The sequence below is a fragment of the Hyperolius riggenbachi genome, chromosome 12, assembly GCF_040937935.1.
Source record: "Hyperolius riggenbachi isolate aHypRig1 chromosome 12, aHypRig1.pri, whole genome shotgun sequence".
Taxonomy (NCBI): Eukaryota; Metazoa; Chordata; class Amphibia; order Anura; family Hyperoliidae; genus Hyperolius; species Hyperolius riggenbachi.
In genome coordinates this window covers 208615300-208759478 of record NC_090657.1, presented here as the reverse complement: position 1 = coordinate 208759478, position 144179 = coordinate 208615300, and the positions used below count along the sequence as shown (strand labels likewise).

The window sequence follows — 144179 nt, the reverse complement described above, 5'->3', positions numbered from 1 at the left end:
AGAAGGCTGTGGATCCTACTGAGCCTTCCCTGTCCCCACTCGGTGTTCCTGATTCCCCACTGTCCCCCAGTGAAGATATGCTGCCTCCAGGAGCCCTCAGAAGGCTGTGGGAACTCTCACCTCCCCAAGTGCTCCCTAAGAAGTGCAGCTCTGTATTGCACATGCACTCCCGACGCCTCCTGAGGGTCCCCGAAGCCGTAATAGACCAGTTGGTAGAGTAACTCTAACGATGGTGCTGGAGTGGGGGGACAGGGCTTAATAGGATTTAACCACTTAACGACCGCCTAACGCCGATAGGCGTCGGCAGGTCAAAGTGGTGTTACCAGTTCCATGTCAATTCACGGAGGGTGTCTCCGTGAACAGCCTGCGAGCCTCCGATCGCGGCTCGCAGGCTAAATGTAAACATGCTGGGAAGAAATCCCTGCTGTTTACATCATATGGCGCTGCTGCGCAGCAGCGCCATAAAGGAGATCGGCGATCCCCGGCCTCTGAAGCCTGTCAGAGGCAGCACGGGATGGATCGCTGTCCTGTGCCGCCCAGAAAGAGGAGGGGAGGGAGGGAAAGGGAGCGAGGCTGGGAATCGCTGCGGAGGGGGGCTTTGAGGAGCACACACGCAGGTAGCTGGCGGCAATCAGACCCCCCCGGCAGGACATCCCTCTAGTGGGGAAAAAAGGGGTGAAGTCTGGTCGCCTTGCCTGCAAAGTGATCTGTGCTGTGGGCTGGAGAGCCCACACAGCACAGATCACAGAAAGATAGCCCGGTCCTTAAGTGGTTAAAGTCTTTCTTCTCCTTAGGTAAGTCTTTTTCTTGCCTCGCTTCAGTTTTACTCAATTTATGTACCGTATTTTTCGGACTATAGGACGCTCCTGACCATAAGAGGCACCCAGGTTTAGAGGACAAAAACCAGGGGGAAAAATATATATACTAAACCTTGTGCACCAAAAGTGAAGGGGCATCTTGTGGATTATGCCCCCTTTGTACCTCATGCCCCTTGTACCTCTTGTATCTCCCTGTTTACTCCTCTGTCCTCCTTGTGTCCTCCTCTATGCCCCTTTGTGTCCACCTCTGTCCTCCGTTTATCCCCCGGTGAATTTTTTCCCCGCTTTTGGGGGAGAAAAAGTGAGTCTTATAGTCCAAAAAATACAGTAACTCTAAATCTGCAGCTGGAACGGCAGCAGCAGCAACTGTATTTTGGAGGCAAGTAGCAGTGTAGAAGCAGCATGTGTGTACTACGGAAGGAGGGGTAAGGGGGAGCATGTACTGTACTGTAGAGAGGGGAAGTGTGATCAGAGCAGCATGTACTGTACAATAGAGAAAGGATGAGTGAGGATCAGCATGTACTGTTCTGTGGTGAGGGGAAAGGAGAGCCGCAGTTACTATGCTGCAGGGAGGGGAGAAAGAGAGGAGTTCTGTGTACTATACTATAGAGTGGGGTGTGGAGGAGGAGCATCATGTCCTGTACTTCAGGGAAGAGGCACAGGGGCGTAGCAAACTAGCAATAGTCATAGCAGTTGCTATGGGGCCTTAAGCAGAGGGGGCCAGATGGTACTTGATGTATTTACTAATAACTTTCTTGTCCTTCCCCACCCACTGGCTTTTTCTCAGGGCTCATTGACTATATGCAGTGTACATTGCAGGAGAAAGTAAATTGCTAAATTAACTCATCCATAGGGTAGGGGCAGGTGGCATTGCTCAAAAGGGCCTACTTGAAAGTTTTGCTTTGGTACCACATAGTATTTAGCTACACCACTGGGTGGCAGTATGTATTATGTAAGGGAGGGGGTTTTGAGGAGCAGAATGTCCTGTAGTATACTATTAATAGGGCAGGGTAAAAGGATCAGTATGTCCTGTACTATGGAAATGGGAAGAGGGGGGCTGAAGAGTGTGTACTGCTCTATGGAGAGTATGGGGGGGTAGCAGCAGCATCTGCTATACTATATATTGCAGAGGAGAGAATCCATTACTCTATTATGAATAGGAGAAGGGGGGGGGGGGGGGTGTAAGAACCATGTACTGTACTATGGAAAGGGAAGGGGGTAGGCACAGCAGAAGTATTTTCTATGTGAACAATAAAAGTACAACAATGGCAACATTTACGTAGGGACAGCAACATAAAGGGGTAACAATAACTTAAAACGGGGCAGTACCACAAAGGCAATAGATAATTACATCTGCAATTGGTTTCTATTCAAGCCAAGCACTTGCAGTGTTTTTTTGTTTGTTTTTGCAGTGGCAGCTGGTGTTGCAGTGACTTAGCTGACAACCTGCACACTCTACGTATACAGTAACTTATATAGCATGAATTGTAACACAAGATTAGTTCTTGCCTCTTTTACAACAGAGGATGGTCCAGCCTCCCCAGCGTGGACAGTTCTGTGGATCCCGCATCGGACAGCCTCCTGCACAAACAAGAGACATGGAAATATGAAGTAGCCGCACACACGCTGAAGGTGCCCACAGACACAAGACGACAGGCTGGTACGTGGCGGAAATGTCGGCATGTGTGGGGAAAATAAAAGCGTACAAGGCAGTTTGGCGCAGGGTGAGCTGAATGACGGCTCAGCCTGCTGCAGCACAAATTGTGAGGGGGGGGTCAAATACTATTTCCCCTCTGAGTCGTCGGAACTCGGAAGGAGAAGTAATTCAGGGTCTGGCAATCCAGTTCCCTGAATTATCCATGTGCGGGGCGCGAACTATAGCATTACTGCTGTAACCATGCCAAGCTTCAGCACTACGCAGCGGGTGACAAAAAGCCCTGCTTCTAAATATACTGGGCATGTAGAAATACATTGTTCACTTTTTGCCACTATGGTTGCCCCTTTTAGACCTGGTACGTTTGCATTATTTAATGCTACCATGATGACTTGAAATGCCTGTATTATTATGCAAGTATACTGCATGCTGAAGCATCTATGTACATTACTCTGGATTAAAAAGTTTATTAGCAGTACCGATCTCCTCCTCCTTCTCTCCAATCATGTCATTAACTGTCCCTCAGAGGGGCTCACAATCTAATCCCTACCATAGTCGTATGCCCATCATTGTTTAGGGGCAATTTTGGTGGAAGCCAATTAACTTGTCTGTATGTATTCTGGATGTGGGAGGAAACTGTTGTGCCTGGAGGAAAGCCACCCAGACACAGGGAGAACATGCAAACTCCATGCAGATAGTGCCTGGGCTGGGCAGGGACCCAGCACTGCAAGGCGAGAGTGCTATTCACTAAGCCACCGTGCTTATTAGGGATAAGTCACTAATAAACTTTATAATATTAGATAACGCTTTGGCCCATATGCAATAAACTTTTTCTCCTGAGGTTTCAGTGGTGCCCAACCTTTTTTTGCCCGAGGGTCGCACTTCATATTAACCTCCCTGGCGGTAAGCCCGACACAGTGTCGGGCTAGCCGCGGCAGAGGATCACATGACCCCGGGAGGATTTTTTAAAAATAAAAATGGTTTTACTTGGTTGGGCTAGCACTTGGCTAGCTAACCATGTCCCCCAAGTCCCTCCGGTCCCCTTCGATCGCCCCCGATCACCTCCGGTATACATACCTCCCAGGGATCCAGCGATGGCGCAGCCTCCCAATCAACACCCAGCTTTGCTATGGGGAGGATCGGAACTGCGTATGACGTCATGACGTTGATGACGTCATGTCCGATCGTCGCCATAGCGACGAGTGAAGCCAATTGGGAAGCTGCGGCTCTCGCGGGATCGCGGACGGGTGAGTGTTGCTGGCGACAATCGGGGAGGTCAGACTGGTGCCAGGATACCTCCGCGGGCCACAAACGTTGGATTTGCGGGCCGCAAATGGCCTGCGGGCCTTAGGTTGGGCACAGCTGTCCCAGGTGATATTTTCACACCTTGGGACATATACAATTCACTTTTCACCTGCATTTTTTCCTAGGTGGTATATTCACAACTTTTTCCATTCAACAGCGACTGCTCACAGGTGCTCAAGGCGGATATCATTCTGGTTCCCCCAGGTAAGTAGGAGACTCCATCTCTTCCCCGCACCTCAGATTATTCTAATTGCTTTGGATAGCGTTTGCAGCTGGCTCCTTGCAAGTCCTTCTGCTCCATACTCACCCCTTTACCACCACTATCACTATCCTTATATCTGATAGTTCACCCACAGGTAGCTTGCTTAGAACCACTTCTTTCAGTTACCGTCTGCTCCCATCTCACTGGCCACTTTATACTGTCATATATCCTTATGCACATCATGTACGCCTTTTTTATCAGTACTCAGTATTTGTCATTTCTTTTGAAGCTCTTCTAGCTATTTATGCAAATTATGTTACATTAACCTCCCCAGGGCCGCCTCACGCCAATGGGCATGGCCACGGCGGCAGCCCCAGGACCGCCTAACGCCGATTGGCGTCAAGTCCTGGGGCTGCATTTTGCAGGAGTTTGCGCGCACTGTGCGCGCGCATCTCCTACTCGGGGGGAGTCTCAACAGCCGCTCGGGAGACTGTTAGACGGTGAAACCGCCATCTTTACTGTTAGTACAGCTGTAGTGCTATAGCTTTTATGTGCCATATTGTACTGATGGTGTAGTAAGCCATCTTGTGTGAATCTTTTCATTCAGATCTGTATATTGGTTCATTTGAGTCGGGTGGACTTCGTTAATACTTGTTTATCAGGAAACTAACACAGATGGGTCTATGAGTCATATGTTACTTAAAAAGCACCATTATAGGGAGTGCTTGCATATACAGAAAGTACTAATCTGACCCATCATTTAAGACTCTTCATTTATGAACTAATGGCCTCTTAGTGTATGAAGTTAGGGGACATTAGGATATTGTTTAAGCTATATTGCATGACTATGACTCTATTAATGGGTCGTAAATCTAGTACTTGTATTCCAGTGTGAATATCTAATTGTGTAGATGGGCGGATGGACATATGAAAGGGGGCCATAAATCTATCAGAAGTATGCTGACCGAAATATGGCCTAATTGGTGGGATTCCAGCTATTATCACTTGTTCAGAGAGTTGCTGATCGCCAAAAAGGGTTTTTTTCTATCATACTCCATAGGCTAACATGGAGTTCCATGTTGGTCTATGGGATGAAGTGCTATAAAACTCAGCTGCTATTTCCAGACCATCAGAATTCTCTCAACTCATAGCTGGGCTGGCCACCTAGTTAAGACTGACTGCGCTTCCCGTCTGAGGAACTTCTAAACTATCGTGAGGGAAGAGTTGCTCTCTAGGACAGATAGAAGTTACTGCAACCTTGAGCGGGACACCTAGGAAATACAAGGTGATGTGATGTGTTTATAATTCTGATACTTATGTTATGCTGTTATTCTCTGTCTTCTTTCCAATAACTTGGTATTGTATATCATATTCAATAAACTTGTTAACCTTGTTACTTGTCTCTGATTTTGGAGGAATCTGAAAGAACCTGCAAGTGCTACATTTGTAAGTGGTGTCACTTTTTCTGTAGCAATACAACAGCGCTGCGATCAGCAGCAGCGCTGTACTGGGGACAACCCCTGGGGGGAAAAGAAAGTGATCGGCTCTCGTAGGCAGAAGCCTATGACAGCCAATCGCCGTGATTGGCCGGTTGGGGGGGAGGGAGGGGATTGGAAAATAAATAAATTAAAAAAATAGTCAAGGAAAAAAAACCAAACATAAATATTTATTAAAAAAATAAATAAATAAACAACTGGGGTGCGATCAGACCCCACCAACAGAGAGCTCTGTTGGTGGGGGGAAAAGGGGGGGGTAATCACTTGTGTTCTGTGTCGTGTGGCCCTGCAGCTTGGCCTTAAAGCTGCAGTGGCCATTTTAGTAAAAATGTGCCTGGTCTTTAGGGGGGTTCACCACTGTGGTCCTCAAGTGGTTAAGAAACACCTTAAGGTTTTTGCTTATAAAATTATATAGGTTTTTCCTTTTTTTTAATTAATTTATACATGTTTTGATCCTATTGATGCAAGATGTGATACTGCTCACATTCCGAATATTTGTACTGTTTGGCCTGGTGCACACCAAAAACCGCTAGCAGATCCGCAAAATGCTAGCAGATTTTGAAACGCTTTTTCTTATTTTTCTGTAGCGTTTCAGCTAGCATTTTGCGGTTTTGTGAAGCGTTTTTGGTGTAGTAGATTTCATGTATTGTTACAGTAAAGCTGTTACTGAACAGCTACTGTAACAAAAAACGCCTGGCAAACCGCTCTGAAGTGCCGTTTTTCAGAGCGGTTTGCGTTTTTCCTATACTTAACATTGAGGCAGAAACGCATCCGCAATCCAAAATCTGCAGCAGCCCGGGAGTATGCGTTTCTGCAAAACGCCTCCCGCTCTGGTGTGCACCAGCCCATTGAAATACATTACCCTAGCGGATCCGCACCCGCAAGCGGATCGCAAACCGCAGCAGAACTGCTCTGGTGTGCACTAGGCCTTTATCTTGTTTCTTATATGTCTCTTATGGTTTTATACATATTTGATTGGTATTAGTTCCAGAGTGCTTGTCATTGAATTTTCTTTTAACCCCCAGAGACCCAAATATAGAAAAAAACGTAAAAATTTTTTTTCGAACGTTCACATGTTGTTATAGGAGGCTTGTGATCCCTAAATCAGTGTTTTTTTTTTAATTTTGACATTTTAGTAACTTTTGGGGAGGATGTTGTAAGATTGCAACGCTGGGCCTGTAAGGTAGCAGAATTTCAATAGTGTCACTCTCTCTCTGAACACATGTAAGGAATAATTAAAAGTTTATTTGTACTTTACAGCTTATAAAGACCCACCTAAGTTTATGTATGTACACAATAACAATAGTATAATAAAGAAAAAAGTAATTTTTATTATCAATTTAATACAAAAAATGAGTATCATATAAAAAAATTGGACCCAGACTATGGGCTTGATTCACTAAACCATGAAAACACATAGCACAGCCTTTTTCACACCTTTTTTTGCGTTTTCGCACTAACGTGAATTTGTTTGTGTGTAAACGTTATTTTTTTGCGCTTAGCGCTAAAACGCAAATTTTTCCCTGTGAAGCGCCCATTGACTTCTATCAGCGGTAATCAAGAAATTTCGTGTTTTTGCACAAAAGATTTCATGTTAGCGCAAATACGGGCAAAAACGGCCACGCTATGAAATAGCACTAGTGCAAAAATAGCACTTGTGCTATCTTCATAGCACGGTTTTGTGAATCGAGCCCTATATGTGCATGTTTTATTTGTTCATTTATTCAGTTATGGTAGTTCCAAAAACAGTTATTTTGCTCTGAAAAGCAGAGGCGAACATTGCACTTCCTGCAAAGTGTGTTGGTATAGCCTTTTGCACAGTGTCGGCACCCTCTATCGGCTTTGATGGGAAAATGTCCAATCATGTCCTTGCAAACTTCCTTTGGAGGGTGTGCATTTGACTTTTTGGCTGTCATGGCAGCTGAAGAACCTCCATCATCTGTAAACTGCCTCTTTTGGGAAGTCAAGGTGCCCCCTCTTGATGAAACTGGGCTTGCAGATGGTCGCCCTCGCTTTGACACTGACCCAGCCGTTCCGATCAGGATAAGAGAAGATGCCAACTGGGCCTGAAACATTCTCCTGTTTAGCATCTGTTTCTTTGGGATATCCAAAGCTTTGCAGTCCCTTTTGTACAGGAGCCAAGCATTGATCACAGCTAGGATAATGGTGTGCCAGAAGATGTAAAGGTACCAGCGGCAGGACTTCAGTGGAAATTTGTATTTTGCTGCAAATGAGTCTAACAAATCCACTCCGCCCATGAATTTGTTATAGGCAGCCACGATATAAGGCCTCTCAACTTCAACAAATCTTTTGGCAGTTTTGTCCCAGCGTTGAATCTTCTCCACTGGTTGTGGGCCAGCAAAGGAAGACACAAGTGTAACCTGTCTGTTGTCAAACCATTTCACAGCACAAATGTTGTGATTTGACTCCACTCTGACATCAAAGCTTCCTCTTCCCTTTTTCTTCAAGCTTTTCTCATCCTCAAGATTACAGTTTGGAAGGCGCACTTGTCTGGCTGTTCCTGTGTAATGAATTCCACAATCCAGCAGCCTAACTATCAATGGGATGCTGGTGAAAAAGTTGTCTGCGTAGATCTTGTAGTTGTGACTATGTGGAAGTGTGGAAGCAAGTTTCATCACAACATCCCCTGATAGTCCAAGTTCAGATCTTGCCCGTATTCCATTCACACTGCCTTGGTACACATCAAAATCACAAAGTATACCAGAGATTCCAGTCCTTGCCCACAGCTTGAACCCCCATGGGTTTGGCTTGCCACGCATGTACTGTTTGATGCTGCTGAATTTCCCCCTGAAAGGGATCATCATTTCATCAACAGAGTTATGTTCTTCAGGGACCACTTTTAGGCATTTCTCTCTGAAAGCATCAAGCCATGGTCTGAGTTTCCAGAGTTTGTCACTTTTTTGTTCCATCTCAGACACGAGTAGATTGTTCACAAAATGTAATGATGTCAACAGAGACTGGAATCTGTTTCGTGACATTACATCAGTGACAGGACTGTATCTTGTGTCTGCTTCCCAGTACATACGGACTCCAGGCATTTGGACAAGACCCATCTTCAGATACATGCCAATAATCTGCTCTATTTCCTTTGTGTTTGTGTTTATAGATGATCCTTTCTTCTGAAAACTGTACTGATTTGTGTTATCTGCCAGAGCGTTGATCATATCTTCTGTCACAAACTTCTGAAAGTACTCCAGTGGTGTGCAGAGGGAATGGACATCATTACTGACATCCTGACCAGAAAAATCAGTACTGGGAGAGATGAAATTCTTTTTCAGCCATCGATATCTGTCACGGGGCCCAGTCTTGGCATCAGGATGTTCTGCCTCTGTTGGGATGATTTGAACATCAGAAGTTAGGTGGTCATCGGGTAATTTATTTTCCTTGTCCGCTTCACCGATAACTCCATATTCCTCTTCGTCACTTGAATCTGTGTCAAAGGGCATTTCCAAGTCACTGTCCCCATTCTGGATGGCCTCAATTACATCCTGCACACTATACATGATTTGGTTTTTCTTGGTTTCAGACATTCTGAAAGTTGAAAGAAAAGCTAAGTAACTACAAAGCAAATTAACTAATTATTCTAATGCAAAGATTCACATGTTCCTAAAACTTCACACTTTCCATTCCACAACTTCTATCAAGTAGACCTATTGTTCAATTAGACATGCAAACACTTTAATGCTCACCTCCTAGAGATTTATCACCTTCTCAAGTTTAAAGTGCAGACAAAACCTTGCTATCACTTTGACCCACTGATGTAAAATTACAACATAGAAATAACCAGCTCTAAATCTTTTAAAATCAGTATATTCAATGATGTCATAAAATCTGCATGATCTACACATATTAATGATCACATAAAAAAATATTTCAAGCTTTTTACTTACTTTAGTCCTGAAGTATCCCGTCCAAAACAACAAGATGATGTACTCCAAAGCAGGCAACAGGGTTGTATGACTTCATGGCCAGATAAACAGACCTATTTACACATTCAACCATCCAATGGTGTTGCAGAACTGAACAATAGGTTCTATTAGTAATGTACATGAAGTTTTAAAAAGAAAAAAATGGGGGAGGGTTTATTTTTGTAGCCTTAACTGTGATGTTGTAATATTACAACACTGGGTCTCTGGGGGTTAAGGCACTTGAAGTTGACCTGTTGAAGCGGTCCTCCACCGCGAAACGTGTTGTCTGATGTGCACTGTAAAAAACATTTGTATTTATCGAAAACACCGTCTTCTTGAATGTGACACCCCTAAGGTAAGAGAGACTTACCATTTGTTATAGAGAGTTACTATATCTTGGGCGCCTCCTACACACATCCCCTAGTATCTCCTAGGAGAAAACTCAGGAGAAAAGTGAACTGCATATGGGCCATTGTCAATAAAATGCATTTTAAACCAACTGTAAGCAAGAATATACTCAAAATACATTTGATTGCAAAGTGATAAAAATATATTTTAAAGAGGAGATAAAAAAATGATCTCCTAAGAGAAAAGTCAGGAGAAAAAAAATAAATGGATATGGCCCTCGGTGTTGTTTTTCTCTGTTTTATTTGCATTTGTACGTGGCAATTTATGTGTATTACTTGGCTTGGTTCTATTTGTTTGCTTGCAATGAGTGCATCAAGAGAACACACCTCATAGGCTCTTAGATGTCCAGGAAAAGTCTCGCTCTTCAGTCCTTCATCTCCTGCCAGGTCAATCGCCACAACTGTATCATTGTGGTATTTTTTACATAGTTCAGCAATCTCAGGGGACCACTCTGTTAGAAAACATGAATAGTAAGGTTTCTGTTGTCACTAGTGAATTTTTGGCCTCCAGTGCTGTGTCATGTATGTTGGTAAAACATACAACCTAAACTTTTTTTCCAAACTGTTTATTACCTGTCTAGTTATCCTACTTCTACTACTATTGTCTCAAATTAATGTTATATGTGTGAAAATCACAAGTAGCCCGAACTCAAAGTACAGCAGTATGTGGAGATGCAATTGGATCAATGTGTCATATCATTAAAGCATTAAAGAGACTCTGTAACAAAATGTTGAGCCTTCTATCCTATAAGTTCTATTTCCTGTTCTAATGTGGTCTTACTGCAGCCTTTCCTAGTTGCACAGTGGCTGTATTATCTCTGTTATATGATCTAATCTTCTCTCCTTTATCGGCTCTGTCGGGCTCAGGCACTCAGGCTGGAATGTGCTGTGTTGCTTGTGATTGGATAGAAGCTATACACACCCTCTCCAGGCCCCCTGCACACTCTGTATGACTCACACACTGAGCTACTCTCAGCCTATCACTTGCGTTGTCTTTTGTTTGTAAACACTGCATAAAAATGGCAATTACAAGCCAGGATTGCAGCAGGGAGTGGCAGAAACAGCACAGAGGGTGGGCGGAGAACAAAATGAATAGAATGGTATGATTTTTATTGTAAGAATTTTAGAGTACAGATTTTCTTTAAGGTAATTTAAAAAGCTCTTCAGTTAGGAAAAGCATCTCCTTTCTGCTTGCAGTCACTGAATCCTGCACAGAAAAGCTCTGTTCTGTTTATTCCCAGTCTGCAATTACCGTAGTGATCAAATAATAATCCAGGTAGCTGCTGCAGAGGGACAATTTTGTAAGCCTTGCAAACAATGTGGGGTTCTTGTTGTGCAGATGAGGTGGAGCTGGCAGTGTGTGAATGTGTAGAGAGGAAGAGAGGGTAATTGGGGTATGTGTCGTGTAGAAGAGTTGGATCTGATAGCGAGGGTGTGTGTAGACTATAAGGAGGGGTAAATGGAGTTCCTGCTGTGAAGAGGTATTGTAGATGACCGTATGAGTGTGTGTATGCTGTAATGCTGAGAATACACAATTGTTTTTTTTGGGCAGATAGATAATTACCTACAGATCCAATCTGATATCGATCGTTTTTCTGATTGATTTTCTCATAGAAGTGAATAGAAATTGATCGTAAAAATGATCAGTGAAGCTGGAGGAGCCGAACGTGGAGTGAAGCTGGAGGAGCCGAACGCGGAGAAGTGACCGCGGAGACCGGGGGACTTGCGCCGGCCGGAGCAGGTAATGTATTGCGCTAGCGTCGGTCGTCAGGCATTCGAACGCCGCTATCGATGCACTCCCCACCCACCGGCGATCAAGCAAAATCTTCGGCACAGACGGATCGACGGGATTTGTCGGGAACGATCGATTTCGGACAGAAATCGATCGTTCTGTCAGCGTGTGCGCGACGATTTCACAGCCGATTCGATCACAGTGATCGAATCGGCTGTATATCGGCGGGAAAATCGGTAAGTGTATGGGCACCTTAAATACAACAATTGGTGCAGATAGGGAGAGAGTATGTGTAAACAATGAGGCTGGCTAAATTGGATTCGGGTGTCCCCATGAGCTGGAGGTTACAGTATTCAAGCTTTTATAATCGTCTCTAGGATAAATATATTCTGACCTGGCTTTTCATGCATATACATTCAGACCCATAAATATTGGGACATCAACACAATTCTAACATTTTTGGCTCTATACACAACCACAATGGAGAAGAAATGAAACAAACTCGACGTGCTTTAACTGCAGACTGTCAGCTTTAATTTAGGGGCGTTTACATCCAAATCAGGTGAACGGTGTAGGAATTACAACAGTTTGCATATGTGCCTCCCATTTATTAAGGGACCAAAAGTAATGGGACAGAATAATAATCATAAATCAAACTTTCACTTTTTAATACTTGATTGCAAATCCTTTGCAGTTAATTACAGCCTGAAGTCTGGAACGCATAGACATAACCAGACGCTGGGTTTCATTCCTGGTGATGCTCTGCCAGGCCTCTACTGCAACAGTCTTCAGTTCCTGCTTGTTCTTGGGGACATTTTCCCTTCAGTTTTGTCTTCAGCAAGTGAAATGCAAGCTCAATCGGATTCAGGTCGGGTGATTGACTTGGCCATTGCATAATATTCCACTTCTTTCCTTTCAATAACTCTTTGGTTGCTTTTGCAGTATGCTTTGGGTCATTGTTCTGCACAGTGAAGTGACTTCCAATGAGTTCTGAAGCATTTGGCTGAATATGAGCAGATAAAATTGCCTGAAACACTTATGAATTCATAATGCTGCTTTTGTCAGCAGTCACATCATCAATAAATAGAAGAGAACCAGTTCCATTGGCATACCCACACGGCGCCATGCCACTACCACCACCATGCTTCACTGGTGAGGTGGTATGCTTAGCATCATGAACAGTTCCCTTTCTTCCCCATACTATTCTCTTCCCATCACTCTAGTACAAGTTGATTTTGGCCTCATATGTTCATAGGATGTTGTTCCAGAACTGTAAAGGCATTTTTAGATGTCGTTTAGCAAACTCTAACCTGGCCTTCCTGTTTATGAGGTTTACCAATGGTTTACATCTTGTGGTGAACCCTCTGTATTCACTCTGGGGAAGTCTTCTCTTGATTGTTGACTTTGACACATATACACCTACAGTACCTACCTCCTGCAGTGTTCTTGATCTGACCAACTGTTGTGAAGGGTGTTTTCTTCACCAGGGAAAAAATGATTTGGTTATCCACCATAGTTGTTTTCTGTAGTCTTCTGGGTCTTTTGGTGTTGGTGAGCTCACCGGCGCGTTCCTTCTTTTTAAGAATGTTCCTAACAGTTGTTTTGGCCACGCCTAATGTTTTTGCTATCTCTCTGATGGGTTTGTTTTTTTCTTTTTCTGTTAGCCTAATGATGGTTTGCTTCACTGATAGTGACAGCTCCTCAGATCTCATCTTGAGAGTTGACAGCAACAGATTCCAAATGCAAATAGCACACTTGAAATTAACTCTGGACCTATTATCTGCTCATTGTAATTGTGATAATGAGGGAATAACACACACCTGGTCATGGAACAGCTGAGAAGCCAGTAGTCCCCTTACTTTTGGACCCTTAACAAGTGGGAGGGACATATGCAAACTGTTTTAATTCCTACAACGTTCACCTGAGTTGGATGTAAATACCCTCAAATTAAAGCTGATAGCCTGCAGTTAAAGCACATTATGTTCGTTTCATTTCTAATCCATTGTGGTTGCGTATAGCGCCATAAATGTTAGAATTGTGTCGATATCACAATATTTATGGACTTTAGGTACAGTGACTATAAGGTGGAGGATCATACTGAGGTAGACATCCTGAGGGTTCTTACCTGGCATGTGTCTTAGACAGCACAAGATTGACTTCACCTTAATGTTGAAATCTCTTTCACCTTCTTTTAGCCCCTGGTTGACGAGTACAACGACCTCTTCTGGAGTAAGGTCTCCTCTAAAATAAGAATTACGATACCAGGATTTAGTGCCATGACTAAGAGTCATCAACCATCACATAAAATGTGTTCCACATTGATCCTTGTGTTGCTTTGTGTTGAACTGGTATCCATAAATGAGATAGTAGGCGAGCTTCAAGTGCTTTTTGGCCTACCATCTGCAAACTAAGTATTTTGTTTATAGTCCATAAATGTGGATCATGTTTGCAGTAAACTGGCATTGGTTTAGATAACAAGCTTCGGTTTGAGGTTTGGTCATATCACTGTAGATTGAGTTTTTCCTTTTTTTTTTTTTACCATTGGATGATGTTGCCATATTTATGGCAACATACTCTACTCATACTCCACACACGCAGAGCCGGGACAAGGTCCTCCAGCACCCAAGGCTGAGACACCAAAGTGCGCCCCTCCATCCCTACCTCCACAGCCATCACACACTGATTGCTATTAGACTAAGAGGGCCACAGGGCCCACAACCTCCCCAACACCTTAATCTCTAGTTATCTGGCTTGCAGTCACTGCCATGTATCCCCTTTTCTTATTTCTTTCTGCTTCAAACACAATTAGGAATGACAGCTGAATGAATTCTGCGCCCCCTCCTACACTGCGCCCTGAGGCTGGAGCCTCTCCAGCCTATGCCTCGGCCCGGCCCTGCACACACGTCAAAATAATTCATCCCATTGTATTGGGCTTTTGGTTAAAGAGACTCGGAAGCCAGGCTAAATTCCCTTTTTTAACATGTATTTATGTTCATAACTGTAACCCAAGCTAAATCGCCGCTATCTCGCGGCAAAACGAGGGCTTAATACCCCCCAACTCCCCCCTGCAAAATCCACAACTTTCTTGGTCGTGGATTTTGCTGCTCATGGAGGCAGAGCTTTCGGCTGCAGCTCTGCCTCCATGCGCGTCAATTCCCCGCACGGATCTCCGCCTCTCCTCCGCCCCTCTCTGTGAAGGCAGATTGAGAGGGGCGGGGAGAGGCGGCGATCAGCCGAGATTGATGCGCTGAGAGGCAGAGCTACAGCCATTAGCTCTGCCTCATTCAGGAAGCGCTCCCCGGACTGAACAGAGGGGATTTGGGGGGTATTAACCCCTCGTTTTGCTGCGGGATAGCGGCAATTTAGCTTGGGTTATAGTGATGAACATAAATACAAATTAAAAAAGGGAATTTAGCCTGGCTTCAGTGTCTCTTTAAGAGCAGATGATTTTCTGGTAGTACTCATACCCATTCTTTCAGCAGACGGTCAGCAGAATTCTAGCTGTTAAAGGTACCATGCCTACGAGGATCTTGGTTTGGATACTAAGCAGATAAGAGCGGGAAATGCCTTCCTCTGTATCTATACAACCTGTTCGTTATCATGTGACAAATATCCAGCCAGTTATTCATAAGTAACTTAGTGCTTGTTTGGCCACATGGGGCTCAATTCACAAAAGGGTGCTAACTCAGTTAGCACGCCTAAAAGTTTTGAGCATGCTAATTAGGATGCTAAGCAGTTAGCACGCCCAAAGCTTTTATTGATCGTGCTCAAAGCTTAGAGGTGCGCACGAAATGTCACACTGGGTGCCCCTAAAATGGTGGACTGGGTGCCCCTAAAACGTTGCACCGGGTGCGCCGGAAACGTTGCACCATGCGACATATTGGGCGCACCCGGTGCAACATTTTAGGGGCACCCGGTGCAATGTGTTAGTCGCGCTCGGTGCAGCGTTTCGCGCTCACCGCACAGCGCTAAACTTTGCCCGTCCTAAAGGGCTTTAGGCGTGCTAAGGGGATTTTAGGCATGCTAACTAAGTTAGCACCCTTTTGTGATTCAAGCCCACGTTAGCTATTCAGATATAGGCCAGAGCTTACCTTTCTTGGTTCCACTGAATAGGATCCACTTTGCAGTTGGCGAAAAGATGAGGGTTGTACCTGACCTCCACATACACCACTCCTTCCTTAGCTTTCGTCTCTACAAATTCATAGGCAATTCTTTTCACCGCCTCACGGTCACCACTAGACAGGATACAAAGGTGCTTTATTCTTTTATCAAACACTTTGCTGTAATAGCATAGCAAATGCAGTACCATTATAAGTACTATAGGGCAAGGCTTTCTAACCCTGTCCTCAAGTACCAACTAGAGTTGGGCGAACTGTTAGCCGAACTGCAGCCGAACTGTTCGGCTGCCCAACCTGTCATGTCGCTGTGGCTCTTACTACTTCCGGGTCGCAATGACCCGGAGTAGTACGTCTGCGCTGGCCCGGCGGAGCGCGTCCTAGATCGCGCTCCCGTTGCCGGGCACTCTCTGCGCATGTGTGTGACGTCACTCATTCGCCCAACTCTAGTACCAACTACAGAGCACGTTTTGTGGAAATCCACAGAGGTAGCTAATCAGCTCTGCTGAGACACTAATTGCCTCACCTGTGAATATTTGTGGTTTTCTGCAAAACCTGCACCATTGGTGATACTTGAGGACAGGGTTGGGAAGCCCTGCCGTGGGGTGATGTCCTTTGTACAAAGGGATAGGCTTTTTGCTTCATACGCCTAGCATAAACCTTTCCCTTTCTGAGGTACAATGCCATTTTAATTATCTGATAAACATACTGTAGATGTAAAAAGATGTACAGTAGTTGCTATGCGCAGAGGCTAGATTTCTGGAAAAGGCCACAAAGGCTGTAAATGGGGAGCAGCACATGGAAAAAGAAAGCTGATGCCCAAAGGAGCTGTTCATGAAAGAAGGGGGCTGCAATGCATGGATGATACACATAGAAGAGGGAGCTGCAAATGTAAGGGGAGGGGCTTTACTGCACATGAAAGGGGAGCCACAACATACTTAAAGACATAACAACAAAAGTTGTTTAGGCGATACCTTTAATTACTAATTTTACAAGATTTCTTTGCAAGCTTTTGAAACTTTACGTTTTTTCTTCAGGCATGTTTCAGAATAGAGTTGTCCCGAATGGTTCGGCCGCGAACTTTATGGCGAGTTTGACCCGCCCCTACACTACATCATTGGGCTAAACTTTGACCCTCTACATCACAGTTAGCAGACACATGACAGCCAATCAGGCTGCACTCCCTCCTGGAGCCCCCATATATAAGGCAGCTGCTTTGGCCATTATCTCACTCAGTGTTGCTGCAGTAGTGAGAGAAAGGAGAGAGTTGCTGCAGAGGTTAGGGAAAGCTTAGTTAGGCTCGTGTAGCTTGCTCCTAGCTGATATTTGTTGTTGAAAAGCACCACAAAAAGAGCTCTTTTCAGAGCTAATGTTCTTGTGAAGTTTTTTGTGTGTGTGTGCCACTGACACTGCATTATACAGCCCTGTGTGTCGCAGCTGGCCCTTGCTAATTGCTATACTGTGCAAGGCCCAGCACATTCAGTGCCTACCTTTTCACTGCACCTGTGTGTGACAGCTGTACATTTATAATACCAGTCCGACTGTGCATACCTGTTCATGTTCACTGCACCTGCATGACAGCACGCAGTGTTATATAATACCAGTCACTGCATAACTGTTCACTGACTGCACCTGTGTGTGACAGCTGCACATTTGTAATATCAGTCCGACAATGCATACTTGTTTATGTTCACTGCACCTGCATGACAGCACGCAGTGTTATATACCAGCAGTCACTGCATAACTGTTCACTATACCTGTGTGTGTGTCAGCTGCACATTTGTAATACCAGTCCATGTATACCTGTTTACTGCACCTGCGTGACAGAAGCAGTTTTATATACCAGTCACTGCATACTTGTTCACTGCACCTGTGTGACTGCACATTGTTATACCAGCAGTCACTGAATACCTTTCACTGCATCTGTCACTGCACATTGTATTATACCTGGTAGTCACTGCATACCTTTCACCTGAATGGATGGCAGACTTGCACTCCATAACAGATTTTTATTAAAGGCAAGTGGTGTCATCTCTGGCACACAGCATTGGGTCAAGGGTCCATTTGACCACAGATGCCTGGTCTGCAAAGCCCCGTCAGGGCAGGTACATTACTTATACAGCACATTTGGATCCTTCCTTGGATGTGTGGTAGTAGCCGTTTCTCAGGCTCCCACTCCGGACTGGAATCGAACCCTGATTCCCCGGCCATTACCCGTGGTCACCATGGTGCAGAAAGCAATAAAATGTGATTTCTGACATTAAACCCTGCTGTGCGTAAAATCCTGATTTATTTTTACCCGTGACTTTTGGTGTGTATCCCACTCCGCCATGCCCCCCTACAGGTGTTAGACCCCTTGAAACATCTTTACCATCACTTTAGTGGCCACAATTAATGTTTTTAGTTTTGAAGGTTCACCTGCCCATGGAAGTCTATGGCGGTTTGAAAGTTTGCATGTTCGCAAACTTTTTCCGCGTGTTCGAGGTTCGCGAACCTAAAATCCGAGGTTCGAGAGAACTCTATTTCAGAATTGGTTCAAAACATAGGCTGAAGCCTAAGACAGCCGCTCACGCTGATTGGCTGGTGGGGGGAGGGATGGGGGAACATAGGAGAAAAAAAAAGAGTAAAATTTAATAGTAAAATAAATAAATAAATATTGACAAAAAAACACTGGGGGAGCGATCAGACTCCACCAACAGAAACCTCTGTTGGGGGGGGGGGGGGGGGGGGGGGGGGAAGGGGGGGGAAGGGGGGGGGGGTGCTGAGTTGTGCGGACCTGTAGCGAGGCCTTAAAGCTGCAGTGGCCCAATTTCAGAAAAATGGCCTAGTCTTTGGGGGGGTTTAACACTGCGGTCCTCAAGTGGTTAACTTCATCGTTTTACAGATGGTGTGTGTTATAATTCGCATGGAGTTTGTGCGCTGCACCTGGAGCAAACAGAAACCAACGCACAAACCCGCAACCAGGCAGAGATGTCACTGTTTAGGAAAAGACTGCCAAACCAGGAGTAAATGAATAATAAGGATTTATTATTAAATGAAAATAAAGAAATACTGTGCATTCACCTCATGCACAGAAACAATCAGTATCAACTTGCAGGCAATGTATTCTACACACATACAACACACTGCATCAAATAATACTGGCAGATATATACAATAAGCATACAAGGTATGAAAATCAGGGTTTATACAAGGACCTCTCTGCATAAGCGAGCTATGCAGAGTAGATCCAGTGTATAGAATTGTGTGCACACAGACCCTGGATCCAGAATAGTAATACAACATAAACCTAGGAATATATATACAAAATACAGATTACAATCGAGGAGGAGACACACGGATAGTCGGCAAGCAGAGGTCATACACAGGAGATCAAACAGTACAGTAATCGCTAGGCAAAGAATAGTCGGAATACAAAGCACAAGGTCAAAACACGGGAGATCAATACAGCAGGGAATCAAGGAACAAGGTAACCAGGAACAGGGAACTCCGGACAGGATGGCTAGGATCAGGAACAAAGAGCTAGCAAGTTTAGAGTGTTCAGGTGTGGCTTAAATACCATGCGATAGTCCAGGCCTCCTCCCTGTCTGTGGAGAGATATCCAGAGAGTCCACCCTCTGCTGGTGGGCAGAGGAAAGTTCAGGCTGTATATTCATAGAGGCTGGTGACATCTGCTGGTAAAGCAGAGGTAGTACATGCAGGGATCTACCAGCAGATGCAGATTGTAACATTACCCCCCCCTCAAGGAGCAGCCTCCGGATGCTCCATTTGGACTTATGCCCACCTGGGTCCCAGAAAATACTGGCAAAGAGGCAGGCCATAAATCGGTCAGCAAATGAGGCCATAACCCGGGTATTACCAGGCTGACTGGACAAAAGGACCCAGAGGCAATAGGACATGTTGCAAGTCCCTCTGAAGACCTTTGGGTGAAACAAAAAAATGAAGGACACCAGGAAGAGCCATAGATTGGACATCCACAGGAGCAGGGCATCTGAGGTCATCAAATAAAACAGAAAACTGGATGCCATCAGGAAGGGATGCATAATGGCCATAAACAGGAGGAGGATACCACCAGGAGAGGCACCAGACAGGAACTCATCAGGAGAGGTACCAGACAGGATCTCATCAGGAGAGGCACCAGCAGGAGCAGCAGATGGGAGGGCATCGGCAGAAGCAGCAGATGGGAGGGCATCGGCAGCAACTGCGGACTTGGAGGCAACAGGAGCAGGAACTGCAGACTTGGAGGCAACAGGAGCAGGAACTGCAGACTTGGAGGCAACAGGAGCAGGAACTGCAGACTTGGAGGCAACAGGAGCAGGAACTGCAGACTTGGAGGCAACAGGAGCAGGAACTGCAGACTTGGAGGCAACAGGAGCAGGAACTGCAGACTTGGAGGCAACAGGAGCAGGAACTGCAGACTTGGAGGCAACAGGAGCAGGAACTGCAGACTTGGAGGCAACAGGAGCAGGAACTGCAGACTTGGAGGCAACAGGAGCAGGAACTGCAGACTTGGAGGCAACAGGAGCAGGAACTGCAGACTTGGAGGCAACAGGAGCAGGAACTGCAGACTTGGAGGCAACAGGAGCAGGAACTGCAGACTTGGAGGCAACAGGAGCAGGAACTGCAGACTTGGAGGCAACAGGAGCAGGAACTGCAGACTTGGAGGCAACAGGAGCAGGAACTGCAGACTTGGAGGCAACAGGAGCAGGAACTGCAGACTTGGAGGCAACAGGAGCAGGAACTGCAGACTTGGAGGCAACAGGAGCAGGAACTGCAGACTTGGAGGCAACAGGAGCAGGAACTGCAGACTTGGAGGCAACAGGAGCAGGAACTGCAGACTTGGAGGCAACAGGAGCAGGAACTGCAGACTTGGAGGCAACAGGAGCAGGAACTGCAGACTTGGAGGCAACAGGAGCAGGAACTGCAGACTTGGAGGCAACAGGAGCAGAAACTGCAGACTTGGAGGCAACAGGAGCAGGAACAGCAGACTGTGGGTTATCAGGAGCAGGAACAGCAGACTGTGGGTTATCAGGAGCAGGAACAGCAGACTGTGGGTTATCAGGAGCAGGAACAGCAGACTGTGGGTTATCAGGAGCAGGAACAGCAGACTGTAGGTCATCAGGAGCAGAAACAGCAGACTGTAGGTCATCAGGAGCAGAAACAGCAGACTGTAGGTCATCAGGAGCAGAAACAGCAGACTGTAGGTCATCAGGAGCAGAAACAGCAGACTGTAGGTCATCAGGAGCAGAAACAGCAGACTGTAGGTTATCAGGATGGATAAACTGAAAGTTATTTTCCAATAGAGCAGGCAAAGCAGCAGACTGGACAACAGTTTGTAAATGCAGGGTATCTGGAGGAATCTGTGGGAATTGAGTACCAGAAAATGTCTTTGAGGACAAGCCATCAGCAGAAATGAGTGTGCGCTTAGCCTCAGCAGAAGACTGTGGGAGCCCTCTTTCAGCCGAGCATTGAGGAAGCATGATCTCAGCAGGAGTCTGTGGAAACAGGGCATTAACAGGGGTCTGTGGTGCCTGAGTGTCAGACATCTGTGCGGATTGAACTTCAGCATAAGTCTGTGCTCTAGCAGAAGTTGAAGGGCAAAGGGCATCAGCAGAGACTCGAGAAAGCTGGACCTTTGGCTGAGCGACTGGCTGGACCACTGGCTGCATAGCTGACAAGACCCTTGGCAGAGCTATTAGCTGAACCTCAGATCGAGCAACTGGCAGACCAACTGATCGAGCACCTGGCTGGGCCTTTGGCTGAGCTGTGGAGTATGGTTCTGCTGGAACGGCAGACTGAGACTCTGCCGGAACAGCTGGCAGGAGGCTTGCTGAGACGTCTGGAGGACCCACTGCCAAACCAACTGACAGAGGTTCTGCCAAGCTGTCTGACTGGGTCACTGCCAAACTGACCAACAGGGACACTGCCAAGCCGACCGACAAGGACACTGCCAAATCTTCTGAAAGGGAAAACATTGGGCCAACGGACACTGGTACTGCTGAGCTGACAGACACTGGTACTGCTGAGCTGACTGGCACAGGCAGGGCTGAGGAGATTGGCACAGGCAGGGCTGAGGAGACCGGCACAGGCAGGGCTGAGGAGACTGGCACTGCTGAGGAGACTGGCACGACAGAAGTAACTGGCACGGCAGGAGTAACTGGCACGACTGAGGTAAGTGGTACAGGCAGAGCTGAGGTAACTGGCATAACAGGAACAGCAGGCTGGAGTGAAGATGGATTAGGTTTCGGTAAAGATACAGTTTGTGGATCTGCGGAAACTGGCAACATAACTGTTGGAGTCTTTGCGGTGGTAACTGGAAGGATGGAGGCTGTAGGAAAATATTTCCGTTTGAACTTAGATTTTTGACTCAGTCTGGAAGCAGGGGTGAGTTTAACAAAGTCCTGATGTGCAGAAGAACAGGGCAGGTATGATGTAGGTAGCTGGAACGACCATGGAGTGGATCTAACCGCAGTTTGTAAAGGAGCAGTTCTTTTATGATTTTTGGATACAGGTAATTCCAAGTCCGTGGAACAGGTTACTGAGGACAGAGAGCATGTCTCTTCCTTGATGCCTGGGGCAGAATTAACAGGTGGTGTGCTCTGATAATCATAAGAATGAGACAAAATTCTTTGCCAAGCGATTACTAGACCAGAACCTGATTCATATTTACAAGTCTTGTGATCAACCATAGACTGGACAGCACGCATGCATGCAAAAATATATGAATCACCTTTTTCTAGATAGAACTCAAGAAATCGATCCCAGTCACTCTTAAGGTAACCATACATCTGATCAATCTGTTCAGGATGGAATACTGGATCGAAGCTGACAAACTTATTGCTGGAACTGACAGGGTTAACATTGGCTGCTGAATGCTGCACAAACTGACTACCAGAAAACTCAGAAGGATCTTTTTTATGCAAAATCTTTTTCCATTCATCAATCAAAGGAAGTACACGGTCAGACTTGCAAACATTCAGGTTCATCAGAGAAGTTGCAGATTTTATACATGCATCCAAAAATGTCTTTTCTTTTGTGGAATAGAATTCATTAAATGATTCCCAATCATACTTTAATTCATCATTTAGTGCGTTAATTTCCCATCTACTGAATGGGGGATCCCAATCACTCTTAATGGGAGCTTGCAGATTACCCTGAGCATAATTGCAGGATTGAACTGTCTGTTTGGAAGTGACAGGAATATGATTAGTTTTAATTGGCTTGGTTTGGTTTATTACTGAGGAGGAGTTATTGCAATAGACAGGCAGGGATCTAACTTGAGTCCAGGAGGTAGAAGGATCTCTTACTGCAATTAGGGTTTGCAGAATCTGCAACAATGATTGCATCTCAGATTCTGCAGAGTTGCCCTGCTGCATAAAAGATTTAACATGCATAACAATTTGCATTAATTCTTCACGGGAATATGCTGACAATTCCTTATAACACTCATGTTGGTCTTCCTCTGCTAGCAAGGAGTAGAAGTTATTGTGCTGAATAGTCCAATCCACTTCCATAGCTGAAACAAATGAGATTCCAGTATTAATGGAAGTAGCAGGATCATGAGTGGACTTAATTGATTGAATCTGGTTAATTACTGGCCAGGATTTGGCTTGATTCAAAGGGGCAGCAGGACAATTAATGGGGCCTGATAAATTACCCGGAACATGCATTGTGGAATAAGCAACTGAATTTTGTTGGGCTTCAGAACAACATTCATGCAAAACCGACAAAAAGTCTTTTAAATCATAAGGAAAGGTTCTTTCATTACTCACAGACTGAACCCATGAAATCAGCTGCTGCAGATCCTCAAATGAATCGTCTGCAAACGTATAATAGCAAAGTTTCCTTTTGTCTCTTGCTAGAATAGCATATTCAGACAGGTGCTTTAAATCCATGTCAATCATGGCTGGAGAAACAGGATCTCAGACCTTTTCCTAGTGACAAATTGTTTGGCTAGCTCTTCTGTTATAATTCGCATGGAGTTTGTGCGCTGCACCTGGAGCAAACAGAAACCAACGCACAAACCCGCAACCAGGCAGAGATGTCACAGTTTAGGAAAAGACTGCCAAACCAGGAGTAAATGAATAATAAGGATTTATTATTAAATGAAAATAAAGAAATACTGTGCATTCACCTCATGCACAGAAACAATCAGTATCAACTTGCAGGCAATGTATTCTACACACACATACAACACACTGCATCAAAGAATACTGGCAGATATATACAATAAGCATACAAGGTATGAAAATCAGGGTTTATACAAGGACCTCTCTGCATAAGCGAGCTATGCAGAGTAGATCCAGTGTATAGAATTGTGTGCACACAGACCCTGGATCCAGAATAGTAATACAACATAAACCTAGGAATATATATACAAAATACAGATTACAATCGAGGAGGAGACACACGGATAGTCGGCAAGCAGAGGTCATACACAGGAGATCAAACAGTACAGTAATCGCTAGGCAAAGAATAGTCGGAATACAAAGCACAAGGTCAAAACACGGGAGATCAATACAGCAGGGAATCAAGGAACAAGGTAACCAGGAACAGGGAACTCCGGACAGGATGGCTAGGATCAGGAACAAAGAGCTAGCAAGTTCAGAGTGTTCAGGTGTGGCTTAAATACCATGCGATAGTCCAGGCCTCCTCCCTGTCTGTGGAGAGATATCCAGAGAGTCCACCCTCTGCTGGTGGGCAGAGGAAAGTTCAGGCTGTATATTCATAGAGGCTGGTGACATCTGCTGGTAAAGCAGAGGTAGTACATGCAGGGATCTACCAGCAGATGCAGATTGTAACAGTGTGCTTCAGATATAAGTTGGTATATATTACCAGTGCCAGCCAGGCATATTTCTCTGTTATCACATCTTGGTAACTAATTTAAATGACCACTAACGTGAAACATTGTAAAGTTTAAAATACACGAAAAATGCATAAATAAAAAGTACATTTCTCCCAGAGTACAATGTGCCATAAATTACCTTTCTCATATGTTGCCATCAATTATAGTAGGTAGTAGAAATCTGACAGAACTGACAGGTTTTGGACTAACCCATCTCCTCATGCAGGATTATTCAGGGTTGCTCAGTCCAACTGCCAGAATAGTGTGCAAACAGGTGGGGGGTGACCTGCATCTTTCCTTTCCTGGGAGTGCTTTTGTAAAGAATAAATTAAATACTGAGAACCCACATGAGGAGATGGACTAGTCAAAAAAACTGTCAGTTACATCATATTTTTATTACCTAGTATAAGTGACAGCAACTTGGGATAAAAGTCATTTATAGCTCATTCTACTCTGGAAGAAATGTACTTTTTATTTGTATGTGTATTTTACATTTTATAATGTTTTCGCTATGGTGGTCCTTTTATTATAGCCTTGCACACACACTAGACCAGAGCTCCCCAATGCTGTCCTCAAGTGCCCCAACAGTACAGCTATGTTTCCATTATAGGGTTGCAGGATTATGGATGATGCTATAAGTGATGGCGGAGACACTTACGTGACTGCAGGCATGAAGATATGAAACTTGGACAGGAACTCCGTTAGGCTTCCAGGCTTAGTGCAGATAACGTCTTTTTGAAAGGATTCCAGTTCTTTATAGCATGGTAATTGCATCTGTTTTTTCCTGAGGATAGAAAGATTTACAAATATATAATTCTATTTTCATATCAATAGCTCCATGTTCCTGATTGCAAGTCATTGCACCCAACTACAGACATAGGTGTATCATTTCGGTACGGCTCCTCCATTCAGAGATACAGATATACAGCAATTGATGCCTGGGCAGCAGGGCGCAGAGTTAAAGTGTAACTGTCAGGCATAAAATCAAAAAACAATTCTTTATTTTTATCTGGTGAACAAGTAATAAGGATGCTAACCAGGCAATCCAAAAGTAAAAAATCACTCTTCATTTTCTGCTCCATAAAACATCATTCCCCAGTTTCCCTGGCTCTTATTTGGTACATCTGCCATACAAAGGAAGTTGCAGAGCATGCTGGGTTTTATTTTTTTCTTCTTTACTTTCCCCTCAGACAAAATTATTGCAGCCTGATTGGCTGAAGCCTTTTTCCCTCCTGTTTTCCCCTCCCACACCTCTGTTCCTCTCTGATTGGCCAATATTTCTCATGCTGAGGCAATGCATTTTCTACTATAGAGCTGGATGGGAATGACTGAAGACTGGGAGGGGCGGCGGGCAATGATACACAGACAGAGTAAGGGAGGAAATTATGTCAGGATTGGCTTCAAGATAGACACAGACAAAATGGAAACCGCTAAGAAACATTTTCTTTTCTCTTTTTTTACTATAGAAAAAAATCACTGAAATCAAAATGTGGACAGTGCAATACATACGTTATGTAAGTAGAGCAAGTAATTATCTACTTATATATGTGTTTTTTTCCTGAGATAGTAGGACTGACAGCTCCTCTTTAAGCTCTGTACACACACTAGATAACGACTGCCTCTGCCAAGAATCCAGCATGTGTATGGCAGCAGGGCAGGGCAGGTTCTAGACTTTTTTGCTGCCTGAAGCAAACTTACTGTATGTGGATGCCCCCACCAGGGAAGCCACTGATATTATAAAGCACCCTTTTTACGTACGGCTGAGAGAAGATAGCAGATGTGTAGGTGGGTGGCTGGGGCAGCACACACACATCCTCAGACATAAATGCACAGCCATAATCTGCAGCTTACCTGCACAGGGAAACCACATGGCAGGATGGCACATGGGGAGGAGGCGGGGCTAGCAGAGAGCAGTTCATATTTAATTAAGGGGCGTTAGTAGTTGAGGCCCCCGCACCTCTGGGCCCTCTGCAGTTGCATGGGCTGCTCCCCGGTAGTTACACAACTGGTTATATAAAAGTTTCACTTACCTGAGGCTTCTACAGGCCCCCTGCCGACGTTCTGTTCCACGCTGGTCTTCAAGGATCCTCCGGTCCCCCGCTACGGATAACTTTAGTTACCTCCGACTTACAAGTGGATGGCAACTGCGCCTGTGCGGCCATACGCGTCCTCGTTCGCAGGAAACCTCGTACTGAGCCTTTGCAGGACGCTCCCGGCAACGTGAGCGAGAGTGAGGACACGCGCAGGCACAGTTGCTGTTGACTTGTAAGACGGCCAAAGTGAAAGTGAGCCGCTGCGGGGGACCGGAAGATCCTTGAAGACCAGCGTGGTACAGGTCGTCTGCACGGGGCAGTAGTAGCCCCAGGTAAGTGAAAAAAAATTGAAGCTCTCCTTTAATAAACTGGTCCTTTTTAGTTTTCATTGTTTAGTTATTGATTGATTATTTTTATAAGGATGGTGACAGAGATTTTACAAAGTATATCAAAAAGATATATATATTTTTTTCATAATAGATGTCATATGACTTGTGGTGTGTATCAAAAAAGGGTGCCTGGAAAAAAGGGCGCGGGAATATAAGTTGTAATGTAAAACAATAGTTTTCATTTATAGCTTATAAACGAAAATATAGTGCTAAATTGGTTCAATAAACGGAAATGAAACGGCAAAATACCGTCTATAACAACAAACTAATTCGGTGATGAAACGTCAAATAGCCTCTATACCAAAAAACGATATTTACACTTGTATTAAGCATAGTAATACAATGGTAGATTTTACAGGTATTTTACTGCAATTATACCTAACTATAGGCTCTCCCTATCCCTAACCCCTAGACCCCCCCCCCCCCGCCCCCCTTTGTGTAAATATACATAATTTAATAAATTGTGTATATTACAAATATTGTACTGTAACTATACATATCCCTACTCTCACACAGAACCCTCCCTGTACCTATCCCTAACCCCTAGACCCTCCTGGTGGTGCCTAACCCTAACCACCCCCCGTGGTGGTGCCTAACCCTAAGACCCCCTGGTGGTGCCTAACCCTAAGACCCCCCTGGTGGTGCCTAACCCTAACCACCACCCCCCCCCCCCGGTAGTGCCTAACCCTACGACCCCTCTGGTGGTGCCTAACCCTAATCACCCCCCTGGTGGTATATATTGTACTGTAACTATACCTATCCCTAACCCTAACCATCCCCCTGGTGGTGCCTAATCCTAAGACCTCCATGGTGGTGCCTAACCCTAAATTTCCCCTGGTGGTGCCTAAACCTTACCTTCCCCACTGCACAAACACCCTTACACACATATAAACAATAATATTTTTAATCCTTAAAATACTTCACTATAAATAACATGAATAGAATAATTTATATATTTGTAATAGAATAAATAGCGTTAAAATCGTGTACACATTAATAATATTATATATAGAAAAAGGTGTATGTATATATATATATATATATATATATATATATATATATATATATATATATATATATAATAGAATAGATAGCCTTACAATCACATATGCATTAAAAATCTTAAAAGAACGGTAATATTAAAAGCGATATATTAGAAAACTATAATCAACACATTATAAGTGTAAAAAACAAAGTTAATACCAAAAGCGACGTATTTCCAATAGAACAAGGTTGAAAACGATATTTAAGCATTATACGTATGAAAACGAATTTTAAATGATAAAATAAGTGTAAACGATAATTTACTTGATACAGCCCTGAAAGCGAAATTTAAAAATGAAAAAATAAGTAAACCACAGTTAAAACGAACTTGTAAACGTTATTTGTAATAAACCTTATTCTGTAAACGAAAACTTTTGTTAACACGATTCTTGCAACCGCTATTTCTCGGGCGCCCTTTTTTTCCTGTCGGGCGCCCAATAGCCAATATTTTGCATTGCAGTCTATGGCGGCGCCCTTTTTGTCCTTTAGCCATATGCGCCCTTTTTTACTGGCCCGTGACTTGTGTCCCTGGGACAATCGATGGTATTTCTGATGATGATGAAAGCATCCTCTAGTAACCTGACCCGTGGGACCATAGTAGCGGTGTGCTACTGAAGTACCGCGGGTCACGCTTCTAGCATATCTCACGGTACGTACATGTGTAAGTAACGGTAATATTGCTGTGGGGACATGGTAAAATTACCGCGGCTTAATTATCAACCTGTTTGTGCGTATATGTGTGTGTATATGTGTGCGCGCGTATGTATGTGTGTGTGTGCGCGTATGTATGTGTGTGTGTGCGCGCGTATGTATGTGTGTGTGTGCGCGCGTATGTATGTGTGTGTTCGCGCGTGTATGTATGTATGTGTGTGTTCGCGCGTATGTATGTATGTGTGCGCGTGTATGTATGTATGTGTGCGCGTGTATGTATGTGTGTGTGCGCGTGTATGTCTGTGTGTGTGCGCGCGTATGTGTGTGTGCGCGTATGTATGTGTGTGTGCGCGCGTATGTATGTATGTGTGTGTGTGCGCGTATGTATGTGTATGTGTGTGTGCGCGTATGTATGTGTATGTGTGTGTGCGCGTATGTATGTGTGTGTGCGCGTATGTATGTGTATGTGTGTGTGTGCGCGTATGTGTGTATGTGTGTGTGTGTGCGCGTATGTATGTGTGTGTGCACCTATGTATGTGTGTGTGTGCGCGCGTATGTATGTATGTGTGTGTGCGCGTATGTATGTATGTGTGTGTGCGCGCGTATGTATGTGTGTGTGTGCGCGTATGTATGTGTGTGTGCGCGTATGTATGTGTGTGTGCGCGTATGTATGTGTGTGTGCGCGTATGTATGTGTATGTGTGTGTGTGCGCGTATGTGTGTGTGTGTGCGCATATGTATGTGTGTGTGCACCTATGTATGTGTGTGTGCGCGCGTATGTATGTATGTGTGTGTGCGCGCGTATGTATGTATGTGTGTGTGCGCGCGTATGTATGTGTGTGTGTGCGCGCGCGTATGTATGTGTGTGTGTGTGTGCGCGCGTGTGTATGTGTGTGTGTGCGCGCGTATGTATGTGTGTGTGTGCGCGCGTATGTATGTGTGTGTGCGCGTATGTATGTGTGTGTGCGCGTATGTATGTGTGTGTGCGCGTATGTATGTGTGTGTGCGCGTATGTATGTGTGTGTGCGCGTATGTATGTGTGTGTGCGCGTATGTATGTGTGTGTGCGCGTATGTATGTGTGTGTGCGCGTATGTATGTGTGTGTGCGCGTATGTATGTGTGTGTGCGCATGTATGTGTGTGCGCGTATGTATGTGTGTGTGCGCGTATGTATGTGTGTGTGCGCGTATGTATGTGTGTGTGCGCGTATGTATGTGTGTGTGCGCGTATGTATGTGTGTGTGCGCGTATGTATGTGTGTGTGCGCGTATGTATGTGTATGTGTGTGTGCGCGTATGTATGTGTATGTGTGTGTGCGCGTATGTATGTGTGTGTGCGCGTATGTATGTGTGTGTGCGCGTATGTATGTGTATGTGTGTGTGTGCGCGTATGTGTGTGTGTGTGCGCGTATGTATGTGTGTGTGCACCTATGTATGTGTGTGTGCGCGCGTATGTATGTATGTGTGTGTGCGCGCGTATGTATGTATGTGTGTGTGCGCGCGTATGTATGTGTGTGTGTGCGCGTATGTATGTGTGTGTGCGCGCGTATGTATGTGTGTGTGTGCGCGCGTATGTATGTGTGTGTGTGCGCGCGTATGTATGTGTGTGTGTGCGCGCGTATGTATGTGTGTGTGCGCGTATGTATGTGTGTGTGCGCGTATGTATGTGTGTGTGCGCGTATGTATGTGTGTGTGCGCGTATGTATGTGTGTGTGCGCGTATGTATGTGTGTGTGCGCGTATGTATGTGTGTGTGTGCGCGTATGTATGTGTGTGTGTGCGCGTATGTATGTGTGTGTGCGCGTATGTATGTGTGTGTGCGCGTATGTATGTGTGTGTGCGCGTATGTATGTGTGTGTGCGCGTATGTATGTGTGTGTGCGCGTATGTATGTGTGTGTGCGCGTATGTATGTGTGTGTGCGCATGTATGTGTGTGTGCGCGTATGTATGTGTGTGTGCGCGTATGTATGTGTGTGTGCGCGTATGTATGTGTGTGTGCGCGTATGTATGTGTGTGTGCGTGTATGTGTGTGTGCGCGTATGTATGTGTGTGTGCGCGTATGTATGTGTGTGTGCGCGTATGTATGTGTGTGTGCGCGTATGTATGTGTGTGTGCGCGTATGTATGTGTGTGTGTGCGCGTATGTATGTGTGTGTGCGCGTATGTATGTGTGTGTGCGCGTATGTATGTGTGTGTGCGCGTATGTATGTGTGTGTGCGCATGCACATAGAATGCTCACCTTGCATAATACAGAACTGTTTCAGGTCTTATACAGGCATCCAAGTGAACGTGGAGCTCCACCTGCATGAGAAATATAAAATTGAAGTACTATGTTAATAGCTCCCCTGCAATCTCAGAGACCCTCTTTCACTCAGTTTCGGTGGCTCTGGTGGTAAAGCAGCTAATTTTGGCACAACAGCGTACAGATCAGTACAGAGTTCCGCTACAGTGTAGCTAAATTCTGATAGCGGCAGGGACAGGACTTTAGTCTGAAGGGATAGTGTTAGGAGTTAGGCATGATGAAGTAGGCTAGAGTTAGGCATGGAGAGGGAAATTACAGTTAGGTATGGAGAGGGAGGTTAGTGCCAAGCATGGAGAGGGAGATAAGTGTTAGGCATGGAGAGGGAGGTTAGTGCTAGGTAGAGTAGAGGGGAGAATAGTGTTAGGCAGAGAAGAGGGGAGGTTAGTGTTAGGCAGAGAAGAGGGGAGGTTAGCGTTAGGCAGAGAAGAGGGGAGCTTAGTGTTAGGCATGGAGAGGGAGGTTCGTTTTAGGTAGAGGAGAGGGAGAAAAGTGTTCGGCAGAAGAGAGGGGGGGGGGGGGGTTAGTGTTAGGTATGGAGAGGGAGGTTAGTGTTAGGTAGAGGAGAGGGGAGAAAAGTGTTAGGCAGAGGAGAGGGGGGGGGGGGGGTTAGTGTTAGGCAGAGGAGAGGGAGGTTAGTGTTAGGCAGAGAAGAGGGGAGGTTAGTGTTAGGCAGAGTAGAGGGGAGGTTAGTGTTAAGCAAGCATGAACTGGGAGGTTAGTGTTAGGCATGGACTAGCAGGTTAGTGTAAAGGTGGTCATAAACTAGATGACCACCATATTCGACCATCAGATAGATCCCTCTCAGATCACATCTAATCTGTGAGGGATTGAATCCTTCCACACATTGTACACAGATTTTTGAAAATCTGTAAAGCCGCAAAATGCCCGATGATCCCCCCAGGTCTCCCCTATATCTGTGTGCACCCCCACTGGGCCATGCAGCATGTTGGCAGTGTAGCTTACACTCAGCTATCTGCCAACACTTGTTTTCTCTCCATCACCACCCAGGCCACTCCCTCCATCGACTGTCTCGTGACAAACCCTAGAGGCTTGGTGATGCTGCGTACCTTATGTAACCACGTATGGGCCGAGCCTCTAGTGTTCGGCATCTACTGTTAATAACGGGACAGAGGTGAAAGAAAGAAGAGTCAGGGAGGAGCGCCCTGGGTGACAATGGAGAGAAGACATACGCGGGTGGACAGGTGAGTGTAAGCCTCCCTGTCAATACTTTGCATGTCGGTTGTCCTGAAATCTAACACCACTACTGACGTGCTACCAACCCACTGCCAATTGAGCAATATCTTCCATCCAGTGCGATCGACTGTTTTGTTTGATTCTGACATTTTGAAATGGTTGAACTCGATGGACTGTGGTTGAGCTCGATGGACTCTGGTTGAACTCGATGGACGTATGTCTTTTTTTCAACCCAAACAAAAATAACTATGAAATCAATCGAACAGGCATTCAGGGGCGTAGCAATAGGGGGTGCAGCGGTAGCGACCGCATCGGGGCCCTTGGGCCAGAGGGGCCCCGAAGGGCCCTCCCTCAACTACAGTATTAGCTCTCTATTGGTCCTGTGCTCATAACTATCACTTCTATAGATACTTTGAATAGTGGTAATCATTAACAAACTGTTCCCCATCCCCTTCTTGCACCTCAGACACTATAGTTGCCATTGGCAGGTTTTGGTGCGCCGTATCAATTGTTATGTATAGAGTGGTTGGGGGGCCCCATTGTAAAGCTTGCATCGGGGCCCACAGCTCCTTAGCTACGCCACTGCAGGCATTGTTTGTGGAATCAATTTGTTGCAGATTCGATCACAGTGATTTAATCTGCTGGATATTAACAGGAAAAGCTGAGAAGTGTATGGCCACCTCTAGGGGATCGGTTGAAAAGGTCGCCCGAGCTGTCTGTATGAAAAGGGCGCCGCCATAGACATCAATGTTATTTCTGGAAATATGGGCTACAAGGTGTAGAAAAGGGCGCCCAAGTTTTGATATAGGCTACAAGCGGACTCCCCTTTGTAGCCCATATTTTTTCCGCTACAAGGTTTTCGGCTACAAGCGGGCTCCCCTTTGTAGCCCATATTTTTTCGGCTACAAGGTTTTCGGCTACAAGCGGACTCCCCTTTGTAGCCCATATTTTTTCGGCTACAAGGTTTTCGGCTACAAGCGGGCTCCCCTTTGTAGCCAGTATTTTTTTCGGCTACAAGGTTTTCGGCTACAGTTAGGTGCCCCTTTGTAGCCCATATTATTGCCTTTTTTTCCAGCCTAAGTTTTTATATGGGCTACAAGTGCTGGGAGCCGAATTATTTCATTCCCCCACTATCCATGGCGGCCTGGATGGGGAATAGTAATTAACACATCCCGGAGTTTTTTTTCTAGCCAAAGTTTTTATATGGGCTACAAGCGCTGGAAGCCAAATTATTTCATTCCCCCACTATCCATGGCGGCCTGGAGGGGGAATAGTAATTTATACATCCCGGAGTTTTTTCGTAGCCGAAGTTTTTATATGGGCTACACCAGGCGCCTTTTTTGTAGCCGAAGTTTATATGGGCTACACCAGGCACCTTTTTTGTAGCCGAAGTTTATATGGGCTACACCAGGCGCCTTTTTTTACCGGTGCCCTTTTCATGTAGACCCCACATCTAGTCACCGAGAGGAAGGTCACTGGTAGGGGAGGAGATATTACTGATATATTAACTGTCTGTAAAAACTCACACCTGATGCAACTGCAGCTAAAATAAATGTACACCGTTCTTTTGTGAATTGGTGAAATCTGCAGCTCATGCTGTTATACCTTTTGAAAGCACATACATTTTCTTTGTTATGTGATGTTGAATAAACAGGTTGAATGCTTTTTATCTTTTTATTTGCTGCCATCTAGTGGAAAACAGGTAAATTTCACATCCAATCACCAAACTTATTAACAGTACCTTCTTGCTCACATAAAACTAAATATTTTTAAATCCCTTTTGTTTTATTAAATTGAGGGCAACTTTTTTTTTTAAGTAGGGAGGTCTTACAAGTTTCAATTAGACCTGTGTAAAATCTTCACAATGGCTTATCTGGGATTTCTGTAATATCGCTATTTCCCAAGTCCTATTTATTATATATTTATATAGCGCTGACCACTTCCACGATGCTTTAGCAAAATATGTGCTCTTTCCCAAAATTTCACAAATGTCGGGAGTTCCAATGAGACATCCCCAGAAATGGATTAAGATGAAATAAGGACCTAGGTAAAACAGCCGTTTTTGCCCACTGCTGATGGTTACCTGGCTCTTAAAAGCAAGCTTTGGTGGGGACTAGCATCCACAAAGTCCCTAGATTCTCTCCAGGTATTAGACAACTGCCTAGGTTTAGAAAAAGTGGGGGGAAGGCTGCGCATCTCCTCGCTCTCCAACTGCCTAGGTTTGCCTTGTGGATGATACAACCAGGGCCGGATTTCTGGCAAGGCCACATAGGCCATGGCCTAGGGCACCAGAAATTTAGGGGCGGCTCAGTGAGGGGCAGTAAAGCTGTTCTATGCAGCCATCCCTATCTACAAGGACAGCTTTACCCTTTGAACCCTCTGTCCTGTACTTGTGTCATCCCTGCAAGACCTGTAAGCTCTATCATGCAGGTACACATCAGCCTAAGTCTCATGGTGACACAATGGTTCCATCATTAACGAGATAGCAAGCATAACATAAAAGTTCTTAAGGAAAACATAACATAGTCTATAAGCATATTACTAAAATAGTTATTGTCTGTGACATCCAATGATGGAAAGTATGTAGAATTCTCATTGGGGCACACGGAGATAACAACCATACAGACGGTATAGTTGGCCTTGGGCGGTAAAAAGTACAAATCCGGCCCTGGATACAACAACTCATAAGAGCGGAAGGTGATCAGAACAGACCTTGTCATTTAGGTCTTTGGTTCTGGTAAGTGTCCTTCTGCTGTTATTTTTGGTGCTGGCCTGGGAATTCTAGTAAATTAGAGGCAATGTTTTAAAGAAATCTTGTCGCTAACTGTGCCTCAGAGTGCCAAAAGTGCTTCATAGCTGTTAAGCTTGTTTCTTGAAGAGCTTCATAGCTGTTTAGTTTGTTTCTAGAAGTGCTATGGCTTGCAGGGTGCAAAGTCCATCTGTCATATTGCAGAGTAGAGCAATATCGATTGGGACGGATCTGTATAAACCATCCCCATACCAGCAGCAGTAAATGTCCTTAAAGCAGGGCCGGATTTACCATAAGTCATTTTAGGCACGTGCCTACAGCCTCCTTATGTAGAAGAGGCGGCTCTCCTCCCCAAGTGTCCCCCCTACCCATTGGGGGGATACTTAATACTGAGGTTGGGGCACATCTGGCTCCCTATACTTGAAGTGGGGGACACATCTTTTTTGCAGCTTCCAGGATGCGGTTGACAGGTGAGTGGTTAGGGAGGGGGCCGTGTGGGAGATGTGCCTACACGGGGCGTCCCTGTAAATGATTCAATCTACGATTGCATCCAACCGAAGCCTCCCACCATGCTAGATTTGGTACAGCAGGCAAAGGGTGTATGACAGTACACCTGATTGGCTGACTGGCGTCTGCTGGCCAGATAAACAATAACAACAATAACAATAATATTTATATAGCGCTTTTCTCCCTGGGGACTCAAAGCGCTGTGACCCTGCATTATGCAGTCTCAAAGGCTCGGGAAAAGAGGTGAGTTTTTAGCCTTTTTTTAAAGCTGTCCAGAGAAGGAGCCTCTCGTACTGATTGTGGAAGTGAGTTCCATAGAGTAGGGGCTGCGTAGGAAAAGGCCCGAGCACTAAATGTTAAGTGTATCCTGGGAATAACCAGCTTCATCTTGTTGGCAGAGCGGAGGGTGCGTGGAGGGGCATAAAGTTCCAATAGATCCGCTATGTATTTGGGTCCCATGTGGTGTAGAGCCCTGAATGTGAGCAGGCAGATCTTAAAATTGATTCTCCATTTTACTGGCAACCAGTGAAGTTTGCAGTACTGGGGTGATATGTGAGCTGCGGGGGGCATTGGCTAGGAGTCTGGCTGCAGCATTCTGCACTAGCTGTAAGGGGCACAGAGCCTTATCTGTAGATCCGATGAACAGGGCGTTGCAGTAGTCTAGGCGGGAGGATACAAATGCGTGAACCAGGGCAGGTAGGTCTTCAGCTGGGATAAGGTGTTTGATTTTCGCTATATTTCTTAGATGGAAGAAGGAAGACTTGACGACAGCTGATACCTGCTGTCTGAGTTTTAGATTTCCATCCAGGATCACCCCAAGGTTTCGCACAGAGTCTTTATACTGTACAGTATCTCCCCCAATTGCTAGTTTGAGGTGGTGAGCGTGAGTTCAGCCTCAGCCAGCTGGTGTTCATCCAATTTTGTAAATCCACTAGACACGCATTTATGGATGCTGATGGGTCTTGGGTGCCAGGCTTGAAGGACAGATACAGTTGTGTGTCATCTGCATAACAATGGTATCCTAGGCCATAGTTCTGGATTATTTTGCCCAGTGGGAGCATGTAGGCTGCAAAGAGTAATGGTGATAGTACAGAACCCTGTGGAACTCCATAGGCAAGTGGCACTGGATTAGAGTAGTGTGTGCCCAGACATACTTGCTGTGTCCTGCCAGATAGGAAGGTCTGAAACCAGCTAAGAACAGTACCCCTTAGGCCACAGTAATTCCTCAGTCGCTGGATAAGAATTTCATGATCCACAGTATCAAATGCTGCTGACAAGTCAAGAAGAATCAGAATTGAGCAATCACCCTTGTCCCTTGCAGTAAGTAGATCATTCATTACTCGGACTAATGCTGTTTCAGTGCTGTGCCTTTTCCTGAATCCTGACTGAAAAGTATCAAAGATGTTGTTATCTGTAAGCCTGGCTTCTAGCTGGTTGGCGACTGCTTTCTCGATAACTTTTGATAGGAATGGTAAGTTCGCCCAGATAGAGGCAGGACATTTCTCTAGCTGGGAGTTAGCAACTGTGTTTGGACACATCTACTACATAGATTTATGGGGTTACCAAATGCGGAGGAGGGATGCCTACCTAATATGGGAGTGTGGCCTGAGGTGAGAGGCGGGGTTAGGGCGCCAGAACGCCTATGCCTACAGGCTCCTGAGCTGTAAATCTGGCTCTGCCTTAGAGGAAACATAAAGCAAATTGTGCAGCTCCATGATATACTTACCCGGGGCTTCCTCCAGCCCCTTGTAGCCGACATATCCCATGCAGCATCTCCGCTCGCAGCCATACAGATGCAGTGATACAGATGTGTTGGAAGAATGTGGTGGCAAGACTGGTGCTTAGTGGTGAGATGTGGAACTCTATGGAGAATGGGCATTATGGTTTTTATACCACGATTCAGAGTGTAATTTAGAAAACAGTTGTAACAAATACAAAGAACTTAGATTAGAACATCCAACACGAGAAGCTTGTGAAACAACATCCCAAGAATGAGGAAAAACCCTTGATGCCTAGAGATGGCCACACCTGTTGAAAGTTGGAGAGACAAAGGAGTAGGAGTTTGGAGAAGAGGTCTGTGGAGTTGGACATCTGGAGACCATTGGTGACTTTGGTGAAGGATCTTTTAAAAGAATTCTGGCGGGGGAACCCTGGCTAGAGTATCAAACTATCAAAGTTTGGATTCTTTTCACTGTGGGTCAAGTTCCCAGACAGTTCTGTAAGGAAATGCCATTTAGGGCTGTACTATGCATCGCTCACCTGGAAAAAAGAACATAGATCAGCTGCTCTGAAATTCCTGGTCTGTATGCTCTCTCCAGGGATCGACTATAAACATCGAGACAGGGCTCACACTTCCAAACAAAAAGAAAGATTGCCTATATAAGTCCACAATTCAACTACGGTAAAAAAAAATCCATATAATCCTTTATTTAAACAACTTCTCAAGTACAAAAGATCTGATCATTATCAGAGCTCCTGCAACAATGCTAGTGATCAGTGTAATCATACAAATTGCATGTGTATTAGTTCTACATTAAGCATAACCAGATATATTAGTACAAAAAAGGTCCAGTGTCAATCAAAAAATTGTAAAAAAAAAAAAAGCAAAAGGCTGCTGTAAAAACAGATCAAAGTGACTAGTCAAAAAATTTGAGGACTTTTGTATAAAAAGTATATCGGTATGTAAACAGACTGTGCAGAGAGGCAAGATATTTCACAACCTGCATATAAATCTGCAATAGGCAAACAAAGTGCTAATGCAAAGTGAATACTGGTAAGTGATATAGAGGTAAAATACCGCTTACCCAAGGAGGCCAGCCGAGAAGCTGCAAGCACACAGGGACTGTCTCCCCGTCTCCTGCACGGTGCTGGCCTCCTTGGGTAAGCGGCGTTTCACCTCTAGCACGGATTTATAGACAGGATCATGTGAAATATCTTGCCTCTTTGCACGGGTCCATCTGAAAATGGCGCCTGAGAATAATGGCGCACGGTGTTGCCGCTAATCCGTTTGTCGCTTATCGCTATTTAACGTTAAAGCCTTATCGTTATTTAGCGTTAACACACAGAACCCTCTCTGTACCTATCCCTAACCCCTAAACCCCCCCGGTGGTGCCTAACCCTAACCACCCCCCTGGTGGTGCCTAACCCTAACCACCCCCCTGGTGGTGCCTAACCCTAACCACCCCCCTGGTGGTGCCTAACCCTAAATCTCCCCTGGTGGTGCCTAACCCTAACCTTGACAGTGTTACATTAAATCCATTCACTGTTTTGCAGTTAAATAACTTCTGCAGTTTGGCTTATGTAGGGCGCTATTGATAAATAACGTCTGCTGTTTGGCATATGAACGGCACTATTGATAAATAACGTTACTGTGCGCAATAACGTCTGCTGTTTGGCATATAAACGGCACTATTGTTTAATAACATTAGTGTGGGCAATAACGTCTGCTGTTTGGCATATGAATGGCACTATTGATAAATAACGTTAGTGTGGGCAATAACGTCTGCTGTTTGGCATATAACGGCACTATTGATAAATAACGTTACAGTGCGCAATAACGTCTGCTGTTTGGCATATGAACGGCACTATTGATAAATAACATTACTGTGCACAATAACGTCTGCTGTTTGGCATATGAATGGCACTATTGATAAATAACGTTAGTGTGGGCAATAACGTCTGCTGTTTGGCATATAACGGCACTATTGATAAATAACGTTACAGTGCGCAATAACGTCTGCTGTTTGGCATATGAACGGCACTATTGATAAATAACATTACTGTGCACAATAACGTCTGCTGTTTGGCATATAACGGCACTATTGATAAATAACGTTACAGTGCACAATAACGTCTGCTGTTTGGCATATGAATGGCACTATTGATAAATAACGTTACTGTGCACAATAACGTCTGCTGTTTGGCATATAACGGCACTATTGATAAATAACGTTACAGTGCACAATAACGTCTGCTGTTTGGCATATGAACGGCACTATTGATAAATAACGTTAGTGTGGGCAATAACGTCTGCTGTTTGGCATATGAATGGCACTATTGATAAATAACGTTAGTGTGGGCAATAACGTCTGCTGTTTGGCATATGAATGGCACTATTGATAAATTGATAAATAACGTTACTGTGCGCAATAACGTCTGCTGTTTGGCATATGAACGGCACTATTGATAAATAACGTTAGTGTGGGCAATAACGTCTGCTGTTTGGCATATGAATGGCACTATTGATAAATAACGTTACTGTGCACAATAACCTCTGCTGTTTGGCATATGAATGGCACTATTGATAAATAACGTTAGTGTGGGCAATAACGTCTGCTGTTTGGCATATGAATGGCACTATTGATAAATAACATTACTGTGCACAATAACGTCTGCTGTTTGGCATATGAATGGCACTATTGATAAATAACGTTACTGTGCACAATAACGTCTGCTGTTTGGCATATAACGGCACTATTGATAAATAACGTTACAGTGCACAATAACGTCTGCTGTTTGGCATATGAACGGCACTATTGATAAATAACGTTAGTGTGGGCAATAACGTCTGCTGTTTGGCATATGAATGGCACTATTGATAAATAACGTTAGTGTGGGCAATAACGTCTGCTGTTTGGCATATGAATGGCACTATTGATAAATTGATAAATAACGTTACTGTGCGCAATAACGTCTGCTGTTTGGCATATGAACGGCACTATTGATAAATAACGTTAGTGTGGGCAATAACGTCTGCTGTTTGGCATATGAATGGCACTATTGATAAATAACATTACTGTGCACAATAACGTCTGCTGTTTGGCATATGAATGGCACTATTGATAAATAACGTTACTGTGCACAATAACGTCTGCTGTTTGGCATATGAACGGCGCTATTGATAAATAACGTTACTGTGCACAATAACGTCTGCTGTTTGGCATATGAATGGCACTATTGATAAATAACGTTACTGTGCACAATAACGTCTGCTGTTTGGCATATAACGGCACTATTGATAAATAACGTTACAGTGCACAATAACGTCTGCTGTTTGGCATATGAACGGCACTATTGATAAATAACGTTAGTGTGGGCAATAACGTCTGCTGTTTGGCATATGAATGGCACTATTGATAAATAACGTTAGTGTGGGCAATAACGTCTGCTGTTTGGCATATGAATGGCACTATTGATAAATTGATAAATAACGTTACTGTGCGCAATAACGTCTGCTGTTTGGCATATGAACGGCACTATTGATAAATAACGTTAGTGTGGGCAATAACGTCTGCTGTTTGGCATATGAATGGCACTATTGATAAATAACATTACTGTGCACAATAACGTCTGCTGTTTGGCATATGAATGGCACTATTGATAAATAACGTTACTGTGCACAATAACGTCTGCTGTTTGGCATATGAATGGCACTATTGATAAATAACGTTACTGTGCACAATAACGTCTGCTGTTTGGCATATGAACGGCGCTATTGATAAATAACGTTACTGTGCACAATAACGTCTGCTGTTTGGCATATGAATGGCACTATTGATTAGAGTTGGGCCGAACCTCCGATTTTAGGTTCGCGAACCGGGTTCGCGAACTTTCGCGGAAGGTTCGGTTCGCGTTAAAGTTCGCGAACCGCAATAGACTTCAATGGGGATGCGAACTTTGAAAAAAAAAAAAAATTATGCTGGCCACAAAAGTGATGGAAAAGATGTTTCAAGGGGTCTAACACCTGGAGGGGGGCATGGCGGAGTGGGATACACGCCAAAAGTCACCGGGAAAAATCTGGATTTGACGCAAAGCAGCGTTTTAAGGGCAGAAATCACATTGAATGCTAAATGACAGGCCTAAAGTGCTTTAAAACATCTTGCATGTGTATACATCAATCAGGGAGTGTAATTAAGGTACTGCTTCACACTGACACACCAAACTCCACTGAACAGAACAGGTATGCAGTGGCGGGTTCACTGAACAGAACAGGTATGCAGTGGCGGGTCCACTGAACAGGTATACAGTGGCGGGTCCACTGAACAGAACAGGTATGCAGTGGCGGGTTCACTAAACAGGTATACAGTGGCGGGTCCACTGAACAGAACAGGTATGCAGTGGTGGGTTCACAGAACAGGTATGCAGTGGCAGGATCAATGAACAGGTATGCAGTGGCAGGATCACTGAACAGGTATGCAGTGGCAGGATCAATGAACAGGTATGCAGTGGCAGGATCAATGAACAGGTATGCAGTGGCAGGATCAATGAACAGGTATGCAGTGGCAGGATCAATGAACAGGTATGCAGTGGCAGGATCAATGAACAGGTATGCAGTGGCAGGATTAATGAACAGGTATGCAGTGGCAGGATCACTGAACAGGTATGCAGTGGCAGGATCAATGAACAGGTATGCAGTGGCAGGATCAATGAACAGGTATGCAGTGGCAGGATCAATGAACAGGTATGCAGTGGCAGGATCAATGAACAGGTATGCAGCCAGGGACAAGCTAAGGCTAACTAATCTTTCCCTATGAGAGACTGCAGTAGCTCGCCCTACTCTAACTAATGCAGGCACACGAGTGGCCACGGCCGCCGCTGCCTGCCTATATAAGGGGGGGTGGGGCTCCAGGGGCTAGTGTAGCCTAATTGGCTACACTGGGCCTGCTGACTGTGATGTAGAGGGTCAAAGTTGACCCTCAGTGCATTATGGGGCGAACCGCAATGGGGCGAACTTTTCCGCAATAAAGTTCGCGTGCGGTACCCGCACGCGAACCACCTAGGTTCGCGCGAACCAGGTTCGCCGGCGAACCGTTCGGCCCAACTCTACTATTGATAAATAACGTTAGTGTGGGCAATAACGTCTGCTGTTTGGCATATGAATGGCACTATTGATAAATAACGTTAGTGTGGGCAATAACGTCTGCTGTTTGGCATATGAACGGCGCTATTGATAAATAACGTTACTGTGCACAATAACCTCTGCTGTTTGGCATATGAACGGCACTATTGGTAAATAACGTTACTGTGCACAATAACGTCTGCTGTTTGGCATATGAATGGCACTATTGATAAATAACGTTACTGTGCACAATAACGTCTGCTGTTTGGCATATGAACGGCACTATTGGTAAATAACGTTACTGTGCACAATAACGTCTGCTGTTTGGCATATGAACGGCACTATTGGTAAATAACGTTACTGTGCGCCATTATTATGTAGTACTAACGATAAATAGCGATAAGCGCATCTTTTTAATGCGGCGCCATTTGTATGCATAGGCGCTATGCGCCATTATTCACTGATCCGCTTTGCACAGTCTGTTTACATACCGGATATACTTTTTATACAAAAGTCCACACTTTTTTTTTTTACTAGTCACTTTGATCTGTTTTTTACAGCAGCGTTTTGTTTTTTTTACAATTTTGGGATGGAAACTGGACCTTTTTTGTACTACTATATCTTGTTATGCTCAATGTAGAACTAATATACATGCACTTTGTATGATTACACTGCATTGTTGCAGCAGCTCTGATAACGATCAGATCTTTGGGGAGATTTTAAGCGTTTTAAATGTTTTTATGTATTTAGGAATTGTTTAAATAGAGGATTATATGGATTTTTTTTTCACCGTAGTTGAATTGTGGACTTATTATATACTAATTATTGTCCTTAAAATAGGCACTCTTTCTTTTTGTTTGGATGTTATGGTTATTGCCTTAGAGGAATAATTATAGTCACTGTGATAGTTCAGCTTTGCCTTTGGATTGAATACTATGTAGGGCTCACACTTGTCTGCTTTCGTGTGCCTTTTTGCATAGGAAAGTGCATTTAAACTGAAAACCCACGTCAATCAATAGGCTAGTTAACGCTTAGGCCTGGAACCCACTGAAAACCGCAAACGCAAAACGCAACCGCTAGCGTTTTGTCTGAGCGGTTTGCAAGCGGATTCATGCGCGTTTTGGGTTGTGTTTTGCAACATTGTATTTTTTTCCCCAGCGGGTGCCTAGCGTTTTGCGTTTTGCGTTTTTATCCTGATTGGTCCTGTGAATTATTTTTAATTTTGTTACAGTGTGCTGAACCGCAAAACGCTAGCAAAACCGCTCAGTTTAGGTTTTGCTGAGCGTTTCTGCTAGCGTTTCAATACTTTACATTGAAGCGCTAACGCTCCCAAAATGCTGCAGGTCCTGCGTTTGCGTTTCTGGGAAACGCAAACGCTCCTGTGGAAGTTGCCCCATCCATTAACATTAGCCCAGCGTTTTGGCAAACTGCTAGCGTATCGCAGTGCTGCCAAAACGCTGCCAAAAGCGCTCCTGTGGGTTCCAGCCCTTAGGGTTGGTTCACACGATCAATAAATGTAAAGTTTTCAGCAGCTGATGAAAGGGCATACATGCAAAAAATGGCATCTGCGGATTAGCACAGGGATAAGCTGAAAAACATTTCACCCTGATCCTGAAGAAGTCCTGGTGGCGTTAATTACTACCCCCCCTCCAGGCCGTCGTGGATTTAGTGGAAAGATGTAATTCGGCTGCCAGCTATTGCAGGCTGCCAAATACATTTTTATAGTATTTTGGGCTCTGTCAGATTACTGTTCGGGAATCACAATGCACATTACAGCCTATGGCAGCGCATGGATGAAAGGGATCTACTGTCGTTCTATGAATGGAAGGCAGTTTTTAGATGATGGTAATAGAGGTTGGCGTTATTTGTGTAAATGTTATGATAGATCCTCGTCTCTTTTTGGACGCTTTATGTAGCATTGGCTGCATTTGTGCAGTGTTGTCAAGTTGTGATGCGACGATGCAACAAGCAGAACCAATGTGAACAGATGCCAGGGTTGCTTTTCTGTGTGATAACAGAAAAGCGTTCAGCACTGGCTAAATGAGCTGCCGCAGGCCGACCTGCCTGCTGTCCATCTGAACCAGCCCTGAAGGACAACTGAAGTGATCGGTATGTTGAGGCTGCCATATTTATTTCATTTTAAACGATACCAGATGCCTGGCAGCCCTGCTGGTCTATTTGGCTGCAGTAGTATCTAAATAGCACCAGAAACAAGTATGCAGCTAATCTTGTCAGATCTGACAATATCAGAAACACCTGATCTGCTGCATGCTTGTTCAGGCTTATGGCTGGAAGTATTAGAGGCAGAGGATCAGCAGAACAGCCAGGCAACTGCTATTGCTTAAAAGGAAATAAATATGGCAGCCTCCATATCCCTCTCGTTACAGTTCTCCTTTAAATGCTTTTTGGGGGGGCAGAAAAAAGATCCTGCAACATAATTTTACACGGTCTGTGTGTTTTTCTTATCAATTACATTAGCTGCTGTGAAAAACCACACACTTTTTTTCTGCATGCAAACACAAGGGGCTTGATTCACAAAGCGGTGATAACTCAGTTATCACGCCTAAAAGACTTTAGGCGTAATAACCTTTGCACCAGCAAAGTTATCACCCCTTTGTGCTCTAACTCGCGCGAAGTTATGCGCGCGCAAAGTCCCATAGGGCTTAATGGGCACTTCGCGCGAAGCACGGTGCGCTGCGCGCGCAAAACTTTGCGCGCGGGAGTTCGCGCTAATTCCTTCAGATCACGCCTAAACTAAGTTTAGGCGTGATAAAGGGCTTTTCACCAGCGTGCTAACTGTTAGCACCGCTTTGTGAATCAGGCCCAAGGTGTGCAGAAATGGCATGCAAAAAAAATTCACACAGAAAACATGACATGTGTGAAACCGGCCTAATGCATGCAGGAAACACTCACTTCTATAAGCAGGTAAGGTTACACTGGCAGCCTCCACAGGAGGAAATATTAATAACTAGTAGACCTAAGCCTGTTTCAAAACGTGCTCTAGGTCTGTGTTGAAACCCAGCCTCCCTCCCCCCTCTCCTCCCCTTCCTTCCTTCTCATCCTCCCCCGTGACCGCCCTTCGCACACCCGCCGCACGCCCCTTCTGGCCCCGTCCTGCCTCATCTCTCCTCAGTCTCTGCGTCCCTCCCTGCACATGCGCAGTAGCGCAAAACACGGGACTCCCACCCACACACAGGAAGTGCAGGGATGGGACACAGAGACAAAGGGGTTTTATTATAGAGGATTCTGATAGACACCTGCGAATGATGTTCTGGATCTGCTTACCTTTGGCTTGTTAAAGACTGTAAAGAGATCCTCCATTCCTGCAGCTTAGTGGCACGTTCTCTGGCTGATGAGTCGATGTAATCTTGGTTGGACGTTAGCCTGTGGGGTGTGGTTAAGTGTTCATATGATACCCGGAAACACAGATATGGCCAGTCTCCAGAATGTCACATGCAACGAGGTAGAAAAGGAAGGAGTTCCACACAATGACAAAAGAATCTTGTGCTTCTCATACAGATACACGTGTGTGACCTTCCTACCAGTCTTGCTATGTCCACACCTCTCAACTCAGAAAAAAAGGACATCTTTGAGGCCCCTTTTACACTAGCAGGTAATTACTCTCTTTTTGCTGCAAAAGCACGTCTATGAAGACTTTCACAGTCAGGGGAGCACTGGGCAGGGGGAAAGGGGAGAGATTTCCCCCCAGGCTGCCTCTCATTTAATGATTTAGGGCTGGCCGATTCACCAATCCTTTTGATGATTATTATTGAATCAGATGAAAACCTGTGCTGCCACAAGCATGCCCAATCAACGATTTGACTGATTTCGGGTGGAAATTAGTTGAATGTATTGATCTGAGATGCTGGGAAATCTCAGGTCGATGCGGTCGATCAAGTGCAGCAATCACGAACGATGAATGTGACGGAAACCCGGGCCATTGTCCCTCAAAATATATTATGTGCCCCCCGATGCCTGTGCATTATACTTTACCTGTCACGCTGTCCCTCAAGTGTCCGAGCTGTATTTCTGCATTGGTGCCCCACATGACCGTCGGCATATAGCACGTGGGGCGCATGCGTGACATCATTTCATTTGGGCTGGGGCTGCCCGTGAAAACGGGCCTCTAGTTTGTGTTTTCCCTCCGGGCCAAAAGGCCCCAGTCCTCCCCTAACTTGCAGTGCACCATATCGAATCCGACGCAAGTGCAACAGCGCGTTACCGCAAGCAACACAGAGGAACTTTTGCAAAATGGAGGGGGAGGGGGGGGATCAATACATTGCAAAGTGAAAAGTTAAAAAATAAAAGAGAAATCAAGAAATGGTTGATATGCGCCATGTACTGTAATTTGTTTATGTTGTTTGATCCACAATCAGCCTGCAGGTCACCATCTTTACTTCTAGCAGACAAGAAAAAACTTGATAGCACCAACTGCCATACTTTATAAACACACTCACTAACATTGAAATAGGCTAAAAGGTTTATTTATTTATTTTTTTATATTTTTTTATAGATATACACAGGGCCGGCCCTAGGTTTCACAGCGCCCTAAGCAAAACCTGATTTTGGTGCCCCTCCCCCTTTCATCCTCTTTGCACGAGCGCGTGCGTGCGCGCGCACACACACACACACACACACACACCGCACACCAGTGGGACAGTTAGGCGCATCCCCCCCCCCAGGTATAGGTGCCCCCAGTATAGGATCTCATGGTTAGGTGCCCTCAATATAGGTAGCCAAGAATGCCCCAGTACAGGAAGTCAGGTGTAGTTCTCTCTCCATAGGTAGTCAAGCGTCAGTGCCTCCAGTATAGCTAGCCAGGTGTTGGTGCCCTCAGTATAGGTAGCCAGGTGTTGGTGAGTATAGGTAGCCAGGAGTAGGTGCCCTCCCTCCGTTAAATAGCCAGCTCTAGGTGCCCCTTTGGAAGCCAGCGCCCTGAGCGACCGCTCGGGTCGCTCAGGTCAAAGGCCGGCTATGGATATACATATGCACAGAGGGAGATACTGGTTGCTTGGCAGTTGGAAATAGCTTTCCCATAATGAAACAAGGTTCGCAGACAGGAAACTGTCAGGACCATGGTCATAACACTGTGGGAGGAGTTTTGCCACAATATCAGCCATACAAATGTCCCTGATGATTTATTCAAGAAAAAGTAAAGATTTCTCATGGGAAAGGGGGTATCAGCTACTGATTGGGATGAAGTTCAATCCTTGGTTACAGCTCCTCTTTAAAAGGAAGGTCCAGGAAGATTAAAAAGCAAAAATCTACTTACCTGGGGCTTCCTCCCCTGCAGCTTCCAGTGCCTCCCAATTCCCTCCAGTGCAGATGCCGACCTCGCCAGGTCGGCATCTACTTGTGCTTCAGCGTGCATCTCACAGAGTCGCACTGACGTCATCCGGACGGTACTGCGCAGGCACGGAACTACTGCGCCTGTGCAGTACAGTCCGGATGATGTCGGCATGACTCTGGGAGCCGCATGCTGAAGTGCAGGAGACATTTTGTACCGTAGGGGACCCTCAGGCCACCGGCGGGGAGCGGAGCTGCGGCGAGGGCACAGGGCGGCTGCAAGGGGCTGGAGGAAGCCACAGGTAAGTAGATTTTTGGTTTTTAATCTTCCTGGACCTTCCCTTTAAGGCACAGTGTTTGGGGTATTGTAAGTCTATGGACAACACACGTAGTGTAAATGACGGAATGCGGTGTATTGCGGCACGCATGGCAGACTGACGGGAATCCCTGGGAGTCCCAGTGACATCTTGCCCAGCACTAAAAACGTATTACATACTTATATAACTATGTAACACTAAAGCTTATTGGGGCAAATTCCTGGTGTATGGGGCATATGATACATAGTGTAGGTGTCACCTGGATCTCTTCAAAATGGAGACTCTAAAAATATATTTTTATTTTTTATTTTATGCCAGAAGAACTGCTGTAGTCAGATAACAGCAGTGAAAGTGACTCAGAAATACTAACTATAACATGGGTTTTGGATTTTATAGGATCTCAAACACTAATTTTACTTGATACATTTGGCATGATGTAAAAACACCGAAAAACAAGAGTGATCCAGGAAATCTGACCAGGATTTGGTTTCTTTTTGTTAATTACCTGCTGTTAGGTGATTAAAGTAAACCCGAGACAATCATAGCAAAAGGATTAATACTTACCTGGGGCTTCCTCCAGCCCCCTGTAGTCTGTTAGCTTTTTCAGTGTCCATCCGGTCCCCTCCGCATGGGTTGCGGTACATGCGCAGTCCTGCCCCCTCCCCCCGGCTGATCTCTGCAAGTCTTAATGAAGTGAGCTTGTGCTGAATGTGATCTGGGGTTGCATGTGGTTGGGACCACGCATGCTCAGTAGTCCACGACTCGGCCAAGTCGTTAACATCCCTTGTCTGGGTCTTATCAGAACACATGTAATATCTGCTGAGCAGTAAGTACAATTAGTATGTGTACTATTGAATTGCATACAAACAGCAACAGCAAAAACCTATTAAAGGGATCCTTGACCGACAATAAAAATGGAATCTAAACTTACCTAGAGTTCCACCAGCCGCCCGTAGCCTGCGAGGTCCCTCAGCATGCTCTGGATCTCCTCCATTATCTTGCTGGTGGCTCAGATATTGAGCGACTTGGTCGGGAGTTGTGCACAACTGCATATGCGCAGCCTGTGGGCACCTTGCTCGATCACACGCGTGTTGCTGTGAGTATTTGCTTAACCCCCAGCCAAGTCACGTGCTACCGGAGCCACCAGCGGACGAACGGAGGGGACCCAGAGGACACAGAGGGACCTCACGGGCTATGGGGGGCTGGAGGAAGCCCCAGGTAAGTTCAGGGTCCATTTTTATTGTCTATTCAGGGTCCCTTTATTGTCTGTTCAGGTCATCCTGTAGTGCAGGCTCATGCTAACAACTTCAACTGCAAATAAAGTCCATTTAATCTTGCGACGTATAAGGCCTGCAAACTTTTCCCTAATAATAGAACTTTTTTTAAAAATCAAATCCAGTCCAGGTTTACTGGATGAAGGCTGTGCTTCATGTTTCCCAGTTCTGGCATCTTATTAAACCAGGCTATGTGACAGTTACAGTAAACTCATAGTCTACCTCATTCCTCTCCAAGGTGTAGGATCCATCCAACTTCTGAAGAGCAAGTATGGAAAAGGCTACTTTCTGGAAATCAAACTATGGGATGACCAGCAGGTGGAGCAGATCCATCAGGAGATCCTTCACCTCATCCTGCAAGCCACCAGGAAGCCCAGGTACAGCACACCATCTTGCATATAACTCCCACTAATCAAACCTCACTACCCCGAGCCCTTAATCTGAAGCAACTTAATGGACTACAGCAAAAATAGGTGCCCACTGTGTGAACTCCAGCTACCAATACTGGGCACGAAGCATCCGGTATTAGTAGCCACAGTTTGCATAGTGGGTGGCCCATACCTCCCAACTTTTTGAGATAATAAAGCGGGATGCTTAAGCCACACCCCGACACACCCCTAGTCACGCATACCATAAAGATTTCATATGAAAAATATATTGTTTTATAATTCAAACCACACTGGTCCTTTCTATCCTGATTCTGTAACACTCTTACCTGCTAATGGTTCCAGCGAGGGCTCAGGCAGCACTGGGCTGCTGCAAGAAGCTTCCTCTTCCGATTTCTGCAGCGGCATCCCCAGCACCCCTGCGGCTATGACTCAGCGTGTACGTTCCTACAGCCTCCTCAGGGGGACGCGCCTGTCCGAGAGCAGTTCTTATAGGTTAAAGAGGCGGGTCTAGTGGGTGTCAGCTGACACTTTTCTGTTGGAACCTTTGCTGATTAGTCAGTTCCTTTTCTGGGCTGGTCTGTTATCTTTCCCACCTGTATATAAGCTCTGTTCATTCAGTTGCTCACTGCCCGTGATAGCAATCAGTACGCTGGTTTTGCTGGGTACTTTATCATTCCTTGATAATCATATTGTATTTCAATGCGACTTTCATTATTGTATTTCAGTGCGACTGCCAGACTGACTTAGATACGACCTTAGCTTTACTGACCACTCTCTCGCCTAGTCCTCTGTACTGCAGCCATCTGATCTAACGTGTATGACATTAGCCTGTTACTGACTCCTGTTCTGCCTAGCCTTCTGTACTGCAGCCATCTGATCTAACGTGTATGACATTAGCCTGTTACTGACTCCGATTCTGCCTAGCCCTCTGTACTGCAGCCATCTGATCTAATGTGTATGACCTTAGCCTGTTACCGGCTCAGATTCTGCCTAGTCCTTTGTACTGCAGCCATCTGATCTAACGTGTATGACCCTAGCCTGTTATTGACTCCGATTCTGCCTAGCTCACCGTACTGCAGCCAGCTGATATTGTGTATTGGTCCACATAGCACCTGGCGTAATATTATCACGAGCCATTAAAAAAAAAAAAAAAGAAAAAAAAAGATTATTATGGAGGAGCTACAACAGGTCATGTTTCTCACAGGAGTGGTTAATCAGCTCACTGAACAAATGGCTGCTCAACGGGCCCAGTTGGCCCCTCTGGTTAACACACAGCCCCGTGCTGAACAACCAGCAGATCCTAACGACCAGTCTGTACCTCCTCCAACTTCTCCTGTACAGACTCCTTTGGAGCCTAAAATGCAGCTTCCAGAGAAATTTTCTGGTTCTAGGTCAGATTTCAGTAACTTTATGAACAGTTGTCTTACTTACTTTGAGTAGGCAAGGGGAGAAGGGTAAGAGGAGATAGTTGGCACTGCAGCTTAGCAACAGCTGCCGCTGGAAGGACATAGGCAGGATACACACCCACTCTCTTCTCCTGCTGTTGGTGCAGGCTGCGTGCTCAGATAATGGGTAGCAAGTGCAAGGGCCTCCGTTGAAGCGCATTGTAGCGCGAAACGGCTGTCAGGCACCTTCCCCCAGCACCCACCGCATCACCCCACTCCACCTCATGGTATGTGAACAATAATCTTTTTATGCGTGTGATTTTTTGTATTGTACCTGTGCCTGCTTTTGGAATAAAGCACCTGCAGTGCCGATCAACCTCCTCTTTCTCCATTACTTACTTTGAGGTTCGCCCTAGGTCTATAGGGTCCGAGTCTCAGAAAATATCCTTGATCAAATCCCTTTTGCAGGGGGATTCACAGACTTGGGCTTAGAGATGGCCCGAACGGAGTTCGCGATCGCGGAGAACCGCGAACTTTACCGGATTCGGCCCCATAGTGCATCATGAGGGTCAACTTTGACCCTCTGCATCACAGTCAGCAGGCACATTGTAGCCAATCAGGCTACACTCATTCCTGGAGCCACACCTCCCCTTATAAAAGGCAGGAAGCGTCAGGCTTTTCACTCACCCGTGAAAGTAATTAGAGAAGGGAGAGCTGCTGCAGAGAGAGCTTTAGGGAAAGCTTAGTTAGGCTCTTGTAGGCTTGTTAGCTTGCTCCTTGCTGATTCTTATTGCTAAAAAAGCACCCCTCAACAGCTCTTTTGAGAGCTAATCTTGTTCTTGTGATCTATTTTTTTTTTTAGTGTGGCCCACTTGCATTATATACAGCCCTGTCAGTCAGTCGTAGCTGGCCTTTGGCCCCTTGGTGGTAATTACTACTGTGCCAGGTGCAGATTTGTAATACCCATCACTGCATATAACTACCTGTTGTTCACAGTGCACCCACCTACCTACGTGAGCGCACGCAGTGTCACTTTGCCTGTCCGGTACCTGTCTGTGTGTGACAGGTGCACATTATAATACCCATCACAGCATATACCTACCTGTTGTTCCCTTCAGTGCCCCCACCTACCTACGTGAGCACACGCAGTGTCACTGTACCTGTCCGGTACCTGTCTGTGTGTGACAGGTGCACATTGTAATACCCATCACTGCATATACCTACCTGTTGTTCAGTGCACCCACCTACCTACGTGAGCGCACGTAGTGTCACTGTGCCTGTCCGGTAACTGTGTGTATGTGACAGGGGCACATTTGTAATACCAGTCATTGCATAATTGTTCACAGTACCTGTGTGACCGCACGCTGTGTAATATACTACTCCGAGCATACCTGTTAACTGCACCTGTGTGACAGCTGCACATTGTATTGTAATACCAGTCACTGCATACCTTTCACTGCACCTGTGTGAATGCACATTGTATTAGTCAAGTCAGTGCATACCTTTCACTTCTTCCCCCCCAATATGGACAAAACAGGTAGAGGCAGAGGCAGGGGCAGACCCAGAGGCAGGCCACCTGGCAGGTCTGTTCGATGTCGTGCTGACATGCTCTGGCCCAAAGTACTGTGCTCAGAAGAAGGCACATCCCATCAACTCCTAAGATTGTCAGGACGTGGTTGACTATTTAACACAGAACACCTCATGTTCCGCAGCCATCAGTGCTACTACTAGCACCACATCTGCTGCATTTGACACTTCGCAGGAGTTATTTGATGGGGAAATCACTGATGCACAGCCATTCTTGTTACAACAAAATGAAGGCGCTAAGCAAGTTACACCACCTCATATGTCTGAGTTAGGCGACACTATGGACGTAACGTGTGAGGAGGAGGATCATGAAGTACCTGCTGTTGGTGCAGTTTATGAGGTGTCTGAGGCAAGCAAAGCTGGGGAGCATGATTATGATGATATGGATGCCACGTGGGTTGACAATAGAGGAGATGAACAGGGAGACAGTTCAGAGGGGGAGTCAGAGAGGAGTAGGAGGATACAAGTTGCTGAAAGAAGCAGGGGGAGCTCGTCATCAGAAACAGCTGGTGGCAGTGTCCGGCGCCATGTATCACCACCAATGGACAGCCAGCCAACATGCCTTTCAATGTCAGCTGCTGAGGCCACCATAGTGCCCACACCCCGGGGGGGCTCAGCAGTTTGGAAATGTTTTAGTGTGTCTGCCGTAGATCAGAGCGATGCCATCTGTTCTCTCTGCCTCCAAAAATTGAGCCGTTGGGACATTGCAGTGGAAGATACCAGGCCGCAATTATTTCTCAAAAAAGGCGATACCCAAACTGTACCATGAACTTGAGAGGCAAGTGGTGTCATCTCTGGCACACAGCGTTGGGTAAAGGGCCCATCTGACCACGGATGCCTGGCCTGCCAAGCACGGTCAGGGCAGGTACATTACTTACACAGCCCATTGGGTCAACCTGGGGACCGATGGCAAGCAGGGAGTACGTGGCTGTGCAGTGGAACTTGTGACACCTCCACGGCTTGCAGGCAGCAACAGGGTCCAGGACTCCAGGCGGATTCCTGAATTTTTAAGGCCGCTGCTAGCACTATAATAATTTTTCTGGTGCGTGTACATGCCTGCCTAAGTTTTCTGGCTGCACTGCAGCTGCAACAACAACACAAAAGGCATGTACATGTGTCAATTCCCCTTTGTGATCGTTACCTTGCACCTCGTGAAGGGGCTTGCGCATCACAATGACCGCCGGCTATATGAGTGTCTCGGGGGGGGGGGGGGCACACACCCAAGATAATAAGGTCGTTGCTTCATTGTGGACAGACCGAATTCGATCAGCTGGACACGCAGACACTGTTGTTCTGTCATTCAGCTACCTCAGCCCGACCATATGGACTTGAAAACTGCCATCACCTGCACTCTGGCCATGATGTGCACCAGTCCAGCACGGTCGTCACAACACAAACAGCTGTTTGCGGTGCGTTACACAGTGTGTTTGGTCTGTCAGTGGGAAGCAGTACTCTAATTACACTCCCTGATTGATGTATACACATGCAAGATGTTTTGAAGCACTTTAGGCATCCAATTTAGTAATAAAATGTGATTTCTGCCCTTAAAACGCTGCTGTGTGTCAAATCCTGATTTTCCCAGGGAGTTTGGGCATATATCCCACTCAGTCATGCCCCCCTCCAGGTGTTAGACCCCTTGAAACATATTTTCCATCACTTTTGTGGCCAGCACAAATGTTTCTAGTTATCAAAGTTTGCCTCCCCATTGAAGTCTATTGCGGTTTGCGAAAGTTCGCACACACCGAACTTTTGCGGAAGTTCGCGGTCTGCAAACCGAAAATCGGAGGTTCGAGCCATCTCTACTTGGGCTTATGGCTTACCATCTAATCATGAAGCTCTTACCTCTGTGGATAATTTCTTTAAGGCTATGTCCGTAATATATTCTGATCTGGACGTTTCTGCTACTGCTGTGCGCAAGCTAAGGGAACTCCGTCAGGGTCGCCGAACTGCTGAGGAGTAAGCTGCAGAATTCAGGCGATGGTCTGTTTCTACCAAGTGGGGAGAGGCTGCACTTCTTGATCAATTTTTGTTTGGCTTATCAGATTCAGTTAATGATGTATTGGTCTGTCGCCCTGAACCAGAGAATTTGGAGGATGCTATTTCTCTAGCCATATGGGTGGATAGACGAGTCAGGCATCGTCGGCAGGGTAGAGCTCAGCTTCCTGTCGTAGGTAACGTTTGGTCAGGTAGTAGTGCGTCATCTTCCAGTGAGGAACCTATGTTGTTGAGGTTTTCTACGCTTTCATCTGCTGAGAAACTTAGGAGACGTCAGGAACGGCTATGTCTGTACTGTGGAGTTAAAGGTCACTTTGCTCAGAATTGTCCTGCAAAGAAGGGGTCGGAATTAAACTCCAGTGCCTAGGTGTAGCTGGGGAACTTCTCTTGGGTGATCAAATCCTTCCCCTTAAAATAAAGAGAATATTGTTACCGGTAACGATACATTGGGGTGATAAGCCCTATCATTTCCATGCGTTTATCGATTGTGGGGCAGCAGGCAACTTCATCGCTGCCACCTTCGCCTCTAAATTGGGTATTCCGGCCTTGACCTTGCAAAACAAGCTCTATGTAACTGCTATCGATAACTCTCCGCTGCAGGGTAATCAACCCATTTTCATTACTCCTGAGATTTCCCTGTAGGTTGGGTCATTACGTTTTGAGAAACTACAGTTTTATTTACTCAAAATGCCATCCAGCACTCTGGTTTTGGGTCTCCCATGGTTGCAGTTACATAGTCCCCACATTGACTGGTGCTTAGGTTAGCTCACCAGTTGGTCTCCTCATTGTCTGAAAAATTGTTTAAAGAGTACATAGCATTGATGTTAAAACCAATAAATTACCCTTGCTCTACAAGGAATTCTCTGATGTATCCTCACCTCAACCTGCTGATAAATTGCCCCCACACAGGCCTTATGATTGCCCCATTGATTTGCTGCCAGGTACTATGTCTCCTCCTGGACATCTGTATGAAGGACTATATCAGAGAAAACTTAGATAAGGGGTTCATCCGTCCATCTACTTTTCCAGCAGGGGCAGGCCTTTTCTTTGTGGAGAAAAAGGATGGAGGATTAAGTCCATGCATCGATTATAGGAGCCTGAACAAGATCACAGTAAAAAACAGGTACCCCTTACCCCTTATCGATGATCTGTTTGCCCAGGTATAAAGATCGATCTTTTCTAAGTTAGATCTGAAAGGGGCATACAATTTGATCAGACTTCGACAGGGGGATGAATGTAAGACAGCCTTCAACACCCAAGAAGGGCATTAAGAGTACCTGGTGATGTCTTTTGGTCTTTGTAATGTCCCAGGATTCCGTTAATGATGTTTTTAGAGACTTCTTGGGTAAATTTATGGTGGTATATCTAGATGATATCTTGATTTATTCCGTCTCTCTCTCCGAACATCGGAACCATGTGGGATTGGTCCTTCAGAAACTAAGAGAAAATTCCCTGTTTGCCAAATTGGAGAAGTGTCTATTTGAGGTCACCCAGGTGCCTTTTCTAGGCTATGTAATTTCTGACACCGGTTTTTCTATGGATCAAAATAAGTTATCTGCCGTTTTGGAGTGGCAACAGGCAGCCCAGGGGTCTCAAAGCTATACAGCGGTTCTTGGGTTTTGCCAACTATTATAACTATTATCGTAAATGTATTTCTCTACTCTGGTCGCCCCCCTTGACGGACTTGACCAAGAATGGGGCAGATCCTACTGATTGGTCACCTCAGGCCTGTAAAGATTTTTCTGCTCTCAAATCTGCTTTCTGCTCTGCCCCTATCCTGACTCACCCTGACATCATGTTGCCCTTTTGCATATAGGTGGATGCTTCTTAGATTGGGGTGGGAGCTGTCCTCTCTCAGTATTCGGGCCAACCAGAGCGTCTGCACCCCTGTGCCTTCTTCTCGAGGAAATTTTCCTCTGCAGAACGCAATTATGACATCGGTAATAGGGAACTTCTAGCCGTGAGAATGGCTTTTGAGGAGTGGAGACACTGGTTGGAGGGGACTGAACACCCGGTCACTGTTTACACTGACCATAAAAATTTGGAGTATATTGAAGGAGCTAAGAGACTCAACCCCAGACAGGCGCGTTGGGCGTTGTTCTTCTCTCACTTTAATTTTACCATTACGTAAAAGCCAGGTACAAAGATTGTGAAAGCTGATGCTCTGTCGAAGTGTTTTGAACCAGAGATCTCTCAACCAGTGTCTCCTGAACCTATTTTGCTTAAACATTGTGTAATGGCTGCAACAGACACTCTGACATTTCCTGATTTGTCGGAGGCTCTGCGGCCCTTCCAGGAGGAGAGTCCTCCTGATGTTGCATATGTTCCACTTCACCTTCGGATAAAGATCCTCCAACATTTCCACGATTCTAAATTGGCAGGTCATCCGGGTGAAACCAAGACTTGGGAACTACTGTCACGTCATGTCTGGTGGCCCACACTTAGCAGAGATTGTAAAGCTTTCCTTGGGGCCTGTGCTGTGGTGTCTGTGCTAGAAATAAAGTTTCTAGAGTTGCTCCCCGGGGTAACCTTATACCTCTACCCATACCGCAGAAACCATGGGCACATTTGTCTATGGTTTTCATAGTCGATTTGCCTCTCTCTGAGGGCAAAAGTGTGATATGGGTAGTTGTTGAAAGATTCAACAAGATGGCACATTTCGTTCCATTAAACAAATTACCCTTGGCTAAGGAGTTAGCCAATTTGTTTGTGGAGCATATTTTTTGCCTGCATGGCATTCCATAAAATATTGTTTCATACAGGGGAGTTCAATTTATTTCACAATTCTGGTGTGAATATTGCTCTCATTTGAGGATATCGTTGTCCTTCTTCTCAGGGTTCCACCCTGAGACCAAGAGTCAGATTGAATGAACCAATCAGTCTTTGGAGCAGTATCTCCGGTGCTTTGTCTCCAATAATCAGGAGACTTGGCTTAAATTTTTGCCATTCAAATAGTCACTGGTCAGAGTCCTAAATTTTCCTTGATTTACCTCACCCTCTACTTTTCCTGCATTGGAAGACTGGATTTCTCATTTGAATTCAGTCTGGTCTCGGGTGCAACAAAATGTACAAAAGGCTGTCACACAACAAAAGATCCATGCTGATTCTCACCGGTCTCCGGTATTTGAATTTTTGCCTGGGGATCTCGTTTGGGTTTCTACTCGAAACATTCCCCTGCACCAGCCTTCCGCTAATTTGGGGCCTAGGTACATCGGCCCTTGTCCTATTTTGGAGAAAATCAATAATGTTGTTTATAGAGTAACTTTGCCTCAGTCCATGAGGAAAGTCAGTTCATTTCATGTATCTTTACTGAAACCTGTGGCCAATGTTGTACAATCTTCTGCTCCTCCACCTCCGGTAGAAGTGGATGGTGAGCATACCTCCCAACATTTTGAGATCAGAAAGAGGGACACTTAAGCCACACCCCTGCCACACCTTTAACTACGCCCCTGACAAACCCCCAATCAAGTATACTATAAAGATTTCATAAAAAAATTATGCTGTTTTATGATGCAAACCACACTGGCCCTATCTATCCTGGTCCATTGTCCTTCATATTAACATTTTAAAATAAGAAATATATCAATTTAAACGATGGGAATAAAGTTTTAAGTCCATTAAAAACATTTTTTTCAGTAGAAAAATACATATATTTGCATAGATCTGTACATCAGTCCTGAAAGAGGGACAAATGAGGAGGAAAGAGGGACAGAGGCACTGGGCTCCCAAAGAGGGATTGTCCCTTCAAAAGAGGGACAGTTGGGAGCTATGTGGTGCGCCTGAGTATGAGGTGGAAAAAATTCTCGATTCTCGAAGGGTCCGTAATTCACTACAGTATTTGGTGGATTGGAAGGGTTATGGGCCTGAGGAAAGATGTTGGGTTCCAGCACGTCAGGTTCATGCAGATGTGTTGGTTCGTGAGTTTCATTGTAAACATCCTGATAGGCCAGGTAAAGAGTGTCCGGAGGCCACTCCTCGAGGGGGGAGGGGGGTAATGAAACGCTCTTACCTGCTAATGGTTCCAGCGAGGGCTCAGGCAGCACTGGGCTGCTGCAGGAAGCTTCCTCTTCTGATTTCTGCAGTAGCATCCCCAGCACCTCTGCGGCTGTGACTCAGCGGCTGTGACTCAGCATGTACATTCTTCCAGCCTCCCCAGGGGGACGCGCCCGTCCCAGAGCAGTTCTTATAGGTTGAGGAGGAGGGTCTAGTGGGTGTCAGCTGACACACTGGTCAGCTGACATTTTTCTGCTGGAACCTTTTCTGATTGGCCAGTTCCTTTTCTGGGCTGGTCTGTGATCTTTCCCACCTGTATATAAGCTCTGTTCATTCAGATGCTCACTGCCCATGATAGCAATCAGTACGCGGGTTTTGCTGGGCACTTTATCACTCCGTGATAATCATATTGTATTTCAATGCGACTTTCATTATTGTATTTCAATGCGACTGCCAGACTGACTTAGATACGACTTTAGCTTTACTGACCACTCTCTCACCTAGTCCTCTGTACTGCAGCCATCTGATCTAACTTGTATGACCTTAGCCTGTTACCGACTCCGATTCTGCCTAGCCCTCTGTACTGCAGCCATCTGATCTAACGTGTATGACCTTAGCCTGTTACCGACTCTAATTCTGCCTAGCCCTCTGTACTGTAGCCATCTGATCTAATGTGTATGACCTTAGCCTGTTACCGACTCCAATTCTGCCTTGACCTCTGTACTGCAGCCATCTGATCTAACGTGTATGACCTTAGCCTGTTACCGATTCCGATTCTGCCTAGCTCACCGTACTGCAGCCAGCTGATATTGTGTATTGGTCCACATAGCACCTGGTGTGATAGGTTCATTTTCCTTCATATTAACATTTGAAAATAGGAAATATATCGATTTAAATCATGGGAATAAAGTTTAACCACATTTAAACACATTTTTCAGTAGAAAAATACATATATTTGCATAGATCTGTACATGAGTCATGAAAGAGGGACAAATGAGGAAGAAAGAGGGAAAGGGTCCCCAAAGAGGGACAGTTGGGAGCCATGGTGGCCCCAGTGCCCACTATTTAACAGGTGATCCATTTTGTCCCGGGGGTTTAAGGTTAGGCTCAACAGGGATGGATTGTGTTGGTTATTAGTTGTCTGTGGGGAAGGGTTATTAGTTGCCCACCGGGGGAGGGCTCTGTGTGAGAGTAGGGAGAGGTTAGGTCTAAGTGAAATATCTGCAAATGTTTCCGTTATTTCACTATATCAGTTACATAGTAGAATATTTGTAAATTTACAGATATTCTACTACAGCTATAATATGCAGCCTTAATTAATTTTTTTTTGCTTACGCCACACCCACATTAGCGTGCAGCGTTTTGAAATGTACGCCCTTTATCTGTTCTGTGCTGTGTGGACTTGTCTCTTCACATTGCATGCTGTGTAGGTGCTACACGTGGGCTCTGCCTACTTCCTTAAAGGGAACCAGAGACGAACGTTAGGGAAAAATGAAAAAAGCTTTTATACATACCTGGGGCTTCCTCCAGCCCCATAAGCCTGGATCGCTCCCACGCCGCCATCCTCTGCTTCCTCTATCGCCGCTACCGGGTCCCATCACTTCCGGCGGGCGCGGACAATTATCCGCATGCACAGGGGCTCCCCTCCATACCCGTGCGCATGCGGCTGTGCAGTATGGAGCCGCATGCGTAAGGGTATGGAGGGAGCCCCTGTAATGCGAATAGTTGGTCGCGTCCGCCGGGCCGACTGGCGGAAATGACGGGACCCCGGTACCGGCGGATCCAGGAAGCGAAGGACGGCGGCGTAGGAACGATCCAGGCTTATGGGGCTGGAGGAAGCCCCAGGTATGTATAAAAGCTTTTATGTAGTTTCTCTCTGGTTCTCTTTAACTGTTTAGTGTGTACATCAAATGTAATTTTGCCTTCTTATATGTGACGGAACATTTAATGTCTTGATAAGGTTTAATTGATAATTATGTCCATGTGTATCCCTCAGATTCTCCTCACTCCTGAGCTACAAGGTCCCAATGGATAAGTCTCTGACCAAAGCCTACTTACAGCTAGAGAACGGTAAGAATGTCCACTTGTAATGAGGCCATCTGAGATACAACCCTAAACATGACAATTGTGACTGGTTCATCTTCTACTCTTTCAATACTGCCAAGAATTTGGAACACTCAAATATTGCTGCACAGCACACTTCAGCACCATTTCAGTACCGCATGAGCGGACAGAGTCCAGGGCAGCGCACTTACTTGTGCTTCTCAAGACTCCTTCCAAAGCCATAAGGACAGGAAGTATGGAGTCACGTGGAGTGCTCCGTGAGGCAGAAGTAAGTGCACTGCCCCAGATTTGTGCTGTTCAGCAAAATTCGGGTGTTCTAAATTCAATATGCCGAATTCAAACACTAACACTACATTGAGGAGTACAGCTTCTCCCAGTCCTCCCTTGCCCAGATAACTCCACTTCTTATGTCCAACCATAAGACTGAATACAGGGGTGCTGCAAAGGTTTTTGTGACCCAAGCGGCACATATTTTGTGGCCCTTTCCCTCCCCTGAGTCAGAGGTCAGAGGCCCCATCTCCTGTTATAATGGGTAGCCAAAGCTGTCTCCTCCCCACACACACCAAAACAGGTAGCCCCCCAGTATTGGTAGGTAGCCAAAGGTGCCCCCAGTATATGTAGACAAGGAGTCCCCCGTATAGGTAGCCACCCCAAGCAAAGGTACCCAAGATGTTGCTCCAGTATAAGAAACCACCCCCAGTATGTACCCAAGGTGTCCAGAAGTATAGGTAGCCACCCCCAGTATAGGTAGCCAAGGTGTGTCCCCCTGTGTAGGACATTGGTGTCAGTGTGGGTATGTAGCTACCTGAAATATCCCCATTCCTAACACTCACAGACCTGCAGATCAGTGGTGACCCAAAGGGCGGAGAGCAGCGCACACTTCAAATGCAGGAAATTAACAATGATCTCACTTCCGGAACCTGCTCACGATGCCACTGATCTGAGGTCTGAGTGTGAGTGACAGGGAAGCAGGGGTGGCCAGAGAAGTCCCAGACAGGGTTGCCCTGGCAGTACGGGAGGCCCCTGCTGTCGGTGAGGCCCCAAGTGACCACTTGGTTTGTCTGGGCCAAACAGCACCCCTGCTGAATGTAAGATATGACTCCATCTTTCAGCTCCAACCATTGCAGATGACCACATGCTTCAGTTCTGTGGCTCAACAAGACTAGATACAAAAATGAAAGAGCTTAAAGAGAGTCTGAAGCGAGAATAAATCTCGCTTCAGACCTGATAAATAGCAGGGGCATGTGTGCCCCTGCTAAACCGCCGCTATCCCACGGCTTAACGGGGGTCCCTGATCCCACAAATCCCCTCCGTAAAGCGGGGGAGCGCTTTCTGGTTGGGGCAGGGCTAACCGCCGCATCCCTGCCCCACGCGTGTCTGTCAGCGCGTTTCTCCGCCTCTCCCCCGCCCCTCTCAGTCCCCTGCTAACTTTGAGCTCTAAAGCGAGATTTATTCTCGCTTCAGTCTCTTTAAAGAGGAGCTGCAGTGAAAATAACATAATGAAAAAAGTGCTTAATTTTTAAAATAATTATTTATAAGTGATATAGCCAGTGTCTGCCCATTGTAAAATCTTTCCTATCCCTGATTTACATTCTGACATTTATCACATGGCGCCATTTTTACTGCTGGCAGGTGAGGTCTGTGGAAGGAGATGCTGCTTTTTTGGCACTTGGAAACATCTATTTCCCACAATGCAACAAGGCTCCCACAGTGTGATGTCAGTACCTAGGTGCTGACATCACACTGTGGGAGGGTTTTCACCACAATATCAGCCATACAGAGCCCCCGATGATCCGTTTGAGAAAAGGTAGAGATTTCTCATGGGAAAGGGGATATCAGCTACTGATTTGGATGAAGTTCAATCCTTGGTTATGGTTTCTCTTTAAAGTAAACCAGAGCTGGCATAAACGGAAGACTTGATCGTTACCCGGGGCTTCCTCCAGCCCCATAAACACATGCGAGTCCCTCGCCGTCATCCTGCAGTCTGCACAGTCAGCCCCAGTAACTGGCTCAGTCACATCCAGTCTAGGTCTTCTGCACATGTGCAGACCTCCCTCTACCTCTACCGATGCCTAACCCTTAACTCTCGTTCTACCAGTGCCTAGCCCTTAACCGCCTTCCCCCCTCCCCCTGTGGTCGCTAACACTTACCCACCTCCCACCCCCTCTCCCAACCTTAACCTTCCCCCTTCCTGGAAAATTGCAATTTGTGGCAAAAAAGGGAAATGTGATACAAATCGTGGCTATTACAATGGGCGCCTATGTGCGGCGGTGCCCTTTTTTCTGCAAAGTCTCCTGTGCCTTTTTTTCCTGTTCCACATGTGAGGACCACCCACTTCCAGAGACTCTCCACCCACTTCCCAGATTTCACCTACTAGCATCCTACTGGGGAAGAGGGAACAGTGGTGAAAATAGCGGCCAAATATATGTCACTGCATGCCACCCATTGCGAAGAACATGATACCCTATGGGCCCCTTTTACTGTGCTCTATACCCTCCCCCACCACTATGGACTTTGTATTTCAACCCCCTATACTGTCACATATATTCTCACCACCCCTATGGACTGTATACCCTCTATACAGATCCATATACCCTCCCCACACCAAAAATCCACCCCTTCCATGCTGATGCTAATGTTTTGATTTGGCAATGCTAAGTGTGCAGTATTTGGTCCTGCCAATAAAGTTTTTTTGTATTTGGGCTGCATGATTTTATCCTGACCATATCCAGAACCAATCTTCAATGACAGCCAGGGCAAGAAAATGCTTGATATTTGCCTGGTTTGCCTGGCTTTATTATGATTCTGTCTATTTTGCAGGTTTTCCTGGAGTTGATGAAAGAGCAGGAGAATTGGATTTATTGTCGAGTTGGAAGAGTGAAGAGTCTATTATGACATATTTTTGTTACCAACCCTGTGTGTATGGTAAACCTTTTACTCTTTTGCATTATAAAAAGACCTGTAGTGAGAAGGATGTGGAGGCTGCTATCTGTATTCCCTATCGTAAGGATACTACATGCTTGGCTGTTGTGCTGGTCGTGAATAAACAGGCTGATATATGACATAAGTCTGGCTTTTTTAGCTACAAGCTTGTTCCAGGAGTGTGAAATTACTGAGCCCCAAAGATCAGCATACTGCCATCGTAAGAGGAGCCCAATTATGATAAAATGCTTTCATGTATAAAACATTTATTAGGAAGGCAAGGGTGGATTTATACTTTTTCCACCCCTAGGCCACTTCTTTTGGGGCTCTCCATTCATGTGTAGCATACCCGCTCCCATTTCAAGTGCAGCCTCGTCTGCCATGTGTAACAGTGCAAGAGCCCCTCTCTTTCATGTTCAAAAGCCTTGCCATAAACTCAATGTAAAACTTGCAATGGGGCCTATAGCTCCTTAGCTACGCCATTGGCTGTGCACATGCCCAGTAGCGGCTCTCCACTCGGGCACCAGTTGGAGCAGCTGGGTGGCTATGCAATAAAGTTGGGGAGGTGAGATCCAGGGGCAGCTCAGGGGAGGGGGGAGTTGCTGGGTCCAGTGGTGTTAGGGGGGGTCCCCAGGTTACTTTTGCCCCTGGACCCATTGTAGCCAGAACTGACCCTGGATATAATGGAGGACTGGGCAAACTTTGCGTGGCCCGGGTCGCATTCTGCGTAACCGCTGCCGCATTTCTAACATTCCTGGCCTCCTTTTAACCCTCGCTAATCGCCCGCTTGCGATTCTTTCCCCCCTCCCTGCAGAGTCACGAGCGGGCGATTGGCAGGGGTTAAAACTCGCCGCTTCCCACATTGCGTCTCCATGGCAACAGGCTGTCACATGACACACCAGCGTATCACAGCGTGTAATATCCTGGCGGCGTGTCATGTGATGCTATGTTACCATGGAGACGTGACACAGGGGTGGGTTTTAACCCCCCCCCTCCCCCTTATCGCCTGCTCGCAACTCTGCAGGGACAGGGGAAAGAGAGGAATCCGTCTGCCTGCCGGCAGCCCAGATGTAATGTTTGCCCAGCGCTGGTATAGTACCAGGAGGACTAAAACTGGATGAGCTTCAGTCTAACTAGAATGTCCAATAATCAGCAATCTAAACCCTGAAAGTCTTTCTTTCTCAAATAAAAACAAAATATTTAATTTTTTTTTAATTATCCCTGCATAGTAGTTCAGTGTCTTTACTAGCTGTATAACACAGACATACCTAGCGTTCAGTGGAGGTAACCCGGGTCACTTCTTAGTAGCTCTGTATATTTCACTGGGAATAGTGTTTTTGGATTGCTCTCAGCTGCTAGTAAGATGGGAGTGAGTTTTCCATATTGTGTATATGTGGAGCCAGCATCCTTAAAGGGATACTGTAGGGGGGTCAGAGGAAAATGAGTTGAACTTACCCGGTCTTCTAACGGTCCCCCGCAGACATCCTGTGTTGGCGCAGCCACTCACCGATGCTCCGGCCCCGCCTCCGGTTCACTTCTGGAATTTCAGACTTTAAAGTCTGAAAACCACTGCGCCTGCGTTGCCGTGTCCTCGATCCTGCTGATGTCACCAAGAGCGCACAGCGCAGGCCCAGTATGGTCTGTGTCTGCGCAGTACACTCCTGGTGACATCAGCGGGAGTGAGGACATGGCAACGCAGGCGCAGTGGTTTTCTGACTTTAAAGTCAGAAATTCCAGAAGTGAACTGGAGGCGGGGCCGGAGCATCGGTGAGTGGCTGCGCGGGCACAGGATGTCTGCGGGGGACCATTAGAAGCCCCGGGTAAGTTCAACTCATTTTCCCTCGACCCCCCCTACAGTATCCCTTTAAAGGCATGCCGGATCCCTCATCTGCATGCAATCATTGTGTCATTGCAATAAGGTGCAAAGGGGTACAGCAAGTTTTACAGCAGCTGACACAGTTTGCATGTAGAGGTATTCCATCTGTAATTGCACTCCAATGACACTCTGAATAAGCCAGCAGCTGCCTGATCTCTTTTCTCTGATCCTAACCACTGGGACACCTGTCATCTCCACAAGCCCTGAGGGTTTATATTGCATTTATCTAAACTGTACCTAGATTGTAAGCTCGCAAGGGCAGGGACCTCCCCCTAGTGTTTCTTGTTTCGGTTGTATTTTCAAATATACTAGTATTTTTAATGTCTGACACTACACATCAACTGTATGTATTTGTTCTTGTGTTGCTGGATGTGCTGATTGTACAGTTAGTGTGTTCAACTACACATGTATCTATGCTCCCCTTTGTTGTATGTTGGCGTTATAAAAATAAATAATAATAACCACTACACAATTGTATTTTTGTCTGTTTAATATTAATATAAATAGATGATATGTGATGACTGCTGGATGAGCAAAAAATGCTGTTCGAAGGCTAGAGGGCACCATAGAGCCCCCAGTGGTTTTAGCCATTTACCTAAAGAGACTCTGAAGTCTCCCTAAAATAAGGTTTTTATTTTAAAAACCTCATTAACATTATAGTCTCTCTTAAAACGCAGCAGAACCGCAGCGGAAAACCCCCTCGATCACCCCAAACTCACGGGGGTACAGGGCAGGCAAAATCCATGACTTTCTTGGTCGTGGATTTTGCTGCCGCCTCTATGCGCATCAATGAGCGCCTATCTCCGCCTCTCCCCCGCCCCTCTCAGTGAAGGAAGACTGAAAGGGGCGGGGGAGAGGCGGTGATCCACGCTGATTGACGCGCGGAGGCAGAGCCTCGCTGCCTCTATGCGGAAGTTGCCGGCGTGTACCCCCATGAGTTTGGGGTGATCGAGGGGGTTTTCAGCCGCGGTTCTGCTGCGTTTTAGGTGGGACAATAATGGTAATGAGGTTTTTAAACTAAAAACCTAATTTTAGGGAGACTTTAGAGTCTCTTTAAAGTTGACCTGTAATCGGGCTTTTAAAAAAATCATTACCTCTGTGGGGGAAAGCCTCTGAATGGTCCACAGAATTCCACAGTCTCCCTAAACTCCTCTGTTCCTGGGCTAAGATCCTCTTCACCAGAGACATATCTGGAGGGGTGCACATAGGACACCTGCCATATGTGCCTCTTGTAGCTGTAGTATGGCAGAGCCTCTTACCACCTCCAGCACCGTGTCTCCTATCCACCCTCCGATGCACCCACCTGTTCTCTGCCTCTGCTCCTCCCTCCGCCACTCCACCCCAAGCATTGACCTGCATCTAAAAATGGGCTTGGCTCTACTCAAGCATAATGGTCTTTGTCCATCATATTTTAGGTTCCCAAAGACCTTGTAAATAAACTAACGAGCACAATACAAAACCACAACTCAGGTATTGCAATACAAACCCACAACTCAGGTACTCTAAATACACTCTTGTCCTACTAAGAACTGGAACATCGCATTTAAACCTCAAGGATTCATCAAGGTCTGAGTTACAATCTCCAGCATAGCAAGTCAAGCCTCCAAGACCCTGAGCTAGCAGCACTACTCAGACACAAAGCTCTCCAGCCATCATATTTTATTTACAAATAACTAAAGCCTAATACACACTGTGCAATATTTTAATAGTTAATACTAGATTCAAAGAAAACACAGTTCTCTGATTGATTACATTGTTTACGAAATGGGACGTATTGAATGCCCCTCTGGTGACCAACTGCTAGGAGTGATCTCTGGATAAATATCCAGGGGAGCTACCCAATACTGAAGGGCACCTCTAGTTACCTATATTGGGGGGCTACTGTTGGCCACCTAAAACAGGGCCCCCTCTAGTGGCTACCAACCACTGGGGGATAGCTCTAGTTACCTATACTGGGAGGCTACCGAATACTGCCTACTGCATCGCAACAGTGTGCCCAAGTTTCTGTTTTGGGTGATTTTTATTCATGTGTTGTCAGAGCTATTTAACTTAGAAACTACCCTAAGTAGAGCCAATGGCTCAGGGACTTGGTGTGCTAGCCTCCTATGCTGAAGACCCCAACTTGATCCCCTACAAGGTTTGGTAGCATAGTGTTGGTGATCATTCAGGTTCAGTTGCTGGTGATTCTTTATTAAGTCTTCTGTCTGAATGTGAAATATGATGAATGAGCAGATGAGGGGTGTGAAGAGCTGGTGGCTCAGGTGGTAGCAGATCAAACTGCTATGTTGGAACATTTATGACCATGTATATAGTATTTCAATTAAAATTAGGACAAAGGATGTGTGCATAAAGGGCAGTCAGTTTAATATGAACGATAGTAATCTATTGTATGATTGCTTTTTGGTTTGTAGATGTGAAATATGATGGACGAAGAGAATTGTGTATGACCAGAGTTGGTGGCTCAGATGGTTGGAGGTCTGACCTGCTGTGCTCGAGACATGAGTTCAATCCCTCTACTAGGCAAGTTTAACTTGGAAAAAATGTACATAGGTACATTATTAGGTGTGTGTCCTCCCTGCCTATCTGGTAGAGAGGAGGGGGTGGAAAAAAAAAAAAAAAAAAAAAGTGGGGGAATTTTTTTTTACTAAGTATGAAAGTGGGCTGTCTTGAGTAAGACAGCCCACTCCAAATATTGTCAGATGGATAGACCACATAGACATGGGGTAAGGGGAAGAGGCCCCAAGCTATCTGGTGTCGTTGACGCATGTTACAGGCACCCCTCTCGTACCTGGGACTCAGGAGCTGTGGTGGCTTGTCCATGGGCCACAAGGTCTTCACTCAGAGGGGTTGATCTCAGGCGTCTCAGCAGAGCTGTCAGAGTCCAGGATTGAACTCAGGTTTCTCAGCACTGCTGTCAGAGACCCTTACCTCTGAGCTATCTCCTTCTCCTGACTAGATGTGCTCGTCCATGATATTTCACAAGTAAAACAGCTTCAGCAGTAAAAAAAAAAAAAAAAAAAAATGCTGAGACTCAAGTCAGTGATGACACTGAGAAATATCAGCACTTGCCTTTAGCCTAGTAGATGGCATGGTGGATAGACAACTGTGAGACGGTGTCTCAGTTGTGCTGGAGATCTTGGTTCGAGTCTCACTATTTCTTTGTTCACTTCTGAAGCTTTTTACTTGTGAAGTATAATAATAAATAGGTATTTAGACTAGAATCTGGAATCCTAACACACTGATCAGCCATTCAACAAGCTTGCTTTTAACCACTACATCAGAACAAGAGATTGCGCTTGAGACAATTCATACTTTGAATTCAACAGAAGCTTCTCAGCAAAACTTTTGATAGTGTTTGTGCAGCCCATTCTCAGACAACAAAGGAGAATACAGAGTGTTTGTCCACCTTTGTACATTTCCTGTTGCTTCTTCATATACGTGGACAGGTAAAATTATAAAAGCTTGTTTTTCACGTGGTTTTACAAATGCTCATTAGAGGGAAGAGTCTAGATGATCCAGAGGCTTCTACAATCTTTCTCCCTCCCGATGCTCACGAGGGCCCCCTTCTTTTTTGCGGCCATGCCAACAACCATGTACGAGTGCAGATGTAAGTATGGCCTGCACAGTAGTACATAGCCGCTTGTGCGCAGAGGAAAAATCTGTGCACCAGTGTCTCTGTGCTGCAACGTAGGCTTGGGTCAATTTTCTACTGCGCGGCTGCGAGAGCATATTCAAAAAGCTCTTGTCTACTGGATCTTCTATGGTTAACCTGACTCTGATGGCTGGTCTACGTTTATGGAATTGATTTGAAGACTATCTAAAATAATGCCAGTTTGGACACCTGTATTCTGCAGTGAGGCTACATTCACAGCGATGTCACTCTAATGAGCAAATAGTATACATTTCTGGTTATAACATTCGCAGTGATGTCACTGATCTCCTATAAACTGTTAGTATTCATTCTCAATACAGGTACAGTACAGTCCCTTACTTACAAACAGGTTCCATTCCAAGAGTTTGCTTGTAAGTTGAATTTGTTTGTAAGTTGAGTCCTGTGTTAACCACTTAATGACAAGCTGACTTATAAAAACGTCCTGCTAGAGCCTCTTAATGGCTCCAGGACATTTTTATAAGTCAAACAGTGCTGCTGCTGCTGCCTCGCGTGTGCGCACGCCACCGCGCACGTGCATGTGAAAATAGTGGAAAAAAAACACCAAAGAAAAAATACACCTTTATTTCCAAATACTATATTGTCACCAGGCATGGGCTCAAATTCGGATTCGGGTGAGTCCGGATAGTGCTATCTGGATCTCACCCAGTAATTCTGTGCGGGGGGGTCAAGCTTACCTGTGTGACGTCTTCTTCGTCTGTCTCTCGGCGCCTCCCACGATGCGTTCCACGCGTGTCACGTGATTACAAACACTTCCTCCTTCAACCCGGAAGGAGGAAGTGTTTGTAGTCACGTGAGCGCTGAGTGGGACGCATCGTGGGAGGCGCCGAGAGACAGACGAAGAAGACGTCACACAGGTAAGCTTGACCCCCCCCCGCACAGCATTACTGGGTGAGATCCAGATAGCACTATCCGGACTCACCCGAATTCGAATTTGAGCCCATGCCTGATTGTCACCATACTTTGTACTAGGGACATAATTAAAATCTTGTGATAACCAGAACAAATAGGCAGATAAAATGTGTGGGTTTTATGCACAGTAGCAGTGTTATATTAAAACTATAGCAGATGCAATTGGAGAAATAGTGTATTTTTTCATTTTTTCATCATTTTTCCCTTTAAAATGCATAGAAAATAAAGTAATTACTGAAAACAAATATAAACCCCAAAAAGCCCAATTGGTGGTGAAAAAAACAAGATATAGATCATTTCATTGTGATTAGTAGTGATTAAGCTATTGGCAAATGAAAGGGATGAGCACTGAAAGGTGAAAAATCTTGTCCGTTAGGGCCCTTTTCCACTAGTGCGTTAGCGGTTTGCGATTTTGCGATTCCGCTAGCGCAAGCGATTTTACAATCGCTAGGGTTTGCTAAATAACATAGGAATCGCGGTAGGGTATTTCCACTACCGCGATTTGTTTTTGCCTGAAACGCGATCGCGGTGCGGAGCGATATTTGCCGCGATTTTGCTATGCAGTGCATAGCATAGCAAAATCGCGGCCGCAAACGTCGGGAAATCGCCGGTAATTTTTTACCTTTTGCGATTCAGCAGTCGCTAGCGTTCAGCGTAAACGCTAGCGACTTCTAGTGGAAAAGGGCCCTTAGGGTAAAACCCCCTTTGGGGTGAAGTGATTAAACATGGTGGAACGTGTTTTCAATGTGCTTTTACAATGTTTTACACTACTTGCAACAGTGTATACAGTACTATATCAACAAAGTATGTATAAAATATGTAATAAAATAAGTAATAAAAAAGTATAGAAAATACACCGCACTGTATATTTTGTACACAAAAGACAACTTTGTTTGTATCTTTGAAAATAATAATTGAAAATGTCAATGTTTTTGAGCTTCATATTTTATTAAAATTACACACAAGTTACAGTATACAGAACACACATTTCATATAATAGCATGAGCACTGTTCTCTTATGTTTATTTAATGTAAACTATAAAAAAAACTATAAATATATCATAAAATAAGAGTTGAGGATCTGCATTTACATTGTGTAAATACCTGAAAGAAGAAGATTTAAAGCATCTACCAGGTGGGTAACTACAGATCAGGGGAATCTACAGGAAATAAAACCAATCCCGCATTACACTGCGCTCTATTGGACAACGGGGCATCCCCTTGCCCAACATAGTCGTTATCTGCTGCGGTGGTTCCTATATCACTAATCATCACAGAATGTTATAGCAATTTTACACAGGAAATGGAACAATGAGTTTGATGCATCTAGGAGCGCGAGCTCAGCGCACGCTATGTCCTGCTCCTTTTCTGATACAGTAGTCTGTAAACACATATGTCTCTACATACATTATTTTAAATAAGGCCTACCCAGCTGCCCTTTTAGATGTGCCTCCTCCTAGGCTAGAAAAAAAGCTGGCTGGTTGGCTTATAAGGCCATCATACACTAAAAGGCTCGGTTCCCACTTGCACAGAAAACATGCCTGCACGGTCATTTTTCAGCAACACAGCGAAAGCAACAAGCGCATCTAATGTTTCATTAAAGTGGAACTGTAAATAGTTTTTAAACACAGTGTTTCACTTACCTGGGGCTTCTGCAAGCCCCCAGCAGCCGCCCTGTCCCGCGCCGGTCCTACCTGAGCCTCCGTTCTTTCGCCACCATTCCGTTCTGTTCCTAGACTTCTAAGTCAATGCCAGCGTGGCTCTGGCCAAGCATACCTTTTCTTCGCATTCCCCTCTGCAATAGTAGGGGACGAGAAGAAAGGATACGCATGGCCAAAGCCGCGCAGGCGCAGTGGCCCGGCGGCTAAACCGAAAGCAGCTGGCGGCGGGAGAACGGAGGCTCGGGCAGGACCGGCGCGGGACAGGACGCCTGCTGGGGGCTTGTAGAAGCCCCAGGTAAGTGAAACACTGTGTTTAAAAACTATTTACAGTTCCGCTTTAAATTGTCCGCCCCTATCTGAACAGGACTGTCGCTAGTGGATTCGGAGCCTAATGCTGGGTACACACGTTACGATTTTCCCACCCGATCGTTTCTTTTCCACTCAGTTCTGCGCTCTATTCTCTTATTTTCGCTCGTTTTTCTTATCTTTTTCCATTCACTTCTATGAGAAATCGAGCGCAGAATCGATCGGGAGTAATATCGGGCATGAGGGAATTTATCATTCGGATGCATCTATCGTACGTAAAATCGTAACGTGTGTACCCAGCATAAGACATTCTTGATAGATTAGATTTTACATTGCATTAAAACATGAAATCTAATGAAAAATCCATTAAAGGGCACCTAAAGTCAGAAAACTATGGAGGCTGCCATATTTATTTCCTATTAAAAAATACCAGTTGCCTGGCTGTCCTGCTCTCTAGCTGCATGCTTGTTTCAGGTGTGTGATTCAGACATTACTGTAGCCAATCTAGTCAGACTTCAGTCAGAAACATCTGATCTGCATGCTTCAGGGTCTATGGCCTAAAGGATCAGAAGCAGAATATCAGCAGGACAGCCAGGCTATGTGCACTGTTCATAAGGAAATAAATATGGCATCCACCATTTCCCTCAGATTTACTGTTAGATCGATTATTTGTAACATGTCCAATCTGATTTCCGATCGATTTTCCCTGGAAGTGAACAGAAAATCTGTAGGAAAGTCAATCGAAAATTAGATCGGGCATGTTTGGAAATAATCGATCTGGCAGTAAATCTGCCAGCAAAATCTAGTCGTGTGTACCAGGCATTACAGATAACGACAATTAGCTGCAAGGCACAAGAGCCAGGGAGATACCATCATTCCTGAAGGGCCTTCCCCAGCTGCCATTGGGCAACTCTGCCTCTCCATGGCTGCTCCCCCTGCCGCTCCCCCCACCTTTTTGCACGCCGCCCTCGCGAGACACATAGGGCATGATTCACTAAGACAAATAGCACGCCTTATCAAGGTAAACATGCCTTATCAAAGTTAACACGCCTTATCAGAGTAGCATAGCGAGCACTACGAACCCGCAGGGGCTCAGGGAAGGACGAGTGGAGCCCTCGTCATTGTCAATTAGCAGGCATAAGTTTGCTGTGCTACTCTGATAAGGTGTGTTAACTTTGATAAGGCGTGTTATCTCTGATAAGGCATGTTATCTCTGATAAGGCATGCTATCTGTCTTAGTGAATCAAGCCCATAGAGTGGAGCTTCCAGCGCTGTGACCCAAGGGGGCACCAAACAAACAAAGTAATTGCAGGCCACAAAGTAATTACAGCCCCCCCCTCCCCCGATCAGGTAGCATTGTTTTCTTTTTTAGTTTAAACCTCCACCTTGGGTACCCTTTAACTGTTTAAACGCTGTTCTGCTACAGGTTTTTTGTGGTAGTGGATTTTATGCTGTAAATAATCTTTTAGAGCAAATGCTGAGTTTCATACCGCTTTAATACATTTTTATTGCGAGTCATTCAGTCCACTTTAATTTCATGACCAGTCTCCTTTAAACCATAAGTTTAAAAGTGCATACGATTTTCAAACGATATCTGAAAAATGAGTCCTTCGTCGGTCGTCACCAATGATTTTAAAGGGAAACTAAAGTGAAGTGAAAAAAAATGTTTCACTTACCTGGTGCTTCTACCAGCCCCCTGCAGCCCACGCTGTCCTAGAAAGATGCTCCGGTCCCCCTTGGTGGCTCATTATCAATTTCGGCAACAGAGCCTGTCGCCAGCCACTGCGCCTGTGTGGCCTTGGTGTCCTCATTCACCCTGCTGTCGCAGGTGCAGTACGATAAAGTCTGTACTGCGTCTGCGCAGGACGCTCCGGTTGACAGGAGCATGAATGAGGACGCTGATGGCCAGGGCTGCACAGGCGCAGTGGCCGGCAACAGGCTCAATCACTGAAATCTATACTAAGCCAGCACGGCGGAGCGGAGGATCGTTGCAGGGCGGCGCAGCCACAGCACAGCTGCAGGGTGCGGGTAGAAGGCCCGGGTAAGTAAAACGTGAAACTCTGTTTTTTTTCACTTAACTTTAGGTTTCCTTTAATTCACATATAATAAATGCTGTCTCGCATAATTTTTGTTGTTGAATTAACTAAAGTACCAAGAAGACAGTATTGCAGGCAGTACCTGTAGTTCTACACTGTGTAAACTATTTCTACGCCCTGGGAACTTATTCTGGATAAAGGTATAGTACACACTGTGAAGACATAATGCTTTCCTTAAAGCGCTGAAGCCGATGTTTTGTGTTGAAGGGCGGCCCGGGCTCTTCACACTCTTCCTCCCGTCAGGTCATAGTACTCTGAAAAGTCAAAAAGCCTTAGTAAGTATTCTCTCCATGTTATGCCATGCATTGTATCTCACAGTGGTGTTTTCTTAAAAATATAGAAGTGGCACAGCTACAAGATAGGACAATGGCTTCAGTCCACTAAGCATTAATACCACATTCGGTAAAACAGAAAATTATTTTGTAATTTCAAATCTTTAGTAAGTAATGTGATAAAACGTGGAAAAGCTGCCGCGTGTACTGGCGGCAAGGCGGCTGATTCCGCGTCCAGCGCGGCGGTTTGTCCGCAGCAGCGTGCGTCTGGTGTGGCTGGGTCTGTTAGTTCACACAGGTTAAGGAATACGCGCGCTGAGAGGCAGAACCTTTATGACAAACGAGGAGGGATCAGCTGACCAGGTTGGTCAGCTGACCTCAAGGCAAGTGACTATTGGTTGATCACTGATGGGTGGCGCCAGAGAGCGCTGCGCTATATATAGTCACTGCTGGTCACTTTCAGGTTGTCTGCCGTTGCGAACACTACGTGGAAGCACTCAGACCTTAGTCAGATCCAACAGTGTGTTAGAACCAGGAGGACCTGGGAATTCACACTGAGCCAGATTACTTCTGTTTATCATTGTGTTATACTTCAGACTAGTTCCAGGGTGTCGAGACCACGGAACTCACACCCAAGACTAGGGAATCTGTGTTATCATTCTGTTATACTTCAGACTAGTTCCAGGGTGTCGAGACCACGGACCTCACACCCAAGACTAGGGACTCTGTGTTATCATTCTGTTATACTCCAGACTAGTTCCAGGATGTCGAGACCACGGACCTCATACCCAAGTCTAGGAATACTTTGTACCATCATATTATACTCCAGACTAGTTCCAGGATGTCGAGACCACGGACCTCACACCCAAGTCTAGGAATACTTTGATATCTGTTATGACCTATTGCATTTCTGACTATCCCTCTGCTTTCTGATTTGGTACCTACGTATATCTGATTACCTGTTACCAGACCCTGCCTTGCCTTGGATACCGAATCAGTCTTCTGTCTTTGTACCTTATCTGTCTGTGTGTTGCCGACCTGGCTTGCCCGACCCAGAGAGCTATCTCCCTCCTTCAGAGATAGTCTCCAGACCTGCTAGTGACTTCCACCTGTCAGGTGTCACTCACTCGCAGGTCCTTCCTACCTTCACCCTGGGACTCCACCCCTTTGGAGTTCTCAGGCTACTGGAAGGTCTCTGTTCCTCTCTAAAGGCAGTATCGCCCGTACTGCCAAAGACCACCTGTGCCTCGGGTGGTCTTACTCAAAGTCATTACTGTTGCACCAAACACTCACACTATATAGATGTCCAGAGGTTAGTTATACTTGGATTATCGGTGATTCTGCAGATCACCAATAATCAGATTCTCTCTGTGTGCTGACACCGATCGTTACAAGTAACCAATGTTTGTGGGCTGTTATACATTTTATGTAGCTTGGACTTGCACTTTACTTGCCAGTAGAATTTAAACAAAAATGCTATCTGTATCACGTCTTTCATCCATTTCCCCTGCACTGCAATAATCCATCAATTACCACATAAATTCCACATGATTCGTTAAAATACCACGTGAGGTAAAAACCTTAGTGGGTTGTCATGCCATTTTAGGTAAATTACCAGACTAATTATAGGCGTCAATTCACTAAGCATTACTGGATTCGGTAACGCAGAAAAGAGCAGGCGCTAGGTCTGGTTCACACTGCAAGAGCTTTTTTTAGTGCTAGTGATTTTAAAAGCTGGTGCTAGTGTAATGCTATGGAGGATATTTACAAAATCACAACACTCTAGTGGGATCACACACATAGCATTACATTAGCAAGAGCTTTGAAAATCACAAAGCGCTTAGAAAAGCTCTTGTAGTGTGAACTAACCCTCACAGAACATCTTCTTAAAGCGCATTGTCACCATAAAAAAAATCAAATTTCAACAGCAACTGGTCTGAGTGTATTACGTGATAAAGACACTAATCCTGCAGTCAAAACTTTCAAAACTTTTTCTGCTGTTATGATTAGGAGTTATTACATACTTAAAGGGACACTTAAGTCAAACAAAAAAAATGAGTTTTACTCACCTGGGGCTTCCAATAGCCCCCTGCAGCTGTCCGGTGCCCTCGCCATCTCCCTCCGATCCTCCTGGCCCCGCCGGCAGCCACTTCCTGTTTCGGTGACAGGAGCTGACAGGCTGGGGACGCGAGTGATTCTTCGCGTTCCTGGCCACAATAGCGCCATCTATGCTGCTATAGCATATATCATATACCATATAGCAGCATAGAGGGTGCTAATGTGTCTGGGAACGCGAAGAATCACTCGCGTCCCAAGCCTGTCAGCTCCTGTCACCGAAACAGGAAGTGGCTGCCGGTGGGGCCAGGAGGATCGGAGGGAGACGGCGAGGGCACCGGACAGCTGCAGGGGGCTATTGGAAGCCCCAGGTGAGTAAAACTCATTTTTTTTTGTTTGACTTAAGTGTCCCTTTAAGGAGCACTGGCCCTTTTAGTAGTCAGTGCCAAACAGTTGCATGCTAGGGGTTCTTTTTATCTATAATATATTCCTCCTCTTCCATTTATTTCCCTGCCTAGCTGCTTATCTAAAACACGATCCCCTGCTCACTTGTGTTTACAAGCAAGGCTGAGGTAACTCAGCGATTGGAGGAGAAAAGAAAAAAGTAAAGGGCAGAAATGACATCAGGATTTAGCCTAAACTGTGGGCAAAAGACATGGCCCCCACCAGGATCAGAATTCTCTTAATTTACTATATAAAATTCACTGAAATCAAAATGTGGACAGTACAATACATGTGTTATGTAAGTAGCTCAAGTATTTATCTACTTATATATGTGTTTTTTTCCCTGGCAGAGTATGGCTAATACTACTGTTTTAGCCATTTTACCCTTGCCGCCAAGAGCCATTTTCACCTGTCAGTGCTCCTCCCATTGATTTGGCCATAACTTTAACACTGCTTCTCACACCTGAACCAACAGAGAGAAAAAGCAACCAGTACATAATTTCTGCACATCCATATAGAATATACAAATAGTAAATTTTATTAAACCGCAGAAAAACACATAAAATCAATTAAAAACCATCAGAGAGAACCTTTTTGGACACATGATAATGTCAAACAAATAAAGCGCCTCACCTCTGAAATGATCAGTAACCTAATTCACTTAACTTGGGGTTCAAGTAATGAGCCCCAAGTATAGAGTGGAGGCTCAGGTCTGGAATAAAGTGACAAGTGCCTGACAGTTATACAAGTGCTTGTGCACATGAAGAAAGCTGGTGAAACCAGAATATGGTCATAAGATTACAAAGCATATACTGTATGCTCACAACAGGGCCAGTTAATTATATAAGTGCAAAAACGTGATGTGACAGGCATGAAAGATAAAATGAGCATTGGCAAATATACTACACCAGTTCAGCGTTTCCACATTGAGGAAAGATAAGGCAGCGATACATCCAGGTGGTTCATACATCCTGTTGGTTCATGATTTGATTATCCTGTACTTGCACAACTCACACCACAGAGTGCAGATGTTTCCTTAATTAAAGGTATATTACATATGCTTCTCACACCGGAAAGTTTAAAGGAATTCATTTCATTTATTTATTGTTAAATGTATGGTGTACTGTAATTTTACTTTTTTTGCCACTAGATGGCACTACAAATACTATCTTGGGTTACCAGGAAGTGTTTTTTTATTTATTTTTTTACACGGTGTCCAAAAAAATTGAACTTTATCCCAATCGGTAGCTGATACCTCCTTTCCCACGAAAAAATATTTTCCTTTTCACAAACGGATCATCAGTGGGCTCTGTATGGCTGATATTGTGGTGAAACCCCTGCCACAATGGGATGTCAGGACCATGGTCCTGACAGTTTCCTGTCTGTGAACCTCATTCCATTGTGGGAAATAACAGCTGTTTACAGCTGGGTCCAACTGACAAAAAAAGCAAGCAGCATCTCCTTCCACTGACATCACCTGCCAGCAGTAAAAATGTCACCATGTGGTAAATGTCAGAATGTAAATCAGGAAGAGGAAAGATTTTACAATCGGAAAACACTGACTAAATCATATATATATATATATATATATATATAATCAATGAAAAAATTAAGCACTTTTTTTTATTACATTATTTTCACTGGAGTTGCTCTGTCGTTATTACTGTATGAATGGACATTCCATTCATTCCAGGCACTGCAATTGCCCCAGGAAACACTTGTTCCCCTTCACCAATCGCTGTCACATAAATACCACCGGGAACGAGTGGCATGCACGCATGCGCCACACTAACACTATCTGGATGACTATAGTAATAGTCATCCAGATAGACTGAAGTGGTTAAACACCAATTCACTAAAGCTATGACTGCACTGAAAAGTAAAATTACCTATTTGTGAGGTAAATTACTGACTTGTACCTCACACAGCACACCTCAATTGTCAATTCACAAAGAGCAGAGCATTTGGTAAAGCAAGTAAACCGTATGGTATTTTAAGACCCATTTGGACTTGCCGTTAACTAACAATCACCATGCGATAACACTGATAGACAAGGCAGACAGCTAGACAGCAGACAGCCAATAGGAAGAGCCTTCTGGTCCCTGCTTCTCACCCATTTGATCTAATGCCCTGTCTGGCGGGACATCATCCAAAACAAATCCTACAAGTGCAGAAGGAGGAGACATTGAAGAAGGCTTTTTTGTATCCCTTTAGATGTGCAGATCTCTATACTCCTACACAGAAGTGAGACCACATGTGAGGAAACCTTCGTGAAAAAAAGGGTAAAATACTGAATGCGGTATTTTATCAAAACATTTTTCCGAACAGCCCTTCCGATTTCACTAAGTGAGGTATTTTGCTGACCCTTTATTTTTTGTCTCAGAGAATTGAGGCCGATGAGATACATCATTCAAAGGCTCAGTCCACTTCAAACTGATGTTTCAGCCATGGTTTGATTCTGTGCTGTAAGACACCCATAGGCATGATAATAAACTGATCAAGCAAAATTGCTGATATTGACCGCTTTCTGATATAAAAAAGATACCACAGCACAAGTCTTTCTTGGCCCGAAAATCCAATCTGCTAGGACAATTTTTCTTTCAGTAAAGCATTAGACTAGCACTGCATTCCTGTGACTCCCACTACCAAATGGAACAACTCGATTCACTGCTGCACCTCCTACTGCTGTGTGATGGGAGAAGTAGGGCCTGTGGGCCCAGTTTCAATAGCATTGTACTGTTTCTACAAACATTGGCCTGAAATATACTTGAGCTAGTCTCCAGATAGTAAACCAGCTTTATATCTCTTGATTAAGGTACCCATACATCTAGCGATGATGGGTAGTTTAGACTACGAGGCAGATCTCTTGGCAGCCCATCCACCGCAAACCGATTCGCAATCGATTTCAGCATGAATTGGCCACATCCGCCGCCTCGCGCTTCAAACCCCCACAGCGTATGAATGTGCCCCGCACGGTGCCCATCCGTCTTCGGAATCCCACTCCTCCATTTGCACCACACACACTGCCGGCGTTTAGCATGTGGCAGGGGTGATGTCACACATGTGTGTGAGGCGCAAATGGAAGAGCAGGAAGCTGAAGATGTATAGGCACCACGTGGTGGGCGCACACAGGTCATGTAATATATGATGGCACACACTGGGGGGCACGTTTAAACACTAGGGGGAACAGCGCCGGGGGTTTCGTTTGTTGCTTGTTTTCATCCGATTCAATATTATTAATCAAATCAGATGGTCGATCAGCCACCTAGTCGAGTGATGTATGGCCACCTTTACCCCAATGGTAAGATCTCCTGCTGGCTCCATTTCACTTCCCTTGAGTGAAGGGTTCTCCTCAATGGAATCAATGCTGGGGATCTAATTGCCATTAACCACCTGGGCGTTCCGGACGAGCTCAGCTCATCCAGTAACGCCGCGGTGGATTGCTTGGGCCCTGGTGGGCCGATTTGAATAATTTTTTTTTAAACACGCATCAAGCACTTTGCTAGCTGCGTGTTTTTCCGATCGCCGCCGATCCGCCGCTACCTGCCGCGAAAGAGGGCCTCCTCCCGCAGACCCCTTGTGCAGCCTGGCCAATCACCGCCAGGCTGCGCTATGGGGTGGATCGGGACTCCCTGTGACGTCACGACGTCGATGACGTCATTCCGTTCGTCGCCATGGCGGGGGAAGCCCTGCAGGAAATCCCGTTCAGAACGGGATTTCCTGCTGGGTAAGATCGCCGGCGGCGATCAGAAGAGGTAGGGGGATGCTGCAGGGAGGGGGGAATAATGTAGCTATCGCTAGACTAGCTACATGAAAAAAAAATTTAGGTTAAAAAAAACCTCCCGCGGCTGTGCGCCGCATATAATCAGAACGCCAGGGAGGTTAATGACTAAATCAATGAAAGCTTGGCTGGCTTTTTTCCCATGTAAATGTTTGTGGTTACTCTGAAGTACAGAAGTCATGAAGATGATGGATTGCTGCTCTGTGAGCAGTTACATCAGTGCTGTAATAATGAAACCAGGCCACAGTACAGACTGTATGGAAGTAGCCCAGAAAGCAGCTGGAGGAAGGTCTACTGAGCGATGAAATTGGTTTCCTTTGTGAAGATGCATGGAGACGTCATACAAGTGATGGTTACAATGCAGATTCAGCATTATTTCAGGCATAACTCCACTTCTTCCGTTAAAGTGGTATTACACTCAAATTTCATCTATAGTTTAAAGCATATTGAACATTCCACCATATGGAAGAAAGCTAGAGCCCTGCAATTTTACTTATAGAATACTAATAAGCGTACCTGTAGCTGGAGGGATATCAGCTCCAACAGTGCCTGTAGCACTCAGAGGCGGGGGTGGAGGTACAGCCGGTCTGTGGAATAATTATGTTTATCAAGAGTTAGTATGAGTGATAAATACCAAACCTTACATGCATTTCATGTTTCCGCGCTTTCATGTTACATAAAATGCTTAACATTATTACTCCAGTCCAGGCAGCCCATGTCTGACCTCTCCCTCCAAGACCATCTACCGCCATCAGGAAGTCGCTCGTTGCCCGCAGTAGAATACAGTAAAACCTTGGATTGAGAGTAACTTGGTTTAAGAGCGCTTTGATGTGACTATAGAAGTCACATCAATATAAAGCAGAAACCACTAGTTTATATATAACAGGCGGGAGCAACACAAGCAGCTCCCGCCTGTTATATATAAACTAGTGGTTTCTGCTTTATATTGATGTGACATTTGCTATTCTCCGCTGTTGCCATGTCTGTGCCTCCATCCCCTGGGCGCGCCATCTCCCACCCCTTGGGCTCTCGATCGCCAGGCATGGCGGCTGTTTGGCCGCGTTGCGGCGTTTCAGCCGCTTGAGTGCGGCGGTTCAGCCGCGTTTGTTGCGGCTGTTTGGCCGCCTTTGCCATATAGGGAGACGCAGGGCCGGCTGATTGGTGGTTCACTCCACGTGATCGGCCGGTGCTGGGTAGTGACGTTCCGTCCTGCCCTCTAGGATGCATGCGGATCTCCGTCTGCGTCCCATGCGTCTCCCTAGTAAACGTCTATGACGTTACGGCGCCGCCTCCCCGCAGGTTCCCCATCAGGTCCGGCTGTCCGGTGGGTGTATCCATCTACCTGCGGTGGCGGTTAGGGGCGGCGACGGTGCGCTCTAGGGGTGATGGCTTACACGGACAGGTGAGTGAATTTCAAATCCATTGGTTAAGATTTCATGTAACAAGTTCCCCATCAGGTCTACTTCATACATAGTGGATGGGGATTGGCTAGTGAATTAGATAGCCTGTGATTGGTAGGTCTGAATATGATGTACTATTTAAACTCATTATTCCTATGATAGATTGAGACTGTCATGGCTTGATAAAGGGGCATGTCTTTACACTCCGAAACGTCCGTCGCACACTGTATTCATCTTGACTTGAGGGCAGTCTTTTAATAAATTACCTAATAGCAACTCGATGGTGCCAGCTTCATCCTTTCTGACTATAACTGCTTTTGGATTGTGGAACAAATCAACTGGGTTTCCATTAATTCCTATGGGAAAATTGTCTTTGATATAAAAGAGTGGTATGGATTACTGCTAGATCCCCACTTGTCCGTTCCAGATCGGATCCGTTTTTGTAGAACATTTTTTTTTCCTCCCTTTTTTTTTCTTTAAAAATATCTTTTTGCAGCCTACATTTCCAGTCCGTGGAAACGTATCGCCAGCCCTGGCCATGGGTGGAGGGGCCACCATGCTGAAAGGGGTAGCAGCCAAGACGGGGGGGGGTTACAGCGGACACCTGGGACACCTCACCTGGGTCCCCCCTTCCCCACTCCCCCTCCAGCTAGTTTCTGCTTAAAATACTTTAAATATCAATGTTATAAAGCAAGCGGTGAGCGGGGAACTTACTTCCTTGCGTTCCACCGCTCACCTCTGTACTTCATTGGGCAGCATACAGGAAGTGACGCGGCGAGCGGTGGAACACAAGGAATTGAGTAAGTTCCCCACTCGCCGCTTGCTTTATAACATTGATTTTTAAAGTATTCTAAGCAGAAACTAGCTGGAGGGGGAACAGGGAAGGGGGGACCCAGGTGAGGCGGGAGGGGGGGACAACGCCCCCCTCCCCACCGTCCGCTGCAACCCCCCGTCCTGGCTGCTACCCCCTCCAGCATGGCGGCCCCTCCCCACCCATAGGCAGGGCTGGGACACAGAAAACGGATTTGTTTCTGTGTCCAAAACGGGGGTATCCGTTTTCCTATTGCCCTTCACTACCCCTGCGTGTATCAGGATCCATATGCGGTCCGTGAAAATGCAGCAAATCCGGACCTTCCGTTCCGGTTTTGAAAACGGGTCCCCGCAAACGCAGACTGATCCGTTTTTGGTTTGGGTAAAGGCGGCTGCTATTTTTAACATTGCTATCCGTGGCTCCGGTTTTGATCAGGTTTGAAAAACTGAGCCAGGGATACGTTTCCGGACCTAGTGTGAACCTACTCTTAAAGCAGGTTTCCGAAACGCATTATGCTCGCAAACCAGGGTTCCACTATATGTTATGTCTGTGAGCGGAGCTACCCATTCTCTCCAGTTTTCTGCATGCAAATCTCTGCTGACCCAAGGAGTGAATGCATCACCTCTGTGTGTTGATTTGGTACTCATATTTGTCTTAAGCAGGTGAAAGTTTTAGGCCCGATGCTGTACATACACGTCACTAGCCTGCAGGCTAGCACTGACTCTGTTTCTATGGAGGGGGCGGAGGGACAACCTGCATTCTACAATGTGTGGCCATTTGTGGGCTGTGTTAGTGGGGAGATTGAGAATAATGCACTCAGGGGTTCTTTGGGGCGCCAGGTGATCACAAAAGATTAGGAAGTCGACTTGGGCAGTTGCTGCACAAACGCTAGATTTACCCTATGTTTTAGTTTACAGGACCACAATAGCAAAAAAAAAAAAAAAAAGTTTAAAATACATATTTATATCAATGTAAAATACATATTTACTTCAATGGACAAACAGTGAAGTCTGACTCTCTATTTGTAGTTTGGTCCATTGATGAGACACTGACAGCATTGGAGAAAAGGTTATATAAGCCACCAAAACTGAGCAATCCCACTTGCAGCCATAAAAGGAGGACGCCAGGGTGAGTGCAGACACAAAGGTGGAGTTCTGCTGCACTGATTGCGGTTTGCATGTGTCAGAGTGACACGGAACACTGAGGAGTGGTTGCGGTAATACTGTGTGGCAGAACAACACTATATTCGTGTCCTTTTTTCCCCTACATGTCACATTTTGATCAAGAATAGAGATGTCGTGAACCCCCCCGTTTTTTTTTGTGAACTTGTGAAAACGTTTGCGAATTGGCGAATCATGCGAACCACAATAAATGGGCAGGTGAACTTTCAAAACTACAAACACTAATTCTGGCCACAAAAGTGATGGAAAAGATGTTTCAAGGGGTCTAACACCTGGAGGGCGGCATGGCGGAGTGGGGTACACACCAAAAGTCCCGGGGAAAATTACGAATTTGACGCAAAGCAGGGTTATAATCCCTAAAAGGCAGAAATAACATTGCATTCCTAAATTGGAGGCATATAAAGTGCTTGAAAACATCTTGCGTGTGTAGACATGGCTCAGCAGGTAGTGTAAGTAGTGTACTGCTTCACACTGACAGACCAAACTCACTGGGTAACGCTGCGCAAACAGCTGTTTGTGTAGTGACGGCCGTGCTGGACTGGTGCACATGATGGCGAGAGTGCAGGCGATGGCGGATTTCAAGCCCACATGGTCAGGCTGATTTAGTTAAATGACAGAACAACAGTGACTGAGTGTCCAGCTGATCGAATTTGGTCTGTCCACAATGAAGCAACAACCTTATTATCTTCTTGGGTCAGGTGTGCCCCCCAACACACTCATATGGCCGGTCATTGCTTCATTGTGATACGCAAGCCCTTTCACCGCGGCAAGGTAACGATCACAAAGGGGAATTGACACATGTACATGCCTTCTGTTTTGTTGTTGCAGCCACAGTGCAGCCAGAAAAATTAGGCAGGCATGTACACGCACCAGAAAAAATTATTATAGCGGCCGCTGCTAGCAGCGGCCTTAAAGATTCAGGAATCCAGCTGGAGTCCTGGACCCTGTTGGTGGTGGTGGAGAAGGCAGTCAAGCAGCCTGCAGGCAGAGATGCTGTGAGGGGACCGACTTAGTCTTGGGGCAGGCAGTCACATGGCGTGCAGGCAGAGATGCTGTGTGTGTGGACTGACTTAGTCTTAAGGCAGGCAGTAGCCCTCCGGGATTCATGCCTCATTAATTTTGATAAAGGTGAGGTACTGAACACTTTTGTGACCTAGGTGACTTCTCTTCTCACTGACAATGCCTCCGGCTGCGCTAAAGGTCCTTTCTGACAGGACGCTTGAGGCAGGGCAAGCCAGAAGTTGGATGGCAAATTGTGACAGCTCTGGCCACAGGTCAAACCTGCACACCCAGTAGTCCAGGAGTTCATCGTTGCTCAGAGTGTCTACATCCGCAGTTAAGGCCAGGTAGTCGGCTACCTGCCGGTCGAGGCGTTGGTGGAGGGTGGATCCGGAAGGGCTAAGGCGAGGCGTTGGACTAAAGAATGTCCGCATGTCCGACATCACCATGAGATCGCTAGAGCGTCCTGTCCTTGCCTGCGTGGACATGGCAGGAGGAGGAACATTACTGGAAGTTGCACCTTTATTCCGTTGGGCTGTGACATCACCGTTAAACGCACTGTAAAGCATACTTCCCAAATTGTGTTGCAAGTGCTGCATCCTTCAGCCTTGTGGTTATTTGGTAACATCTCCGCCACTTTGTGCTTATACCGAGGGTCTAGTAGCATTGCCACCCAGTACAGGTCATTCCCCTTGAGTTTTTTTATACAGGGGTCCCTCAACAGGCTGGACAGCAGGAAAGACGCCATCTGCACAAAGTCGGATACCGACGTACTAGCCATCTCATCTTGCTCTTCCTCAGTGATGTCAGGTAAGTTCTTCTCCTCCCCCCAGCCACGAACAATACCACAGGAAAGGTGAGCAGCACAAGCCCCCTGCGACGCCTGCTGCGGTTGTTCTTCCGCCTCCTCATCTGACTCCTCTTCCCCAGACTCCTCCTCCTCCTCCCCCCTCCTCTGTGATGCCGCAGGTGTTAATGATGCCGCAGGTGATGTTTCCCCACAACTCTTCCTCCTCTTCCTGATCACGCTCCTCTACAGCTTCATCCACCACTATACGCATGGCACGTTCCAGGAAGAAAGCATATGGGATCAAGTCGTTGATGGCGCCTTCACTGCGACTCACCAGGTTTGTCGCCTCCTTAAACAGACACATGAGCCTGCAGGCATTACGCATGAGTGTCCAGTACTTCGGCCAGAAAAGCCCCAGCTCCCTAGAGTATGACCTTTCACTGTAGTTGTACACATACTTGTTGACGGCTTTCTCCTGTTGTAGCAGGCAGTCAAACATGAGGAGCGTTGAATTCCAATGAGTTGGGCTATCGCAAATCAAGCGCCTCACCAGCAAGTTGTTTCTCCGCTGAATATCGGCCAAGCGCGCCATGGCCGTGTAGGAATGCCTGAAATGCCCACACACCTTCCTGGACTGCTTCAGGACCTCCTGTAAGCCTGGGTACTTAGACACAAATCTTTGGATTATAAGATTGAGCACATGTGCCATGCAGGGTACATGTGTCAACTTTCCCAAACTCAAAGCCGAAATTAGATTGCTGCTGTTGTCACACACCACGTTGCCGATCTCCAGTTGGTGCGGGGTCAGCCACTGATCCACCTGTTTGTTCAGAGCAGCCAGGAGAGCTGTTCCAGAGTGACTCTCAGCTTTGAGGCAAGACATGTACAAGATGGCATGACACCGTCATACCTGGCATGCAGCATAAGCCCTGGGGAGCTGGGGGTGTGTACTTGGAGAGGAGATTGCAGCACCAGTAGAGTGGCACTGCCACTCAGCTGAGGAGGAGGACGACAACAGCGAAGAGGGTGTAGCAGGAGGAGTAGGAGAAGAAGGAGAGGAGGTGGCAGCAGGCCTGCCTGCAAGCTGTGGAGGTGTCACAACTAGGTCCGCCGCACAGCCATGTACTCCCTTGCTTGCCAGAGGTCACCAGGTTGACCTAATGTGCCGTATAAGTAATGTACTTGCCCTGAGCGTGCTTTGCAGACCAGGCATCCGTGGTCAGATGGACCCTTGACCCAACGTTGTGTGCCACAGATGACACCACTTGCCTTTCAACATCACGGTACAGTTTGGGTATCGCCTTTTGAGAAAAATAATTGCGGCCTGGTATCTTCCACTGCGGTGTCCCAATCGCCACAAATTTTCGGAAGGCCTCAGAGTCCATCAGCTGTAACAGCTGGCAAGCTAACAGTTCCACCAAGCCAGCTGTCAGACGCCGGGCAAGAGGGTGACTGGCAGACATAGTCTTCTTGCGCTCAAAGATTTCCTTCACGGACACCTGGCTGCTGCTGTGGGCAGAGGAGCAGGAACCTCTCAAGGTGAGAGGCGGAGTGCAGAAGGGTGGCTGTGAAGGTGCAAGGGAGAAAGCGGCTGAAGATGCTGCACCTGAAGGAGGAAGAGGAGGCGGAGGGTGGCTTTGCTGTTGAGTGCTGCTTTTCCTCAGGTGGTCATCCCATTGCCATTTGTGCTTTTTCATCATGTGCCTTCGTAAGGCAGTTGTCCCTATGTGGGTCTTGGTCTTTCCACGAGTCAATTTTTGGTGGCAGAGAGTACAGATGGCATTGCTCTCATCTGAAGCAGACACACAAAAAAAAGTCCACACCGCTGAGCCCTGGAATGATGGCACTTTGGTGGTGGCGGCAGCAGCTGACCTTGAAGGGCATGTTGGCTGGCTGTCCATAGGTGGCGATACATGGCGCCGGACACTGCCACGAGCTGTTTCTGACGACGAGCTCCCCCTGCTTCTTTCAGCAACTCGTCTCCTCCTACTCCTCTCTGACTCCCCCTCTGAATTGTCCCCCTGTTCATCTTGTCTATTGGGAACCCACATGACATCCATGGCAGTATCATCATCATCTATATACAATGAGATATGCACACCATGCAATTTTGGTTGCAAAAAGAGAGTATATTGTATAAAAGATATAACACGGACTACACAATAAGTCAGAAGGACTATACAATCAAAATCATGTGTAAAATACAATATAGTGTACAGGTGCATAAATACAGCAATGTCCACATTTGAATACAAACATATGTGAAGATCAGGAGAAAATCTTAACCTCTATATCTATAGAGGTGCAGCGTCTATGGACAATCTGAGTCAAGTATCCATTAGTGGGCACATTACATGTAAAAAAAAAGTCCTTGGGATAATCAAATGCAAATGGTATGAGGCATATCAGATAGTTCAACACAGCATGGTTAAGGGGCAAACCCCGCCAAGTATTACCCAGACAGATGGCGTTGTTTCGAACAACAGAGTTTTCTTTCTGAATGGGTGCAAGCAGATGCGGCAAACTGAAGCAGTAATGGCCATCATGTGCGTATCTCATTGTGTGTGTGTGTGTGTATATATATATATATATATATATATATATATATATATGGTTCATTGTTATTTATGAGGCAGCACCCAGAATCATTTTAATTGATTACTATTGAACGCATAACGTTTAAATTTGAGGTGTGCATCCTCACTTGTCTTTTTCCAGTATCATCATCATCCACAGCTTCGCTTGTATCAGACACCTCCAAAACTGCACCAACAACAGGTACTTCATCATCCTCACACCTTAGGTCCATACTGGCGCTAAACTCAGACATATGAGGTGGTGGTGTAACATGCTTAGCGCCCCCATCTTGTAAAAATAATGGCTGTGAATCAGTTAATTCCCCCCAAATAACTCCTGCGAAGGGTCAAATAGAGCTGATGTGGTGCTAGTAGTAGCAGTGGTGGCTTCGGAGAAAGATATGTCACGGTTCCGTGCGGAAGCAGAGAAAGATGAGGTGTTCTGTGTTAAATAGTCAACTACGTCCTGGCAATCTTGGGAGTTGATGGCACGTGCCTTCTGAACACTGTACTTTGGTTCAGGGCCGCACAAAATCACGTCAGCACGACCTCGAACAGACCTGCCGGGTGGCCTGCCTCTGGCTCTGCCTGATGATGAAGTGAAAGGTATGCAATGACTTCACTAATACAATGTGCAGTCACACAGGTGCAGTAAAGAGGTTGCAGTGACTGCTGGTATAACAATGTGCAGTCACACAGGTGCAGTGAAAAGGTATGCAGTGACTGGTGGTATAATACAATGTGCAGTCACACAGGTGCAGTGAAAATGGATTAACTGAGTGTTGGTATATAAAACAGCGTGCGGTCACACAAAGGTGCAGTAAACAGGTATGCAGTGACTGGTATATAAAACTGCGTGCTGTCACACCGATGCAGTGAAAGGTATACAGTGGCTGGTATTACAATACAATGTGCAGCTGTCACACAGGTGCAGTTAACAGGTATGCATGGACTGGTATATAAAACAGCATGCGGTCACACAGAGGTGCAGTGAACATGTATGCAGTGACTAGTATATAAAACTGCATGCTGTCACACAGGTGCAGTGAAAGGTGTACAGTCACTGGTATTACAATACAATGTGCAGCTGTCACACACACAGGTGCAGTGAAAAGGTAGGCACTGCCCAGCACAGCAATTAGCAAGAACCAGCTGCGACAGACAGGGCTGTATATGCAGTGTCAGTGGGCCACACACACACACACACACACACACAAAAAAAAAACACATCACAAGAACATTAGCTCTCAGAAGAGCTGTTTTGGTGGTGCTTTTCAGCAACAACATCAGCAAGGAGCAAACTAACAGACCTCCTAACTATCGCTTTCCCAATTTAGCCCAATTATGTAGTATAGGGGGCGGGTCAAACCACCATAAAGTTTGTGATCGATGCAAACGTTGCACAAATAAGTTTGCATGCGAACCGTTCGGGACATCTCTAATCAAGAACGCAGAGACAGCAGGAAACAAGGACTGTCCTAATTGGCCTTTGCTATTGTGAATGGACTTGATAACCTGTTATAATTGTTTCATCTGTGACTGTCTCCATAAATATTTGGCGTTATTGGCTATTGTGTAATTTAAGATCTGCACCCAACATGGACATATCTCCTAAAGCGCAATACTCCGGGCTCTTTTACACTACATGCGAGTCCGATTCTTGATGCGATTAAAAGAAGTCTTGCATGCTGCGTTTTTTTTGGGGGGGGGAGGGGGGATTCTTCTGGTGTTGCTAGCAGCCAATGAACATTGCAAATTGGAATCGTGATTGGTAGTGTAAAAGAAGCCTTATACTGTTTATGCATACACATGCATTTTAAATTGTACAATTTTCCACGATAGTGGTCCTTTAAACTAGCGTGTGTACAATGCTCTAGCCCTCCCTGTTATCCAGAAAGGTTTTGAGATGAACCGAGATTTAAAGGGACCCTGAGCAGGTAACTCGACGTCCTCTGGGTCCCCTGGGTCACCAGGTTTCCATTTTTGGTCATCCAAAAGTTAGTGTTGTCTCGCACTCACTACTGGACCAAATCTTAAAGGGAAACTGAAGAGAGAGGTATATGGAGGCTGCCATATTTATTTCCTTTTAATCAATACCAGTTGCCTGGCAGCCCTGCTGATCCTCTGCCTCTAATACTATTAGCCATAGCCCCTGAACAAGCATGCAGCAGATCAGGTGTTTCGGACTTTAAAGTCAGATCTGACAAGACTAGCTGCATGCTTGTTCCTGGTGTTATTCAGATACTACTGCAGAGAAATAGACCAGCAGGGCTGCCAGGCAAACTGGTATTGATTAAAAGGAAATAAACATGGCAGCCTCCATATACCGCTCTCTTCAGTTCCCCTTTAAGAGGGGGTGCTACAGATGAAAAAAGGGGAGAACACCCTCTGTAAATCTTCAAATAAAGCAGGAAGCTGGCTTATGCCGTATGTATCTTTATTCGTTTTGTGTATAAAAACATCAACATTTCGGAGCCACGTAGGACTCTCTTATCAAGGCAACATTTGCTCATAGGCAATCATCTCTCTACCGCAATGTGTCAATCACCCTGTAATGTCCAATTGAAAAGAATGGGAGTTAGAGCTCCTCTCAGCAGTTGCTGCTGCCAGTTTAAATCATATTGTGTCCTGCGAGTGCTGAGAGCAAATGTTGCCTTGATAAAGGGGTCCTATGTGGCTCCGAAATGTTGCCATTTTTATACACAAAACAAATAAAGATACATATTGGATGTTCCAGCTTCCAGTTTTGGTTGTCTGCTCGGGGTCCATTTAAATGTGGATATCTGTGTATATCTGTTGGATCCTGCTTTAGGTATAGTACAGTTGCTGCAAATTGTAGGAGTTAAAAATAATACTTGTTGGCATCCCTGCCTGGTTGCCACATCACATACACACGCTTCAACAAATGAGCCCAGTTTATCTAACCCATAACAGCCAATTAGAAGTAACCCTTCATGCTTTTGATGCTCTGAAGGGTATCTGGTTGCCATGGTATTCTGCACCACCTCAGTTTAGGAGCCTGGATTGGATGTGGCCTCCTGGTAGACCGCATGCATTGTGCTACTGCTACTGTGATCACACTGAGAATCACTACAGCACAGGACTGCAATTTGCTTGTATACAAAGAACAGAAAACGGTAATATCGTACAGGTCTAAGTTGCGTGTTGGTGAAGCCGGTGTATCCAGGGTGAGATGCCTGATGGTGGGTTCCTGTTGGGGCATCGGTGCAGGCAGTACAGGATAAGCTGGGTATGGTATATAGTTTCCGGAAACTGCTGGGTATGGCTCATAATGGTGATGGTACACCAGTGGCTCGTCATCCTCAAGTTGCACTGGGACCATACTGGGCTGTAAAGAAGAGAAGACACATGATATGGCAAGAACTACTGACTTCCCAAACATATTCATCTACTTTCATAAGTAACACCCAAGTCAAAAACCGGAAGACTCACTGATAGGGAAAGTCTCGCTTGCACCTATGGGTTTGGAAAAGCCATAGAAATGAATGCAGGGGTATCCAAAACATAGGCTGGCTGCATATGATGGTGTTCAGAAAGCTGCAGCATCATGCCGGAAATCAGCAACTGGCAGATCAGCAGAGGAAACAAGCAACAGGCAGGAGCAAAGGCGAGAACCAGTGGACAATCAACCCAGAAGAGGTACCAAGTGTCAGTAATAGGTGTATAATCAGACCAGTGAAGGCACCAGGCAGCAGACAGAAGCAGAGTTGGAATCAGGTCAGAGGTCAGCAGTAAGGAGGATGGCACAATGATAACAGCAGCATTATCCCCAGGCTCCTTCAGCCAAGTGCTCCACCCGGCTAATTTTGATAAGCGCCCGGCTGTCATCGGTTCGTCTCATCATCCTCCACAGAGTTGCGCTGGCCCTGTATTCCCCTGTCACACCCAACTCGGCTACTTTTTAATGGCACCCGGCTGGAAAAAAATTCTGGGGAGCAAACTGTTATAGTACCAGAAGGCAGGCATGAGCAATATCAAGACCAGTCCTGGACATCAGCTGGGTTAGAAGAGAATGCAAGGAAAGATTGGGACAAACAGGAATCACTGTTCAAAAACAAAGGATCAGATGTAGAGCACTTCACATTTGGATGTAGGATTTAAGTTGTCTTAAAGGACCACTACAGCAAAAAAAAAAAAGTAAGAAGTTAAAATCTGACAGAACTGACAGGTTTTGGGCTAGTCCATCTCCTCATGTAGGATTCTCAGGGTTTTCTAGGTTTTCAAAAGAATTTCCTGAACGTCAGTTTAGCTGCCAAAATAGTAAGATACCAGCCAGCCTCCCTACTCACTTGCACACTATTTTGGCAGTTAGACTTAGCAACTGCAGCTCCGAAAATTCTTTTGAAAACAAAGAACACCCTGAGAATCCCCCATGAGGAGATGGATTAGCCCAAAACCTGTCAGTTCTGTCATATTTTAACTGATTACTTTTTTCGCTGTGGTGGTGTTTTAAAAAGCCCCTTTGGTGCTAAGTCCAGCAAAGAAACCCTCTGGGAGAAATGTAGCTGTGGGCACTACCACAAGCATACATGTTCCCACCAGTGGCCTGATGCACAAAATCTCCGTAATATTGCCGTGCACAGATAGCGTACAGCAATATTACCCATACTATTGGGATTGTGTACCGCGAGCTACGCTATAAGTGCGACCCGCTGTACTTAAATAGCACGATTGTTGCTACAGTAAGGCGTGCTATTGACACTCATTAGTAACGTGAGTTGCCACAGCAACAACTGCACTAGTCAAGTACCATGGGTACACCAATAGCCTAACTCGCGATGGTAAGGGTAATATTGCCGTGTGTCGATAGTAAGGGTAATATTGTCGTGTGTCGATAGTAAGGGTAAGCGTGCCGCGCCGGAAAATGGGGGGATGCGTAGCGCGCCGCGCCGAAAAATAGGGGGATGCGTAGCGCGCCGCGCCGAAAAATGGGGGGATGTGTAGCTCGCTGCGCCAAAAAACGGGGGGCTGCGGCGCCGAAAAATGGGCGTGGCCATGACATTGTATGGGCGAGGTTAACATAATGATGTAACAGCGAGGCATAAGAAAGCATTGTTTACGCCATGATGTGGTCAAACAAGGTTTCGCATCATGGATGTGCAGAAACTGTGTGATGCTATTTAATAGTATACAGTAACCCCAAAGCAGCAAACATAGCCAACTATGACAATTAAATAATAAATGCAGCAACAGCTACCCCAGACACCAGAAAATAATGTGAGCAACATGTCAGCACAAAATAAACGCAAAGGGGGCAACATGTCAGCACAAAATAAACGCAATGGGGGCAACATGTCAGCACAAAATAAACGCATTGTGGGCAACATGTCAGTACAAAATAAACGCAATGGGGGCAACATGTCAGCACAAAATAAACGCAATGGGGGCAACATGTCAGCACAAAATAAACGCAATGCGGGCAACATTTCAGCACAAAATAAACGCAATGGGGGCAACATGTCAGTACAAAATAAATGCATTGTGGGCAACATTTGAGCACAAAATAAACGCATTGTGGGCAACATTTCAGCACAAAATAAATGCATTGTGGGCAACATGTCAGCACAAAATAAACGCTATGTGGGCAACATTTCAGCACAAAATAAACGCATTGTGGGCAACATGTCAGCACAAAATAAACGCATTGTGGGTAACATGTCAGCACAAAATAAACGCTATGTGGGCAACATTTCAGCACAAAATAAACGCATTGTGGGCAACACGTCAGTACAAAATAAACGCAAGGGGAGGCAACATGTCAGCACAAAATAAACGCTATGTGGGCAACATGTCAGCACAAAATAAACGCTATGTGGGCAACATGTCAGTACAAAATAAACACATTGCGGGCAACATTTCAGCACAAGATAAATGCATTGCGGGCAACATGTCAGCACAAAATAAACGCATTGCGGGCAACATGTCAGCAGAAAATAAATGTATTACGGTCAACATGTCAGCACAAAATAAACGCATTGCGGGCAACATGTCAGCAGAAAATAAACGCAATGCGGGCAACATGTCAGCACAAAATAAACGCAATGTGGGCAACACCTGGGGGGAAAAAATAATTACTCACCTGACAGAAGTCTCCTCTGGTGTGCAGCTACCCGGACGATCCTCCTGCAGTCTCCCGCGCTGACAGGCAGAGCAGGGCTATGGCAAGATGGCGCCCGAAGCCCTGTACTGGAGACACAAATAGTCTCCAGTACAGGCCTTCGACAGCCATCTTCCCGTAGCCCTGCTCTGCCAGAAGAGGAAGACTAAGGAGGCTGGAGCGGGGCTGCGGGCAATGAACTAGCTCGGCGTCTATAGACGCCGCAGCCAGTTCATTCAGTATGCTGACCAGAGTCCCGAGGCCGGGACACCCCGCAGCTGAAAGTGGAACGTTTCCCGGGACCTCATGCAGCCTGGGACAGCAGACCCCGAAGGCGGGACGCGTCCGAGGTAAAGCGGGACGTAGGGTCAGCTTACCCTAACTGTTCCATTGCAAGTCTCAGTGCAAGTCCATAGCTCTGTACACACGCTAGACCGCAGTCATTGGAAACAAATGATTAACAACAGTTCGGCCTGAAATCGTTAAAGAAGCGTGTCCCCCACGACCATTTCCGCCGCCCCGGACGTGAAGCTCACGTCCGGTCGGCAGCTCTGCAGCGCTCCCGCGCTTGGGCGTGCTCCCGCCTGCGATCGTGGGCGCGCCCCCGTGTCCGCGTTGTGTCCCCCGGTAGCCCTAGGATCAGTGAAAGGGAACATGGTTCCCGATCACCGATCCCTCTCCCTCGCAGAAAAACCGAAGCGCCTGTGAGGCTTAAGTTCTTATGCCCGGACAGATTTCCGCATCCCCCTTGTACTTCCGCTTAGCGAGAAGTACAAGGAGGGTGAACAAAAATGAAGGTGGCCATCTAATGGCCAAATAGTAAAACTACAGCTACACATTTTTTACATTACAATTTACACACATGGCAACATTAAAAATTAACTGTTTATGTCCCACACCAAAATATTCCCCAAATAAATTTTTTAATGGAAAAAAAAATTACAATTGAAAAAAAAAAAGGACATAAATAGTTACCTAAGGGTCTGAACTTTTTAAATATGCTTTTGAAGGGGGTATACTAAAACATTTTTTAAATTATAAGCTTGTAAATAGTGATGGGCGCAAAACGGAAACAATGCACCTTTATTTCCAAATAAAATATTGGCGCCATACATTGTGATAGGGACAAAATTTAAATGGTATAATAACCGAGACAAACGGGCAAATAAAATACATAGGTTTTAATTATGGTAGCATGGATTATTTTAAAGCTATAATGGCCGAAAACTGAGAAATAATGAATGTTTTCCATTTTTTTCTTATTAATCCTGTTAAAATGCATTTACGGAAAAGTGGCTCTTAGCAAAATGTACCGCCCACAGAAAGCCCAATTAGTGGCGGAAAAAACAAGATATAGATCAATAAATTGTGATAAGTAGTGATAATAAAGTTATTAGCGAATGAATGGGAGGTGAAAATTGCTCCGATGCATAGGTGAAAAATCCCCACGGGCTGAAATGGTTAGCCAGATTATTGTACACATAGAGTTATCTGTCCTGGCGGATCAATTCGGGTGATAATTGGCATCAGTCATTTGTACCAGACGACGAACCATTCACACTTGCGAATCTCGCATATCCGGGGTCCTCATGTTCGCACTTCCAGTAACAATTTAATAAGAAGACCGTTGTTGTGCTGTTGCTGAATTCAAATGTGCACCCAGGCCTGGATTTACATCACAAGAGCCTATAGGCACAGATCTCCTGGCATGCCAGACTTCCCCCTCCATGAACCTGCAAACCCCGCCGAATCACAGCACAAGTGTCCTGGCTGTCCCAGCTGTCACTTTTCCCTTATATACCATGCCTGCCATAGGTAGTTGCAGGTGCCTTTTAGTATTAGGTAGCCAGAGGAACCCTAAACATTAGGTAGCTAAAGGTTCCCCCGACTGAAGGGAGATCTCATCAGTGGAATGCTGAAAGCAGGGTGAGTAACCTCTCCTTTACACTTTGATTAGGATTAGGGAATGAGGGAGGGAGCCGCCTCTCCATCATCAGGCGCCTGTAGGCACGAGCCTACAGTGCCTTATGGTAAATCCAGTCCTGTGTGCACTGATATCATTCGCTAGTCGTCGTTTTATGACAACCGTGATCTAACATGTACAGAGCTGATCAGTCTGTTCACCGGTAAAGAAAACAGCACTATTTATACTAAAGAACAAGGGCAAGGATGCAAAACCATATCCACATACAGTAGAACAGGGGTCGAGTCCTGCGTGGACGTGGGTGAACGGCGTCCACCCACTTTTTCTTCAGAGTGAACGCCGTTCACCCTGGCTTGTGTGGAGGGAGCAGCGCAGAGAAGGCGAGCTATGGGGACAGCGAGGATGGGCGGACATCTCCCCCCCCCATCCCTCACCTTCGTGCTCCCCTTCCTGCCTCTCCCCTCCAGCGTTTTGAAATGTCGGGCCCGGCGGCGAAAGTGGGTGGAGACTTTCCGCCTTCTTCCAGCCGCAAGGGACGCTCCACTCTGTGTGCGGCTAGAAGACCAGACTAGCCGCACACAGAGCGGAGCGTCCCTTGCGGCTGGAACGAGGTAAGTCTCCGCCCACTTTCGCAGCCGGGCCCGACACTTCACAACACTGGAGGGGAGAGGCAGGAAGGGGAGCACGAAGGTGAGGGATGGGGGTGGGGGGGGGGTGGGGAGATGTCCGCCCATCCCCGCAGTCCCCATAGCTTTCCTTCTCTGCTCCCTCCACACCTGGCTACCTGGGCACATATACCCCTGCCTACATATACTGGGGACATATACCCCTGGCTACATATACTGGGGACATATACCTGTGGCTACCTGGGCACATATACCCTGCCTACATATACTGGGGACATATACCCCTGGCTACCTGGGCACATATACCCCTGCCTACATATACTGGGGACATATACACCTGCCTACATATACTGGGGACATATACCTCTGCCTACATATACTGGGCATATATACCCCTGGCTACATATACTGGGCACATATACCCCTGCCTACATATACTGGGCATATAAACCCCTGCCTACATATACTGGGCATATATACCCCTGGCTACATATACTGGGCACATATACCCCTGCCTACATATACTGGGCACATATACCCTTGCCTACATATACTGGGCATATATACCCCTGGCTACATATACTGGGCATATATACCCCTGGCTACATACACTGGGCATATATACCCCTGGCTACATATACTGGGTATATATACCCCTGCCTACATATACTGGGCTTATATATCCCTGGCTACATATACTGGGCACATATACCCCTGGCGACATATACTGGGCACATATACCCCTGCCTACATATACTGGGCATATATACCCCTGGCTACATATTCTGGGCATATATACCCCTGGCTACATATACTGGGCATATATACCCCTGGCTACATATACTGGGCATATATACCCCTGGCGACATATACTGGGCATATATACCCCTGGCAACATATACTGGGCATATATACCCCTGCCTACATATACTGGGCATATATACCCCTGGCTACATATACTGGGCACATATACCCCTGACTACATATACTGGGCACATATACCCCTGCCTACATATACTGGGCACATATCCCACTGGCTACATATACTGGGCACATATACCTCTGCCTATATATACTGGGCACATATCCCACTGGCTATATATACTGGGCACAAATACCCCTACCTATATATACTGGGCACATATACCCCTGGCTATATATACTGGGCACATATACCCCTGACTACATATACTGGGGACATATCCCACTGGCTTCATATACTGGGCACATATACCCCTGGCTACATATACTAGGCAACTATACCTCTGGCTACATATACTGGGGGCTACTATACTCATGGCTACTTATACTGGGGACACCTATAGACCTGGCTACCTATGCTGGGGGTACCTAATTTGGGGGAACTGCTGTCAGATTATCTGCATTTTTGTGGAACCGCTGTTATGTATTTTGGGGAACAGCTGCCAGATTATGTGTATGTTAGGGGAACAGCTGCTGCCAGATTACGTGTATTTTGGGGAACTGCTGCCAGATTGTGTATGTTTGGGGGACCACTACTGCCAGATTATATGTCCTTTGGGTGTTACGTGTATTTTGGGTGATCCGCTGCCAGGTTTTGCGTATTTTGGGGAACTGCTTCCAAATTATGTGTATGTTGGAACTGCTGCTGCCACATTATCTATTTTGGGAGAACCACTGCCATATTATCTGTATTTTGGAGGAACTTCTACCAGATTATGTGTCTTTTTGGTGAAATGCTGTCAGATTACATCTATTTTTGGGGGGATACACTACGGCAGAGCTCAAACTTCCTCGGCAGACCTTTTACATCACTGCTAAGGTCATGTATATTTGGCCCCACCCATGACCACGCCCAGAGTGTGATTGACCACGCCCATTTTTCTGCGCGCAGCGCAGCCGCAGGAGTTCTCCAAGTGAGTCCACTCACTTCTTTTCCCAGGACTAGACCCCTGCAGTAGAATGCCTCTGTAGTAAACTGCAAGGGACCGGGAAAAGTAGTTTACTAGGCAGTAGCGCGCCCCATTGCTGTATGCACCGATGTATCCCAGCTGTAAAGAAATGAGAGGCCACCTACCACTGGGGTTGGTTGCGTTGGCCCATATCCAAAGCTAGAGAGAGCTGACATTGTCATGTTGTTCATTATGACCTGATGCATCTGGGCATTCTGGATCATCATCAGATCAACCAAGTCTGCAGACAAAAGATATATTTTTAGCGTGGCATAAAAACATTAATTTTGTAAGGCTTGCATGATTTCATACAAAGTGTTATCATTTAGCATGGTGCCTTCATAGAGATCTGCTCAAGGAAGTAAGTGGCCTACAGTGCATAGAGGGAAGTGGTGAGCATGGGGGGGGGGGGGGGGGGGGGGCAGGGGCATGACTATGCTGGACCTGGCCCTGGTCCCCCTGCAGAGATCTGTCGGCAGCAGATTTGCACTGCAGTGATCCTGCCTCCCCCAGCACTCACACTGACCTCTCCCTCCCCCAGCATCTTTCCCTTCCCCAATGGCACCCTTCCTGTCCCTAGCAGCTCCCACAGTGACCTCCCTCAGCACCTAAACTGACCTCTCCCTCCCCCAGAACACACAATGACCATACCTCCCAACATTTTAAAATAGGAAACCGGGACACTGGCCACACCCCTAACCACACCCCCTAACCACACCCCCAACACACGCCTACCATGGTTTTTTTAAGATTTTTCTTTTAATTAATTTTTATGCCCTTATATTTTTTTTTTACCAATAGCCTCATACACCCTGCCCGTGGGTGGGGAGGAGAGTGAGGATGGGTGCCACTGCAAAAAAAAAATGATCGAGGCACCAGCCGCGCCTGTGATATGCGGGATGGTGGCCATTGCATTACCACCTCCCTCCCTCCTTCCCTTGAGATCTGCCCCCCCGTGTCCCCGTTAGCAGAGTGCGCAGGGAGCGGAGCGGGCTGTCATTACCTGCGTCCATGCACGGGTACCGATGTCTGCATCCAGCTTCCTGCTTCCTGTGACGTCACAGGAAGCAGATTGAAGCTGGACATCGGTACCCGTGCATGGATGGACGCAGGTAATGACAGCCCGCTCCGCTTGCTGCGCACTCTGCTAACGGGGACACAGGGGGGGGCAGATCTTAAGGGAAGGAGGTGGTAATGCTATGGCCGCCATCCCGCATATCACAGGCGCGGCTGGTGCCTCGATCATTTTTTTTTTATCCACTGCCCACTGCCGCCCGGGACTTGGGGGGCTCATACCGTGACAGCGGGAGAGCCCCCCCAAATCGTGACGGTCCCGACGAGATCGGGACGGTTGGGCCCTCTGAATGACTTCCCCTTCCTGCTGCACCCACACTGACCTCTACTTCTTCCAACATCTACCCACACCCCTTCCCCCCATAGCTGGCACCCAGTACTCATAGTCACATGACACCAAGTACCTGCACCCAGGCCTGACATTGCACCCAGTACTCACACTTACACACAGCCTTCCACATGGCAATCAAGCACCCACTTAACCAGTACCCACATTTAAAACCCACATAGCAATCAATTCCCACCCAAAGCCAGCACCCAGTACAGGTATGGCACCAAGTATTCCCACCCATGTCACACCCAGTACTTGCACACAGCACCCACACAACGCAAGGAGGTAAGCGAGTAATTGCTACTCCCTCCAGCTCGGTACCCCCTCCCCCCACAGCCAGGCGGGAGACAGGCTGCTTAGCGGAGGATTCAGGAGGCGGAGGAGGATGGCGTGGGACCGATGAGCCTGAAAGGGGCTGGAGGAAGCCCCAGGTATATATACTTTTTTTTTTAATTTGAATAATCTCAAGCAGAGGCGTAACAATTGACCCTGCAAGGGATGCAGTTGCAGGGGGGCCCAGAAGCCACAGGGGGGGGGCTGTTCTTAGAGACTGACAACTAAGGGTAAGGAGAGGAAATACTTTCTGCACTCTGCACAATTGTTCTAATGACTGCACCAGGCTCAGGCACTGATAACGAATTAGTCAAAGTTTTCTAGACAAAGATGTGTAGACAGTCCCTATTCAGTGGACACAGGGAAGGGGCCCCATCCAAAGTTTTGCAGGGGGGCCCAGTGATTTCTAGTTACGCCCCTGATCTCAAGTACTCGTTAACCTTCCATTGAAGCTTGCGTAGAATGTGTACAGCTAAGTTATCACTACTACGACTGTCCCTATACACTCACTGACCCATTATAGTGGGAGGTTTGTTTAAAGCTGTGTTTAGTGACTAAGTAAGAGATATTGGGCTTGATCCCATTCACTATTTCTCCTAAATTTTCTCCTAGGATATTATTTTTATCTTCTGTTTAAAATACATTTTTTGATCTCTACAATTGAGAAATTACCCAAAAATAGGTCAAGAAGTACTGTCAAAATTAGTCCGAGTATGTTCTTGTTTGCTGGTGGCTTAAAGGGCATTTTACTGATAAGACAAAAAATAACACCTAGGAGAAAAAAACTTAAGAGAAGTGAATTGGATCGGGCCTATAGTGTCTTCTGCACGGACTGGTTAATCAGTTTATCCTAACATGCCACCCTTATCCCTTAACCTCCCTAGCGTTTTGATTCGGTGCGGCGCACGGCCGCGGGAGGGTTTTTGTGACCGAATTTTGTTTTTTTCATGTAGCTAGCCTATCGCTAGCTACATCATTCCCCCCATCCCTGCTCTCTCCCACCCACCCTTCCAATCGCCTCCGGCGTGAATATCTATCAGGAAATCCTGTGCTGAATGGGATTTCCTGCAGGGCTTCCCCCGTCGCCATGGCGACGGAAGGAATGACGTCATCGACGTTGTGATGTCACAGGGAGTCCCGATTCACCCCATAGAGCAGCCTGGCGGTGATTGGCCAGGCTGCGCAAGGGGTCTGCGGGGGGGGGGGGCCCTCTTTTGCGCCGAGTAGCGGCGAATCGGCGGCGAGTGGCGGCGATCGGGTAAGACGTGCAGCTAGCAAAGTGCTAGCTGCGTGTATGAAAAAAAAATTATGCAAATCGGCCCACCAGGGCCTGAGCAATCTACCGCGGCGTTACTGAATGAGCTGAGCTCGTCCGTAACGCCCAGGTGGTTAAAGAGACACTGAAGCGAAAAAATATATGATATAATGCTTTGTATATGTAGTACAGCTAAGAAATAAAACGTTAGGAGCAGAGACATAAGTCTAATATTGTTTCCAGTACAGGAAGAGTTAAGAAACTCCAGTTATCTATGCCAAAGAGCCATTGAGCTCCACCACTTTCAAAGTCGCATAGAGCTCTGTCTTCTGAAGCTTATTATCTCAACTGTCAGTCATTGTATTCTACAGAAGACAGTTCAAAAGTTCACTAGCCTACTCTGTAAAATCATTTACAATGCTGAGTAGTGTGCAAATTGCAAATATTAGAGAATGATGTAATGTTGTAAAAAAAACAACGACTATATAACTGAAAAATAAAATGAGAATATTTTCTTTGCTACTAATGTTCTAGTAATTATGCACACTACACAAACAATTCATTATATCATAATTTTATTTTTCGCTTCAGTGTCTCTTTAAAAGATACATCCGATGTAAAAAAAAAAAAAAAAAAAGAAGACAAAAACCAGATCGACTTACCTGGGGCTTCCTGCAGATCGGTTATCTGTCCCTCGCCGCAGCCCCGTGTTCCCCTCCGTTGCAGATGTTTTCTGCACCTGCACGACCGTGCTGCTCACGGTTGTGCTCCCGTAGCTGGGAGTGTTCTGCGCAGGCACATTGCTTCTGGCGAGGTCGGCATCTGCAACGGAGGAGACTGCGGACCGGGCCCCCGGCTGGAAGCGGAGCTGCAGCAAGAGACAGACAGGCTGCCGGGGGCTGGAGGAAGCCCAAGGTAAGTAGATCTTGGTTTTTTTTTTCCCTGCACCTGTCCTTTAAGCTATGTGTTCACCAGCAAGACTGCCCCCTAATGTCTGAAGGTCTTGCCATTTTAAAAAGAGGCAACAAAGGCTAGGTTTTGTGGCGTTAGATTGTTTTTACAATCAAGTGCCGGCGGGTCAGCTCTTCTGCACCTCCATGTCATCTGGTGCGTAATGCGCCTGCGCAGTAGTTGTGCACAGGTACAGTACGCGCCAGATGACGTGGGCGCACAGGCACAGAAGAATGTGTCCAAGACATCTGGTGCGTACTGCGCCTGCCACCAACTACTGCGCAGGCGCAGTACGCGGCAGATGACACGGACGTGCGGCCACGAGTGCCTGCACAGGCGCAGAAAAAGACGACCCGTCTGTGAGTCGCAGATCATTATGGCCAGCGGGACACCGAGGAGGACAGAAATGGCTGCTAGGGACTGGAAGAAGCCCCAGGTGAGTACATAGATTGTATTCGTTGCCTCAGTAGTCCTTTACGATAGCAACAAACAGGTCAATAATAGTCTAGCCCAGCAAGCGATAGAGCTCTCCCGGAAATAAATTTAGTAGTAGCGATTGTTCCTGCTAACGTTGTATTGCTCAGTGCAGTGCAAAAGTGTTCTGTCATCATTATTATTTTTTATTTATATAGTGCCAGCATATTCCGCAGCGCTTTACGATAAGGGGAACATGGGTACAACCAAAAAATGTACAGCAGAGTCTCAAACAGCACAAGTATTGCAACAAAAAACGTTAAACATATGGAGGAGGATGATCATGATGATCATTCTCCCACCACTCCTCTACTGCCCCACTCAAGGAAAATTTACCAACATGCCTAATCGCGCTTTCGATGAATCAACAATCTTCTGACCACAGTCAGACATTTATAGTTAGAATGAGCCTACAGTCTGTAGACCTCTGGGCAGATTCCTCTACCCTTACCCTGAGCACTGGAGTGCCACAGGGCTGTGTATTAGGTCCTCTCCTCTATGCACCAATGACTGCCAACCTAAATCAAACATAATTGTTACATTTATTGGGCTTATACCAGACAACGAGGAAGCTGCATACAAGGAAGAAGTTAGGAGCCTGACTGCATGGTATGACATTAACAACCTGATATTACAGTTGTGTTCAAAATTATTCAACCCCCACTGAAATTGAGTGTTTTGGCCAGTTTGACATTGATTTTGTTCATTTCAGTCATCTTTTTACAATTAAATCAAAGAGGCACCCCCAAGTGACATTCATTCTTAGTACTTAGTACAACATCCTTTTCCAGTTATAACAGCTTTTAAACGTGAAGCATAGCTTGACACAAGTGTCTTGCAGCGATCTACGGGCATCTTAGCTCATTCTTCATGGGCAAAAGCCTCCAGTTCAGTCACATTCTTAGGCTTGAGCGCTGCAACTGCTTTCTTTATGTCCCACCAGAGGTTCTCAATCGGATTTAAGTCTGGTGACTGTGATGGTCACTCCAAAATGTTCCAGCCTTTAATCTGCAACCATGCTTTAGTGGACTTGGAGGTATGCTTGGGATCATTGTCCTGTTGAAAGGTCCAACGTCTCCCGAGCCTCAGGTTTGTGACGGACTGCATCATATTTTCTTCCAATATCTCCTGGTACTGAAGAGAATTCATGGTACCTTGCACACCCTGAAGCTTCCCTGTACCTGCAGAAGCAAAACAGCCCCAAAGCATGATTGACCCCCCCGCCATGCTTCACAGTAGGCAAGGTGTTATTTTCTTCATAGGCCTTGTTCTTCCTCCTCCAAACATAGCGTTGATCCATGGGCCCAAACAGTTCTAATTTTGTTTCATCAGCCCACAGAACACTACCACAAAAGAAAGGAGCGAGTGTGGCATGCTGCTTAGCACGCCATGGCGTGTAATGCCAGGTATAGTGCCCCCAGTATAGGTAGCATAGTTGCCCCCGTAAAGTTAGCCTAGTATAGGTAGTAAAGTTGCCCCCAGTTTAGTTAGCTACTAAAGTTGCCCCCAGTATAGGTAGTATAGTTTCCCCCAGTGTAGGTAGTATAGTTGTCCCAGTGTAGGTAGTATAGTTGCCCCAGTATAGCTAGTATAGTTGCCCCCAGTGTAGGTAGTATAGTTGCCCCCGGTGTAGGTAGTATAGTTGCCCCCAGTGTAGGTAGTATAGTTGCCCCCAGTGTAGGTAGTATAGTTGCCCCCAGTGTAGCTAGTGTAGTTGCCCCCAGTGTAGCTAGTATAGTTGTCACCAGTATAGTTGCCCCCAGCATAGGTAGTATAGTTGCCGCCACCAGTGTAGATAGAATAGTTAGCCCCAGTATAGATAGTACAGTTGCCCCCAGTATAGCTAGTATAGCTGCCCCCAGTATAGGTAGTATAGTTGCCCCCAGTGTAGGTAAAATAGTTACCTCCAGTATAGATGGTATAGTAGCCTCAGTATAAATAGTATAGTTGCCTCAGTACAGATAGTACAGTTGCCTCAGTATAGATAGTATAGTTGCCCCCGGTATGGGGGAAGCTTGGAAGGAGGGTCAACGGGGACAGCAGCGGAGAGGGGAGCCAGACCCCCCACCTCTCTCACCTGGGTCCTCCTCCTTCTTGCGCTTCTCCCTTCAGATTAGCGCAGCAGACAGCAGTGGGAGAGGAATTACTCACCTGCTTCCTGTGTTCCAGGTGATGGCACGCAGCGTCATTGTCACGTGAACTAGTCTCCACCATCTCCACCACTTACTATGCTTCCTGATTAGCCGAAGCACAGTGAGCGGTGGAGAAGGCGGAGACTAGTTCACATGACGATGACACTGTGCGCCATTCACCTGGAACGCAGGTGAGTAATTCCTCTCTCGCCGCTCCTGCCTGCCGCGCTAATCTGGAGGGGGAAGCGCAAGGAGGGGACCCAGGTGAGGGAGGTGGGGGGTCTGGACCCCCTTCCCGCCGCTGTCCCTGCTGCCCCTCCTTCTTTTGCTGCTTACCCCTCCTGCAACATGGCCTCTGTGGAAGGCCTTGGTGACACCCCCTGGGACGTCCGTCACTCGGTGCGCTCCACCCTTCTGCACCCAATGGCAGGAACGCTCCTGCTTCCACAGAAGCTGTGGGTTAATTTCTACAGACGCACTACAGAAATTACCTTGGCCAACTGAATGACGGCCTGGTACAAGCACTGAACTACCATCACTGGAGCTTTTTTATAAGACTTGCTATATGAGAAGGGCCAAAAACATTATCAAGGACAACACTTGTCCTGGAAACACCTTGTTTGACCTCCTTACATCAGGTAAATGATTAGACGTTTTCAGTCAATCCGCAAACACACAAACTGAAAAACAGCTTTTTCCCATCTGTTGTAAACTTATTAAAATCTTATTCTTCTCTGAAACAATTAACACTGTGTAAGTACAACTTCTTTTAAAACATTTGAAATACATGGCATACCGTGTAAAATTCCTCTATTTCCACCCTTTGTTACTATCACTATGTTCCTTACATGCACCATAGGCCTGTCATGAAAAGTAATTTTGTTGTGTTACACAATGACAATAAAGTGCTTGAATCCTGATTGAATCAAAGTAATTAAATAGGCTTAAAGTGTACCTGAGATGAAAATGATAAAAAAAAAAAAAATTTCATACATACCTGGGTCTTCTTCCTGCCCCTTTTGGCCTGATCACTCACTCTGCGCCGTCCTCCGCTTCCTGGATCAGTTGCCGCATGCGCAGTGCGGCCGTGCTCGCTCCCCCTTCTCTCTCCCGTGGCCAGGAGAGTTCTGCGCCCGTGCAATAGTACTGCTCAGGCACAGAAAGCTCCCGGTGACTGGAGGGTCGGCAGGGCAGGCGCACATGGCTGGGCCACGCATGCGCAGTAAGCCCCCACTGTAGGAAGACAGAGGAGCCAGGAGGTGGAGGACGGCACCGAAGGAGCGATCAGGCTGAAGGGGCTGGAGAAAACCCCAGGTATGTATGTTTTTATTTTCCTTTTCATCTCAGGTTCCCTTTAAATCTGGCCACAGAGGAGTGGATATTTTATTCTGCTGGTCTTTTATTTGACTTTTGAATCTGGGAAATACAGTTCCAATAGCAAACAAATTATAAATAAGCATTATTTGCATAACAATGTCGGAACTCGGAAGCGCTTCCATGCGTACTCTCACCTTCTTTAGCATGTCCGTATCTCACAGGGTAAGACAGAGGAGGGATGAAGTCCGCCGGCATCTGCTGAATTATGGTTGGCTGGGGAGGAACCTAAAAATGATACAAAAAAGGAAACTGTAAAATTACACAAGTTGTGTGTTTATTTTACACTCTTGTAGTGATACGCATCTTTCGTTTGTCTTTTGTGAGGTTTTTTTTATGCTTATTAGCTTAACGGGAACCTGAAGGGAGGGGTACCGGTATATGGAGGCTGGCATATTTGTTTTCTTTTAATCAATACCAGTTGCCTGGCAGCCCTGCTGGTCTATTTCTCTGCAGTAGTATCTGAACAACACCAGAAACAAGCATGCAGCTAGTCTTGTCAGATCTGACAATAATGTCAGAAACACCTGATCTGCTGCATGCTTGTTCAGGGGCTGTGGCTAATAGTATTAGAGGCAGAGGATCAGCAGGATAGCCAGGTAACTGGCATTGCTTAGATGGAAATAAATATGGCAGCCTCCATATCCCTCTCACTTCAGTTGTCCTTTAATCAATACTAGTTGCCTGGCTATCCTGCTGATCCCTTGTGTCTGCAGTAGTGTCTGAATCACACAGATGAAACAAGCATGCAGCTATTCTAGTCAGACTTCAGTCAGAGCACCTGATCTGCATGCTTGTTCAGGGTCTATGGCTACAGGTATTAGAGGCAGAGGGTCAGCAGGACAGCCAGGCAACTGGAAATGTTTAAAAAGAAATAAATATGGAAGCCTCCATATCTCTCTTACTTCAGGTGTCCTTTAAAAAAAATACACCAGTCAGGCATGAGACCTGTGCTCTTAAAGTAAACGTTAAGCCTCGTACACACATAAGAGTACTGTCACCTGCAGGGATTGGGATTTGGTCCCTTGGGTGACACTTCCAAGGCAAGTGATGTACAGACACATCACTAGCCTAGAGGAGGGGCAATGTGCAGCACATGACAGGGCAGCTGCCAGCAGGCGGGGTGAGGAGGAGAAGAATGTTCTCAGGGTCGGGTATTACTAATGATCTAGCCTGCTTGATCTTTAGCGACATCGGGGGACACCTGTACACACACTAGATTCTCAAATAAGACAGTTGGTAAAGTGAACGGACAGACGGGCACCACGACAAATGGCTAGTAATGTATAAATGCCACACATTTAGACATTAGGGCAACAACGCCAGGGCTTTCGTTGTTTTCTCAGTTCGTCCAGATATTGCATTGCTGATCGGGCATTCACTTGGCGGCACCGATTTTCATTCGATTCTGATTATAATAATTAATTACAATTGTCAATTGGCCGCCAAACCGCCTGATGTACAGTGGCTTGCAAAAGTATTCGGCCCCCTTGAAGTTTTCCACATTTTGTCAAATTATTGCCACAAACACAAATCAATTTTATTGGAATTTCACATGAAAGACCAATACAAAGTGGTGTATGTCACAAGAGCCCTAGTGGTCAGACCGCAAATTGCCTTCAAATCGGTTTCAGCACACGGATCATGCAAGCTGTGGTCGCAATCGGTGCACGGAAATCGACGGAACTTGGGCAGCAGCCCGACCAGAAGGGAGACTGTGAGGTATGGTAAATACAACTTTACACACTATTTTAGGGTATCTGCCACCACCACTGGTATGGGCCAGTGGACCCTACTGACTAACTATTTCTCGACCTGCAAATAAAAACAATTAAAACACGCTGTATCCTGTCTAGATCAGGGACGGATCAAGACCAAGTTGCGCCTGGGGCAAGGTCATGTTTTGGCGCCTACAGGTCATGTTTTGGCGCCTAAACTGCAATTCACTTTGCCACCTTTTTAAGAATTCTACAAACTGCGCCTGGGGCAAGATACCCGCTTGCCCCCCCCCCCCCTAGATCCATCCCTGGTCTAGATAACAACAATACAATAGTAGCGTCTCTCCAGAGGTCTGGTTCAGTTTGTGCGGCTGAGAAGCAGGGTAGCGGAACAGTGAATGACTTTGATAAAGTCTTTTATTCACAGGCAATATAAATAATTAATATATACAGACAATTATTAAAATCAACAATTATTGAAACATTAATAGCCAGTATGAAAAATAAAAGAAAGGGAGAAAAAATACTTAGTTTCATGGAAAGATGTCCTTTTGTGGGAAGAATCATAAAGTCCTTGGTAAAATCCTTTGTTTCAGCTCAATTTAAAATCCAAGCAAAATGGCTTCAAGTTCCGCAAAGTTCTTTGTTTCAGAGCAAGATTCAAAGTTCAGCAAGATGGCTGCCAACCATGTGTCCTCTGGCTGGCAGCAGACCGTTCTCATACAGATGGAATTTGGAGGACTGAGGGAAGGGCCCCTCGCAGACACTTTTGATGAAGCTGGTTTGGGGGTGTGGCACATCCGGCCCCCCTCTGAATTACCAACCAATGACAGTTCATTTCCTCTGAGAAATTTTAGGTTTTAAACTTGCAAACTGCCGTAACTCACAAACGATACACGTCATATTTAGGGGGATAACAGATTCATACTTGTCGGAAAATACAGATTAATATGACATCAGACATGGCTAGTGCAGCGGACCCTGTTCTTGAGAAGGGTCATACCTCAATAACCGGACGGACTATCGCAATGAATTTCATATCAGTACGATGGCCAGATTTTACCGAATAAGACTATATGAATTTCATAGCTGTGCGATATACAGTTGCCATATAATCAACAAGAGACCATACATCATATGCATTCAGATGGCCCGTGGTCGGTGACGGATAGTCTGGAGTGAAAGCAGGTTTTGAATAGCCCCCTGCTGGGATTAGCTTCCTTGGCTCTGAAAAGACTCCTGGTTTGTTAATTAACATCTGAGTGTTACACCTCTGGCTTAATTAGCAAGTCACAGGCCCAGGTTTCCTGCCAGCTGGTAAAGGGGGGGAAAAAACTGCCTCTTTAAAAAAAACAGGAATGTCAGTCTCTGATTGCTTGCCCGACTACAATCAATGGCAATCGGCGCAATAAACCGATTGCGTTCTAGTTTCTCACGGCTGTTCCGTGACAGTGTACAAGTGGAACGAAAATCATACATGATTCCAAACATTTTTTACAAATAAATAACTGCGAAGTGGAGTGTGCATAAGTATTCAGCCCCCTTTGGTCTGAGTACAGTCAGTTGCCAATAGACATTGCCTGATGAGTGCTAATGACTAAATAGAGTGCACCTGTGTGTAATCTAATGTCAGTACAAATACAGCTGCTCTGTGACGGCCTCAGAGGTTGTCTAAGGGAATATTGGGAGCAACAACACCATCCAAAGAACACACCAGACAGGTCAGGGATAAAGTTATTGAGAAATTTAAAGCAGGCTTATGCTACAAAAAGATTTCCAAAGCCTTGAACATCCCACGGAGCACTGTTCAAGCGATCATTCAGAAATGGAAGGAGTATGGCACAACTGTAAACCTACCATGACAAGACCGTCCACCTAAACTCACAGGCCAAACAAGGAGAACGCTGATCAGAAATGCAATCAAGAGGGCCATGGTGACTCTGGACGAGCTGCAGAGATCTACAGCTCAGGTGGGGGAATCTGTGTATAGGACAACTATTAGTCGTGCACTGCACATAGTTGGCCTTTATGGAAAAGTGGCAAGAAGAAAGCCATAGTTAACAGAAAAGCATAAGTGTAATAGATTGCAGAAAAGCCGCCGTGCGGACTGGCAGCGAGGAGCCTGGTTCCGCGTCCAGCTTGGCGGTTTGCACGCAGCAGGGTGCGTCTGATGTGGCTGGGCCTGTTAGCGCACACAGATTGAGGAATACGCGCGCCCGCGCTGAGAGGCAGAACGTTTATGGCAAACGAGGAGCGATCAGCTGACCAGGTTGGTCAGCTGATCGCAGAGCAAGTGGCCATTGGCTGATCAGCGGTGGGTGGCGCCGGAGAGCGCCGCTCTATATATAGTTATTGCTGGTCAGTCTCAAGTTGTCTGCCGTTGCGAACACTTACGTGAAAGCACTCAGACCATAGTCAGATCCCACAGTGTGTTAGAACCAGGAGGACCTGGGAATTCACACTGTTACTGATTACTGATTACTTCTGTGTACTATTGTGTTATACGTCAGACCACGGACCTCACACCCAAGACTAGGGAAACTGTATTACTATTGTGTTATACTTCAGACTAGTTCCAGGGTGTTGAGACCACGGACCTCACACCCAAGACTAGGGATACTGTGTTACCATTGTGTTATACTTCAGACTAGTTCCAGGGTGTTGAGACCACGGACCTCACACCCAAGACTAGGGATACTGTGTTACCATCGTGTTATACCTCAGACTAGTTCCAGGGTGTTGAGACCACGGACCTCACACCCAAGATTAGGCATTGTTTGATATCTGTTATGACCTATTGCATTCCTGACTATCCTTCTGTTTTCTGATTCGGTAACTACGCATATCTGACTACCTGTTGCCAACCCTGCCTGTCCCTGGTTACCGAATCAGCATTCTGTCTCTGTACCTTATCTGCCCGTGTGTTGCCGACCTGGCCTGCCCGACCTTGTGAGCTATCCCTCTCTATTGAGAGATTAGTCTCCAGTCCTGCTAGTGACGCCCACCCTATAGGTGTCACTTAGCCACTGGGCCTTCCTGCTAGTCAGCCTGGGGCTCCACCCCTTTGGAAGTCTCAGGCTGTTGGAAGGTCTTTGCACTTCCCAGAGGGAGGTATTTCTCATCCTGCCTAGACCACCTGCTCCTTGGGTGGTCTCACTCAAAGTCTTTACTGTTGCACCAAACACTCACACTTTATAGGTGTCCAGAGGTTAGTGATACTTGTATTATTGGTGATTCTGCAGATCATCAATAATCAGGTATATATCTGTATTCTTGGTGATACTGCAGATCACCAATAATCAGATTCTCTCTGTGTGCTGACACCGATCGTTACAATAAGAAGTCCCGTTTGCAGTTTGCCACAAGCCATGTGAGGGACACAGCAAACATGTGGAAGAAGATGCTCTGGTCAGATGAGACCAAAATTGAACTTTTTGGCCAAAATGCAAAACACTATGTGTGGCGGAAAACTAACACTGCACATCACTCTGAACACACCATCCCCACTGTCAAATATGGTGGTGGCAACATCATGCTCTGGGCTGGGGGTGCTTCTCTTCAGCAGGGACAGGGAAGCTGGTCAGAGTTGATGGGAAGATGGATGGAGCCAAATACAGGGCAATCTTGAAAGAAAACCTCTTGGAGGCCCGGTGCACACCAAAACCCGCTAGCAGATCCGCAAAATGCTAGCAGATTTTGAAACGCTTTTTCTTATTTTTCTGTAGCGTTTAAGCTAGCATTTTGCGGTTTTTTGAAGCGTTTTTGGTGTAGTAGATTTCAGATATTGTTACAGTAAAGCTGTTACTGAACAGCTTCTGTAACAAAAACGCCTGCAAAACCGCTCTGAACTGCCGTTTTTCAGAGCGGTGTGCGTTTTTCCCTATACTTAACATTGAGGTAGAAACGCATCCACAATCCAAAAAATGCCTCACCCCGGGAGTATGCGTTTCTGCAAAACGCCTCCCGCTCTGGTGTGACCCACCCCATTGAGATACATTGACCAAGCATATCCGCAGCCGCAAGCGGCTGCAGAAACGCTCAAGAAGCCGCTCGGTGTGCACCAGCCCTCTGTCTGCAAAAGACTTGAGACTGAGGCGGAGATTCACCTTCCAGCAGGACAATGACCCTAAACATAAAGCCAGGGCAACAATGGAGTGGTTTAAAACAAAACATATCCATGTGTTAGTTAGAATGTCCCAGCCAAAGTCCAGATCTAAATCCAATCAGGAATCTGTGGCAAGATCTGAAAACTGCTGTTCACAAATGCTGTCCATCTAATCTGACTGAGCTGGAGCTGTTTTGCAAAGAAGAATGGGCAAGGATTTCAGTCTCTAGATGTGCAAAGCTGGTAGAGACATACCCTAAAAGACTGGCAGCTGTAATTGCAGCAAAAGATGGTTCTACAAAGTATTGACTCGGGGCTGAATAATTACGCTCACCCCACTTTGCAGTTATTTATTTGCAAAAAAATGTTTGGAATCATGTATGATTTTCGATCCACTTCTCACGTGTACACCACTTTGTATTGGTCTTTCACGTGGAATTCCAATAAAATTGATTCATGTTTGTGGGAGTAATGTGACAAAATGTGGAAAACTTCAAGGGGGCCGAATACTTTTGCAAGCCACTGTATAACCTTAACATTATTTTGCATTTCTGTGTTCAGTGTGTTGCCATATTTGAAAAGACATTTTGCTTGTTCGTTTTTTTCAGGTGAAAGTGTAAGGAATTATTTCATTGTAATTTTCCTACTTCCTAGAAATGGTACATTTCTAGAATCCATCCTTGGTGAGCTGTACTGGAATCCACTGGGCTATACTTGGATCCACTTGGCTGTACTGGGATCTACTTGGCCGTACTGGGATCCATATTTGTACCAGTGCAGCTTTTTGTGTGTGTGTTCTGACTTCTGACACCATTATAAGGGTGTTTGCATTCAGAATGATGTTTACCGTAATAATCACCGTAGCATACTTTAAATAGGCATTGTACTGCCATATAGTAGAATACAGTAAATTATTCATTATGTTTGGTTATGAGGCCAGAGGATTCTAGGAGACTAGGCATTATTTTCACGCGCTTTGAAAGTCACAGAAAACCAAAATTAGCTTACCTGGTAATGCTGTTTTTAATAACCCTCCAGGACAGGTGCTTACATATGAGATTAGGCCCCGCTCCCAACAGGAAACACAAAGAACTAGCTCTCTATAAGTTCCACCTCTAACCTCTACCTGCCAGTATGTTACAATTAACTGTTCCGATAGATTATCCTACTTCACACATTACCTACATATCCGCTTATAGTTTAAAGCTTTTTATGACCACATGTTTATACATACAGTTATTTACATGCAACCATAAGTTTTTAGGGTGGGTCACCTGTCCTGGAGGGTTATTAAAAACAGCATTACCAGGTAAGCTAATTTTGTTTTTTTCAAATAACCCTCCAGGACAGGTGCTTACATATGAGATGATATGCAATAAATAACACTAACCTTAGGGAGGGATCACAGCCTGAAGAACCTTTCTTCCAAAAGTCTGTTCCTCTGCCGATAGTAGATCCAACCTGTAGTGTCTGATGAAGGTGTTCACCGTCTTCCAGGTGGCCGCCTTGCAGATTTCGGTTGCCGTCGCTCCAGCTCTGTAAGCCCAGGAAGTTGCAACTGACCTAGCCGAATGTGCTGTTACTTCTCTTGGACATGGAACTCCCTTAAAGAGAATCTGTATTGTTAAAATCGCACAAAAGTAAACATACCAGTGTGTTAGGGGACATCTCCTATTACCCTCTGACACAATTTCGCCGCTCCTCGCCGCATTAAAAGTGGTTAAAAACAGTTTTAAAAAGTTTGTTTATAAACAAACAAAATGGCCACCAAAACAGGAAGTAGGTTGATGTACAGTATGTCCACACATAGAAAATACATCCATACACAAGCAGGCTGTATACAGCCTTCCTTTTGAATCTCAAGAGATCATTTGTGTGTTTCTTTCCCCCTGTTCTCATGCACTCAAGTTTCAGGCTGCTCTTTTCTTCCTGCAAACAGCTTTGCCCTTGTCTGTAATTCTTCAGTATGTGAAAGCCCAGCCAGCTCAGAGGACGATTTATACAGCTTGTAAAAGATAAGCGAGAATAGAGAAGCTGCCCTAAATAAATAATACACAGGCAGTGTGCATAGAGGGGCCTGGAAGGGGGTGTTCATAGCAGAACCACAACACTGAAGAACTTGGCAGCCTTCCAGACACAGGCTGACAAGTCTGACAAGAGAGAGATAAGTTGATTTATTACAGAGACTGTGATAGCAGAAAGTGCTGCAGTAAGCCAGAACAGATTAGAATAGCTTTTGGAACTTGTAGGATGATAAAAAACAGGATGCAATTTTTGTTACGGAGTCTCTTTAAGCCTATATGCTTCATTAATCCAGGATTTGATCCATCTTGCTATAGAGGCCTTAGACATGCTTTTACCCTTTGCTGCTCCAGAAAAATTCACAAATAATGCCGTAGATTTTCTAAACTCCTTTACTCTGTCTAAATAAAATAGCAAACATCTTATGACATCTAGTTTATGCCATTTAATTTCCCTTGGATCCATTGCGTTTTTACAAAAGGAAGGCAATACAATCTCTTGCATCCTATTGGACAGGGTAGCAACCTTTGGCAAGAATTCACTCGTCGTCTTCAGGACTACCCTATCGTGAAAAATTAAACAAAAAGGTTCAACCGAACTTAGCGCTTCCAGCTCGCTTATCCTCCTTGCTGAGGTCACTGCTACCAAAAAAACTGTTTTCATTGTTAATAATCTTAATGTAATTTCATTCAATGGCTCAAAGTCTTCACTCATTAAGACGTTAAGAACTAAAGTTAAATCCCATCTTGGGTATGAATGTTTTATTACTGGCCTAGAACGTTCTACCGACTTCAGAAATCTAATAACTAAGGGTTCCAAGGCTAACCGCCTATTAAGAAAAACTGAAAGGGCTGCAATCTGCACTTTCAAGGTACTTAACGCCAGTCTCTTGTCGACTCCATCCTGCAAAAATTCTAATACTGAGGCCAGTCTGTTGGATTTCAGACCTGATTGCTCTTTCCAATTACAAAAGGTCTTCCAATACTTTAAGTAGATTGCCCTCGTAACGCTTTTCCTACTGTTCAGTATCGTTTTTGTTACTCTGTCAGATAATCCTCTTCTTTTTAAGATTTGCCCCTCAGAAACCACGCTGTCAGCTGAAGATTGGGAATCTGAGTCCACTCGTCTTCTCTTTTGAGGAGGCTGTGTCTGTCTCTCAATTGGATCGGTTTGTCCACCAACATCGATTTTATCATTGGGAACCAGACTCGTTTTGGCCAATTGGGTGCAATCAGTATCATATACATTGTAGTTGATCTTAGCTTCTGTAATACTACTGACAATAGAGGGATTGGCGGAAAGGCATAGGCGATCTGAAAATCCCATGTCTGAGCCAAGGCATCTACTCCTAAAGCTCCTCTTGGATCTAGGGAAAAAAACTGGTCGCAGTGTGTGTTCTCCCAGTTGGCAAACAGATCTACTTGAGGACAACCCCACATCTGTGTCAACTCCCTGAATATTTTTGGGTTTAGACTTAGCTCTGAATTTGACAATTTTTTTTTTCTGCTTAACAGATCTGCCATGGTATTCAGTGAACCCTTGAGATGTACTGCTGAAATCGACTGAAGGTTCTGTTCTGCCCAATCTAATATCTGTAGTACTAGCCTTAGAAGCTGTTCTGACCTCGTACCTCCTTGTTTGTTCAAATACATCACCACTGTAATGTTGTCTGATCTGACTTGGAGATGGTGGCCTTTTATCTTGTCGACCGCCTGTATTAGTGCCTCCTTCACTGCTAGCAATTCTCGAAAGTTTGACGAGTGAGTCATTACTTCTTTTGACCAAGTACCCTGTAAATAAATGCCTTCTATATGAGCCCCCCAACCTATAAGGCTGGCATCTGTCGTTAATACCCTTGTTATCGGATATCTCCATAAACGACCCTGTAACAGTTTGTCCTCCTGACCTGGATCCACCAATCTAGGCTCTGCTTTATCTCTGCTGGCATACAAAGGGTCTGATCTATGGCCGTTTGAACTCCTCTCCAATTCTGCAGAAGCCATTGCTGTATGTGTCTTATGTGCTTCAGCGCCTAGTATACTGATGGAGCTGTGGAGGTTAAAAACCCTATCAGCTTCATTACTTGTCTTACTGTTGTGACTGTTTCTCTCTGATATTGCTGTACCATCGTCTGGAGTTTTATTATCTTGTCCTGAGGGAGATATAATCTTTGAGACACTGAATCTACCCTGAACCCCAGGAATTGAATCTGTTGTGTTGGAATCAGGTATGACTTTTGAAAATTCACTAGCCATCCTGTCTGCTCTAAGAGTTCTATCACCAACTTTTTGTGGCTTTCCAGATTTTGAATACTGTCGGCTAGCACTAACAAATCGTCCAAGTATGGGATTACAAGAATGCCCTTGAGATGTAGAGCCCCCACAATTTCTGCCATCACCTTTGTGAAAATTCTGGGTGCTGAAGAGATTCCGAATGGGAGACCGCAAAATTGAAAATGTTCTAGACCTGAACTCGTCTTTATGCTGAATCGAAGGAAAACTTGAGATTCTTTCCTTATTGGGATATGCCAATAAGCATCTGTTAGATCAATATTGATCATAAAACAATCTGGGAATAGTAGGTTTCGCATCGTAAATACTGTCTCCATTCGGAATCTCTCGTATTTTATATACGGATTCAGAGGTTTGAGGTTTAATATCAAACGATATTTCCCCGTGGGCTTTTTTACCAAAAAGACTCTGGAGTAGAATCCCTTTTCTTCCTGATCTAGTGGAACTCTGCAGACCACGTCTCTTGCGAGCATATCCTGTACTATCTGTAACATAGCTCTTTTTTCCTCTGGCACTCTTGGGGCCTGAGTAACTATAAATCGATTGGGAGGAGGTGTTGAAAATTGGATCTTGTATCCATTTTCTACTAGATCTAAGATAAATCTGTTTTTTGTTATTTCTTTCCAACCTAGTAGGAATGTTTTTAACCTTCCTCCCACCTTGTTGGCGTCATGGTCTGTCCTTATTTTCCGTTGATCTGAACAACGGATTTCTCTTGGTAAAACCTCTATTGCCTGCCCAAGGCTTACGCTTCTGCTGTTCTCTACCCTGAGCCTGTCTTTTACGAAAAAACGGCTTCTTTTTTGGCTCAAACTTTCTCTTTTTAGGAAAAGTTGTCTTTTTGCTGGCTGTACGCTCTAATACCTCCTGGAGCTGTGGACCAAACAATAAATCTCCTGAGAAGGGAAGACTACATGCCCTGGCTTTTGAGGTTTGACTCCCATCCCACGTCTTTAACCACAGATTCCTACGTGCATTGTTTATTAGTGCCGTGGATTTTGCTGTTACTCTTAATGATTCTGAGGCTGCATCAATCACATAGTCATTACCACCCTCAACTACCTCAATGGCTTCAAGAATATCTTTCTTCGGTGCATCTTCGTCAACCAATTTTTTAATTCTCTCCAACCATACTGACATAGTGCGGGATACACAGGTTGTTGCAGCGGCTGGTTTGAAGTTGGTCGCACAAGCTGACCAAGCCTTTTTAAGTGAAAATTCAATTCTTTTATCCCCTGGATCTTTAAGTCTACCAAAATCCTCGAAAGCTAACTCATTATCTTTCTCGACTTGGCTAAAAGCTGCGTCAAGCTTGGGACATGACTCCCATAACTTAGCATCCTCTTCTGCGAACGGAAAACGTCTCATAAATCCCTTTGAAATAAACAATCTTTTCTCAGGATCCTTCCATTGTAATGTAATTAAATTTTTCATAGAATTATGCAAAGGAAAACAAAGTTGTTCTGATGGTTCCATCCCCATATACAATTTGTCATGCAAGGATTTTTCTGACGTCTTTTTCTGTGGTATATCTAGGGTTGAATAAATTGCCTTAAGCAGCTCTTCTGTCTCTTCTGAGGCAAATTTAAACTTCGATGCCTTATTTGCATCTTCAGTCTCCTCATGTTCAGATAATTCCTCAGAAGACCCAGAGTATGGTTCACCCATTTCGTGGTGACTCTCTTGCTCTTCTTCTGATGAATAAATAATTCTAGGGGATTTACTTGTGGCCTTTTTAGGTTTAACTACCTGGTCTGGCTGCCGCCCTTGTGCAGAGGTGGTGGGTAAACTTTCTCTAAAGGCCTTAAAGGTCTCAACCATTTCTTGGCGCATTGTAAACATAAAGTCTTTACAAGAGGCTGTATTATCTTCATTAATGATACTTGAAATACATATCTGACAGGATGCCTTTGGCCAGTGTAATTGTAAGGGCTTATTACAGAGAATGCAACTCCTGGGCCTCTCAGAGCTATCAGACTCCATAGCATCCTAAGGGAAACATACAAAATAACCCCATCATTAGGTTAAATAGCAACCCTACTATATATCAACATGATTGAATGCTATGAGAGGCCTGGATCCTAATCCAAAATAGCCTGAACAAGGTCTAGTCTGCACTAGGACAATTGTACTGACAGCCATCCCCTGTGCACATACTAATATATCAGTAATTGCTAACATCCCATAACAACATAATGTAACTAGATGTCTAAGCTGGTTACCCATATGCCTTAGGATGATTATACTGAATAGCAATCACCTAATATCCATCACTTAAAACAATGTATAAGCTCCTATCCTGAGATCATATACAATGTAGCTAAAAGTTTAGCCATATATCATAACCAAAATGCACTATATATATATATCAGACCTCTGAGATCAGACTGCGGTATAGGTAAAGCATTAACTTTCCCCCTTCAGCAGACCTCAATCAGACAGCGGCCTTTACTAACATCAGACCTTGCAGATCAGACGGGCGAATGTCCTCCGACGTAGCCTCCACTTACCTGATCTGCTGTCTTCTGCTTTGCGTCCATCTCCTCCAACCACGCCAACGCATGTGGGGATGGACGCCGCGGCCTCTAAGCAGGCGCCCAAACCGGACCGGAAGTGACGTCACCGGACGTGACGTCACCGTAAGGGCGGAAGTTCCGCATAGCCAGCGTTACTGCCCTCGCTTCCGCCTGGACACGCTGCCACGCTCCTCCGCACACACCAGAAGCCACCATTCCGCCTCCGCATGGCGCCAGCTTCCTCCGTTGGGCGTATGGCCTCCGCCTTAGCTGCCTCCGCTGCCGCTCCCCTGGTCACCGCTGCACCTGCCGGCCATCCCAGGAGAATCCACCACCTGGTGGATACAGGTAAACCCTCCACTCCACCGGATCGGGCTACCCTTCACTAGTTCCTGATGGCCTCAGCACTGCCTGGCTGCTGACCACCCTTCCTAGCCAGAGAGCTAGGTGTTCCCCGGAACAGGAAACACAAAGAACTGGCAGGTAGAGGTTAGAGGTGGAACTTATAGAGAGCTAGTTCTTTGTGTTTCCTGTTGGGGGCGGGGCCTAATCTCATATGTAAGCACCTGTCCTGGAGGGTTATTTGAAAAACATACATTTCACAGAGATGCACCTGACAGGACTATAGATGTCACCACCAGTGCTAAATGTCAGAATGTAAATCAGGGAGAGGAAAGATTTTACACAATGGGCAAACACTGACTAAATTATTTATAAATAAATGTTGTAAAAAAAAAAAACATAAGCAATTTTATTCATTATGTTATTTTCACAACTCTTTCTCTTTAACCACTTGAGGACCGCAGTGTTTAACCCCCTAGTGACCAGGATATTTTTTTACAAAAATAGCCACTGCAGCTTTAAGGCCAAGCTGCAGGGCCGCACAACTCAGCACACAAGTGATTTCCCCCCACCAACAGAGCTCTCTGTTGGTGGGGTCTGATTGCTCCCCAGTTTTTTTTTTTTTTTCTTAATAAATATTTATTTTAACCCCTTCAGGACCGGCCGCCTAACCCCCCTTCAGGACCAGGCATTTTTGCAGAAGGGAGGGGTCGCATTTGGGGGGTCAGGCAGCCGGATCTCTGCAGGGTCTGGCTAGGCAGTGTCCCCCCATGGTGGCCAGGTGTCCCCCCCTTGTCAGCAGCAATCACTCACCTTCCAGGCTCCAGCGACGAGCCGCAGCAGATCCCTCCGCTCCGGCCGGCATCTCAGCTCCTACTGCCGCTCAGTTCCGGGTCGCGGCTTGATGACGTCATCAAGCTGGGACCCGGCGCTGACGTCAGAAGGAGCAGGGATGCCGGCAAGAGTGGTGGGGAGCGCCGATCGTCGCGGGAACGGCAGGGAGGTGAGTGGATCCTCTTCTTTCACCCCCTACCGCCGCAGCTGTCAAATTGATCACTATGATCCGACGGCGATCGTAGTGATCACGTGATCAGCAGCCATACGCGATGGCTGCTGACCACTGAGGGGAGATGCCAGCTGTCATATGACAGCTTAATCTTCCCTCTCCAGTGCGCACGATCGCGTCGGGGCAGTTCGTTAGCGCGGACGTTGAATCAACGTCCAGTCAGAACGGTACCACCACCTGCTGGACGTTGATTCAATGTACCTGGTCCCCAAAAGGTTATATTACCCTATTTTTTATTTTATTTTATATTGCCCCCTCCCTCCCCCCGCCAGCCAATCAGCGTGATCGGCTGCCATAGGCTTCAGCCTATGACAGCCAATCACTCCCCAGCCTATGGAGGGGACAGCCGTGTCACATGGCTGTCCCCAGTACAGAGCTGCCTTAGATCGCAGCGCTGTACGGGGTAAATAGACAGCGGTTTCGCCGTCTAACAAGCTCCGCTCTGCCTTCCAAGTGCGCATTACCGCGCGCGATCTCCTGCTAGCCCCATAGAAGGCCATTCCCGCCAATCGGCATGGAGCGATCCTGGGGCTGCCGCCCCGTTCATGCCAATTGGCGTGGAGCGGTTGGCAAGCAGTTAAACTGATTCAAGACCTCTGACAGTTCAAACTACGCTGCAATTGCTGTTGTCTAAGTCTGATGCTGTAGTTTTAACACCAGGCGGCTCCCATGCACGGGATGCGATTGCGTGTCCCCACTGGCACAGATCTCCGCTGTCCAAAGACAGTAGAGTGCTGCACAATGGTCAGGAGCCATTTTCATTGGCTCCTGACCTCCTGACCTCTGTGAGCCAATCAGTGATCAGGAGGTGCAACCTTTAAAAAAAGGCTCTGGTCCTTAAAGGTAACCTGAAGCGAGAAGTACATGGAGGATGCCATATTTATGTCCTGTTAAACAATACTAGTTGCTTGGCAGCCCTACTGATCTATTTGGCTGCAGTCATATCTGAATCACACCAGAAACAAACTTGCAGCTAATTGTTTTAGATTTGACAAAAATGTCAGAAACCTCTAACCTACTGCGTGCTTGTTCAGGGTCTATAGCAGTGGATCAGCAGGATAGCCAGGCAACTGGTATTGTTCAAAAGGAAATAAATATGGTAGCCTCCATATCCCTCTCATTTAGGATGACATTTAGGGCCCTTTTCCACTAGCAATCACTAGTGTTTGCGCTGAACGCTAGTGATTGCGATTCAGCAAATGCACAAAATTTCGTGGCGATTTTCCAACGTTTGCGATCGTGATTTTGCTATGCTATGTACTGCATAGCAAAATCGCGGCAATAATCGTTCCGCCGCGCGATCGCGATCACGTAAAAAAATGAATTGCGGTAGTGGAAATGACCTACCGCGATTCTATGTTAAAAGCAAACTGTAGCGATTTGAAAAATCACTAGCGGTTTGCGGTTTTGCGATTCAGCCATCGCAAACGCCGTAGTGGAAAAGAGCCCTTAAACGGGCCAGAGCCTGCCATCCCCAATGAGTTAAAGGCTACTTACACACCAAGACGTTGCGTTTTAGGGGAAGTTAAGGTCGCATAACGTGCCCCTAACGCAACGCATGGTGGTGTTGAAGTTGGACGTCAGATTGAGCCGCGTTATGCAGCTCTTGGTGCGCTGTTTTCCTTCTATCTATACTGATAGAACAGCCGCTCCAGGATAGTGATGGGAAGTCCGGATCTTTCCAAGTATTCGGATGATTCAAATCGGATCATTGAACCGAATCATTTGAATCATTTTACTAGGGAAGCAGACTGGGGGTGAAATGACTGGCAGGACAGGACATTCCCTGCACTGTACATTCTGTATGTTCCTGTTTCTTCCAGACAAACATCCACTGTAAACCGAAGCGTTCATTGTGATGATTCGACTCACAAAAAAGATCCGGATCAAATGAACGATTCATTCATGATCCGGACAACACTATGGGCTTGATTCACAAAGCCGTGCAAACTGTTTAGCACGGGTGTGCTAAACAGTTAGCACGTGAAGTGCCGTTCGCGGACTTTACGCGAGCAAAAGTTCGCGAACGGCACTTCAAGTGCTGTTTAGCACACCCGTGCTAAACAGTTTGCACGGCTTTGTGAATCAAGCCCTATGAGTCCAGGTCACGTCACCACAGTGCAGTGAATATTAATTAGCCATGTGGCTAGTCACTGAGCATGTGCAAGCAGTCTAACGCAGCTGAAGCCCAGTATAACGCACAGTATGCTGCACTTTCATTCAAAGTGTAGCGTTACAATGTAACGCAACATGGGCACTCTGAACAGCATATTGATTTACTGTGAGTTGGGCTGTGTTACAGGCTGCTGTAACGTGGCACTTTGACGTCCCACTGTGAAAGCAGCCTTAAACAATACCAGTTGCTTGGCTGTCCTGCTGATCTTTGGCTGCAGTAGTATCTGTATCACACACCTGAAACAAGGATGCAGCTGATCAAGTCAGAATTCAGTCGGAACACCTGATCTGCTTGTTCAAGGTCTATGGCTAAAAGTATTGGAGACTGAGAATGAGCCGAATCTGCAGGAAATACATAGGTCAGCCACTCATGGGCGTAGCAATAGGGGGTGCAGAGGTAGCGACCGCATCGGGGCCCTTGGGCAAGAGGGGCCCCGAAGGGCCCTCCCTCAACTGCAGTATTAGCTCTCTATTGGTCCTATGCTCATAATAATCACTTCTATAGATACTTTGAATAGTGGTAATCATTAACAAACTGTTCCCCATACCCTTCTTGCACCTCTGACACTGTAGTTGCCATTGGCAGGTTTTGGTGCGCCATATTAATGGTTATGTATAGAGTGCTTGGGGGGCCCCATTCTAAACTTGCATCGGGGCCCACAACTCCTTAGCTACGCCACTGCAGCCACTATATCCCTCTGAGTTCAAGTGTCCTTTGAACCAAACATGTACAGGAAATGCTAACCCCCTCCAAAAACCACACTGGCTGCCTAGCTGGTATTGCATTCGTTTGACTCCAGAAACAAGCATACAGCCAGTGAAGGCGTAGAAAGCTGGAATATCTCATTTGCACCCCATGCATTGAGCTATTTTGAGACTGATTGCATTTAGATTAAAAAAAATGACATGTGTCAATCTCTCGCGACTCTCTGTTCATTAACCCCTTAGCCACTTAAGCTCTCAGTCGTTTTCACTTTATGCATCCAAGCAATGTTCACCTCCCATTCATTAGCCTATAACTTTATCACTACTTATCACAATTAACTGATCTATATCTTGTTTTTTCCGCCACCAATTAGGCTTTCTTTAGGGGGTAGATTTTGCTAAGAGCCACTTTACTGTAAATGCATTTTAACAGGAAGAATAAGAAAAAAACTGAAAAAATTCGTAATTTCTCAGTTTTCGGCCATTATAGTTTTAAAATAATACATGCCTCCATAATTAAAACCCACTTATTGTATTTGCCCATTTGTCTCGGGTATTTCACCGTTTAAATTATGTCCCTATCACAATGTATGGCGACAATATTTTATTTGGAAATAAAGGTGCATTTTTTCCGTTTTGCATCCATCACTATTTACAAGCTTATAAAAAAAAAAAAGAAATAGAAATATTTCATCTTTACATAGATATTTAAAAAGTTTAGACCCTTAGGTAAATATTTATGTGTTTTTAATTTTTTTTATTGTAATTTTTTTGGGGTTTTTTTTTTTATTAAACATTTTATGTGGGCATTTTTGGGAGGGTGGGATGTAAATAGGGCTTGATTTAGGGAAATGAGTGTTCATTTTTTTTTACTTTTAAATGTAGTTTTACTTTTTGGCCACAAGATGGCAACCTTGAGTTTGTTTACATTGCGTCACTCTAAGCGTACAATGTACGCTTAGAGGGACATGGGAATTAGAAAAAGAGAAGCTTCCGAGAGAAGCTGTCGCTTTTTCTGCGGGGGAGGGGAATCAGTGATCGGGCACCATAGCCTGATTCACGGATTCCTGGACTACCGAATTCGCGGCCAGGAGCGTGCGTGCTCGTGCGCGATCGGCCGCCGGAGCGGGCGGGAGCGCGCCTGTCCTCCTTGACGTATAAATACGTCAAGGAGGACAAAGTGTTTAAAGACCATGTGCTTAAAGGATACCCGAAGTGACATGTGACATGATGAGATAGACATGTGTAGTAACAGTGCCTAGCACTCAAATAACTATGCTGTGTTCCTTTTTTCTTTCTCTGCCTGAAAGAGTTAAATATCAGGTATGTAAGTGGCTGACTCAGTCCCGACTCAGACAGGAAGTGACTGCAGTTTGACCCTCACTGATAAGAAATTCCCCTTATATCTCTTTCTTGCTCTCAGAAGCGATTTTCTGATAGGAAAGTGGTTTATAGTTGGAATTTCTTATCAGTGAGGGTCACACTGTAGTCACTTCCTGTCTGAGTCAGTACTGAGTCAGCCACTTACATACCTGATATTTAAAGGGGAACTGAAGAGAGAGGTATATGGAGGCTGCCATGTTTATTTCCTTTTAAGCAATACCAGTTGCCTGGCAGCCCTGCTGATCCTCTGCCTCGAATACTATAAGCCATAGCCCCTGAACAAGCATGCTGCAGATCAGGTGTTTCAGACTTTAAAGTCAGATCTGACAAGTCTAGCTGCATGCTTGTTTCTGGTGTTATTCAGATACTACTGCAGAGAAATAGACCAGCAGGGCTGCCTGGCAACTGGTATTGATTAAAAGGAAATAAATATGGCAGCCTCCATATACCTCTTACTTCAGTTCCCCTTTAACTCTTTCAGGCAGAGAAAGAAAAAAAGGAACATAGCATAGTTATTTGTGTGTTAGGCACTGTACATACACATGTCTATCTCAACATGTCACATCGGGTATCCTTTAAACCCCCCTAAAGACCAGGCCATTTTTTACAAAATGGGCCACTGCAACTTTAAGGGCTCACTGCAGGGCCGCACAACTCAGCACACAAGTGACCCCCCCCCTTTTCTCCCCACCAACAGAGCTGTCTGTTGGTGGGGTCTGATCACCCCCACAGTGTTTATTTATTTTATAGCAAATATTTATTTCCCTTATTTTTTTAATAAATTAGTACTTTTTAAATTATTTTTATTGTCCTCCCTCCCTCCCCCCGCTAGCCAATCACTGTGATCGGCTGTCATAGGCTTCAGCCTATGACAGCAGAACCCTCCCGAGCCAATGGAGGGGACAGCCATGTCACACGGCTGTCCCCAGTACAGAGCTGCCTTCGATCGCAGCGCTGTACAAGCATAAAAGATGGCGCTGGGAGACTGAAGGCGGAGCTCCGCCATACAAGCGGCAGCGGCACGCGCGATCCCCTGCAAAACACCCCCCCCCCAGAACTTTACGCCGATCGGCGTTAGGCAGTCCTGGGGGAGCCACCGCGTTCACGCCCATCGGCGTGACGCGGTCTTAAAGAGGTTAATCCAGAAGAAACACGCGCACTCTCCTGCCAGTCGATTACAAATGAATGAATGAACATGGTGCATCCTTTTCTAATGCTAGGTACACAATTCCTATCCAATTCATGGGAATCGGACAATTGTTTCTGACATGTCCGATCTGTTTTTCATCGATAAAAGGATTGATTTTGCAAAGTTATCATCGAAAAATCGATCCCTTTACCAATCAGGAATAGTTTGATTATGTACACATGACACAACTGTTAGATTACCCATTGATCAGATGGGGAATTGAATCTTGTGTACTCAGCATAACAGGACTAGAAGAATCCCTTTCTTGGCATAGAAATGTGTAGTTTGTCTACGGCCCCGTTTCCACTATCGCGAATCCGCATGCGTCTTGCGTATGCAGGTTCGCATAGACAATATAAGTGAATGGGCCTGTTTCCACTTATGCGTCTGCGGGAGCGTTTTATTGTGCAGAGAAAATCTGCACGGAACACCCTGCAGAATTCGCGTGCTTGTGGAATGCAGGCGAATCGCGCACAATGTATTTAATAGGGAAACCGCATGCGTTTTCCCCATGCGTTTTTTGCCGCTAATTCGCATGCAAATTCGCATAGGTACCAATGTAAATTCACACATGGTTAAAATCGCATATACCCTCACCTATGCGAATTCGCATGCGAATTCACGGCAAAAACGTATGCGGAATCGCATCCGCATGCGATTTCATCAGCAATGGAATCCAGGTGATTCCGCACCGCAATAGTGGAAACGAGCCCTACAACTCTCCTTCCTACATTTCTCTTTGGCACATTTTGCAAACAGTTCACTGATGGAATGCTTTGCACAGAGATGAAAATAATGGTGCCTGGGATATCCGCTGCCTGCAGCCTCCACAACTGGCCCCGGTAAGCCGTCCAGTCTGCGAAGGTGGACTGTGCAAGCTCCCATGGCTGAGAGCGTACTGCACAGGCACAGAACGCTCCCAGTGACGGGAGAGCAACGAGGGAGCGTGCACACCCCGACTGCACCTGCACAGTATGCCCCGGACCAGAGGACTTTCTGGGCAATTTGTGGAGGCTGCAGGCAGCAGAGGATGGCAGCGGCAAAAGAAATGTCAGAAACACCTGATTTGCTGCATGCTTGTTCAGGGTCTACGGCTAAAAGTATTAGAGGCAGAGGATCATCAGGATAGGTGGGCAACTGGTAAAAGCAAATAAATATGGCAGCCTCCATATACCTCTCACTTCAGGTGTACTAAAAGGGTAGGTGCACGCATAACATAACATGAAAGGCTGCATTTTATGTTGTGTGCATATTTTGTGGGTGTTTGCTACGTTTGTGTTAGCGTCTTTTTACGGCAGATGCGTTTTTCAAACGTTTTAATGCATTTGTGGTTCGCATATGCGTTTTGTATGCATTTTACAATTGCATTTCATGCAGATTATTAGGAAGACAACAGGAAGCAGAAATATATCACAAAACAATTTTTTTTTATAAAAATGCATATTAAAGCGCATGGAAAATGCATACCATTGCATTTCCATTGACTTTCGTTATGTGCGTTTTTATGTGTTTTTGCATATTATGCAACAAAACAATCAGCAACTTTTTTTTTTTTTAACATTATTAATTTACTTAAAGGACCATTATTACAAAACTAGTAAAATTTAAAATACATGTAAACACATTCAAATAGGAAGAATGTTTCTTGCAGAGTAAAATGAGCCATAAATTACTTTTCTCCTATGTTGCTGTCACTTACAGTAAGCAGTAGAAATCTGACAGAACCGACAGGTTTTGGACTAGTCCATTTCTTCATCTGGGATTCTCCGCATGGCCTTTATTATTTCTAAAGAGACAATCCCTGAAAAGGATTTATATAAAGATGCAGACTGCCCCCTACCTGTTTGCACACTTTTTTGGCAGTGCTGCCATTCACTAAGTGCTTTTGAAAATAAAAAAAAACCCTGAGAATCCCCTAAGACATGGGCTAGTCCAAAACCTATCGGTTCTGTAAGATTCCTACTACCTACTGTAAGTGACAGCAACATAGGAGAGAAGTCATTTATAGCTTATTTTACTCTGTAAGAAAAGTACTTCTTATTTGTATAGGTTTACGTTATTTTACATTTTATGATTTTCGCGATAGTGGTCCTTTAATTTATAAATTATTTAGTCAGTGTTTTCCCATAGGGATTCAATTCGATTTGTCATTGCAAAACAATGGCAAATCGAATTGAATCGAATCAAATCCCGATCGGACATGTCAGATTTAATAGAATCGTAATCGAATCGTACAAAGAATCGCATCGTGTAGATTGGGCTTAAAGCCGGGTCTACACGGAGCGATCCGGCGGCTCGATGAGTGGGGACGCAGCATCCCTGCTGTGTCCCCACTCATCCGTCGGATTCGATCCCCCCTCATCCCCGCCGGCGCCGCTTATCTTCAGCTCGATTCCCCGCTATAGTTCGCTCACGGGGAACGAGCGGGGAATCGGTCGCGGCGAGATCGGACCTGTCGGATCTTATCAATCGAGCCGCATCAGCGGCTCGATTGAAAAGACGCATCGTGCCGTGTAGACACGGCTTAAGAAGTGTTTCCATAATGCTAGGTACACATGATGCAATTTTCTGACAGATTTAGATTCAGATCGATTATTTCTAACATGCCCGATCTGAATCTGATACAATTTTTCACATAAGTGAATAGAAAATTGAACGATTGGAAATCAGATCGGTCAGTAATCGATCTAACAGTAAATCTGTCCGAAAATTTGTGTGTACCTAGCATAGAAGTGTCACTACAGATCCAACTCCGTAAGCTGCTGTATTGTCAGCTGCAGACATCAGGAGACCATTGTACAAACTGCCTCTCAAAGCCATTGTGAACAAGCGGTTTCAAGTGACAAGTCTACCTTTAGCTCTAGAAACAAACCACAGATTCCTGAAGACATGTATACTCACCGCAGGGGGTATTATCTGCACTCCAGAGTAATTCCTGTCCCAAGAAGGATTGCTGTATGGATTGGGGTCTGCAGGCCACTGCTGGGACATAGTAAACAGTGACAATAAGGGGAGAGGACCTAGTTGTAGAGTAAAGACTGAATGAACAGTGACACTGCAGCCAGACACCAGGAAACAGAGGCTGGAGATCAATAGCAGATTGGCTGCTGTGGTAACTGCTGTACACAAACCGCCTGAAGCATGTATACACAGTGATTACACCCTGTATTACCATGTCATTCAGTACACAGTATTAACTGTTCTGTCTTACCTGTTGTTGAAGGATGCCGCTTCTGTATACAGCCATCTTCAGCACAGATGACGATCGGATGCGCGCTCATGTTGTGGCTACTGCAGGAAGTTTGATTTGCTTTGATGCACCAATAAACAGGAATGCCATTTTGCCTAGTGGCAATGCTCCAGCAGACAGACGTCTGGCAAGTGTGCAGCATTGTTACTGCTGGCTACAGAGCTGGTCTGTCTCGGCCGAAAGCCAATAGGGATGGCAATGCTTAGGACAACTCATGGAGAAGCATGTGATCAGTTTGATCAGCTGATAGATTCATAAGGTTCTGATTTGCTGGTCATGATCATGTGTGAAATCAGGAAGCCATCACAGTAAATCAGAACCTTACAAATCTAGTACCCGATGCTATTGCTCGCCCCCCTTACTGCTTCTGCTCCATCATGCACCGCTCCTCATCCCTCGTGTACGTAGCTTACTGCTTGAAACCATGGCAACTGGATGGTTACCCTGGTAACATGCGTTGCGCTAATAGCGTAACGCACACTACTCCACTGGTGTTAGTACTAGTAAATAGAGATGTCGCGTACCTCCGATTTTCGGTTCGCGAACCTCCGCAGAAGGTTCGGTTCGCGAAAAAGTTTGCGAACCGCAATAGACTTCAATGGGGAGGCGAACTTGGAAAACTAGAAACACTTATGCTGGCCACAAAAGTGATGTAAAAGATGTTTCAAGGGGTCTAACACCTAGAGGGGGGCATGGCGGAGTGGGATACATGCCAAAAGTCCCGGGGAAAAATCTGGATTTGATGCAAAGCAGCGTTTTAAAGGCAAAAATCACATTGCATGCTAAATTGCAGGCCTAAAGAGCTTTAAAGGAGTTATCCGGGCTAAATACAGAAAATAAACGCTACTTACCGGGGGCTTCCTCCAGCCCCAAACTCCCAGGACCTCCCTCGCCGCACCTCTGCGCGCAGCCGTTCGCCGCAGCTCCGTTCCGGGCCCCGGCGATGACGTCAGAGCGACCTCCAGGTCGCTCTGTACTGCGCCTGCTCAAGCGGCGCTGTCAATCACTGCCACTCCGGCGAATGGCTGCGCGCAGAGGTGCGGCGAGGGAGGTCCTGGGAGCTTGGGGCTGGAGGAAGCCCCCGGTAAGTAGCGTTTATTTTCTGTATTTAGCCCAGATAACTCCTTTAAAACATCTTGCATGTGTATACATCAATCAGGTAGTGTAATTAGTGTACTGCTTCACACTGACACACCAAACTCACCGTGTAACGCACCTCAAACAGCTGTTTGTGTAGTGACGGCCGTGCTAGACTACTGCGCATCATGACAAGAGTGCAGGTGACGGTGGCTTTACAGCCCATATGGTCGCCCGGCTGATGTAGCTGAATGACAGAACAGTGACTGTCCAGCTGATCAAATTTGGTCTGACCACAATGAAGCAATGACCTTATTATCTTTGGTGTGCCACCCCCACCCGAGACACTCAAATAGCCGGCGGTCATTGCTTCATTGTGATATGCAAGCCCCTTCACCGCGGCAAGGTAATGATTACAAAGGGGGATGGGCACATGTACATGCCTTTTGTTTTTTTGTTGCAGCAGCCCGCAGTGCAGCCAGAAAAATTAGGTAGATATGTACACGCACCCGAAAAATTAGTGTAGCGGACGCTGCTAGCAGCGGCCTTAAAAATTCAGGAATCCGCCTAGAGTCCTTCTGGACCCTGTTGGAGGTGGCGGAGAAGGCAAGTGGCCTGCAGGCAGAGATGCTGTGTGTGGGGACTGACTTAGTCTTCGGTCGTGCAGTAGCCCTCCGTGATCCATTCCTCATTCATTTTGATAAAGGTCAGGTACTGAACACTGTCATGACTTAGGCGACTTCTCTTCTCAGTGACAATGCCTCCAGCTGCACTGAAGGTCCTTTGTGACAGGACACTTGCGGCAGGGCAAGAGAGAAGTTGTATGGCAAATTGGGACAGCTCTGGCCACAGGTCAAGCCTGCACAACCAGTAGTCCAAAGGTTCATCGTCGCTGCTCGCAGTGTCTACATCCACACTCAAGGCCAGGTAGTCGGCTACCTGCCGGTCCAGGCGTTGGTGGAGGGTGGATCCGGAAGCACTATGGCGAGGAGTTGGACTACAGAATGTCCGCATGTCCGAAATCACCCTGAGATCGCTGGAGCGTCCTGTCCTCGCCGGCGTGGACTTGGGAGGAGGAGGATTACTGCCAGTGGTACCTTGATTGCGTTGTGCAGCCACATCACCCTTAAACGCATTGTAAAGCATCATCGACAGCTTGTTCTGCAAGTGCTGCATCCTTTCTGCCTTCTGTTGAGTTGGTAAAAGGTCCGCCACTTTGTGCCTGTACTGAGGGTCTAGTAGCGTGGCCACCCGGTACAGGTCATTCCCCTTGAGTTTTTTGATACAGGGGTCCCTCAACAGGCTGAACAACATGAAAGAGGCCATCTGCACAAAGCTGGATGCAGACGTACTCTCCATCTCCTCTTGCTCTTCCTCAGTCACGGGATGCAACTCCTCTTCCTCTCCCCAGCCACGAACAATACCATGGGAACATGGAGCAGCAGAAGCCCCCTGTGACGGCTGCCGCGGTTGTTCTTCTTTCGCCGCCTCTTCCTCCTCCACAGAAACACCTTCCTCATCATCACCATCATCAGAGTCTGACTCCTCTCCTTCCCCACACGACTCCTCTTCTTCCTCCTCCTCCTACCCCCTCTGTGCTTCCGCAGGTGTTGTGGAAACATCTGGTTCGGATGTAATTCGCTTCCACGACTCCTGCTGCCGTAACTGTTCTCGTTCACGCTCCTCCACAGCTGTATCCACCACTCTACGCACGGCACGCTCCAGGAAGTAAGCGTAGGGGATCAAGTCGCTGATGGTGTCCTCAGCGCGACTCACCAGTTTGGTCACCTCCTCAAAGGGCTCCATGACCCTGCATGCATTTCGCATCAGTGTCCAGTTGTTGGGCCACAGCATCCCCATCTTCCCAGATTGTGTCCTTGTACTGTAATGATACAGGTACTAGGTGAGGGCTTTCTCCTGGTCTAGTAGGCGAGAGAACATCAGCAGGGTGGAATTCCAGCGAGTCGGGCTTTCACAAATTAGGAGTCTCACCGGCAAGTTGTTTCTACGCTGAATGTCCGCAAAGCGTGCCATGGCCGTGTAAGAACGCCTGAAATGCCCACACAACTTTCTGGCCTGTTTCAGTACGTCCTCTAAGCCTGGGTACTTGGACACAAATCTTTGCACGACCAGATTCAGCACATGTGCCATGCAGAGTACATGTGTCAGCTTTCCCAAATTCAACGCGGAAATGAGATTGCTGCCGTTGTCACACACCACGTTGCCGATCTCAAGCTTGTGCGGGGTCAGCCATTGCTCCACCTGTTTGTTAAGAACAGCCAGGAGAGCTGCTCCAGTGTGACTCTCTCCGCTTTGAGGCAAGACATGTCTAACACTGCGTGACACTGTCGTACCTGGCATGTAGCATAGGCCCTGGGGTGCGGGGGCTATGTAGCTAGAGAGGAGATCGCGGCACCAGCCAAGGAGGAGGAGGAGGATGACGACAGCGAAGAGGATGTAGCAGGCGGAGAGGAGGTGGCTGGAGCCCTGTTTCCAAGCCGTTAAGGTGTGACAAGTCAGTCCGCTGTGCAGCCACGTACTCCATGCTTGCTGCCATCGGTCACCAGGTTGACCCAATGGGCTGTGTACGTAATGTAGCGGCCCTGCCTGTGCTTGGCAGACCAGGCATCCGTGGTCAGGTGGACCCTTGACCCAACGCTCTTCGCAATAGATGACACCACTTGCCTCTCAACTGTACGGTACAGTTTGGGTATGGCCTTTTGTGAAAAATAATTGCGGCCTGGTATCTTCCACTGTGGTGTACCAATGGCCACAAACTTACGGAAAGCCTCTGACTCCACCAGCTTGTATGGTAATAGCTGGCGAGCTAATAGTTCCGCCATGCCAGCTGTCAGACGCCGGGCAAGAGGGTGACTGGCAGACATTTGCTTCTTACGCTCAAATACTTCCTTTACAGACAGCTGGGCACTGCTGTGGGCAGAGGAGAAGGAACCGCTCAAGGGAAGAGGCGGTGTGGAGGAGGGTGGCTGTGAAGGTGCAAGGGAGAAAGCGGATGAAGATGATGCACCTGAAGGAGAAAAAGGAGGAGGGTGGCTTGTCTTTTGGGTGCTGCTTTTCTTCAGGTGTTCTTGCCATAGCCGTTTGTGCCTTTTCTCCAGGTGCCTTCGTAAGGCACTTGTCCCTACGTGAGAGTTGGCCTTTCCACGGTTCAATTTTTGCTGGCAGAGAGAACAGATGGCTTTGCTCCGATCTGAGACATACATGTTAAAACATTGTTGGCTGGCTGTCCACAGCTGGCGATACATGTCACCGGACACTGCCCCCAGCTGTTTCTGAGGATGAGCTCCTTCTGCTTCTATCATGGAGTCGTCTCCTCCTACTCCTCTCTGACTCCCCCTCTGAACTGTCCCCCTGGTCATCTCCTCTACTGGGAACATACGTGGCATCCGTATAATCGTCATCATAATCCTCCTGCCCAGCTTCGCTTTCCTAAGATACCTCCTCAACTGCACCAACTTCAGGTGGTTCATCATCCTCCTCCTCACACGTTACGTCCATACTATCACCACCTAACTCAGACGTATGAGGTGGTGTACCTGCGCCTTCTTCTTGTTGTTGCAGTAGTAGCTGTGAATCAGTGATTTCACCACCACCAAATAACTCCTGCGAAGTGTCAAATGCAGCGGATGTGGTGCTTGTTGTAGAGCTGATGGCTGCGGGAGATGAGGTGTTCTGTGTTAAATACTCAAGCACGTCCTCACAACTTTGGGAAGTGATGGCACGTGCCTTCTTCTGAGCACTGTATTTTGGGCCAGGTCCACACAAAATCACAGCAACACCACCTCGCACAGACCTGCCGATGCCAAGTGGCCTTTCTCTGGGTCTGCCTCTACCTCTTCCTCTACCTGGTTTGTCCATTTTGTCCATCTCGGGGGGATGCTAGGTATATGCAGTGAGCAGGGTTCACTCAACACAACAGGTAGTTATATGCAGTGAGGTGGGTTCACTCAACACAACAGGTAGTTAGATGCAGTGAGGTGGGTTCACTGAACAGTAAAGGTAGTTAGATGCAGTGAGCTGGGTTCACTGAACACAACAGTTAGTTATATGCAGTGAGGTGGGTTCACTGAACAGTAAAGGTAGTTAGATGCAGTGAGCTGGGTTCACTGAACACAACAGGTAGTTAGATGCAGTGAGCTAACAGGTAGTTAAATGCAGGTAGTTAGATGCAGTGAGCTGGGTTCACTCAACACAACAGGTAGTTAGATGCAGTGAGCTGGGTTCACTGAACAGTAAAGGTAGTTAGATGCAGTGAGCTGGGTTCACTCAACACAAAGCTAGGTATATGCAGTGATGAGGTGGGTTAAGTAAACACAACAGGTACTGGGTATATGCAGTACTGGGTAGTACAATGTGCAGCTCCCTGTCACACACACAGGTAGTCACTGAATGTGCTGGGCTGCTGGCAGTGGCACACACACTATGAATTAGCAAGGCTGTGCATGCAACAAAAGTGTCAGTTTGACACACAGAAAAAAAAAAAAAAAGTACAGGATTAGCTCTGAAAAGAGCTGTTGAGGGGTGCTATAAAAGCAATAATAATCAGCCAGGAGCAAGCTAAGCAGCCAAGAACCTAACTAATCTGTCCCTAGGAGAACAATCTGCAGCAGCTCGCCCTAGTCTGTCTAATAGCAGGCAGACGAGTGACTGTGATGGCCGCCGGAGGCTGCCTTATATAAGCCGGGGGGGAGGGGAAATCGGGCTCCAGGGCTTAGTGTAGCCTGAATGGCTACAATGTGCCTGCTGACTGTGATGCAGAGGGTCAAAGTTGACCCTCAATGTGCATTATGGGGCGAATCGAACGTCCGCAAAAGTTTGCCTGGTGCAGGCGAACGCGAACCACCAAAGTTCGCCTGGAACCATTCGCCGGCGAACCGTTCGCTACATCTCTACTGGTAAATTTACCAGTACTTTGTGCACCAGGCTCAATATCAGCTAACTTGGATAAATTAGGATGGAATAGCATGGCTAATCTAATCAAAGCAGGGATTTTCAGCGCCTGCCACGCGCTGTGTAGAGCCAGAGTTTGGCGGGACTATAACAGTAAGCTATAGTCCACACCCTGTGCATGGGGTAATGTGGGTATCCGCCGATTGCCGGACCCTGAATTACTTCTCCTTTCCTTTCTTTAGGGTCTAAAAGTGGTGCAACTGTTTTGCTTGCTTTTAGACCCTAAAACCAGGGAAAAATCCTGCTGCTAGAGAGCCTGCAGTAGCCCCTGCACGTTACTCACCTCCCTGGGATCCAGCGCTGCAGTTCTCCCTCCGTCCTCCGGGTGGGGCTGTAACCCTGTAGTGAGATCACCGGCTGTCATGACGACAACCCTCACCTGAGAAGTGCAGAGCCTCATAGGACAGAAATGGGAATGGCTTCTGGGCCCCGGGGGAGGTGAGTTAAAACGCCCGCTGCGCATAGCACTCTGCAGACCTCCCAGCAGCTACCCCAAGTTAGGCTTGGGATAACCGCTCCTGGCTTGTTTATTTCCACCCTGAACATGACTCGGGATAACCACCAAGGAGGTTAAACAGGGACTACCAGTACAATAAGCCTAGAGTACCTAGGGGCAATCGGCAAGCATTGTGTTTAATTTTTGGAACAGTGACATGGCCCCTTGGTTAAAAAAGTTTGAACACCCTTGTAATCCAAAAGATACACACCACTGCATCTTTTGGCTTACAAGTTTCTGGACAATAATCCCATCAAGGTTCCTCAGATGTCTCTCCTATTACCTTGTTCGTACTTCTGAAAACAGTAGTAAATGGCGGCTGACTATGCTACAGAGGCGTCACTCTCGCTGCTTATACATTGCAAAGGACAAATCAATTAAAGCTGTGTTGGTGCAATGGCTAGGTACGCACTTTTCAGCCGAGCAAAGGTTACATTTTGTGGTGAGAGTTCTACTATTACAAAGCTGAAACATCTGGCACTGACAATAGCAGCCTGGACAGGCCTCAGATCCCATGGCAGGCGTGAAGATAGGAAAAAGGTGAGTATGGTTAGGAGTAGATTAGATGGGAAAGGGTAGGTGAAGGTGAGTTTGATGAGTTAGGCTACAAGGTGATACCACTAAACAGGAGGGTTAAGGTTGGACCTCAGGAAGACGTTGCTCTTAAAGTGGACCCAAATTAAAAATACAAGATTTCAGAGATAAAATCTAGTTTCTAAATTATAATAATAAATAGCAGCCTTTTTTCAGCTGCATGATGACAAATATAAAATATTTTACATTTATTGGAGGAACCCCTCCCCTTGCTTTCATATTGCCGGGACAGAATCCGGCAGACTGCAATAAATGCAGTCAGGGATCCAGGTGTAGTGGCCGTTTGTATGCCAGGCGGTGACTCATAGTCAGCTGTGTAGGTGAACAGCTGATTGTGCTGGCTGGTGTGCAGGACAGGCAGATACAGTAGCACTTGAAAACGTGAAACGGCAAGGATCTGTATCAGCACTTGATAGCAGGAACAGCTGTACAGGTGAAGCTATAGGGGCGAGAGACAGCAGTGTGTATGTATAGCGGGGAACCCCTACACTCTTACAATTTCAGCTAGGATTGGACAGTAAAAGTGGTCACTCTCCTCTCTCTCTGAGGCACAGAACCTCTGCTGGGGACATGAGTAGCTGCAGCCATAGGTCTCCTCTCCCAGGGCTGAGGCACAGAACCTCTGCTGGGGACACGAGCAGCTGCAGCCATAGCTATACTCTCCAAGGGCTGAGGCACAGAACCTCTGCTGGGGACACGAGCAGCTGCAGCCATAGCTCTCCTCTCCCAGGGCTGAGGCACAGAACCTCTGCTGGGGACACGAGCAGCTGCAGCCATAGCTCTCCTCTCCCAGGGCTGAGGCACAGAACCTCTGCTGGGGAAATGAGCAGCTGCAGCCATAGCTCTCCTCTCCCAGGGCTGAGGCACAGAACCTCTGCTGGGGACACGAGTAGCTGCAGCAATAACTCTCCTCTCCCAGGGCTGAGGCACAGAACCTCTGCAGGGGAAATAAGCAGCTGCAGCCATAGCTCTCCTCTCCAAGGGCTGAGGCACAGAACCTCTGCTGGGGAAATGAGTAGCTGCAGCCATAGCTCTCCTCTCCCAGGGCTGAGGCACAGAACCTCTGCTGGGGACACAAGCAGATGCAGCCATAGCTCTCCTCTCCCAGGGCTGAGGCACAGAACCTCTGCTGGGGAAATGAGCAGCTGCAGCCATAGCTCTCCTCTCCCAGGGCTGAGGCACAGAACCTCTGCTGGGGACACGAGTAGCTGCAGCCATAGCTCTCCTCTCTCAGGGCTGAGGCACAGAACCTCTGCTGGGGACACGAGCAGCTGCAGCCATAGCTCTCCTCTCCAAGGGCTGAGGCACAGAACCTCTGCTGGGGACACGAGCAGCTGCAGCCATAGCTCTCCTCTCCCAGGGCTGAGGCACAGAACCTCTGCTGGGGACACGAGCAGCTGCAGCCATAACTCTCCTCTCCAAGGGCTGAGGCACAGAACCTCTGCAGGGGAAATGAGCAGCTGCAGCCATAGCTCTCCTCTCCCAGGGCTGAGGCACAGAACCTCTGCTGGGGACACGAGCAGCTGCAATCATAACTCTCCTCTCCCAGGGCTGAGGCACAGAACCTCTGCTGGGGAAATAAGCAGCTGCAGCCATAGCTCTCCTCTCCAAGGGCTGAGGCACAGAACCTCTGCTGGGGAAATAAGCAGCTGCAGCCATAGCTCTCCTCTCCAAGGGCTGAGGCACAGAACCTCTGCTGGGGACACGAGTAGCTGCAGCCATAACTCTCCTCTCCCAGGGCTGAGGCACAGAACCTCTGCTGGAGACACGAGCAGCTGCAGCCATAGCTCTCCTCTCCAAGGGCTGAGGCACAGAACCTCTGCTGGGGACATGAGCAGCTGCAGCCATAGCTCTCCTCTCCCAGGGCTGAGGCACAGAACCTCTGCTGGGGAAATAAGCAGCTGCAGCCATAGCTATACTCTCCAAGGGCTGAGGCACAGAACCTCTGCTGGGGACACGAGTAGCTGCAGCCATAACTCTCCTCTCCCAGGGCTGAGGCACAGAACCTCTGCTGGGGACATGAGCAGCTGCAGCCATAGCTCTCCTCTCCCAGGGCTGAGGCACAGAACCTCTGCTGGGGAAATAAGCAGCTGCAGCCATAGCTCTCCTCTCCAAGGGCTGAGGCACAGAACCTCTGCTGGGGAAATCAGCAGCTGCAGCCATAGCTCTCCTCTCCAAGGGCTGAGGCACAGAACCTCTGCTGGGGACACAAGTAGCAGCAGCCATAGCTCTCCTCTCCCAGGGCTGAGGCACAGAACCTCTGCTGGGGAAATAAGCAGCTGCAGCCATAGCTCTCCTCTCCAAGGGCTGAGGCACAGAATCTCTCCTGGGGACACGAGCAGCTGCAGCCATAGCTCTCCTCTCCCAGGGCTGAGGCACAGAACCTCTGCTGGGGACACGAGTAGCTGCAGCCATAGCTCTCCTCTCCCAGGGATGAGGCACAGAACCTCTGCTGGGGAAATGAGTAGCTGCAGCCATAGCTCTCCTCTCCAAGAGCTGAGGCACAGAACCTCTGCTGGGGACACGAGCAGCTGCAGCCATAGCTCTCCTCTCCAAGGGCTGAGGCACAGAACCTCTGCTGGGGAAATAAGCAGCTGCAGCCATAGCTCTCCTCTCCAAGGGCTGAGGCACAGAACCTCTGCCGGGGACACGAGCAGCTGCAGCCATAGCTCTCCTCTCCAAGGGCTGAGGCACAGAACCTCTGCTGGGGACACAAGTAGCTGCAGCCATAGCTCTCCTCTCCAAGGGCTGAGGCACAGAACCTCTGCTGGGGACACGAGTAGCTGCAGCCATAGCTCTCCTCTCCCAGGGCTGAGGCACAGAACCTCTGCTGGGGACACAAGTAGCTGCAGCCATAGCTCTCCTCTCCCAGGGATGAGGCACAGAACCTCTGCTGGGGAAATGAGTAGCTGCAGCCATAGCACTCCTCTCCAAGGGCTGAGGCACAGAACCTCTGCTGGGGACACGAGCAGCTGCAGCCATAGCTCTCCTCTCCAAGGGCTGAGGCACAGAACCTCTGCTGGGGACACGAGCAGCTGCAGCCATAGCTCTCCTCTCCAAGGGCTGAGGCACAGAACCTCTGCTGGGGACACAAGTAGCTGCAGCCATAGCTCTCCTCTCCAAGGGCTGAGGCACAGAACCTCTGCTGGGGACACGAGTAGCTGCAGCCATAGCTCTCCTCTCCCAGGGCTGAGGCACAGAACCTCTGCTGGGGACACAAGTAGCTGCAGCCATAGCTCTCCTCTCCCGGGGATGAGGCACAGAACCTCTGCTGGGGAAATGAGTAGCTGCAGCCATAGCTCTCCTCTCCCAGGGCTGAAGCACAGAACCTCTGCTGGGGACACGAGTAGCTGCAGCCATAACTCTCCCCTCCCAAGGCTGAGGCACAGAACCTCTGCTGGGGAAATGAGCAGCTGCAGCCATAGCTCTCCTCTCCAAGGGCTGAGGCACAGAACCTCTGCTGGGGAAATGAGCAGCTGCAGCCATAGCTCTCCTCTCCAAGGGCTGAGGCACAGAACCTCTGCTGGGGACACAAGTAGCTGCAGCCATAGCTCTCCTCTCCCAGGGCTGAGGCACAGAACCTCTGCAGGGGACAAGAGCAGCTGCAATCATAGCTCTCCTCTCCCAGGGCTGAGGCATAGAAACTCTGCTGGGGAAATGAGCAGCTGCAGCCATAGCTCTCCTCTCCAAGGGCTGAAGCACAGAACCTCTGCTGGGGAAATAAGCAGCTGCAGCCATAGCTATACTCTCCAAGGGCTGAGGCACAGAACCTCTGCTGGGGACACGAGCAGCTGCAGCCATAACTCTTCTCTCCCAGGGCGGAGGCACAGAACCTCTGCTGGGGACACGAGCAGCTGCAGCCAAAGCTCTCCTCTCCCAGGGCTGAGGCACAGAACCTCTGCTGGGGACACGAGCAGCTGCAATCATAACTCTCCTCTCCAAGGGCTGAGGCACAGAACCTCTGCTGGGGACACAAGTAGCTGCAGCCATAGCTCTCCTCCCCCAGGGCTGAGGCACAGAACCTCTGCAGGGGACAAGAGCAGCTGCAATCATAGCTCTCCTCTCCCAGGGCTGAGGCACAGAACCTCTGCTGGGGAAATGAGCAGCTGCAGCCATAGCTCTCCTCTCCAAGGGCTGAGGCACAGAACCTCTGCAGGGGAAATAAGCAGCTGCAGCCATAGCTATACTCTCCAAGGGCTGAGGCACAGAACCTCTGCTGGGGACACGAGCAGCTGCAGCTATAGCTCTCCTCTCCCAGGGCTGAGGCACAGAACCTCTGCGGGGACACGAGCAGCGGCAGCCATAGCTCTCCTCTCCAAGGGCTGAGGCACAGAACCTCTGCTGGGGACACGAGCAGCTGCAGCCATAACTCTCCTCTCCCAGGGCTGAGGCTCAGAATCTCTGCTGGGGACACGAGCAGCTGCAGCCATAGCTCTCCTCTCCAAGGGCTGAGGCACAGAACCTCTGCTGGGGAAATGAGCAGCTGCAGCCATAGCTCTCCTCTCCAAGGGCTGAGGCACAGAACCTCTGCTGGGGAAATAAGCAGCTGCAGCCATAGCTCTCCTCTCCAAGGGCTGAGGCACAGAACCTCTGCTGGGGACACAAGTAGCTGCAGCCATAGCTCTCCTCTCCCAGGGCTGAGGCACAGAACCTCTGCTGGGGAAATGAGCAGCTGCAGCCATAGCTCTCCTCTCCAAGGGCTGAGGCACAGAACCTCTGCTGGGGAAATGAGCAGCTGCAGCTATAGCTCTCCTCTCCCAGGGCTGAGGCACAGAACCTCTGCGGGGACACGAGCAGCTGCAGCCATAGCTCTCCTCTCCAAGGGCTGAGGCACAGAACCTCTGCTGGGGACACAAGTAGCTGCAGCCATAACTCTCCTCTCCCAGGGATGAGGCACAGAACCTCTGCTGGGGAAATGAGCAGCTGCAGCTATAGCTCTCCTCTCCCAGGGCTGAGGCACAGAACCTCTGCGGGGACACGAGCAGCTGCAGCCATAGCTCTCCTCTCCAAGGGCTGAGGCACAGAACCTCTGCTGGGGAAATGAGCAGCTGCAGCCATAGCTCTCCTCTCCAAGGGCTGAGGCACAGAACCTCTGCTGGGGACACGAGTAGCTGCAGCCATAGCTCTCCTCTCCCAGGGCTGAGGCACAGAACCTCTGCTGGGGACACAAGTAGCTGCAGCCATAGCTCTCCTCTCCCAGGGATGAGGCACAGAACCTCTGCTGGGGAAATGAGTAGCTGCAGCCATAGCTCTCCTCTCCAAGGGCTGAGGCACAGAACCTCTGCTGGGGACACGAGCAGCTGCAGCCATAGCTCTCCTCTCCAAGGGCTGAGGCACAGAACCTCTGCTGGGGACACGAGCAGCTGCAGCCATAGCTCTCCTCTCCAAGGGCTGAGGCACAGAACCTCTGCTGGGGACACAAGTAGCTGCAGCCATAGCTCTCCTCTCCAAGGGCTGAGGCACAGAACCTCTGCTGGGGACACGAGTAGCTGCAGCCATAGCTCTCCTCTCCCAGGGCTGAGGCACAGAACCTCTGCTGGGGACACAAGTAGCTGCAGCCATAGCTCTCCTCTCCCGGGGATGAGGAACAGAACCTCTGCTGGGGAAATGAGTAGCTGCAGCCATAGCTCTCCTCTCCCAGGGCTGAAGCACAGAACCTCTGCTGGGGACACGAGTAGCTGCAGCCATAACTCTCCCCTCCCAAGGCTGAGGCACAGAACCTCTGCTGGGGAAATGAGCAGCTGCAGCCATAGCTCTCCTCTCCAAGGGCTGAAGCACAGAACCTCTGCTGGGGAAATGAACAGCTGCAGCCATAACTCTCCTCTCCAAGGGCTGAGGCACAGAACCTCTGCTGGGGACACAAGTAGCTGCAGCCATAGCTCTCCTCTCCCAGGGCTGAGGCACAGAACCTCAGCAGGGGACAAGAGCAGCTGCAATCATAGCTCTCCTCTCCCAGGGCTGAGGCATAGAACCTCTGCTGGGGAAATGAGCAGCTGCAGCCATAGCTCTCCTCTCCAAGGGCTGAAGCACAGAACCTCTGCTGGGGAAATAAGCAGCTGCAGCCATAGCTATACTCTCCAAGGGCTGAGGCACAGAACCTCTGCTGGGGACACGAGCAGCTGCAGCCATAACTCTTCTCTCCCAGGGCGGAGGCACAGAACCTCTGCTGGGGACACGAGCAGCTGCAGCCAAAGCTCTCCTCTCCCAGGGCTGAGGCACAGAACCTCTGCTGGGGACACGAGCAGCTGCATTCATAACTCTCCTCTCCAAGGGCTGAGGCACAGAACCTCTGCTGGGGACACAAGTAGCTGCAGCCATAGCTCTCCTCCCCCAGGGCTGAGGCACAGAACCTCTGCAGGGGACAAGAGCAGCTGCAATCATAACTCTCCTCTCCAAGGACTGAGGCACAGAACCTCTGCTGGGGACACAAGTAGCTGCAGCCATAGCTCTCCTTTCCAAGGGCTGAGGCACAGAACCTCTGCAGGGGACAAGAGCAGCTGCAATCATAGCTCTCCTCTCCCAGGGCTGAGGCACAGAACCTCTGCTGGGAAAATAAGCAGCTGCAGCCATAGCTCTCCTCTCCAAGGGCTGAGGCACAGAACCTCTGCTGGGGAAATGAGCAGCTGCAGCCATAGCTCTCCTCTCCAAGGGCTGAGGCACAGAACCTCTGCAGGGGAAATAAGCAGCTGCAGCCATAGCTATACTCTCCAAGGGCTGAGGCACAGAACCTCTGCTGGGGACACGAGCAGCTGCAGCTATAGCTCTCCTCTCCCAGGACTGAGGCACAGAACCTCTGCGGGGACACGAGCAGCGGCAGCCATAGCTCTCCTCTCCAAGGGCTGAGGCACAGAACCTCTGCTGGGGACAAGAGCAGCTGCAGCCATAGCTCTCCTCTCCCAGGGCTGAGGCACAGAACCTCTGCTGGGGACACGAGCAGCTGCAGCCATAACTCTCCTCTCCCAGGGCTGAGGCTCAGAATCTCTGCTGGGGACACGAGCAGCTGCAGCCATAGCTCTCCTCTCCAAGGGCTGAGGCACAGAACCTCTGCTGGGGAAATGAGCAGCTGCAGCCATAGCTCTCCTCTCCAAGGGCTGAGGCACAGAACCTCTGCTGGGGAAATAAGCAGCTGCAGCCATAGCTCTCCTCTCCAAGGGCTGAGGCACAGAACCTCTGCTGGGGACACAAGTAGCTGCAGCCATAGCTCTCCTCTCCCAGGGCTGAGGCACAGAACCTCTGCTGGGGAAATGAGCAGCTGCAGCCATAGCTCTCCTCTCCAAGGGCTGAGGCACAGAACCTCTGCTGGGGAAATGAGCAGCTGCAGCTATAGCTCTCCTCTCCCAGGGCTGAGGCACAGAACCTCTGCGGGGACACGAGCAGCTGCAGCCATAGCTCTCCTCTCCAAGGGCTGAGGCACAGAACCTCTGCTGGGGACACAAGTAGCTGCAGCCATAACTCTCCTCTCCCAGGGATGAGGCACAGAACCTCTGCTGGGGAAATGAGCAGCTGCAGC

At 46.7% G+C, this 144179-nt stretch overlaps 2 protein-coding genes across 3 annotated transcripts in view; both read right to left on the bottom strand.

Annotated features, from left to right (window-relative positions):
* LOC137541648 (adenosine deaminase-like) overlaps positions 1–45595 on the bottom strand; it is a 53472-nt gene extending 7877 nt beyond the window's left edge. Inside the window, exons 1-7 of the mRNA XM_068263051.1 lie at positions 45490–45595; positions 30854–30915; positions 25162–25287; positions 15635–15778; positions 13669–13784; positions 10139–10263; positions 2328–2399 (exon numbers count right to left, since the gene is read on the bottom strand). Coding sequence (XP_068119152.1) covers positions 2328–2399; positions 10139–10263; positions 13669–13784; positions 15635–15778; positions 25162–25287; positions 30854–30915; positions 45490–45525 — 681 coding nt within the window. The 5' untranslated portion in view covers positions 45526–45595. The remainder of the gene's footprint in view (positions 1–2327; positions 2400–10138; positions 10264–13668; positions 13785–15634; positions 15779–25161; positions 25288–30853; positions 30916–45489) is intronic.
* A 26272-nt stretch (positions 45596–71867) lies between these two features.
* On the bottom strand, positions 71868–129773 carry LOC137540709 (proline-rich protein 29-like). Of its 2 annotated transcripts, none has more exons than XM_068261832.1 (6): positions 129493–129773; positions 106907–106997; positions 98971–99086; positions 91396–91595; positions 81006–81076; positions 71868–74191 (listed from the first exon to the last, which is right to left on the bottom strand). In XM_068261832.1, the coding sequence occupies exons 1-6, from the start codon at positions 129526–129528 to the stop codon at positions 74160–74162; spliced, it is 546 nt and encodes a 181-aa protein (XP_068117933.1). In that variant the 5' UTR covers positions 129529–129773; the 3' UTR covers positions 71868–74159. The 2 variants fall into 2 exon arrangements, with proteins under 2 accessions (XP_068117933.1, XP_068117932.1); XM_068261831.1 differs by lacking the exon at positions 129493–129773 and adding an exon at positions 129183–129376.
* Between the last annotated feature and the right edge of the window lie 14406 nt (positions 129774–144179).

Coding starts and splice junctions, on each gene's coding strand:
- LOC137540709 (XM_068261831.1), bottom strand. CDS start 129,272: ATGTCCCAGCAGTGGCCTGCAGACCCCAATCCATACAGCAATCCTTCT. Junction 91,596..98,970: donor CAACGCAACCAACCCCAGTG/GTAGGTGGCCTC, acceptor TCTTCTTTACAG/CCCAGTATGGTCCCAGTGCA. Junction 74,192..81,005: donor TGATATCCCTCCAGCTACAG/GTACGCTTATTA, acceptor TTGACTTTTCAG/AGTACTATGACCTGACGGGA.